Raw genomic sequence first — 129950 nt, 5'->3', positions numbered from 1 at the left:
ATACATTATGAAAAAAATCGTAATTGTAGTATTTATCGTTGATTTTGCTCTTTTTTCTTCATTTTTTTTCTTTTTCTTTTAATGTATCAAACCTATAGCTCATGTCTGCATCCCCCTTCCTATTATATTCTGTACAGACTGAAGTACAGGCATCTTGTCCTAATATTGTCCGTGCTCGTATGTCTCGAGATGTGGTGTGCTGCGTTGAATAGTAACTATTTTCATTCCTTAGTTCTTTGTGCAATAAAAAGAAGAAGTTTGTTTCCTTTCTTTTCCTCTCTCCAGTTGCCCTCTAATCTATTTCTTTAGAAAGGTTATACTCTGAGGAGTACATGTCAAGCTATTGCTTTCTAGTGAACTCCTACGTTCTTCAGTGTGTTATTAATCTGTAATAGTTTGACATGAATTTTGTTATTTCGTTGGTGACAAGGTAAGGTCCTTTGCCTTTAAGTAGTTTGTATTCTTTAAAGATTTCATCTATGTCATGTTGAAGAACAAGTGAATTCAATTGAATTGAATTGAAATGAACGTGCTTGATGATGACAAATGTATTATTTATGGAATATGATATACCGCTAGTTTGCAGGCACACACCCTTGTTGGTCGTAAATGAGTCTGCACCACAGGACCACTGGCACTGAGCCTCTCTCCCATGGGAGATTGGCATAACGAAATGTGTGCTCGACCGCTGCATACGCATCGCTCTGACACATTTTCAGAAGCCTAGGCATCGAGTTACTCCGTAACATACAGTGCGGGCGATAGATAGTGAACACGTGATGTATGTATAGCATCAGTGCTGCCAGAGCCGGGGTGCGATTGTTTTTGTTTTTTGTTTTTGTTTTTGTTTTTGTTTTTGTTTTGTATTTTCCTCCTGATGCAAAAAGAAAAGAACAATTATTTAGCGTCCTGCGTTGAGGTCGCTCGCAGACTGAAGCGTGTGTTTGTTTGTTTGTTTGTTTTTGTTTTTGTTTTTGTTTTTGTTTTTGTTTTTAGGTTCTGATGGGGGGGGGGGGGGGGTGCGTTCGCACCCAGCGCACCCCCCCCCCCCCCTGGTGACACCCATGAAATGTGAGGAGATGTTTTAGTTGAAGACATAGAGATGTATAGGCGTACTAAAGTAGAAGGATGAATACGATCGACGCGATCGTGTTACATAACACAGCACTGTACCTTATTGGTACACAATCTACATATATTACGTACGAAGCGTCGCGACATTCTTATAACTTTTCAACTAGAGAACCCAAAAACAAAATTTAAATGTCTAAATGTATGTTTTGAAGCATGAAGAACTCAATAAAACACATATCAAGAGATGTTGAAGCGCTCAAAGAAGATTTATGAGGACTTTTAGTATGTTATTCTAGACATTTTTCTGAACCTAAGTATCCTGAAAAAATCAGCTTGTTACCAAAAATGTCCAGGTTAAAAAAAACTAGTCGGACAAAATGTTTCATGAAATGCCCCCCCCCCCCCCCCCCCCCGGTCTATCCGCAAGCCTTAATTCATCGCATTTATTTCGCTAGCAATTACAGTGTAGTAACATCAGAATTCATCTTTTATTACAACAACTACACCAGGTGCTCAATTTGGAAGGAAATGACGTATTGCCGTGGCATTATCGCTTGAACTTCAGAACCCACAAAAAATTAGGATTAATCGGTGGCAGCGTAAACTAAACGTTAGTCCCACCTACGTGAAATAAAGTTGGTGAGTAATTTTTCACTAGTATTGTCTTTAATTTGTCTAAATCAGGAAATAGTCTGGACTAGCTGTGCGAAGTCGCTTCACGACAGCGGCTACGTGTAGTTATAGACTATAGTATTGTCGTATTAGCTATTGTTACATTTTCATAGGTTTTTATTAATTATTATTTCTAACGTTACTTATAGTACCGGGCTAACTCGGCCCACGGGACAACTCGTCCCACCCGTCGAGGGTGGGCCGAGTTGTCCCACCCGTTGGTATCGATAGTGATCGTGAGCGCTTGTCTGTGTTTGCCTTATTCTGTCTTTGTGACGTCTTTTCTAACCGTAATTTTTATGGAATTGTGTTCAGTTTTTTCTGTAAAGAATATTTTCCAACTTTTGGGGGATACAACGACGTAAAAATGAAATTTCAGACGTTTTTATCGCGGTACGCGATCCCCATAGGTTCACGTTCATTTCGCGCGGTGGGCTAACTCGGCCCACTAAGTTTTAGCTGTTGTTTTGTCGGTAAATCTCCGTAAAACTATCGATTTTATCATGTTTGAAGGTGTATTCAGGGTACCTTCAACTAATTTCATCTTCGAGGGAATTTAATTTTGTGCATGTTTGGGGAAATGTTGGATATTTGTTCGCATGATTTCATCTTTGCCGTATCCGCACCGCACCGGTCTCGCCACCAGCAGCTCGCTCACACATCACAGTGGCAGAGCTGAGCAGCGCCATGCCGATGCCAACTCTCGGCGAGAGGCACGGCGGGGCACCCGCGCGAACGGCACAGAGGGAGCAGCCAGTCACTCCATAAACGTCGCTACGGATAACTGGATACGGGCGGTGATTGAAATTGGAGGAAAAGGCGTCATTTGCTGCACTTCCCAATTTTCTCGCGTGAATAAATTCTATGCAGTAGTCAGTTGGCATTTTCCTATCCATTGTCTTGAACTTTGAGCTGAGAGCTAGAGAGGGAGCAACTTGTTTCAACTCAACTGTGTTTTGCTGCAACGTCGCGTGAATTGGGCTGAGCTGTTGTGCTACCGCCACCCAATGCCAAGGCAAGGGCAAGGGTTTCTGCTAAGGCTGGGCATATAGGGGGTTGCTTGACTCATTTTTTTTTTTTTTCTGATTTTTTTTTTTTTTTTGTCTTTTATTTTTTCTGATTTTTTTTTTTCCAGGATGACTCAATATTATGTATTTCAACCTCGTGCAGTTTGCAGTTGTCATTTTGCAGTTTTTCTGTCTATCCCCCAGCATCAACGTTCAATGATTGATACTGAATTAAACACACACACAAAAAAAAAAAACCACAACACACACACACACACACATAAAAAAAAAAACCGATTTGGATGCATGCTGTATTAGGCAATTATCATGTAACTCGGATGACACTATTCGTTATGTTGGGACACTGCTCCTTATCTTACGAATATGCAACATTTGTGAAATAATACGAGTTTCATGTGAAAATGTCACCTTTTTGTGTATACTGAAATGATTTACTAGTACTATGGTGAAATCTGTTTTCAAAGTGATATTTATTCAATGTACTATAATTGCTAACAGAAATACTGTTGTTACTGCTAATGATTGACAAATTGCCCTACACGTACATCAATATAAATGTTTACTAGTATGTAAATATGATGATTTATATAGATAATTATTTACATCGATGTAGGGCAATTTGTCAATCACTTGTATTAAAAAACATCTCGACGGAAGAATTTCATGAATTTGAAGAAATACTGTTATACTGGTGCTGAAATGAATGGAATATATAACCTTGTAACGAAGCAGCAGATAGTTTTCATGTTGTTTATTTATTTATTTAATTTTTTTTGGGTGCATAAACCCACCAACTGCAGTACCAGTACAGTGTATATTGTTTACATTTCTTTGTGAACAATACCAATTGACTGCATTTAATTGTCAAACACTTTGTAAAAATTCATTTATACACACTTATGGGGCGGTAACGTTTCAGAAAAAGAAAATGATGCCTGGATTCGAAAGATAATCAAGATTTTAACCATTCACTATCCTTCTTCAAGTCTAACATTGATTGTCCTAATATGTTTTTTTTTTTTTTTTAAGCATGTCCTATGATGACGACCCTTACTGATATGGCTGTTGTGTAATGAATTTATTAGCAGTGGACCAGTGCCACTAAACATTTATATCTGGCCACCAAAATTTACTTTCTCTTCTGATGTATGGTATGGTGAATACATAGTTTTGAGAGGACATTGTCTGGTTTTGCGGAGTGACTGAGCATAATGTTGGACACTGAAATGAGTGTTACAATAATGCAACATTTCATGAAGTGTATCTGGATTGACATATGTACAACAATCTCATTTCCTGCGATGCACTTCTCCTGCGGTAGAGTTCATCAATTGGCAACTATCTGGTTAACTAATATGTATGTTGTACAGGTAGGTCAAAAGGTTGAAAATCTAGAAGAAAGCAAACTATCGACTGAAGTAGGCCTATTAACTGAAGTAGGCCTGAAGTCAGTGTCATAATGGTTCCATGACATTTGCTCCGGCAACAATTGTTCACTTGAAATTCTGCATGCTAAACCAAACATAAATTCTACAAAGAAACATTACTCTAACCCTACTCCTATCACAATCCTAACCTTGATCCCAAGTCCTTGGAGAAAATAATACCAGAGCAATTGTTACAAGGTCACAGGAACAAATTTTGTATTACCGTTATAACACACGATAAAATGTGGTGGAATAAAATTCACATTTTATGAATGCACACTATTCACTGATGATGAAGTGTGATGGAATAAAATTCACATTTTATGAATGCACACTATTCACTGATGATGAAGTGTGATGACTCTAAAAAAATGATGTTTTTGTCACATATGTTTTTTAATCCATAGTACAGTGCTACTTGAGACTTTTTTTTATATTAAAGATATCAAATTTATGTACATTGAACATCAGTGTAGATATGCACACACTAGTTGTTCTATGTAAATATGAATTGGGAAAAAAATACTGGTGTGCAATTCACATGAAGTATGCAGTGTTTCAAATCAAATCTCATTTGACACTTGACAAACACATTCATCACGCATAAGAAAAGAATGGGTTGATGGAAGAGTGAAAGAGAGACGGGGAAAGGAAGCGGAAATATTGGCAGTAGGCGATCTATAGAGCCAGACGAAGAATCATTAAAAAAAATACAGAACTTTACAATTCAGTTGTGGAAAGAAAGCTTTGTACACAGATGATACTTGGTAATGTGATAATTGAAAATGAAAGTATTATTTCAAGTCAAATGAGAATGTTCTGTTATTCAAGAAAAAAAATAGAGAGGAAATAATAAAATAATAGATGTTAAAATGACAAAACAAAACAAAACAAAACATACTTTACATGCTCACATTAATATTATTCAAAATTTGCTGTGATCTTGCAGTCTTGGAAAGAGCAGTACCGGTTACATCACGGGCAGGGCAACAGTCGAAAGGATGCAATGGCCACAAAACAACAGATTCTTTTGTGAAGGAAGATGAGAGCTTATATGCATGACCTTGCCAATGCCTACCAGTGCATGTTGTAATGTTTCTTTTGTGACCCTGCATGACTGCAAATCATGTAACACTTTGAGTACCGTGCTTGAGAAGGAAGACCATTTGAGAAGCTATTCATCTTTGCTGCTTGTTTAAAAAAAAAAAAAAAATGTGCATGAATTCAACAGTATGAGTGCAGGACAAGCAAGGATTTGAGAATTTTATAATCAGCCTTGTTTTTGTACAAATAAATAAAAATGTAAAAGATTAACACATATAATAGGGCTAAGGCATGGAAAAGATTAAGATATGAAGTCCAAGTTTGGTCCAATAGATCATCACAGTATACATAACATAGCTAGAGGGAGAGAGAGATATACACTGTATATACATGTATATATAAAAAGAAAATTAAAAAAAAAAAAAGAAAAAGGAAAAGAACTTGACGGTTGGCCATTATCATGCAGGTACAGGTGGCAGGGGATTTTTCTCTTGAATTAGGGTAAGGATTCCCATGGCAAAAATGGCAATGTCATCAAAACAAAAACAATTCCTTTTTATTTTTTAAAGTACACACAAAAGGTGGGCCCTACAATCATAAACAAGGCCAATCTAGCAAGCACTACATTTCATACCGGTTTCATGATATCAACCATTCAACCAAACCATCCATATCTACAGATAAAATAACTGACCACTGGATATCAAACAATTTATTAATCAATGCCCATAAACAGACTCACCCCTTTGACTTTTGCTTGTTTGTTTTTATTAAGAAAAAAGGGTAACATTTATTTGACAGAAATAACTTTTGAGTAGAATGCAGATCTATATATATATATAATCAGCAACAACAACAACAACAACAAAACATTTAACAGTTAAAATCAAATGCATATAATGACCTTCATGTAGTTCACATCGAATGATCTGCTACATAATTTGATTTCTTTTCTACTACATTTGTAATACGGGTACGGAGTGGCCGGCTGCTCCCTCTGCCGCTCGCGCCCCACGTGCCGCGCCCTGCCGCGCCCCGCCCCCGCGCCTCCCCGAGTGGGCATGGCGCTGCCAGCTCAGCTCTGCCACTGTGTGTGTCTGTGTGAGCGAGCTGCAGTGGCGAGACCAGTGCGGTGCGGATACGGCAAAGATGAAATCATGCGAACAAATATCCAACATTTCACCAAACATGTGCAAAATTAAATTCCCTCGAAGATGAAATTAGTTGAAGGAACCCTGAATACACCTTCATACATGATAAAATTGATAGTTTTACGGAGATTTACTGACAAAACAACAGCCAAAACTCAGTGGGCCGAGTTAGCCCACCGCGCGAAATGAACGTGAACCTATGGGGATCGCGAACCGCGATGAAAACGTCTGAAATTTCATTTTTACGTCGTTGTATCCCCCAAAAGTTGGAAACTATATTTTACAGAAACCACGGAACACAATTCCATAAAAAATTACGGTTAGAAAAGAGGTCATAAAGACGAAATAAACTCAAACAAAGACAAGCGCTCACGATCACTATCGATACCAACGGGTGGGACAACTCGGCCCACCCTCGACGGGTGGGACGAGATGTCCCGTGGGCCGAGTTAGCCCGACCCCTAGGTCTAGAATCTAGTTATAGTCAATAGACATAGACTAGACGTCTACATTCAGGTCTAGGTCTACTAGGTCTAGATCTAGATCGAGATATAGGCCTCACGCTCCTTTTCTGGGCTGCCATAGAAACCTGTGTTAAATGCAGCATATTCCATGAATCATAAAAAAATCAATCGAATCATAAAATTTTTTTAAATTGCAGCAGATGAAGGGAAATTTTCTCTGCTTTCAAGCAAACAACATATTTTGGGATGTTGTCCAGCTCTAAAAAAAGTTAAGAGCCTCCATACGAGACTAGTCATCCAGTCACTCTCAAAAATGATAAAAATAGCAAATTACCGCATACATCAATAAAAAATCATTAAAAATACAAAAACCCTGATTCATTCAACTTCTTCATAACCTGCAGAAGCTCCTGTCCTCAAGCAATGTCAAACACTACCAAAAGTGGCAATTTTTCACTTGACTGATTTTTAATGATTTTTTTGGTAAAAAATAACATTACCTCATCTTTGTACTGCCTTCCCGGTAGGCAATGCGCGACTTGAATTAGGAGCGTGAGGCCTATAGAGTCTAGACTACTATAGTCTACTCTCTAGTCTAGTCCTGTCTAAATGCATTTTATGACAAAATATATAGTCTAGGTTCTATTCTTTTTTTTTCAATCTTAGCGGGGGTACATATGGAACTCTCTCTATAGTATAGATCTAAAAGTCTAGAACTTTAATACAATGACTTATGTTGTTGTTTTGGTTTTAATGGCGTGTGTTACTCAAGATTGAGTATTTTACGCCAGACTCTTTTTTATTTTATTTTCCCCTTTATTTCAAATCAATATGTTTCATCACTTTCCTCATAAAATTTAAATGAATAAAAATTTGATGGCCTTTGCTTGGCTTGGATGACTATTTGGTCCACTGATTGTTTGCTGACAAGATCTGAGATACCGGTACCTAGTTTTACAGGCCAGACCGGCTCTGTGCACGCGCGTGCATCGAAACGAGCAGTTTTCCCAGCAGGAAAGTAATCTGCCTAACACTTGTTACTAAAGTTAGGCCCCCCGGCCCGGTACACAAACAAAGGGTCCAGCACTCTCCAAAGAAAAAATAAAGGCCTCACAAATTTATCCAAAAAATTTAGAAACAAAATATCATTACAAAATACATATAACCTGCAAACTTTCTGGGCGCTTGCATGCTTGTGTGTGCGTGCATGCGATGTGTGTGTGCACGTGGTTTCAGTCTGGAAACTGTAATGGGGACTGCAATACATAACGGAATGTGATACATTCTACTGCGCAGTCATTTTTTCCTTATGGATTATGGAATGACGGTGTGAAAGGACAAATTACTGGCAGCAGCATCAGGGCAATTCCGCAGTTAGGTGGACATGACATGGATAAAAGAAATGTGCCTCTCTATCTTACTCTTTAATATAGGTATCAACTAATGCCATGGATGTTCACCAATCATTAAGGTCTTTCAAATTCAGTAGATTTTATTTTTCGTATTTATTGATTTTGCGAGATCTAAAACCATCATTTAAAATGTACATGTGGGACTGGGGACGCTGAAATTCACTTAAATGCAAATTACAGTGGGTTCCTTTAAAATTTTTTCCTCAAAGTTTTGCTAAAGGGTAAAAGATGAATACATTTAAGTACTCCAGAAGTCATGTGACTTTTTGTCAATTACAAAAGGGTGAAATGACCTGCGGAATTACTCCGGACAAATGTAACGTTACTAACCATGCTTTTGGGGGTCTAGCTAAGAAATTATCGGTCGAACTGCTAAAAAAATTTGCGTGAACATTTGTCATGATGCAATAATTGAAATTAATGCAACACTTTCTTTGAAGTACATTGTAACTTGAATATTTGCACACTTTTTGTTACAAGACATTGATTTTTTTGTCATGTCCTTTTTTCGTAACGTTACTAACCAACCCTTTAAGTTGCCATAGCAATTCTAATATTTCTTGGATTGTATTCATTCTTTTCTGTATCATAAACCTGGGAAGGATGAACTTGTTTTTGACATAATTTTGACTTGAAATGAATAAATGGAAATTTAGTAGTAAAAAGAAATATCTAAATTTGTTGAAATGTAACGTTACTAACTGCGGAATTGCCCATCAGGAGAATTGCATAACAATTAAATGGGAGCGAGCTTGAAAATTTTGACATTTTACAGTCCCCAAATTGCCGTTTGTAGCTATATTTTTTCGCTTTGGAAATTAAGGGGGCGCACCAGACGCAACTGTTGGCAGTTAATGGCAGCGACATCAGGAGAATGACATAACGATTATATGCAAGCGAGCGAAGCGAGCGAGCTTGAAAATTTTGACATTTTACAGTCCAAAAACTGCCAGTTGTAGCTATATTTTTTCGCTTTGGAAATTTTGAGGGGGCGCACCGGGCGCAACTGCTGGCAATTACTGGCAGCAACATCCTGCTAGAATGGCATAACTATTAAATGCGAGTGAGCGAAGCGAGCGAGCTTGAAAATTTTGACATTTTACAATTCCAAAACTGCCGTTTGTAGCTATATTTTTTCGCTTTGGAAATGAAGGGGGGGGGGGACGCACCGGGCGCACCTGCTGCTGACAATTACTGGCAGCAACATCAGGAGAATGGCATAACGATTAAATGCGAGCGAGCTTCAAAATTTTGACATTTTACAGTCCTCAAACTGCCATTTGTAGATATATTTTTTTGCTTTGGAAATTAAGGGGGCGCACCGGACGCAACTGCTGGCAATTACTGGCAGCGACATCAGGAGAATGACACGATTATATGCGAGCGAGCGAAGCGACCGAGCTTGAAAATTTTGACATTTTACAGTCCCAAAACTGCCAGTTGTAGCTATATTTTTTTCGCTTTGGAAATTAAGGGGGCGCAACGGGCGCAACTGCTGGCAATTACTGGCAGCAACATCCTAGTAGAATGGCATAACGATTAAATGCGAGCGAGCGAAGGGAGCGAGCTTGAAAATTTTGACATTTTACAATTCCAAAACTGCCGTTTGTAGCTATATTTTTTCACTTTGGAAATGAAGGGGGGGGGGATGCACCAGGCGCAAATGCTGCTGACAATTACTGGCAGCAACATCAGGAGAATGGCATAACGATTAAATGCGAGCGAGCTTCAAAATTTTGGCATTTTACAGTCACAAAACTGCCTTTTGTAGCTATATTTTTTCGCTTTGGAAATTAAGGGGGGCGCACCGGGCACAACTGCTGGCAATTACTGGCAGCAACATCAGGAGAATGGCATTATGATTAATGTGAGCGAGCGAAGCGAGCGAGCATGAAAATTTTGACATTTACTGTCCCAAAACTGCCGTTTGTGTAGCTATATTTTTTCGCTTTGGAAATTAGGGGGGGGGGCGCACCGGACGCAACTGCTGGCAATTACTGGCAGCGACATCAGGAGCCGGACATAACGATTATGCGAGCAAGCTTGAAAATTTTGACATTTTACAGTCCCAAAAGTGCCGGTTGTAGCTATATTTTTTCGCTTTGGAAATGAAGGGGGGGGGGGGACGCACCGGGCGCACCTGCTGCTGACAATTACTGGCAGCAACATCAGGAGAATGGCATAACGATTAAATGCGAGCGAGCTTCAAAATTTTGACATTTTACAGTCCTCAAACTGCCATTTGTAGATATATTTTTTTGCTTTGGAAATTAAGGGGGCGCACCGGACGCAACTGCTGGCAATTACTGGCAGCGACATCAGGAGAATGACACGATTATATGCGAGCGAGCGAAGCGACCGAGCTTGAAAATTTTGACATTTTACAGTCCCAAAACTGCCAGTTGTAGCTATATTTTTTTCGCTTTGGAAATTAAGGGGGCGCACCGGGCGCAACTGCTGGCAATTACTGGCAGCAACATCCTAGTAGAATGGCATAACGATTAAATGCGAGTGAGCGAAGGGAGCGAGCTTGAAAATTTTGACATTTTACAATTCCAAAACTGCCGTTTGTAGCTATATTTTTTCACTTTGGAAATGAAGGGGGGGGGGGGATGCACCAGGCGCAAATGCTGCTGACAATTACTGGCAGCAACATCAGGAGAATGGCATAACGATTAAATGCGAGCGAGCTTCAAAATTTTGGCATTTTACAGTCACAAAACTGCCTTTTGTAGCTATATTTTTTCGCTTTGGAAATTAAGGGGGGCGCACCGGGCACAACTGCTGGCAATTACTGGCAGCAACATCAGGAGAATGGCATTATGATTAATGTGAGCGAGCGAAGCGAGCGAGCATGAAAATTTTGACATTTACTGTCCCAAAACTGCCGTTTGTCTAGCTATATTTTTTCGCTTTGGAAATTAGGGGGGGGGGGGGGGGGGCGCACCGGACGCAACTGCTGGCAATTACTGGCAGCGACATCAGGAGCCGGACATAACGATTATGCGAGCAAGCTTGAAAATTTTGACATTTTACAGTCCCAAAAGTGCCGGTTGTAGCTATATTTTTTCGCTTTGAATATAAGGGGGGGGGGGCGCACCGGGTGCAACTGCTGGCAATTACTGTACCAACATCAGGAGAATGGCATAGCAATTAAATGCGAGTGAGCTTGAAAATTTTGACATTTTACAGTCCCCAAACTGCCGTTTGTAGCCCCTATACTTTTTTGGCTTTGGGAATTAAGGGGGGGGGGGTGCAACAGGCGCAACTGCTGTCAATTACTGGCAGTGACATCAGGAGAATAGCATAACGATTAAATGCGAGCAAGCTGAGCGAGCGAGCTTGATAATTTTGACATTTTCCAGTCTCAAAACTGCCGTTTGTAGATATACTTTGGAATAAGGGGGGCGCTCCGGGTGCAACTGCTGGCAATTACTGGCAGCAACATTAGGAGAATGGCATAGCGATTAAATGCAATCGAGCGGAGCGAGCGAGCTTGAACATTTTGACATTTTGCAGTCCAAAAACTGCCTTTTGTACATGTAGCTATATTTTTTCGCTTTGGAAATTAAGGGGGGGAGGTATGACCAGCGAGGGGGCATGAAAGTGACCAAATGGGGGAAGGATATCCAAAATCTGCACTTTAGAACATCCTCTAATTATTATTGTTTGTGTTTGTGCATGTGTGTGTTTTATATAGGCCTACATGAAAAAGTTAGGAAATAGCCCAGGTCAAGTCTTATTATTGGCAATGCAAGGCATGTTGATATAGACTAGTATGTAAAGCAACACTGCAAAATCATTAATGATCTAGCTTTGATACAACGAAGCTTAAGGTACAAAGGTGTACATTCTACATCACATTTCGCAACATTGCAGCGACTCTTTTGCCGTTCGGATGTTCTGAGTACACTGCGCACATCCTGCTTATATTCAGAATGCCAACCAGGAATCACGCTGAATCGCAATATTTTGTCGGCTCCGGACTTTTTGAACAATGTTTCACGCTATATACCTCTTTAATTATGGTTAAAAGAAATCTTATGTAAATATCTTATTTCTTGATCCCCCTTTCATGTCGATTTCAAAAGCAGTTTACTAACCTTTGAATTACCATTTTGGTAAGTTTTTTATTCTTTTTTTACCAGCGGATGGGGGGGGGGGGGGGGGGGGGGGAAGCTTGGCGCCTCCCCCCACACACACACACTTAACAGGGATCGAATGTACCAGGGAGGTACTAGGGAAGGAGAGACAACTACTGCTCTCCTTTGAAGTCATGCGCGGCACCGCCGAAAAGTTATGCGTTCAACTACAGGTGTTACCCATGTGCTTTGACAAAAGAGAGCATCAATAATCGGGACTAGTGCTCTCACATCTAGAAATACTTGCCCCTACTGCATTTCGCTCTCTCTTTCAATGTGATGGCAACAATGAATTTGTGTATCTTGAATTGGAGCAGCGAATCAAAGTGCAGTGTAAAACTGACAATTTTAACAGCAAATAGTTTAAAAGCACGCTGGAACACGCTTTAGCGGAGTAATTTAATTGAAAGATCAAAATATCCCAAATTAAAAGATAGAAAACTAACATGCGGAAATGTGCGCATTATAGAAAAATATTAGGTTTTTATGGGGGCCTAATTTTCATTTCGTTTCGATTTGTGCATTACGAAGAAACTAGAAATACATGTTTATAATATTGAATTCTTTCCTAAACTATTCAAAATCAATTCGAGTATTTCATTTAAAATTTTACAGTGAAATTAAGCTTGTAATTCAATGAAAGGTGAAATGCTTTCTTCGTCTCCGAACTTCGTCTTGCAACTAGAGCGGTGGCGAGCATGACTTAAAAGCGTAGTGGAATGCTAGACACCCATTGTAACGCCTTGAACCCAAACATGTGTTTGCATGAATTACGAAGAGTTGCCGCTCCATCTCTGTAACACCTCCCTGAATGTACCACTCTTTTGCATGAAATATAAAGTATGAGGGAAGTGGCAGCAAAAATATGAAGACTTTTTGTTTTTTTGTTTTTTTGTTTGGGTCTTTTTTTCTTTTGCTTGTCAGCTGACTTTTGGGGGAAAATCAGACCTTGAAAGAATGAAGAATTTTTGTTGTTTCTCTTATCTTTTGATTTTCTTTCTTCTTGACTGACAGGTGATTTTGACCCCCCCCCCCCTTTAAAAACGTAGCATAGCCCTGAATAATGCCCAAATATATTTAATAAAATGGTAATATGGATCTCCATTTCTTTGCATGTAATAATGTACCGGTATTATCTTCCTGTAGGTATTGTATTTTTCTATTTTCTTGATTTAAGTCAATAAAGCAATCATCCCAGGGGCATTGTTCTGTTTTAATGATGGTGGGTGGGGGACGGACTTGGAGTTGGAATATCTGTGTGAAGGAGTGGAGCGACCGAGTGGGGGGAGGGTGTGGGGGGGGGGATACCCCCCTCTCAGACGAGGAAGATTTTGCATTTTCAGACCTGAAATTAAGTGATCTGGTGCACACTTTTGGTGAAATTTTGGATTTACATATTTACATGTAGGCCTACCACGGTATACTATTTGACGTTGTCAACGTCTGGGCCATACCTTATGTCGTTATTACTGTCTTTGCGTGCGAGCGAAGCGATCGAGAGCTTGAGAAAATTATGTATCCTACAAGACTGTTCAGCTCTGTTACCTGTCTGGAGGCGGGCGTACGAACGTCATGCAATATGCCAAAATTGATACAATCACATTTCTGCTTCCTCCATTTTTTCCCTCAAATTTCATGGGGGATGATTGTACAGGCCATCCCCCCCTCCTCCATTTGGGGGGGGGGGGGGATATATCCCCCCATCCCCCTGGGATTTACGCCCATGGTACCTATAGTTATACCTTGTACCTTGTGTTCATCACTTCCGAAGGGTCCTCTATGCACTATTATACAAATGATGCACAGGATAGAGTGCGTTAGTGGAGGCGTATAGTGCACTCAAGGGTATTTACAATTGTGAAACATGCACAAGGCGAAGCCGAGTGCATGTTGCACTACATTGTAAATACCCGAGAGTGAGCTGCATCTCCACTAATGCCACGAAATAATCCTGTGCATCATTTGTTTTATAAAATGGGTCGAAAATTCGAAAACTAATACAGCATTTTTCACGTACCTTTGTGGGTCAAGATGTCCGAAGATGTTCGTCCCAAACATTTAACGTACGTTGCACTCGGAAATCCCGCACATATAAGTATGGTGGGGGGTTGGGTTTCCGGACACTTAAGTTCCCGCATGAAAACTTACTTATTTTACATAGAATATGCACCCTTTACCTTAAAGGACAAGTTCACTTTAATATACATAAGGATTGAGAAAATGCAACAATATTAGTAGAACACATCAGTGAAAGTTTGAGGAAAATTGGACAATCGATGCAAAAGTTATGAATTTTTTAAATGTTTGTGTTGGAACCGCTGGATGAGGAGACTACTACAGCTTGTGAGTCATATGCGTACAACAGTATAAAGAAAATGTAAAAGAAAATTCAACATATTTTCACTTTTTTCGCATAATAAAAGAGCACTTGACTTGCCTCTTTCTAAAGGCAGAGGGAATAATATTGCCCATAACATTTGTCGGTAACGAGTCAGGGGAATGTGTACTTTTTTCAAAAGATGGAATTTTGTGAAATTCTCTTTATATTTTCCTTATATTGTTGTACGCATGTGACATCTAAGTTATTCATACACTGCAGTAGTCTTCTCATCCAGCGGGTACTGCACAAAAACTTCAAAAATTCATAACTTTTGAACGGATTGTCTGATTTTCCTCAAACTTTCAATAATGTGTTCTACTAATATTGCTACATTCTCTCAATCCTTATGTTTATGAAGGTGAACTTGTCCTTTAAAGACTTGATATAGACTCCTCATATAGGCCTACTAGACAACATACTCTGAAAACGGCGTGAGAATTAACCTGCTAAATCGTTGGATTTGCCCTTCAAAGTGACTCCATGTACGCGTCCGGTCCCACAACGCTTGGTCTACTGTACGTATAAGAGTACGTATACGTACGCCACACATGTTATGCACAAGGGAAGAAAGGCCGGCCGGCCGGCGGCAGCCCGAACTAGAAGTTGTTTACAGGATTGACAGCGCGTATGCATGCAATTCAAAGGAGCCGCCGCACGCACAGACGATCGGCAATCGCAGTGCAATGGGACTGCAATAACCAAAGCACACATGACTCATTTCAGCGCTTCCTATTGGCTACATTCTTGAACCCATTTTATAAAGCTAGCTATAGCTACTTAGTGATCTGATGAAGAAGAAGAACCAAGGTCAAGACCAATGCGTATATTGACCGGATAATTGGGTTTAAGCATTCCGGATAAACGGGTCAGAATTTTCAAGATTGATCTATTTCCATAGTGTCCCTGCAGAAAGCCTTAGAATTTGTATATTTTTCAATATAAATTTTGAAGAAACAGAGCTGTGAGGTGCTGAAAGTCAGTAGAGAGCTTCGGTTGACATTTTAACAATAACATGTTTAATGTGCAGTGTACAATCGATTTGCTGTATGATTGGTACAAGTAGATGCATTTTTTATGCCATGTACAAATTTACGAACTGCACTAACCGCACCAGCGACCCCAACATGTCCTTACAGCACCCGGGGTTAGAACCGCATGAGCACCACACACACACACACACACGCTACCAACACACTCGCACACACAGTGACACACTTATTATATCACTATACATGTGCCTATGAGCTGAGGCCATACCTTGAGAAAAAAGAAGAATAAACTATCAAACTCCACTGAGACTAACCTTTCTTCAGGCCGTTAATTGAAAACAAATTTAGGGTTGCCATGAAACACATGGGGACGCAGCAGAATTTGTTGCAGCATTTGGTTGCATTATGCATACTATAAGAATCTTGACGGAAAGATTGGTCTGTATCTGGTCATCGGGGGTTCTGCGGATACTACGTCTGGCTTCACGGAATCCCCTCCTATACGGAGAAGAACCATAAATGTTTTTTTAAAAAAAGATTTTAATAAGAAAAAAATCCTCCGGATAGACAGATTTTTTTTTTGTCTAATAGTAAATCTAGGTTTTTCAAATGACAGATGTTTAGAAGTATGCGTGTCAGAATGTAATTTGACCCCCAACTTGTATCAGCAACACATGCACATGATGTATAACAAGTACTGTTGTCACATTAATTTCAGAAATTCTATGACTGAGATATGACGAGTGGAATCTCAAAGTTTGTCCAAGATGTCAACGTGCTATCCATACATGTGAGGTCAAGCATTTTTATGATGAATGGCTTCTTGCCGTGGCCACAAAATTACAAGCAGACCGCAATGACAGGTGGTAGACCAACATGCCCAAAATTAGGAGCAACATATTTCAGGTGAGCAAAATGTATGGTATGCCGAGTTGAGACGAGTATTAAGTATTTTCAATGTAAAACTACATTTCAGATAGACATTTTCTTCAACCCTCCAGTATAAAGAGAAAGTTAAAGAAATATGATAAGAGGAGAGCAATCTGTGACAAAATTAGAGAACAATTACCCAAACAATTTTCTTGAATGCATGTTAATGGCATGTAAGAAATGGAAGAGAAACAGTATAGAAGTTAATGCCGCAGGTTCCTTTGAGTTATGAACACCATGTGGCCTTTTACACACAACATATACATTTGTAGGCATGGTTTCATGCAGTTTGGCAAAATATCAGCTGATACAGCGCTGCCATAATGTAATTCAGTAGTCCTTATCAATACTCTTGGCATGCCATGACTGGACTGCTTTCCAGTAATTGCCTGTGTCTGCTCATATTGTCAGTGTTAGAAATGAGGTCAGTCTGATAAGTGTATTTCCATGAATTATTATTCTCGTTGTCATGTAAGATTTTATTTTGATTTATTAAAATGTTTCTGCCCCAAAGGATGCCAGAGGCATGAAGCTCTCACATTCATGTCGGAATCAGAGTCGATATTTTCACATTTATGTCTTTAAATTCACAAATAGCAAAGAATAGAAATTTCACAAAGTATTGACGTACAGTATATACAATATCTTCCTGTTCATCCCAAATATAATACACATATCTGAATATAAGAACAACCATTCAGTTGATTTTCCTTGTACAAGTGTATCTGATCTAGGTATGCTACATGAGGTGTAGAAAGGCTGATGACAATTTGGGCAAAATCTCTCAAGTTCAGAGGTCTCTGAATTCTGGCTAAAAGTTATCTCTTCAACAAAGCTGCAACTTCATCTTGATATGCTTAGTGATAATGTAGTATGGTAGGAAGTGTGGAAATTAGTAGACATTGCTCCAATAAATCGGTCAAACTGTCTCTGACCATGTGTTTAAATTGGCATACATGCAGTACACTTCAGAAGTTATAGGAGGGAGGCTGGAAACAAGTGTTTTCTCTTGATTTCTTGTATGAAAGACATGCACAATGGTCAAGGTCATTTAACTTAATCAGAATGTTTGTGGAGGGTCATAATTACCATGTACTTTCATATGATTTTTGGTGACAGTGTCCTTATTGTTTTGACCAACTGAAAACAATGACCCATATGCTCCATTTCTCCCGCAACTGCTTTACATTGAACAGAAGAATTCATGTTTGGTTTGGGGATGCAATTGTGATGCTTGGCAACAAATGTTTCTATTACTTTGATTCATGGTAGTTATCGTCCTCTACTCTCAGATCACTGAAATCCTTCAACCAAAAGTTGAAGTACTACGAAAAAGTCCTGTGGTACTCCTATGGTAATTACCACAGGACGGTACCACAGGACAGTACCACAGGACAGTACCACAGGAATTGTCCTGTGGTATTTTGGGACGTACCACAGGACAGTACCACAGGAATTCTTGTGGTATTTTGGGACGTACCACAGGGCAGTACCACAGGAAAGTACCACAGGACCAGTACCACAGAACAGTAACAGGAATTGTCCTGTGGTATTTTGGGACGTGCCACAGGGCAGTACCACAGGGCAGTATACACAGGACCAGTACCACAGAACAGTACCACAGGAACTGTCCTGTGGTATTTTGGGACAGTACCACAGGGTAGTACCACAGGTCATTACCACACAGCATTACCATGGTACCACAGGAGAGTACCACACAGGATAGATCGTAAAAAAAAAATCTGGAAGAATTTTAGCCACATATCAAGGAATATTCTGATAGGCAAGTGATGTATTTCAAGACAAACATTGCTCTACTTAATAACCTGTCCTACTCCTTACATGTAACCTCAAACGAGAGTCTAATATGGCCAAGTGCCATTCTAGTCCTATAATAGATCTATAGTCTTCCTATTCCTAGTTTGTCATTGGTTGTTGTTGTTGTTTTAGGTTTAATGGCAATCAGTCATAATTTTGACTATTTTTGCCAGACTATATAATATCTATATTTCCCTATAAATTAATGATCAATATTTCTTAACAAATTCAAAATCTATCATAATATACATATTTTCTTTTATTTCCAACCATATTTTTTTTTTTTTAAATTATAAAAATTTTATTGTTATCCTCACTTAGTCAAAACGGCCACGTTGCCACCCTCCGATCTGTCTTACCAACCCGGCGAAGTGCGTTTCGCAGGCTTCTCAGGCGTGCGCCCTAGGTAACTCGAGAAAGATGGTGGCGACCGTCATGCCTGAGCGTGTGGAGAACAATTTTCCGATATAATCCAAATCCAAATATATTTATTTTATTTATCTTTTTTTTAAATGTATGTAGCGAACATTTGTGGGCAGAATCAAGGGTGCAAATGATGAAGATAGGTGCACTGGTGGTAGGCCTATACCTTCAACAAATTCTAATGTATAATAAAACATCTATACTAATCTTCCAAATACTAATATACAGTAATACTTAACATACTGCGGCATATAATATAATATGCATGTATACACACATACCTACTCATGTATACATCTGAAATCATACAAATACACATTCACATAATATCAATAATTCACTGTATTACAAATTAAATATTTCTACTTTACACTTCATTATAAAAATACTACATTATAATCTTTAAGGTTCGTCAAACTTATCCTTGACTCAAACAATTTGTCCTGTACACAAATGTGTTTATGGAATTTTGAATATTTCGATTTTGAGACGTTAAGAGTGCAATGATATCAGAGTCACGATTTGTGTTGGTTTCTGCCATTAACATGGCTCTTTCTATTGTATATTTTGGGCATTCTATTAGAAAATGTTTAACTGTTTCAGGAGTGGGGCAATAGGAGCAGTTTTCTGTGGGGTGTTTTGCTATTTTTGCTAAATCATAGTTAAGGCCGAGACAGCCCATTCTCAACCTGTGTATAATCATTTCATGTTGTCTGGAAAGATGACATGTGAATGGCTGAAAATTTACAGATGATTGGATGGTTTTTAGAAAGGAGGTTGAGTTATTCCACTTACTTTGCCATTCTGTTTTATACTTAGTTACGAGGACTGATTTTATCTCTGAAAAACTAAGGTCGTTGTAGATTTCGATAGGTTTCGTCAAGGCTTCTTTAGCTCGGGAATCAGCGGCTTCATTGCCGTGAATTCCACAGTGTGACGGAATCCATTCGAGTGAGATGTCCGTGCCTTTATATTCTAGACGAGTGATAATTGTCCTGATTTCAGTGATGAAGTTGTCGTCGTACGGTTGTGATTTGATGGCTTTAAATGAGCTCAGCGAATTGCTGAATATGACAGCTCCTGTGTGGAGGTTTAATTGCTCAAGCCAGTTTAGGGCGAGGATGATTGCAGATAGTACTGCTCGATATGATGATGTGTGATCACGTAATCTTTTGCATTGGGAATAACGAAGTGATGGCACTTACAATGTAGAAGGCGGCAGCTGAATTGCCTTTATTTGGCAATTTGGATCCATCAGTAAATATGTGAAGTTGATGTTTCCATTTGGAATTGATCAGTTCTAGGCTCCATTGTTTTTTAATTAAGGGGTTGTCGTCTTTATTGAGCCACTCAGTTAGCTCTAAGGAGATTTTGATTTCGCTTAAGTGCCAGAAGGGGATTTCTGGGGGAGTGAGAGGTTCAAGTTTTGTTGTGATATTTGCACTTTGAATTCTAAGTCCGAAAGGTTTACATGATTTTTTCTCTTTCATATACTCGTATTGCCAGCAGTTTTTTGTGTTTTGTGAAACCGGATGGTTTGCGATTCTCGTCAAAGACGCATGGTATTTTGTAGTCAGCATCTTTCTTCTGATGCATAAGGGGAGTTCTCCTATTTCTACTTGAAGGGATTCTAGAGATGTGGCGGAGCTGCACCAGCACATACTCGAAAAGCCTGATATTGGATGGAATCCAGTGGTTTTTAATAGCTTTCTGAGGCGGACTCATAAGCTTCACAGCCATAGTCGAGAAGGGACCTGATCAGTGCTCTGTACACCATAAGAAGGGTTTTAGAAAAGTTACCCCATGTAGTTCCCGCCAGACTCTTTAAAATATTTATTTTGGGTTTACAACGGTCAACAACATCATTTATGTGTGTATTCCATGTTAATTTTTGATCAAAAGTGAGACCTAAAAATTTCTGACTTTGTTGATATTTCATTACATTATCATTTATTTTTATCTCTGGTTTTTCAAGTTTAATAGAATTTGTGAAAATTACTGGGGTTGTCTTTCTGTTGGATAATCTGAAGCCCCATTCACTGAACCAGGAGTTCAATTTTCCAAGATATTCATTGATTTTTTTGCCAATGAACTTTACATTTTTCCCTGATTTCCAGAGTACGCAGTCATCAGCGTACATTGACATATTTACAGCGGGATCAGTGGGTATATCATACATCATGAGGTTGAAAAGAAGGGGACTGAGTATACTTCCTTGTGGAAGACCATTACTGATGGTTTGGGGACTAGAATTTGTGTTTTGGATCCGCACTTAAATTGATCGGTTCGTCAGGAAGTTATGTAAAAAGCGAACCACGTTCCCTTTTAATCCTATACGTCTTAGTTTGAATATAAGTCCGTCAATCCAAAGAGAATCAAATGCTTTTTCAATGTCGAGGAATACAGCTAATGTATGCTCCTAATTTCCTAGACTTTTTTGAATGCTATTTTCTAAGTTGACTATGTTGTCTGTAGTACTACGTCCCTTCCTGAAGCTACTTTGGAGCGCTGGAATTAGATTGTGTTTGTCTGAGTACCACTGGAGACGAGATTTTATCATGATTTTAATAAAGCAGGAAGTTAAGGCGATTGGACGATACGAGGAGACATTTTGGGGGTCTTTGTTTTGTTTTGCTATCGGGGTGAGTATAGAGTGCTTGCAGGCTTTGGGGACGTGGCCGGTATCCCAGATTTGGTTTATGAGTGAAAGCATGGTTGTTTGTGCTGAAGGGGGCAATTTGCTGTAGACGAGATAGTTGATTTGATCCTGTCCTGGGGCGGATGTTTTTCCACAATCCAGAGATTTCGACATTTCGTTCATGGAGAAATCTTCATTAAGTACTGAAGGATGTTTTTCTAGTTCGTCTTGTCGATTTCTCTCTAAAACGGTATCGTAGAGGGCAGTATTTGGTTTCTTTTTTTCCGATATTTGCAAAAAATTGCGCAAGAACTTCAGCCTTCTCTTTATCTGTTATTACTTCAGTGTTATTTACAAATAACACAGGTATATTCCTAGTAAATTTAAATGAAACATTTTTCATTGTTTTTATAGTTTTCCATATTTCACTGGTAGGGGTAAAGCGGTTCAGTTTGGCGCAGTAGTTTTCCCAGTACTGACGTTTGGCTTGTCTAATAACTTTTTGAGCTTGTGCCTTCTTTATTTTATAATCATTTAGGCATTGCTGTGACATATGTGACCGTGCACCTCAAAACGAACATAAAGTCGCACACATTGATTGTGCGTGAGGACTGAAAATAAGTGAAATGGGTCAACCTAGCCGAACTTGAGTTTTTCATATTTTCTGAAAGAGCAGGTCTTCTTTTACATTATGCTAAAATTTGGTATCATAAAACGGGCAGGAAAGTGTGTTTTTTTAGCACTTTATCTCGAACATTTTTGGTAGAATAGTGTGATTTGGTGTGTTTTTAGAGTTCCCTTTTTCATTTCTGAAAAACCTTGTCAACACTCTTCACTTTCAACTCTAATAACTTTTGAAAGAATAGTGCTACTGCTTTGAAAGTTGGCATTACTTATGGACAGAATGTGTTAATGAGGCATTCTTAATTTCAGTCTAATCTGATAATCTCTTCATTGTTGTTACTCTGGTGGTTTACTTCCTGTTTTTTTCTCCCATTCATCGCAGAGCCAGCACTGTTTGGTAAAGATTAAGCGCTTGAATAGACACTGTACTTCAGAGCCTCTTTTCTCAGTTCACATTTTTCCTGAGTTTGTGCTTTCTTTCCAATATTTAGATAGGTTAGGAGAGTCCATTTGATTTGAGTTATACATCATTTTAAAGCTTAAAGTCTGCTCTTTCAGAATATGGTCTTAACTAAAAATTCATGTCTGGCGACTTTTTGTTTGTTTTGAGGTGCAGTGTCACATATATTTTGCTGCTCTGTTTTTTGCTTTATTTCTTTCTCTCACTTTTTCAGAGCATTGCTTGTTCCACCAGGGAACAGCTGGACGGTCTTTTTTTTTTCTTTTGAGGAAATGATTTTGAGATAATTTTTGTCAAATTTGTAATAAATTCTCATAAAAAGTTTCAGTGTCCTCGTGCAGAATGTCAGCGGACAACAAGGTTTCAGATAATTCTGCAAAAGTATTCCAATCTGCGTTTTTAAAGTGATTACGACTAAATCAATCTTCTTGATTTACTTCAAAACTGCAAGAGAAATTCTTAATTGTTATAGCCAATGGAAAGTGGTCGCTACTGAAGCGATCGGTAAGGACAGACCAGTTGCTTTTATTTGTTATGTTTGGGCTTGCCATTGTAAGGTCAAGGCATGACAGTTTGGCGGAGTATCTAGCCTTGTGCCTGCGCCATCATTTAGCAGGACCAGGTGTTGGTCGTTGATAAATTCCTCAATGAGGTGACCATTGCGATTTGTGTGCTCGCTTCCCCACAGGGTGTTGTGACTGTTAAAGTCACCAAGAATTATAGCATTTTTAGTATCATTATACCCCCGCCAAACGAAGTTTGAAGGGGGTATATAGGAATCAGCGGACGGTCGGGCGGTCGGGCGGGCGGTCGGTCCGTTGCAAATCTTGCGTCGCGAACTACTTCCTCAGTTTTCAACCGATTCCCATAAAACTTGGCACAGATGTGTGCCTTGGGTTGTAGATGTGCAAGACGTATTTTTTGACAGTACCCAAAAGTATGTTGCCATGGTAACGGCATATTATGGGCAAAAATGGGTACAAATCTTGCGTCGCAAACTCCTCCCACAGTTTTTGATCAATTTTTATGAAATTAGGTACAGATGTTCATCTGAATATGTTAATGTGCAAGACACATATTTCCACAGTGGCAAAAAGTGCGTTGCCATGGTAACGGCATGTTATTGGTAAATAAGAACTCTGTCTCTTTGTTTCAGAGCTGCGTACCTTCAGGTGCTATAGCCAACAATGAACACGGTATCTGCAGGTTGAAAGAGAAGGGCAGATGCACTGATGAGTAATGTAATCCTCTATCTCCCCCCAAGTCTTTGGCGTGAAGAAAATGTCAAGAGTCCAAAACGTGACAAAGACTGATCCAGTAATACCGCGGTGTGGTAATAATAACGCTGGGAATACAAATGTAGGTCCATAAAGTTCCGTAGGCAAAAGAGTAAAATCCATGATAACAACGCTGAACGTAGGAACGCGAAAACAAACCAAAGGTAGAACAATGTTCAGAATCCAAAACTGCTGGTAAGCACAACTATAACGCAGGAACACAACAACAACAACTTCAAGGGAACTGCATGGCTGAAATCACATGGAGTAATCCGCGTGCCAAGCAGGCTGTCTGGTGCGACGGGCAGAGCGTCGGGGTGCAGCAGGGGTGCCAGGCGAGGGGGAAGCGACGAGTGCAGGAGCTGGAACCGGGTCAGGAGGTGTGGGAGGTGTCTCGCGTGGCGTCACTGGGCAGTCAGCAGTAGGGGGGATGGCCATATGGAGATGACGCCGTCTAGGAGAAGCATCACTGGCTGTCATCTGAAGTGGAGGATCACTGGGAACTGGTTCAGGGTTGTAGTGGGGAACATCAGCAGCGCCGGTTGGGTGTGGTGAGGGGCATCTCGCAGGGTTGGAGAGGGGTATGGGTGCTGGCCGGCGAGGAGCAGAGATGTCGACCTCCATAGTCAGTGGGGGTGGGCGCTGTTGAACAGGGACATACTTCCGAAGAAATTTCCTGTTACGGAGGGTGACCCTCCCAGAACCGTCAACCGGAATGACGTATTGGTCATACTGTCAGACCTCAACTACAGTCCCGGTCCTGTCCCACTTAAGTGGATGTGGTCCTGTCTGATTCTGAATCTGGGCATGGTCTCCAACAGCAAGGGGGAGGAGTCGTTTGGTATGCTCAGCCCAACGTTCCGCATCTCTCATGTGGCGGGTGCGAAGTGCCTCTTCCCGAGCTACCAGGGTTTCACGCCATGCCTGGTGTGGTAAGTATTTGCCAGGAGCAACAGGGATGAAGTCTTGGATGGCATGGCCAAAGACACACATAGCCGGAGACAACTTGGTGTCCCTATCGGGCGTGTTTCGGTACTGAAGCATGGCACGTTGGAAGGCGTCAGTGTCCAGGGCACCTGTAGGGCTGGTGTTGGACATGATAAGGCGCTTCACAGATTTGACGGCTACCTCAGCCCGACAGTTGCTATGTGGATATGCGACAGAAGAAAGTCTATGATGAACACCCCAGTCCTTGAGGAAGCAGCGCGTGGTAACTGCCGTGAATTCAGGTCCACCATCTGATGCTAATTCGTCTGGAATCCCAAAGGTGGCGAATGTCCGTCGCAGGCAAGAAATGAGTCCAGGTGCTCCCTGAGTGGATCGCTCAACGATTGGCCAATTGGAGTAGCGGTCTACAATGACCAAGTAGTTGCAGCCTTTGTAGTGAAAGTAGTCTGCGCAGGCACATTGGAAGGGGTAGGCCGGAGACAGCAGAGGAGTTGGTGGTGCGCTCGGGTTGGAGGGTGCAATCCTGTTGCATTGGTGACACTGTGCACGGAGGGCCGCGATGGCTGGAGTGATCCCAGGCCAAAAGACGGAGGACTCCGCTCTGGCAGTCATGGAGGTGACACCTTGGTGTGCAGCATGCAGATGAGCCAGGACTTCCTCCCGGAGAGATGGTGGAATGACAATGCGATCCTTGTAGAGGATGATACCATCAACTGCAGAAAGTGCATCACGGAAAGGGAAGTATTCCCGGATAGTTGTGGGGAGCTCATGACAAAATTCCGGCATGCCAGCTTCGATAGCACTGAGGAGCGCCTGCATGTTGTCATCACTGGCTGTGGCAGTACGGACCCTGTCCCACGTGACCGATTTCAAGTGGAGGGATTCCAGGGCACATGTGACAGAGGAGAGCATGCAAACCTCGACAGAGTTGTCGTGGGGGGTCATGGTGCGGAGACCCGTCATGAGGGTTGCGGAATGCAGGAACGTGGCGGGGGTCAATGCGATCGTGGCAATGTCGTCAGGCAGGTGCAGTTTTTCAGGTTCACCAGTTGGGTGGCGAGAAAGACAGTCTGTGGCACGGTGCCTGACGCCGGGAATATGAACCATGAGGAACCTGTAGCGCAGGGTTTTCTCCTTCAAATTCCTCAGGCGGGGATTTGGGATGTCCTGAAGGGCACGGTCTGCGAAGATCTTGAGGAGGGGTTTATGATCAACCGCTATGATGAGGTCCTCACAGCCCAAGACAAAATATCTCGCCTTGTCCAGGGCGTCAGCGACAGCAAGGGCTTCGCCTTCCACTGGAGCATAGCGTGTCTCAGCGGCATGAGTGAACCTGCTGCCGACGAGGGTGATCTTCCAACCCGAATTGCAGCAGAAGGGTTCAACGTCGTTGCAGCTGCAGTGCTTTTGCAGGAGCCAGAAGCCAATGCCATCCTTGGACCAGTCTGTGGCAAGACAGGTGGGTTTGCTTGGGTCAAAAATGCGCACACCTTCTTCAATCTCACTGGCAATAGCAGCTTTGGACTCGTTGAATGCTCTCTGGAGGGCTGCAGTCCACACGAAGGGTGTTTTAGGCTTCAACAGTTCACAGAATGGTAGCATCTTCTCAGCCATACTGAAGGCGTAGGACACTTGATTGACGAGACCAAACCAGGAGCGCACGTCCGTGATGTCAGTAGGCGTAGGGAAGTCAAGGATTGCCTGTAGGTACTTCTGGCATGGGCGAACACTGTCTGGAGTAATCTCAAATCCAGCGAATTCCACGACATCTGCACCAAACGTGAACTTCTTGGGATTGAGGGTGATCCCATTGCGGCCGCAGATATCCAGCCATTCGACAGCCTGGAAGAAACTGTCCCGCAGCGTGTCAGCCCACAGGAGGACGTCGTCGACACATTTCGTCCTGTTGTGGATGCTGGAGACAATCTCATCACACGTGTTGAATGTGCTGGACTGGTAATAGTCAAGGAGATATTGTTGGAGCTTCACCCGGTTTGCCTCAGTTGCAGGGAATGGCAGTTCGGTAGGAGGCGGTGGGGACAGTAGGCGTCGAGGGCAGGTACAGGCGATCCGTTCGGGGGCCTCCTTAAGTGTGGCGGCCTTGTCCAATTGGGGTGCACCTGGTGCCATGCCAAGAGTGAGGAAGCTGTCAGGGATGATCCCCAAATCGATGCAGGCCTCTTTGCTGAGGAAGAGCTTGTCAGAATTGTCTGTGATGTAAGTCAGTTGCCGAGACTCGACGACGTGGCCAAGGGGATTCCTGCCCGATAGGCGTAGAGGAACAGCACCAAGGATCATAATGCCCCCATTAGTTGCAGTGTGCATCTCCATGGTAACTGGAATGAGATCTTGCTGGCGTAGCCCGAGGCGATGGAGGACCTTCAGACCGGCGAGACAGCTCTGGCACCCAGTGTCTGCCATGGCTGGGATGGCACTGGTTTGCGAGGGGGATGAAAGGTTAAATCCGAGAGCTTGGTAGTCCCCTGGGACAGCCTGCACGGTCACGTTGAGGTAAGGTTGAGGTTTCGATCTCTTCCTGTGCCATGCTTTGGAAATGTCGTCATATACATGGTGGTCAATGGGGAGGCCGGGTGGGTGTCCAACATCGCGAATGGTGCACAGGGCGTCAAAGATGGCCCCTTCCTGCTCGCCCAATGAGGGCGACTGTGGGACCATTGGCTTGCCTTTGCTGCGGCAGACATCCTCGACATGATGAAACTTGTCGCAGTGTCCGCATTTATGTCCGTATGCTGGGCACTGCGACTTGCGGACTCGAGTGGGAGCGCTCCGTCCGTGCCCCTTCTTTCCGCAGTAGGCGCATAGTTCTTGCCGTTCCTTGGGATGTGCCTGCTTTGCTTTCCTATAGGAACTGCTGGCTGCTTCCACCGTGTGCGAGTCAAGGAGTGAGGAGGCAGAGCGTTTACTGGCCTCTTTCGCTTCGATGAACTGGAAGACTTCCTCTAGGCCCATATCTTGTTTTTTGTCGCCTAGGAGATCGAGTTGGATTTCAGAGTCGGCGATTCCCCTGGTTAGCACATCCCGCATAATTGTGTCAGTGTAATTAACATCTGCACCACAGGAGGGGCAGGCTATGATGAATTTGCAAATGTCTGCCTGACCTCGTAGGCGAGCTCCGAAGCTGCGAACTGTCTCGTCTCTATCTTGACGCATGTTGTGGAGCGTTACACGGGCAACCATGGTGTTCTCCTCACGAACCGCAAGCTTCTTGATGGCTGCCAGCACCTCGTCCTCAGTTTTGTTGGTGAGGCTGCCACCAGCGGCTCTTGTGAGGTCCTTCCGGAGGGGTTCATCGCAACATTCAAGGAGCTGTACGACCCTGTCTTTCCCTGTGATCTTGGTGGCATCCACATAGTCGGACCACCTTGACGTGAAGTAGTTCCATTCCTCGCTGGTACCAGCAGCAGCAACCATTGGCCTCTTAACCTTCTCTACCTTGGCAACTTGTCCAGAGGTGTGAATGGCAGTGTGGGCGGTGAGAAGGGCAGCTACGATGGCGGCGTCAAGGTCTGGTGTGGTGTATTCACAGTTGGGTATGGGGCAGCTAACCGCAGGCATGTTGGCGAGTTGATCGAATTAAGTTCACAATACCGTGTTCATAAATAAGAACTCTGTCTCTTTGTTTCAGAGCTGCGTACCTTCAGGTGCTATAGCCAACAATGAACACGGTATCTGCAGGTTGAAAGAGAAGGGCAGATGCACTGATGAGTAATGTAATCCTCTAATTGGTCAAATATAGGGCAAAATGCTTCATGGCAAAACTGCTTCATCAGTGTTCTTCCAATTCTCATGGAATTCATATTGAATGTTTGTCTTAGGATATAGGTCAGCATGACACATTTCTTGACAGTGACAAAAAGTATGTTGCCATGGTAACAGCTCACATATTATGAGCCAAAATGATGGAAAATTTTGTGTTGCAAACTACTTCCTCAGTTTTTGCCCAATTTCCATGAAACTTGGTACAGATGTGTGCCTTTGGTTGTAGATGTGCAAGACGCATTTTTCGACAGTACCCGAAAGTACGTTGCCATGGTAACAGCATATTAATGGCAGAAGATCAAGGAGAGATCTTGCGGATTTAACTACTTCCTCAGTTTTTTGACCAAAGCTTATCAAATGTTGTTTTGACCAAAGCTTATGAAATGTTGTTTGGCGGGGGTATAACCAGTCGCTGTAGCGACATTTCTAGTTTCGGTTGCTTCTGATTGACTGCGAAAGTGCCTCAATTGTGTTTTGATCAATCTTTTTTGACAGGGGTTATAGAAATTTATTACAATCAAACGGGAAGAATTTATATGGAGAGTTATTGTTTGGATTTCGAGTTCCGCATGAGAGGTTGGCGAGTTGAAAGGGATAGTGTTATGCACGTAAATGGCACACCCGCCTCGGGGGCCACTCTTCCTATTTCGTGGGAAACATATATAGTTTGGTATTTGCATAATGTTTTCTTCCGAAAACCAAGTTCCTTGGATGCATATGATGTGAAAAGGGTTCTTTTCGCGTGACTGTACAAATTTCTTTAACTCATCTCCGTGGTTCTGGAGGCCTTGTGCATTCCATTGAAGTATAGAAAGGAATTCCATAAGGACGTATATGTTATGTGCGAATATATGCATTGATACGGATGATATCAACTTTGGGGATGTTTAGTATTCGCTCTGCTGCTTCTGCTGTTGTGGCAATCAGTTCAGATATGGACATTTCTTGTCTGAGTGACTGTATCATGCAGATCAGGAATGCTAAAAGCGACTCGGTTGTGGCAGTCAAGACAAAATTTGGGCGGTTAGCCTCTCCGGCGTAATAGTTTCTTTTTGGATTTGGCGGATCTCTTCCCAACTCCCTGGGCAGATCAACTTTGGTAGTTTGGGTTGTTTCTGGAGTCGTCGCCATTCTTTCAGTGTTTTGAGTTTGTTCTCTATGGCCTATTCTGTTCTTTATTGGGGGGTCTGCGCTTTTGTCTGTGGGAGCGGTCATGGTTTGCTGGGTTTCAGTGATTTTGGTTGGCTCTGCAGTGTTGTCTTTTCTTTCGTTGAAGACTTTTGTGGCCTGTGCATAACTTACTAGTATTTTGTTTTCAACCCGGATGATTTGGATTTGCTTTGCCTTTTTTATTTCAATGCACCCATTGTATGCCGCGGAATGTTTCTCATGGCATCTGATGCACTTGGGGTTTTCTTTCTGTGTACAGTCTTAAAAGGAGTGTGGCCCTCCACAGCGGACACATCTTTGTTTCGAGCGACAGTTTGTTGCTACATGTCCAAGTGACTGACAATTGTAGCATCGAAGGATGGGAGGGATGTATTGTTTGACTGTGAACTGTTCGTAACCAAGAAATATGGCGGCTGGGAGGTTGGGGGTCTTGAATGTTAATATGAGTGATTTTGTGGGAGTTTTTTCTGTTTTCCCTCTCCTCAGTATGCGCTCCACTTTAGAGACTTTCTGTTTACTCAAGGCATCTAATAAGTCAGTTTCAGTGAGGTCGGTTGATATGCCACTGATGACACCTTTGCTAGTGTTTTCTTTTTCTAGCACTTTAATGGCTACACTGCCAATTTCGGTCATTTGTGAAAGAGACTGTAGCTGATGGAGGTTGGCACATTTGATCAGAATATCAGTTCTGGTTCTCTTTACGTATTCTACGGGGGTGTTTCCAGCATGTTTTTGGATGGCCTTTGCAACAACAAGAGGGTTTAAGGTGTGGAGATTTTTCCTTTCTACTGGAGTGAAATGGATAGTGAGGTTTGGTGGAGTCCGTGGAGGTGGGTTTTCAGTTTCAGACATGTCACTGGCGGTGGTATAATAACCTGTTGGGGTTTCATTAAAGTTTACGTTGCCTTGTCTGTGGCGTTTACCTCTATGTCTAAAGTGGTCTACTGTTTTGAAGTTGTCATCTTCCATATTTCCAGATGCATCCGCATCGGAATCAGGGTTGAATTCCGGCGCAGAAAGCGGAGGCAGCTTGAGCGCCATATGGCGGGAATTTCAAATGAACGGATTAGCGTGCTCTATACGTATGATGGGTTAGTGGTGGTCTGATATGAAGAAAGGAAAAAGCCCACGAATGTGCGCTTACCTTGGTTCTTTTCCAAGGGAAATCAACATTTTCCTTGTATTCAGCTATCTATCCGATTATATTTCAGTTGCCATCCGTGTTTTCAAAAGAATAAAGAGAGATTGGAGAAATTTTCAAGTTGGTAGCTATGGAAACTGGAGAAGCTATTTAGAGTAAGCGTCCATGCGTCCACCGTCTTCCCACTGTCTCTCGTATCAGTACATATATATATGTATATATGTCAGTACATATGTATATATGGCGGTCTATCCATAATGCATTAAGACATGGTTACTAACTAGATTATACTTAATCATAAAGATATGAAATTACACTTTCATAACAATATTTATGATGTTGGGAATAACATAACATAATTAGACAATCTTTAATGAAGTTCAAAGTAAGTCCCATCGTTAATACTTTGACTTTTTAAGTCATTTATGTAATTTCTCAAATCTGGAGTGTTTTTTATGAATATTCATGAGCTATGTAAAAATTTGTACCACAGGAGTACCACAGGAGTACCACAGAAGTCCACATTAAATGTCTCATGCTTTACATCAGCACTTTCACTAAAAAGGTAATACTGTAGGAGTACAGGACAGGTTAAGTTATGGCAAATCAATTGCTATAATTCACAGCATAAGTCATCTATCAATTAATTGAGGAATATGTGCTTTTTTGTTTATATTTTTGTTATTTCAGTTGGTTTTACCTTAAAATTTTTCTGTATGGTACTCGTGTGTGGTACTGCAGTGTGATATTCTCCTGATGTGATAGTCCTGAGGTATAAAATGTTAAGAAAAAAAAAAAAGAATATCCTGTGGTATTTTTCTGTGGTACTTTCTATTGTATATGTGTGATTTTGCCTCATGGTATTGTTGTGTGGTACTGCTATGTGGCATGACTGTATGATACTATGCATTTAATTTGCTGTGTGGTACTTCTGTGTGGAACAGTACCATATGATCTTCCTGTGGTATTTTGGGACACATACCACAGAAATATCACAGGACATATATCTTGTGTACTGTCCTGTGGTAATGTCCCAAAATACCACAGGACAGTTCCTGTGGTAATGTCCTGTGGTACTCTCCTCTGGTACTGTCCTGTGATACTGTCCTGTGGTACGTCCCAAAATACCACAGGAATTCCTGTGGTACTATCCTGTGGTACGTCCCAAAATGCCACAGAAGAATTCGTGTGGTACTGTCCTGTGGTACTGTCCTGTAGTACTGTATTGTGGTACGTCCCAAAATACCACAAGACAATTCATGTGGTACTGTCCTGTGGTACTATCCTGTGGTACTTTCCTGTGGTACTGTCCTGTGGTATACGTCCCAAATTGCGAGAGGAATTTCTGTGGTACTGTCCTGTGGTACGTCCCAAAATACCACAGGACAATTTGTGTGGTACTGTCCTGTGGTACTGTCCTGTGGTACTTTCCTGTGGTAATGTCCTGTGGTACTGCCCCGTGGTATACGTCCAAAATTACCACAGGAATTCATGTGGTACTGTCCTGTGGTACGTCCCAAAATACCACAGGACAATTTGTGTGGTACTGTCCTGTGGTGCTGTCCTGTGGTAATTTCCTGTGGCAATGTCCTGTGGTACTGCCCCGTGGTACGTCCCACAATACCACAGGACAATTCCTGTGGTACTGACGATCCTGTAGTACTGTCCTGTGGTACATCCCAAAATACCACAAGACAATTCATGTGGTACTGTCCTGTGGTACTATCCTGTGGTACTATCCTGTGGTACTTTCCTGTGGTACTGCCCTGTGGTACGTCGCAAAATACCACAGGACAATTCATGTGGTACTGTCCTGTGGTACTGTCCTGTGGTATACGTCCCAACTTACCACAGGAATTTCTGTGGTACTGTCCTGTGGTACGTCCCAAAATACCACAGGACAATTCGTGTGGTACTGTCCTGTGGTAATGTCCTGTGGTACTGCCGCATGGTATACGTCCAAAATTACCACAAGAATTCATGTGGTACTGTCCTGTGGTACGTCCCAAAATTCCACAGGACAATTCATGTGGTACTGTCCTGTGGTACTATCCTGTGGTACTATCCTGTGGTACTATCCTGTGGTACTATCCTGTGGTACTTTCCTGTGGTACTCTCCTGTGATACTCTCCTGTGGTATACGTCAAAAATTACCACAGGAATTCATGTGGTACTGTCCTGTGGTACATCCCAAAATACCACAGGACAATTCGTGTGGCGTCCCAAATTACCACTGGACAATTCGTGTGGTTCTGTCCTGTGGTACTGCCCTGTGGTACATCCGAAAATACCACAGGACAATTCCTGTGGTACTGTCCTGTGATACGTCCCAAATTACCACAGGACAATTCGTGTGGTACTGTCCTGCGGTACGTCCCAAATTGCGTCAGGACAATTCGTGTGGTACTGTCCTGTGGTACTTTCCTGTGGTACTGTCCATTACCGAAGGTACTGCCCTGTGGTACATCCCAAAATACCACAGGACAATTCATGTAGTACTGTCCTGTGGTGCTGTCCTGAGGTAAACATCCCAATTTACCACAGAGATTCCTGTGGTACTGTCCTGTGGTATGTCCCAAAATACCACAGGACAATTCATGTGGTAATGTCCTGTGGTAATGTCCATGAATACCACAGGACAGTTCCCATGGTGATGTCCAGTGGTACTCTCCTGTGGTACTGCCTTGTGGTACGTCCCGAAATACCACAGGACATTAGACCTGTTGTACTGTCCTGTGGTACTGTCCTGCGGTACTATCCAGTACCACACATCAGTGCCTGTGCTGACATATGCTTGTGTTGTATATGTGTGGTACTGACAAGTACCACAGAGAAGTACCACAGAGAGTACCACACAAGCCTGTGACACAGTACCACACAGTTCCTGCGTTAAATTTGTGTGGTACATTGTGTGGTACCGACCAGTACCACAGGGAGTACCACACGAGCCTGTAATACAGTACAACACAGTTCCTGTGGTAAGAATCTATGTGGTACATTGTGTGGTACTGACAAGTACTACAGAGAGTACCCTACAAGCCTGTGGTACAGTACCACACAGTTCCTGTGGTAACATTGCAAGTGTGTGGTACATTGTGTGGTACCGACAAGTACCACAGGGAGTACCACAGGACTTTTTTGTTAGGGATGAAGTCATGTTGTAATGAAAGACCTCTGTGCACTGGAATGGTTGGTATGTACATGTGGATAGACTATTATCATACCTAACATATTTTGAATGTGGTTCATGCTCTGCATTCAAACCGAAACAAAGTTTTAAGTGAAGAATTACAAGCATTTTACTCTACTAAATTTTGTGTTCAAGGTTGGTCTGATGATGATTGGACCCCATTACCTGTACATAGCATTTGTCTCAAATGGTACCAGTAGTTCAGTACCAAAAAGAAAGCAGTATCAGCCACCATTTGTAATATCAGAGCATATCTTAATGCCATTCACTTCTTTGTGTGTGATATGAAAAAGGATGTGCCCGACAGCATGTTACTCAAGCTCAAAGTGGGAACACCAAGCGAGAACCAGGACCATTCTCTCATCCAACTCATCAGCCAGGTGCTGGGAAAGTACCATCACTGAACACACCATGGTCACCACAGATCACATGACACCAGAAATCAGACTGAGACTTATCACTCCGCTTTGTCCACTCTGGCATCACAACACTGACCACTGCCCATTTAGTGACCCATTCTGGGCCTTCTACTGGCCAGGTGGACAAGTTTTAACAAGGTAAGAAAAAAAAAACACGAGCAAGTAGACCAAAAAAAAAAAAACAACAACAAAATGACAGCAAAGTAACCTTTAAGAATGGCAAAAAGTGTCATACAGTGGCATCTTCTTAATACCCCAGCTCACTAGAAAGGTAATTACGGCGACCATGGTGCTCCGAAAACTGCATATAACAAAGAGCATGGTAGAAGCTCCATCCAACTCTTTTTTTGGCCTGCAAAGGGATAACACTGAAGCTTCATCGCAATCTGTCTGTGGTGAAGGTGATGACAAGACTATAGACGTACAATGTACCCGGTACCTCAGGTACATTGCTGCTACTTTCTTGCCCCATTGTGGGGACAATGAGATGGGGGTCCTTCTCCAATCACAGTGGTTGTAATATGAAGGTCATACACTTCACAGCATACAAGTGGAGAACCTGTGATAGATTCATACCAGCTCATGGTCTGTGACAATTTCAAGTCATTGATATGTGAGGTTATAGGCACTTGATAGCATTTCTTCAGTAAAGTGCCAGCCTCAGACCAAGATGAATGTCAAACACAGTGTAGATGGTTGTAGCTCTTACAGCTGGCCTGGGTTTCTTACATCACAAGTCTGACACCTATGAGTCCTACAGCCCACAGCATGCACGCTACGAGTCATACTGCCCACAAGCTTGACACTAGGCAAATACCATAAGGCCACTCCGACACTAGGCAAACAAGGCCCATGAGTTTGATACTCATTATATCACAGGGCTTAATGTACTTGAGAGCACAAATGAATGGAGCCTCTTTCAGTATGCTTGATGCTTTAGGTGCAGCTGTCATGTTAGAGCCTGAGGTACAAATTTTGTGTTTTAATATGCTCTTTAGCCCTTATGAGCTTTAACACCTTGGCGCTCTTGCTGCGAACAACTTTGAACATATTCAAACTTATTTGGCAACCAGGGAGATGTTTGCAATCCTAGATGGTTCAGAAAGACACAAAATATGATGGAGAAGGTTGAAAAGATTAAGTTGTGATCCCCTATAATGCTTTCTTGATTTGGGGGGATAGTACCAGAATTGCCAGTGGGTGAGATGGGGTGATTTGGTAGAAATTGATCACTGATGTAAGTCCTGCATTGTCACACCTACAATTTGTAAATTTCTTATTTGCCTTACATTAATTTGTTACTTTAGTGGTGCAGTTGCATGCTGTAGAAAAGATCATCATTGGAAATCAAACCAAATTTCAACAGATATGCATGTTCATATGTAGTTGGCAAGTAACATTTCAATAAAAGGTAATCTGAGTGGATGCCAATTACGATCAACATAGTGCATGTCATGTTTCAAAACTGCATTTTTCACCTGAGCCAAAGAGAATATATTCAGAAGTTGTATCTTTATGGCTCTGGTCTATCTTTCTAGTTATAGTATTTCTGTTCACATGCAACCATAGTCCATCCCCCTTTTGTTTTCTTTCATGTATTTCATTTTGTTAAATGTTATGTGGTTTTAAGAGTAGGATAGGCTGACCTATTAGGAGGAGATTGGGATACATAGAATGGAGAACAGCCAAACTGTTATGCCTGGAACATCTTAGGGTTCCAGGTTACAACCCTTTGTGATTCTTCACAGGTGTAGTTGTGTGGGAAAGTTTATGAAAAAGATAAGAGAGAGAAACATGAAAAGTAATCTGTCATGGGGTGCGTTTATAAGATTTTTTTTCTGGCCAGAAACAATGTTTTGAAATACTGTTTCTGGCCAAACATTGTTTCTAGCAAGAAAAAAAATCTTATAAACGCTAGCCGTAACGTGAAACAGTGTTTAGAAACACTGTTTTGAAACGCACAAAATAGTGCATTTCAAAACAGTGTTTTAAAAATCTTATAAACGCGACCGCAATCTCAAACACTGTTAAAATGACGTCACAATGCCTTGCGCGCGCCCTGTTTGACCTTTTGCTGAGGAACAAACTGCGCAGAATGAGCTGCGCAATGGCACAGTCTGAGCGAGAGCCCCAACACACTCGGGGACAAAATCTTATAAACACTGTCCTGACAAAACCATGTTTCCAATCAGTGTTCCGAATCAGTGTTTCAAAACAGTGATTCTCGGCACGCAAAATCTTATAAATGCGGCCTTTGTAGCACTCAGGACAATTTTCCATGAAAAGTTTGAAACCCCATCAATGGCATAAATTTTGATGTAGACTAAGAAAATTGTGTATGTCATAGAGAAAGTTTTATAAGTCATGCTTTAATAACATGCAGATTTACATTTTAATTGATATGTTAACATTATGTTAGATATATATTGGACAACCCACACATCATCAAAGAGAAGGCTGTCCTGGATATTGGATCAGGGTGTGGAGCATCAGCCATTGCTGCTGTCAAAGGTGGAGCTAGAAAAGTATTGGCCATTGACATTGATGAAGGTGTGTCTCATTTAAGAATCCCCATAATGAAATGTGTACAGCTTTATCACTGATTTCTATGTACAGTGCACTCCTGTTATAACGAACACGGTTATAACAAAATTCTGGTCACAACAAAGTAATAATTCAGGTTGCAACATTATCCGCTCTGTTTTTTGTTATGCCTCCGCCACGAAGTGTCGCCGGAGGCATTATGTTTTTCGGTTGTCCGTCCGTCTGTCCGTCCGTCCGTAATCAATTTTGTGGACAGCGTATCTAAGAAACCGTTAGAGGTATCGTAATGAAACTTGGCATGTATATGTATGAGTGGGCGAAGTTGTGTCTATCAACTTTTGGGCCCACATGCTCAAGGTCAAAGGTCAAAAGATCAAGGTCAAATGCTCAAAATTTCACCATTTTCCCTATATCTCTGCAATGCCTGGAGGTATTTTCTTGAAACTTCGTGTATGCATGAACTACCAAAGAAAGATTCCCCAGAGAGAGTTTTGGGTCATGAGGTCAAAGGTCAAGGGTCAAAGGTTAAGTGAAAATGTTAAAATTTCACTTTTTCTCCATATCTCGCAAATATTTTAAGGTATCTTCGTAGAACTTAGTATATATGCATGTACTGACTGGCAGTTATCATGTAGGAAATTGAGGGGTCATGGGTCAAAGGTCAGGGGTTAAAGGTAGAGGTCAACTCATAAAAATGTCATTATTTCCCTCTTATCTGTGCAATGCCTGCAGGATTTTTTTCTTTAAACTTGGTGTATGCATCTATTACCCAATACAGATTCTCTTGGAAGTTTCTTGTCAAAAGGTCAAAGGCCAATAAAGGTCAAAGGTCAAGTAAAAGTGCTAATTTTCACTTCTTCTTGAAACTTATGAAAGGGTCAAAAGTTTGGTACAATCCCCCAAATACTTGCACTCTTATTAGACAGTATAGCCATTCATCCAAATAAACCTAGTTCAAGGAAAGTTTCAATCAATGCATTTGTGACAAACCTGTCATTTTAATATTTTGCCAGTTATGTGAAACTGTCGTCACACGTTGTCAAGATATTGTGCTATAGACCTATTCGGAGAACCATGCATTATGGCGGAGGCATACCAGTCACCATAGCGACATTTCTAGTTGTTTATTTGTTCGGTTATAACAAAATTTTGATATAACGAAAGAAAACTGCCAGTCCTAAGGACTTTGTTTTAACGGGAGTCCACTGTACAGTATGTACACACACAGCTGAAGAATCTTGACTGGCATCAACCCTTACCAATGAGCATACATGTATGCTTTGCTGCATACGTATTTGCTTATTACGGGCGCTACAGGTTTTCATGGTTTTCAAATTCCCAAGTGGATAGCGAATAAAGATCAATTCAAGAGGGCCACCCATGTCTACCTGTGCTACCAGGTCGTTTTCTCTCATGATGTTAGCTGTACAATACATGAAGTGATATTTATGTCTAGGCAAACTGATGGCTTTTGAGACATTTTGAGCTTACCTGGGTTGATCGAGGGGCATAGATGAGGTACTGTCAATAGGTGTTGTGTGCTACCTGTTGCATACGCATACAAACTTTTCACATCTCCATCATCTCTTCAGTCCTTACAAGGATCATTATGATCGATGGTATTTTTATTGATTTTTGTCTAACATGTGGAAAGATATATTTTGCTATTTCCCTTCACTATATGTAGAATTTTTCAGTTTCCATAGGATGAAGAAGATCAAAGCCATTAGGCAAGTAACACATTACTGAATGTAAGTTTATTGGATTTTAAGACTGCATAAGTCAGTTTCAATTTGATATTTTACCCTGTACTTTCAGTGTTATTTTTAAATGAGATTTTTGTTCTTACTTTCAAATGGATGGACAGTTGCAGCCCAGGCGATGAGACTGAATGCTGCCTTGAATGGAGTAGAGCTGGAGATTTCAACCAAAAACATAATTGGAGAGTGTGCTGAACATGATGAGACTGACCATTGGGATGTTGTGTTCCTTGGGGACATGTTCTATGATAGAGACTTCATAGACAGACTTTCTCTATGGCTCAATAGCCTTGTGAGGAGAAACAAATGTCAAGTACTGATTGGTGACCCAGGAAGGCAGTTCTTGCAGGGTCATCCCCTACAAGAGAGACTGCAAAAACTATACGAGGTTAATCTGCCTGCTAATTGCATTGAAGAAAACAGAGGACACAGTGTTGGCTTGGTGTGGGAACTGGTCACATGACAGTTGATATCAGCATGTGATCCGATGTGTAAATGTAACAATAATTTGACTACAATTTTTTCATTATTTTTTTTTGCAGAGTTTAGCCCTGTGGCAGGTGTTGTGTTCTGTAATCACAACATCTAGTTCAGTAAATGTTTCAAATGTTCATATTTTTAAAAGTGATACCAAAGGAACACCAAAAATATTTATCATAATAAAATCACTCTAAGAAACAAAACTTTGAAGAAAGTTTGATATGCAGTGCACTCCCATTATAATGAACATGGCTATAATGAAATTCTGGTTGCAACGAAGTGAGAATTCAGGCTGCAACATCACGCGCTCTTTGTTTTTTATTGTTATTTGTTCGGTTATAACGAAAGTTCGATATAACGAAAGAAAACTGCCGGTCCGAGGACTGTGTTATAACGGGAGTCCACTGAATACAAACTTTATTTACTATACACAGCACACTCCCGTTATAACAGGGTTATGTAAGAAGAAATCTTTGAAGGCTTCTGTGGCGGTAGAACATTGGGTGGTAGAAGGCTTAATGGTGCACCACATACTGTATACGCTATATATTTCGCGGAGGTTTTATTTTCGCGAATTTCGCGAGTCGGGAGCTATTCGCGAAATCAACAACACGCGAAAATAGTACCTTCCAAAATGAATCCCTTGCCTTGATGATATGAACATTTCAGTACAGTTGAACCTCTCTTATCCGGCCTCCCTTTATCCGGATCTCTCTATTATACGGACGCAATCTCGCCGTGATTTTTTTTTTATAATTACGGGAGGAAAGGGGGATTCCCAACTCCTTGAAAACTCCTACACAAACACACATGAATTACACATTACTTCCAAAATGATTGACATACATTACATCAAATTTCCTTCCAAATTGCTTACCTTCAGACATTTTAACATCCCCAAACATCCCCAAATGTAACAATGAAAAGGTTGCAGTATACACATTACTACATGTGGTACTACAATGGGCTACATCAGTACATGTGTATGTATATGTACATATGTATAAAGCATTGAGTCTCCCGTATCCGGCCAAATCCCTTATCTGGATGAGCCCCGGTCCCGACTTGTCCGGATACGAGAGGTTCAACTGTACTAGTATACCATGTCACGTCTTACTGAACAGACCATACTGGCTAAGCTTGTTTACGTACATATAGCAAAAATGTTGAATTCTAACTTACTAGTTCGCAGAGTTTGGCAAGTTTTTTTCATGCAGTGTATAACTAGTATCATTCTTATTTGCTAGTAAGTTGAAAATTCACACTTTTTTTGCCACTTCATATTTCTCTGGTCCCCCAATTGCGAATTTAACTACTCGTGAAAATGTGTGACAGCGGCAATTCGTAAAAATTTATGTACGTGAAAATTTTAGCGTATACAGTATTCTTTCTTGGGTATGTTTGTTGGGTATGAATGTATTTTTCATTCTCTTGAAAACGGCAAGAACATGCTTGCCAAAACGTTGAGAGTGGGTAGGCCCTTTTTCAGGGCTACATACATACCCAAGAAAGAATACGTGGTGCACCGTTACGCCTTCTACCACCCAATGGTTACATAATTTAGTTACAATCATGTAAAATTCAGGTCCCAAAATGATTGACCAGTTTTCTTTGAATACATTATTTGTTCGACCATAGCAAAATGTCAATAAAATAAACAAACGAACATACTGCTGGTGCTGAGGTCTTTGTTATGATGAGAGTTGCCTGTAGTATGCAGTGTGCTGGGACATTGTAATGTAAAGTGAAGGGTGTTTGAACCATTCTTGTATCATTATGCAACTTTTTGTCGCAATCAACAAAATTGCACTTAATCAACTTAAGCAACTAATCAACAAAATTGGATAAGGTAATGAGTTACAACTGTTTTTAGACAAAGGTCAGTTACAGGGAACCTGGCCATCCTGGCACTACATCTCATGTGTTACAATTTAACAACTTAAGTACATGTTTTCACGTATGCTAAACTTTTCGTGCAGGTATTGATTTCTTGTCTTGATATATCTATGCAAATGAATGTGTGTGTTTGAACATACAGTATCTGTATACTATTCTTCTTTGCATGTATGCATCTATGTGATCCAGAAAAATAAGTGATAAGACAACATGGCTACACCTATTTGTGTGTGTGTGTGTGATCGTTTCATTGTGAATATGATTTCCACATCACTGAACAAAATCTGAATAAGACTGAAAGAAGTAATCATGTGGGTGTGTGTGAGGTTTGAGCAAGTGCAAAATACCTGAAGGATCTTTGATAGTACAGTCTTTAATCTTGTGGTATATATTATGTGAGTGTTGCAACAATTTAGTGTCCGAAATGTAATGAGGAGCCCATCAAAGTTACATCAAATGTTTGGTTTAGTGTGGGGCATTGTCAGAATCTGCTTCAGTACAATACAGTGTACAAGCATCCATTTGGTGTGTTAAAGCTTACATGTGCAAATTTGCACCTTGACAATGCCAGCATGCTTGTGTAGATCATAGAGGGGTTTTATGTGTGCGTGTGTGTGTGAATTTTGTTACAACTTATTATGGACTATGCTGTGACCCAAATTGTTCTTGAAATGAAATCCTAGTCACTCTGCATATTGGAAAGAGGCATTGTCAAAAAAAAAAAAAAAAACCATCTTGTTTGTGCTGTGACAGGATATTGTGAGTGGGACCAGCCACTTGAAAATATAAATACACTTGTACATGTACAGTAGTGTACATGTACAGTCAAGCATGCATTAGCGTCCACCTGTCTCTAATGACCACCTGCCCACAGCCAATGACATAGAAATTCCCCACAGAGATGTAGTTTCGAACCTGTGTAGATTTGATGCCTGCTGGGTCACCAAAAAGTGCACTATGACCACTTGGTCCTTCAAGGAGCATAACTCAACTTTACAGTCTACACTGTTTGATTTCTTTTTTCTTCTAAGAACCAACCAACAGCCCTTTTCAGGGCAATCGGTGCCAACGACCATTACTGTAAAAGTGCCATGAAATCCAATGTCTCTTCCCAACAACCTCTTTCAGGCTGGAAGACACAATTACCCTTTTCAAGTTTCTTATGAAACAGAATGAGAAATGTCCCCATCCTGGTGTTCTAAATATGTTAATCCAACTAAGCTAAGCTAATTCCCACAAAATTCAAAAATTGTGAGATAAAAATGTTATCACACAAAATGAATGAGAGTGAGGGTGACAGAGAACCAATGATGAGCACACAATTGGTACAAAGCGAGTGGTTACAATAACAGAAAATGACGTAACTAGGAGACATTTCTTGGTTAAAAACTAAACACATTTCCATACCTAGAATGGACAGTAGGTTACTAGTCATCAAACATCTGGTGCTTGTGTGTGTGTGTGTGTGTGTGTGTGTGTGTGTCTGTCTGTCTGTCTGTTGGTGTGCATGTTTAAAGGGAACACATTAAAACCCAAAGAAATGTGGATTGAGTGAATACAGCAATATTAGTGCAACATGTGGGTAATAAAGTTTGAGGAAAATCAGACAATCCATTGCAAAGTTATGAACTTAAAGGACAAGTCCACCTTCATATACATAAGGATTGAGCGAATGCAGCAATAGTAGTAGAACACATCAGTGAAAGTTAGAGGAAAATCAGACAATCCATTCAAAAGTTAAGAATCTTTTAAGTTTCTGCACAGTCACTGCTGGATGAGAAGACTACTACAGTGTATGATGTCACATGCGTAGAGTGATATAAAGAGAATTCCACAATTTTTTTTTTTTTAAAGAGTACACATTTCCTCTACTTGCTACTGACATATGTTAAGAGTAATATTATTTCCCCTGCCTTCAGAAAGAGAAAAGTCAAGTGCTCCGTTACTATGTGAGAAAAGTGAAAATATGTTGAATTTTCTCTATACTTTCTATATCGTTCTATGCATGTGACATCACAAGTTGTAGTACATGTAGTCTTCTCATCCAGCAATGGCAATACTGAAACTTCAAAAAGTCATAACTTTTGAACAGATTGTCCAATTTGTCTTAACTTCTGATGTTCTTCTGATATTGCTGCATTCTCTAACTCCTTATGTATATGAAGGTGGACTTGTCCTTTAAAGTTTTGGTGCCACCATCGCGGAGTAAGAAGTCTACTGCAGTTCAGGATGTCATACATGGACAGCGATATGAAGAAAATATAAAGAAAATTCCATAAAATGTCATTATCTATGAAAAGTACACATACCCTCCACTTGCTACTGATATAAAGTAGGGGTAATATCATTCCCTCTGCATTTGAAAGAGGTAAAGTCATGTGCCTGTTTGTAGTGCTAGAAAAGTGAAAATATTTGGAATTTTCTTCATATATCCTCAATATCATCCATGTGTGATGTTACAAAATGTTGTCTTCTCATTCAGCAATGGTGGCAATGAAACTTTAAAAATTCCTAACTTTTCAATGGATTGTGTGATTTTCACCAAACTTATCGAATACGTTGCACTAATATTGCTGCATTTCTTCAATCAATATATCATCTTTTAATGACTTGAAATCATGTTGTGTCATGGTGTATATGTTACCATAAGGAACACTGAAAATCTTACACTAATTGCAATGAAAGTACTCTCAACTCAATTTCTTGTAAAACTCAATTTTCACATCAAAGCAAGACCACTTAGTTGTTCACGTAGAGTCAACATAAACCATTTATTATAAGATATCCTTCATGCTGACAACACAATATCAAATACCTCAAGCCATCTTCCGACAATTTTGTAACCATATATACACAGGGAATCACATTGCATGTACCTGTATAAACAATCTGATGTCTGCTGAATAAAAGCTTTTCAATTACATGTATCTGCTTCATCGCACAGTCACACACAAAACACACACATGGTAGATTAAGACAGCATCATGTGCATTGCAGTAATTTTCAGGTTCGCCATCAATAACTAGGAAAATATAATCTTCGATGTGCAGTGGAAAAATGTATCGTGTAGGCCCTAACTAGTGCAATATGTACAGATATCGGATGTAGAGAAAATGACCTTGTACACATCTGAAATGCCCTGCATAGGTTATTCGTACAGACATATTTACATCAGGACAGAAATTCACACAATATTTTTTTTTCTTTCATTTGTGAGCTATTCCCAGTTCAAGGTCTTGTGGAACAGTACAGAGGACCTCGTGTATGCCAACATACTTGGGACAGGTAAAATGCATTAACATATGCCAATGTCAACTTGTGCCTTGGTCAACAAGTTGACTTCTTTGTTCACAGAGCTATAGCCTTGTCTCATGGGATCTGCAGTTGGTAATACACACATGTATTTTAGCCAGGTCAAATTTAATTGCCAATATTGTGAATTGGTGAGCCTATTATCATTTTGTCCTGATAATATTATCTCAATGTCAGGGGAACTTCTTTGGGTACTTTGAAGGGCAAGCATTCATGATAATCCCTGTCGATGCCCTTTCCAAACATCCTCATCTAAATACAAACTTGTATCATTTTAACCATAACCTCTCCTGATCAACAATTGCTTGTTAAACAGATCATTGCCATTGTCATTTTCAGTGGTACTGGGGAAATAGGAGGGCCTCAAAGGCACAGACTACTCCATACCTTTGTTCATGTTGGTTTTCATTGAAAGCTACTTGGCTACATTGTACTTTCTTAACTTCATGTCAGATACCAGTACACCATTTCCCACATCTGTTACTCCTAACTCTTCACACTTGATGATCAAAGCTGGTTTACACACACACACACACACATGCACTTGACATCACTGCCCACCCACATGTAATGTTCCCTCACTCCACAGTTCAGAGCTATTTCTTTTTCTTTTCTCTTTATGAAATCACAGCCCAAATCTCTAAAATCATGTAAAGCATTAATGTTTTCCTCCCTGGATATCAATGAATCCAGTTTCAACGTAGGTGATTTATAGTGACTTATAAATATCAAATTATTAAATTGTGTATGAAGTAAGAAAAGAAAATCAATAATTATCCATACATCAACTTCAATGTCAACTTCTATGTGCACTCATTCCTCATCAGTAACAAAAAGTTATATGCAAATCCATTACACAGATAATTTGAAATGTTGCTTTTGATGTAAAAAATTGCATTTCCGTAAATTTCTTCCCCCCCCCCCCCCCCCCCAAATGGCTAAGCAAATTATCAAATAATTACGCATAATGCTGTTACACCTGTAACCTGTCACCTATCCCATAGTCTGGCTGATTGCTGGGGTACCACTGTAGATTTTGCATCCAGCTTCCTCCACTCCTTGCAGTTTTCAGCTTTTTTGCAGTACACTGTTCCAGGCAAGGCACAGGAGTTTGAAAATAAGCCTTTGTGGACTTGGTCTAAAGGTCATAACTCTTCTGTGTCAGCCCCCTTTGATGCACAAAGTTATATTAAAATTATGGAGAAATATCATTAAGCTCCTTCCATAATACCACTACTTGTCATCAGGTTCACTAACTCTACACGTATGTGATAACTGGACTGGTTTATTGTTCTAAAAATGTGTGTATCCCTCAGATACAAGATTGGAGACTTTATTTGCAGCTACTCAAAGCAATGTCAAATCAACACTACAGGCTCTGAAGCAGTCAATACAAAAACCCTTCTGACATGCAATAAATTAAATACAACAGGGGGCATTCACTGCACGATTTTGTGAAGCCCCTCAATATACCGTATGTCAAAAAAAAAATAAAAATTACAACAGGACCCTCCGCAATGATAACTTTAAAAATAGTGAATCAATCCAAATACAATTTCAGGGTACGAAACTATAACTCATCGCCCACATCTTACAGAAAACCCCATTCGATTTGCTTCAGTGGTCAAAGAGAAATGAGGAATTTTGTAGAGCATGTCAGGAATCTCTTCCCTCCAAGTTCTGTCTATTGTGTTCACACATAAGAGCATCCAAGTGCTAAACTTTGAAGAATCTACCGGTAACTCATGACATGATTTACAACTCACAATCCACATTTCTCTGTGACTGCTTAACCAAACTGAATGGAGTTTTCTGAAAAAATAGAGCTAAGATGTTATATTTTGAGACCCTGAAGTAGCATTTAGACGGTTTAATCATATTGAGTGTTATCAATGCAAAAATCTGATTGTAAGTTTTTTTGGGACATACTGTACAGTGCACAATCAAGCTCAGCCTCACATATGGCTAATTCTTTTCCATGATCATCATTATGTTCATTATTCCATGATGAACTGCCCATAATTACAGAAAGTTCAATTACATCCATTCCTCACATCTGAACCAAAGAGTTTAAAATTCATCATTTGTTCATTTTCTACAAATGCCTGTCAGTGGCGGATCCAGGGAGGACCGCAACCGGCGCACGCCCCCCCCCCCCCTTTATTTTTTGTTGAAACAAAAGAAATAAAAAGAAAAAATGGGGGGAGGGGTGCGTGCCCCCCCCCCCCTTAATTTTGTAAACGTGCCCCCTCTTTACGGAATTCCTGGATCCGCCCCTGCCTGTGATTAAGCTTTGATCACATTGGTGGAAGTCAAAGAAACTCACAAACAAAGTCTCCTTCCTAGATGCTTCCATATACACAATGTGCTCTTTAGTGCAGGAGTTTAAGAGACATTCATTTGATCAGACAGGATCACATAGTGCCTGAATACAAAACTACAGAAGTATTACAAAATATTAAATCACAACTCCTACTACAGGGGCTGGATTGTTGCAGGAATAGCACGCAAGTATCATATGAAGTATACGATACCTCTGAGCGAAGTAACAACAGACAAAAATATTGCTGACTTGAAGGTCAAGATGTTGCATTTCACCTTATATTTTCCAAGGGCTTCCCCAAATTATATTTGTAACATCACAATAACAAAAATATTTCCCATCAAAGGCAAAGATGTGCAGGATAACACTGCAGGTAAGATAGTAATATATTAACATCTATTTCACTACCCTACCTCATCACAGTGTCGAAGACTGAAAGACCGACAATTGACCACTCATCTATGCCTTCATAAGAACACAGATTCTTTTTCCTACTCGTTTTTTTTTTCTTTTTTTCAATAATTTGTGATGTAACTCATGGCCTGCACATCTTGAGGGTTTACACACAAAAATGTACATGTATTTTCAAAGAAATGAAAATAATTACATGCTGCATTGATATTGATAGTTCTGTGATGTGACATACTCGGTAAAAATATCTGATGTGATTGGCAAGGAAAATAATTTAAAAAAAAAAACCCACTTTTCGTACAATGTGGTTTGCTCTGCTAACCTTGCATAAACCATGTACACAGCAAAATCATGCTAAAGCTGAGCCATGCTCAACTTTGACAGCATCATAAAAAAGCATGCGTGAATATTAAATGCAAGATTGCATTTACATGAATCCATATTGACAGACTCGGGGGCAACTGAAGTGCCCACTGTGACTACAACTTTCTTGAAGCATTTTTTTTTGTTTTTTTTGTGTGCATCAGCTGCTTGATCAGCTGATTCATAAAAAGAGAAGCATAAAAGTACAGCTCTGGCAGAATACAATGACTGTGGGGTTCTGCAACATGTATGATAAATCCTAAGTTACCGGTGATACATAAGCAACACTCCTAAAAGAGTCAAATATTTCACTTTTTCTCTTAAGCTACATTGTCACCAATTTGTAGAGTTTGATCGTAAAATGGGATATGCACAATGTTCAAACAATTTGAAGTATAAAAGTCCATCATCGGATAGAGCAAAATAAAACCTTTCCAGTGATACCTCACTTGCAACATAAGGAATATTCTTAAAGTAATAATTAAAAATATCCCATTTTCTCTTATTTTCTGTTTGTTTTTTAGCAGTTTTAATTGCAAATAACTCCACAAGAATGGAGCTACCCCATTTTGTGACCAAACTCTGAGATATTATATATATATATATATATATATATATATATATATATATACACACACATATATATATAATTCATCCATTTATCTATATAATAACCATAACACCAAAAAAAAAAAAAAATCAAGCTGACAAGAAAATATGTACAGATTGCACTAACCAAATGAACATTCAACATGCTTTCAAATTTTGGTAAACAAACTACAAGAGTTGGAAGAGAGATATGGCCATTATCAATAATGACACATTGCCAAGAAACAAAATTTCCCCTGTAATTGGCCCCCTTTAAAAGTAGCACAACCAAGACTATAATATTTGTGTGAGGAAAAGAACATGCAGTGAACAGAGTACAACAATTATAACTTGGTTACAACCACAGAAAAAGAAGAGGGGAAGAAGATAAAGAACAGATGCAAAACAAGAGACCCTGGGGTCTAGCACTCGCCTGTGTATCGCAAGTTCACTTTCCATGCATTTTTGCAGACTATTACAGCTAAAAAGGGAAATTTTGCATATTTCACGCGACTAAAAACAAGCACGAAAATAAAAGCACATGAATACTATTGCTCGTCATACGTTCCACTGATTAATGTCTTGGTTCTGCGGAATAGAAAACATGCAAAATTCATTGCATCCTCCCAAGTGCAAAAAATGACTTGTTGAAAATATCCGCTTTTACAGTATCTAAGAACACAGCAAACTTGGAGAGCTTTGGGGGCCTTCAGAGGGCATGGTGTCCATTTGTACGTTCTATCACATTGGTGCTAATACCTGCCAAGTTTGTAGAAGATTTGACCACACATTTTCAAAATGGTGAAACTGGCTCCAACGAGGCTGCCACTGTACATTTTGTATCTGCCATAAACAAACATATATGTATTCACTCGAGGTATTTCTGGTTTTGTAGAAGATCTTCTAAAAAGAGAGGTTCTGGGGTCCCAGGGTTAAGGATGGTACCCATTTATGCAGCTATATATTTTATCATCCTAGTGATAATGCCTGCCAAGTTTGGTGACAAATTTGACCATGTGTTTCAGAAAAAAAAAAATATAGAAATGTGAAAATCGGCCCCCACTTTGGATCTGACATGATCAAACTTAAAAATGCACTCACAAATGAACATACAGTATTTTAGCTCCAGCTCTAATTTTATAGAAGATTTTTTTTTCTTCTAACAGATTCTCTGAAAGATTGTCCCCTACACACTAACGGCACTGACTTTGCACATCAGTTCTGGTTCTAGAGAAGAAGATATGTAAAGATTCCTTGATTTGGGCACTTTTGGGCCCAGTTAAACAAATCCTATCACCCTAGGGATGCTACCTGTGTAGTTTGGTTACAATCTGTCATGGGGTCTTCACAAAGAAACTGAGATTGTAAAATGTTTTATGCACGACACACAATGCACAGCAGATGCTGAATGATCGCAATAGCTCACTCTAGCCTTTGGCTCTGGTAAGCTAAAAATAGAGAGAGTAATCTTCTATTATCACAACATGTACACACCCACTCAAATCCATTTCAGAATGCATCCAAAAATACTCCATTTACATCATCTACAACATGTGCATGGTATCAAGAAAAAAAAGAAGAAGAAGCAAATAACTACAAAAGGAAACTGCAGGCTTAGTACAACAAAATAAAAGAAAAAAAATTCAACATGAAATATGATAGATTGTATATTAACAAATTCTCCATACAAGGAGTATTATTGCATCACTTCTCCAGCTGTTTGTAAATTGCTCACATATCTGAGGCACAGGCACAGTATTTCAATATGCGCACAAGGCATGCAGGACTGCTCAACGTGTGCCAGACCACACTTATCCTTCAGGGACAAAATTATGAGTGAGTCAATACACTTTGAATTGATAGCCAAAATACAAAAGGTGGCAGACTGATGTTTAGTCATATCAGACTGTAAGCAAAATCTCATTATAACAAAGTTGATGGGTCCATCCAACAGACTATGTTACATTCTTTATGACACATGCAGTATTATGTAATCTTGATCTTGAGAGACTTTCGTGTGTGTGTGTTTTGTGATGTGTATCGTGTTTGTACGTGTGAACACTTTGCATCAAAACTTTGATTAGTCTTTGCTTGCTAAAGAATGATTGCCTACTTTAAAATATGAACAAATTAAAAGAAAATTAAAACCCTAAAATCAATTTGGAGGTAGGGAGAGGTATGGCACAGGACCAAAGGCTGCTCTGTGGATGGTGAGTCCAAGACCATGAGTGGCATCTTCATTCTAGAGAGATCATCTGCTGCATGCACATATTGAGACACCAAATGCTGTGTGAGACGATTCATATAATAATGTCCACTTCATCATTGTCACCAGGTTTGTGATAATGATAACCGATGCCATTCTCCTCTTTCTTCTTGAAGCGAAACCTTGTTATCTGCAAGCACAAGAGGAATGAAGCAAAAAGTCTGTGATAGTAAACTTCACATTGCTGATTGAATGAAGCATCTTAATGACATACTGCTTACAATGTACATGGTATACTCAGAAAGGAGATACATTCACAAACTTCACATTCTCTGAGGTCAACTGTAGACAAAATATTTCCATCAAAGTTTCTACTTTCCTGCTGTCTCATGCCTTGTGATATATTATCATCATTATGTGACAAGTCTTCATTGAGACCAATAAACTCTATTAAAAAGACCAAACAGGATAAAACTGACATTAGGAATTGGGTATCTATACAAATGTCTTTATGTCACTGCCATGATCTGATGCTGCCTTGTTTGGAAGTAGGTAAAAGTAGATTGCAAAACATTCCACTCTGAACATCTATTATTACAAAAACATTTCTCTCTTTTACATCTATGAGTACAAAACCATTCCTATTAAAATGGCTATACTTGTTAAAAACAAAACAAAACAAATCAAAACAATCATCTTTAATTTTGAATGTATCTGCCTGGAGGAGAATGATTTTAAAGAGAGAGAGAGATATCAAAAAAAGAGGTGATGCTTTGGGCACTCTAACTTCATTGTGGCCCTACAACATCCAGTTGTATGGCTGCCTTATACACAGCAGGAAAAAGTAAATTGCATAAACATTCCTTTCTAAACATATATAACAAAATCCTTCTTCTCTAAACATCTACGACCCTGTTTACACTGCTGGGCCCCAGCAAAGGCCAGCCCCAGTTGCAGTACTCGGGTGTACAATTTGTGCATTGACACCACCAATTTGGGGTTGGCCTAAATGAAAATAATGATAATAATCAACATAATATATATAACTTATATTGCACCAAATCCACTCTGAAGATTGCTCAAGGTGCATACATACTATTATTATCTATAGGACATTTTAGCAGCACATCAAAAACGTGTATTTTTGTCCACTTAATTTTTCACTGCACAATACAAAAGCGTGTTGAACGAAACATATGGGCCAATGTATTCATTCCTCATAGGCTACCGTGTTAGTGGCTGAGCACTATATATACTGTATTTTGTCTTGTCTGTTGCACCAAGGCTTGGTGACAACACAAGTGTTTGCTTCTGTTCTATATGCACGAACCAAGGCCTTGGTACTGGCCTTGCGGTACTGAGGCTGGCGCTGGTAACACAAATTTTCAGTGTGACAGGGGCCTGTAATTACAAAAACAGGTTTCTTACGTCGATGAGGAACATCCCAGAGTTGGTGTTGGGGTTCCTGTAGGCGTAAATGACCCAGCCAACCAGGGCCAAGACCAGGACAGCGATGAAAATGGAGCCTAATATGGTGCCAACACGGAGGGCCACAGCAGTGGAGTCCCCTCCTTCTTCATTTCCTGTCTGGGTCATGCTACCACCTTTCGTGTTGTCATTTCCAATATCTGGACAGAGAACATTTGATATTTCACAAGCCATCAGTATGACCTACAAACATGACATCTAACCATCTACTTGGTTCTACCTTTCCTACCTCATGACATTCCGGGCATTCACGCACACCAAGACTGCTTAATTCGAAACAGGATTGTAATCAAGCGAACTAGAATCATGTTTCAAATTAAGCAAACTTGCCATGTGAATGGAAACTGGAATCGCAGAGGGTAATTTAAAACTAAAATCCAATTGTGTTTTGAAATGAAGGTCCAGTGGTGTTTTTCACCAGAATTAAGCAACGAAACGACCGTGTTAACATAATTGAACTCCAATTGGGTTTTTGGGGGGCGGAGATTACCGTGACCTTCAAATCACTCTCGCAGAAAGGAGGCTCAAGAGTGATTGATGGGAACTTGCAAAGAAGCCAAACCTCACCTCCTCGCTCTGAAATTCAAAACAAGGAAAAGTAGAAATTACGCGGTGCGTAATATATGTCCCCGCCGGAAGTAGCATTTTGTAACAAAATGTGCAATATAGGTAAAAAATCAAGGTCAAAGGTCAAAGAAGTCAAAGGTCAAAATTCTGTGTAGAAGTGTCGAAGCCCTCACCTAGTGCCATCACATACAGCAAACGGAATCGAAATCGGGTTAGAAATGGCGAAGGAGTGGCATTTTGTAGCAAAATGTACAATACAGGTCAAAAAATCAAGGTCAAAGGTCAAAGAAGTCAAAGGTCAAAATTCTGTGTAGAAGTGTTGAAGCCCTCACCTAGTGCCATCACATAAAGCAAACGGAATCGAAATCGGGTTAGAAATGGCGAAGGAGTAGCATTTTGTAGCAAAATGTACAATATAGGTCAAAAAATCAAGGTCAAAGGTCAAAGAAGTCAAAGGTCAAAATTCTGTGTAGAAGTGTCGAAGCCCTCACCTAGTGCCATCACATAAAGCAAACGGAATCGAAATCGGGTAAGAAATGGCGAAGGAGTAGCATTTTGTAGCAAAATGTACAATACAGGTCAAAAATCAAGGTCAAAGGTCAAAGAAGTCAAAGGTCAAAATTCTGTGTAGAAGTTTTGAAGCCCTCACCTAGTGCCATCACATAAAGCAAACGGAATCGAAATCGGGTTAGAAATGGCGAAGGAGTAGCATTTTGTAGCAAAATGTACAATATAGGTCAAAGGTCAAGGTCAAAGGTCACGACTGAAATTCTGTGTAAAATTTTCAAAGCTCCCATGTAGTGCTATCATATAAAGCAAACAGAATCAAAATTGGCTCATAAATGACAGAGAAGTAGCAAATTGAAGATTTTGATCACACACGGACGCACACACGGACACACGGACACACGGACGGACGGACGGACGGACACACGGACACACACACGTACGGAGCCCGTTTCATAGTCCCCTGCTCGAACTCGTTCGGCGGGGACAATAACAGAATACAGGAATTCCTACGGTTTGTATGAATGATGATTGGACTCGTAACTGCAATCATGTTTGTAATCATGTTTCAAATTAAGCAAACTCCGTACGTGTATAAAGGCCCATTGCCACTGGATATTCCTTCATGAAGTTACAACGGAAAACTAAACATGTAATTTTCTGTCACAGTTCAGTGACCTTTGACCTTGAAGGACTTTGCCCACAATCTAATCAACTCATCTCTACATCATGAAACATATCTCAGCCAGGTAACAAGAAAATCCATTGAGCAGTTTTTCTTAATATCTGATAACAATCTGATGTGGGATATGCAAATAAACAAACAATTTGAAACACACTGTTCATGTCATATATTGTGCTAGTATATTTCACAAATTGTGACTCATAAGACACTTTTGCAAGTGGTTGAATATGCGATTGAGAACCCCAAGGACTGAGTGATAAATAAGATTTATCATTTTTCAGGAAAAAGTTTGTGATTTCCTCGCATGGCTATAATATACAGTGCACTTGTATTAAGGAAGGCAATATTTTTGTGAGTTGTTAATTTCATGTATGTAATCAACATGCAACATTCCCACAAACAAGAATTGTGAAATATAATGCATATATATACAATAATGCCTCTGACATCCTCCAAGGTGACGGCAAAATGTTGTTTACATGTTTGTAAATTAACCAAACATTTGAAGCTCTCAATTACTCATGATTTTTGTATGGGTATGAACATGGTACGCGTACATGTAGCTGGCTCATTATGAAGCCTCCAGTTTCTTTTTATGAAAACATGGTACAGTCCTCACCTGATAATATGGAATCGCTTTAGCAAGAACACCACTTATGTGCAACAAATGTAATGTAACAAACTCTTTACATGTTATTTTTACCACTTAACCAGAACCACAAACTGTTTTCTTGGGACATATTTCTGCTGAAACTCTTCCACTGTCCATCATTAATATCTAAATACAACAGATAAATCCTTGCAAATAATTACAGGGATTTCATTCCCTTTCCAGAAGATTTAATTTCTAACCATTCCCGGATGAATTCTGCTGATTACATAGTCAAAACATTTGCTGTTGGGCGGTATACCCGATGGACGGTGTGTTGGTGGTCACCAAGCACCGTCAGGTTCTACACTTGCATTCATTTACCACCACTTCAACTGAGTATGGAGAGTCACCTTATCAACATGTGGCCCATACTCTATGTCTGTCTGTGCATGTAGTGTGTGTGTGCGTGTGTGTGTGTGTGTGTGTGACAGACAGAGAAAGAAGGAGGGATGCGAGGAAAAGATTACATGTGAAAAATGTGTTTATCGCTCAGTTGTTGTTCATTCAAATCATGAAACAAAATCATGTTCAAGTTAGTTCCATCATCGGAGTGGTGGAGATCAGACTGGAGTGCAAGCCGTCAGCCGGTACCTTCTCCAACGTCACTGCCCTGAGGATCATTGAATCCATCTCCATTCTTTCAGTGGAGATATTTTGTAGGATCGGGCCGTGACAGCATGATTACCCCATCGTTAGTTTGGGGTGTCCAGAGGGGAGCAGTTAGGGAGATCCCCCTCAACAGTCTTCTCTTGGAGACAGATGTGCCCACCCTTGCCCCTCACTTAGGTATGTGCTAAAACATGCCACTCTTCTTGGGTGATGTGGGCGTTTGGTGGCAGACATCCGGGGACTCCCTCTGGCCCAGCTGATGGCAGCAACCACTGCCAATGCCCAAAGGTTACACGGGCTTTAACAACCCAGAACTTTTATATCAGTTAATTTCATAGGGAAAAGTACCCTCATATACAGTTTATACTGTACAGAAGGACATTGCATGTTCACATGGAAGGGAAAGTCATCCTTGGGAAAATGTTGGATTTTTGTATCTTAATGTATTGACGAGTTATGTTTACGTCGATAATATTTTTCTGTAAGGTAGAAATTTCTGGGGTTGCCCGCATTAATCTGTTGGAGGTTAAGACTAACATTAATATATAACACTGGCCGCGTTACACAGGTGACCGTTATACGAAGGGTCTATGATAAAGCAATTTCGTGCAGGGGAGTTTTCAGTGGCCGCTATAGGTAAGTGGCCGCTATAGGTAAGTGGCCGCTAAGACAGGTTTGACTGTATATATTAAGATATATATCCCCCAAGGGTCTCTGGGCTGAGGGCTTTGTCAGGCCGAGGGCTTTGTTGGGCTCAGCTGGGAGCCTGTTCTTGTACCAGAGTAGACTAGGTTATTCTAGACTGAGAAGTCTGTTTGACAAACTGAGCCAGACTGTCCAGATAATACATTCCCAAGTGGAAGGCCACTTCACAGTCAGCCCTGCAGATGCCCTGAAAATTTCTCTATTACCAACCAGATATAGATTGCCACCATATTTGAGCCTCTACTGACTTTGTTTACAGTCTTTTTGGTAAGCCTGGCTATCAGACAACAGTTACTGTATGTAAGAGCTCTTACTATAACTGAATCTTGCTGTATCTTTTTTTTTTCTTTTTTGATCCTACTTTCTCATACCTATGGCTACACAAAGATGCACGAAGCTCAAGCAACAGCAATAGCTCATCGAAGCTAAAACACAAGGCGAGTGCCGTAATGTGTCTCGCCCACAAATGTATAACACCTTTTTTTTTATTTTGTTCACAAATGGACCTACGGATCAAAAATTAGGAGTCATAATTAAATGCACAGTACATTGGGCCCTAAAAGTTCATTGACCCCTGTGACCTTTGACCTCGTGGTGACCATCAACTCCCCAAGGTACATCTACCATCCAAGTTTGGTCACAAATAGACCTACGGATCAAAAGTTATGGTCCATAATCAAAACGCGCCCTAAAAACTTAACATTGGGCCCTAAAAGTTCATTGACCCCTGCCTGTGACCTTTGACCTTGTGGTGACCATCAACTCCCCGAGGGACATCTACCACCCAAGTTTAGTCACAAACAGCCATATGGATCAAAAGTTATAAGTTATGGTCCATAATCGAAACGCGCCCTAAAACTTAACATTGGGCCCTAAAAGTTCATTGATCCCTGCCTGTGACCTTTGACCTTGTGGTGACCATCAACTCCCCAAGGTACATCTACCATCCAAGTTTGGTCACAAATACACTTACGGATCAAAAGTTATGGCCCATAATCGAAATGTACCCTAAAAACTTAACATTGGGCCCTAAAAGTTCATTGACCCCTGCCTGTGACCTTTAACCTTGACGTGACCTTCATACTTGGTAAACGGTAAAACTTTGTATGACCACTCTTCCCTCCAAGTTTGATTCAAATTGAAGCCCAGAGTACAGAGTTCTTTGAGTTTTTATAGCGTTACGGACAGACGACGGACGGACGGACGCCGCAGGCGATCCCTTAGTCTCCCCTCACCTCCGGTGGGCTCGACAAAAACTAGCCAATCCTCACAAGAGAAATTTTTCAGAGTAAGTTCCCTATGGATCAGCTCTAATAGGATTATGTCAAACAGCTAAAAAATGAGCAATTTCAGGCCTGAATACTTACATTTATCGCAGAGTCTTCCTGTGTACAAGGTGGGACATAAGCACTCCCCATAACGACATATACCACCATTATGACATGAAATACCCTCAGAGCAGTCTGTAGAGTGTAGAAAATGCATAACATACACATAATTACCAACAAGACTGATTTCACATACATTCTGAGGAAGCACACTGAATGCATGTGTAGCAACATCTACATGCTATACTTTGTGGCTAAGTGCTAGGAAGTTGAACCCATAAATAGTAGTCATTTTATTGATCTTGTAAAGTAAAATCAAGATGTGAATAGGATTTCAGCAAATTGCACAAATGGTGAGTGAAAGTAGTGTCTATTTGGTTCCCCCCCCCCTTTTCTCCACTAAGCAGAGTACTCTCATTTAGGCGGTAGCTTCTTACACCTTATCATACAGAATCAGACATATCAAATGTGAGTTTTGCCTTCCCATATGTTTTTTCTGATAAGGTACACTTTCCTTGCAGATTTTAGATTCAAACATTTTGTTGTGACCATTGTCAAAAAGGATCCATGCACGATCTGAAAACCAGCAAAACAGAGTTATCTTTCATACAATATAGTGAACTGAACAATTTCAAAATCAAAATTTAGAAACTTAACAAATCTGTCTCAAATGGCAAGAATCAGAAATGAAAACAATGTAAACAGCAGCACATTGTACACATAAATATTTTTGACATAATTCAAAAAATTTGAACAAAAAGACTTGAACAAAAAAAAATGGAGAGTGAAGTATTTCCCGTAGCATGTCCCTTTGTCTGCACATGAAATGACCATATTCACAGCATCTCGTAATCCTTAGACAAGAGAAAAGTCTGTTTTATGATATTTACCAAAACACATCTTCAGAGGAAGTTGTATGCATGCTTACCTGTGTAGATTGATGGATGCTTGCCCATAGTGGATTTCCTGTCAGTAGTTGAAGGTTTCATTGTAGGAAGTGGACAGTTATAGGGCACTTCCTGGTAATGGCCCTGTGTCAAGACAGAAAACAGCACATAACCAATCACATTTCACTTAAGAAACTCTGACAAACATGTTTTCCAGGTCTGACTACATCTGATAAGGAAACTTCTTTCTAAAAAATCAGATTTTGTAGAAAGAAGACTTAGCTTCTAGTATCACAATTTTTGCATGTGAATAAGCCCAAATGCGTAATGACGATGATTAGAAAGAACATATACTGAAAGTCCCAAATATTCTACATTGCACCTCATCCCTATCATAGAATACAAACATCCTCACTTAACATATGTATCACAGCTATCTATCAATAGCTCAATGGAAAGCAGTTGCCATTATCAGCATTCCCTACAATGGAAAATCCAACGTCCATATTCTTCACTTTGTCAAAATGAAATGTTAGGCCTAACAAAATTCACTATTTGTGGTCCATTTTAACACTTTTAATCACAAACCTCCTCTTCACACTGAGCATTAACCCATGTCTGGCGGTGACGATCAAAGCCATCTGAACAGCGCCCTGCTCCTGGACACCAGGTGCAGTTGAAGTTGATATCACCAGATGTACATGATTCACAATCGGTATGGAGATTGCAGGCTGAGAAAAGAGGAGTGGAGATCAGAAAATCACATTTCAAAACATCATAATTAGACACAAGAATTTATGACTAAGCTCTAATTCTAATTCTTTGCCATATACCCTCTTCGTAGGAAAAGTTCAGCACTGCCTGGGAGCAAATGAATTTGAAAAAGTGCAGAATGTTATTACCATTATTGTGACATTTGACAAAGTGTGGAAATAAACAGAATGCCATGACTGCTGATTACACCTGAGTTTTAGTCAGTCAAACATAAACTGAGTTATGGCAAAAAGAGATTGTCAGCCACTGTTCCAGTCTACAAATATTGCTGTCACTACTTAGTTACTGCAAATCTAACCATGATTTTCATGAATAGCTTCTCTCATGCACACCAAGACACTAACTAATAAGCATAATATCTCTGGCCAAGACATCATCAATTTCAAATTCAAATGCCACCTACTGTACAAGTTCAACCTGAGATGCATATTTCTCATGATACACTTTACTTCTGTTGTAAAGTTTTGATTCTAATACAAGTTTCCCTTCTACACATATTCTATACATGGCATATTTGAAGTATTATGTTGTTACAGGTGATTTGATCAAGCAGTCAGGCAAATAATTCTTTAAAGCCTTCACTACATAGACAACAAAAGTTGTCTTCCGAGTTTTTAAGGAGGCCAAAGTGCAGCTTATGTTATACTTGACTGAAAGCAAGGTGTTACCCAGTCATAGCAAATCTGTTAACTTTCCAACTTGCCTGAAGTTGCAACTAGAGTTTTCTATTTCCTTTGAAACTAAATACATGTATATTTGTTGCTGCGCAATCCAAGTCCACAGCATCTGCCACAGACTTCTCACATCGTCTGAGTCACAATTATTTGCTTGAATGTACATTAAACTGAAAATTGAAAATCAAACATATTTGTTTATTGGAAACAAGTGTTTACTGACCATTTTGGTAAAATATGAAAATGCTGCACCTTAATTATCTTTTATAAAGTTTCAGTTAACTTCTTATCAAGCAAATAGCTGACGAAAAATCAAGTTCAGTAGTCTAGTTCATGAATCTTGCAAAGACACAGCCATCTGGCAAGTTTTATGAGGGATTGCAACTGTCTGCTTGGCAAATTTGTGACAATCTGGTTGTTGTAAACTAAGGAGTACAATACAGTACAATTATCTGACAATTTGAAGTTAGTATCTCTGTAATGTGACGGCCCATTGCATAGAGAAGGAGTCTTAATTTGTTAAGTTGTTTGTAGGAAGAGACTTCTGCTGCTTTGGGCAATATGTAAATTAAGGGCTATGTCCACAAAAAGTTGGAGGACACATCAGACATGCGACCAAAACTGCCTCATATGGAAGTTCTTATAGAATGCCATGTTACATGAAAAGGATTATTACGTACGTCATAGGGATTTCATTGAAATTATGAATGTCATCTCATTTCTAATGATTAACAGTTGACATTATAACCAATATTAGATAGGGTTTAGTTTTGTTTTTTCCCGAGACTAAGTTATATTTCGAAAATACAACTACTCTCAGCTACTCTTGTATGCTAAACCCTACAAACAGACAGAAAGTTACAGATTTTCTGATTTTGTAAACACATAGTTTTCACATTAATAAAATTGTGAACATTCATGGAAGTATACACTAAAAGAAACTCACTTGGTATGGGACTCAGTACAATAGCTGAAGCATTGGACACCAATGTTGTGTCTAGAGCTACCTTGTGGTACTCAAAGATTGTCCTTTTCTTGATCCCTGAAAAAAAAGAAATAATCATGGTACAGTAACACACAACACATATAGATAGACATAACAATGACTGCAATTCCTACATATTTTACCTGCTGTTGATATATATATCAAATCTCTGTTTGCAGTGGAAGCTCAGGTTACTACAATCTATTGACCTTGTAAAAATTCAACATGTGAAAAAGCAACCTCATTCTATGCTGACAGGCTTTCTTACATCACAAAAACATGGAACAAGATTTGTAAATAATTTGACTTTCAAAGTCCACACTTGACCCAATACCGAACCTGAAAGTGTTAATATCTACAGGTCTTAGTGTCAGCTTGGAATACTCATAACATATTTTCATGCTACAAAAAGCATTAACCTCCTTTTTTTTTCATAATTACTCCACTATAAACTCTAATATGCATTTGTATGGACACAAAAATGCTATAAATTTCCATCTTCACATAGTAAGAACTTTACCAATGAAGGCCTTAGTAAACCAAGATCTGCAAGTTCTGTACATCAAAGTATAGAACTCAACACATAATGGTCTGAAACACACACACATACAAACCAAAAGCTCTCCAAATCCCTAAATGTATTCAAAACATAAGTTCAAACAATATCATTTTTTTTTAAATATCGTTTGAAGTAACCAAAATACCAGGGAAGAGCTGTATGTGACATCATACATATTCTTGTCATTTTCTTGTGTATAGTTGGTAATATCAGCATGATAGGTCAAAATCATCCTGGGAAGAAATTGGCTTTTTGTGAATGGATCAGCCTGAGTATAAGAGTAATCTTACATCCTTCTTGGCTCTTTCCCCACAAGTGTTCAAATATCTATGCATTATTATTCTCATGAACCTGTGCCTTCATGTGATTTTTGTGAAAGCTTTTAATTCTGTGTTATACACCTACAGAGAAAATAAACTGAAATTAATAGAATTAAATGCAGCCAAACTGTAGTTATCAACCCAATTATCCTGTCTCTTAATGTTTGTATGCCACAAGAAGAGTGGAAGAAAAGGAGACAGTAGGCATAGATTGACTGATTCTTGGATTTTCAAACCATATCACTATATGTCAGGCATTCTGGAAATTACCACTCCAGCATTGCTTGGGGTGTACAAACAATGCATGGAAGAAGTACAAATAAAACAATTTACTGCCATTGCCTGATCTCATTGATCATGGAGCCCTGGAAAGAATACAGGCTGAATACACTGTTTTTGTGTACAAGACTACTCAGGTTAGTTAACTTACACAGTGTTAATTTCCTGTCCACATAGAAAGCATCTGCCACTCCCACTTTCATAGGATGATCTTTATCTGAAATACTCTCAATAGGAATAGGTACCTGCAAAAAAACAAAAAAACAAAAAAAAAACAGTGGTGAATATGTAATTGCTCTATTGAGATCTTAGTCCAAATTTTGGTCAAATTGGTACAGCTGCATAGTCATGGTCCAACTGTTTTTTTTTTTGGGGGGGGGGGTGGGGGTGGGCTACAGATATTGTTTCCACAGTGCTTATTAGCATTTTAAAACAGTATGACTGAAACATTGTCATTTGGACATTTTCAGTGTGCTTTATTCAGACATTGACTTTGATATTACCATAATACAAGAAAACACATTTTAAACTCTCAAAATGTACTGTAACAGAAGAAATTTTCATGTGTATGAAACTTTTGCGAAATTCATGAGGAGTCAAGATTCGCAAAAGTTTCATACCGCAAATGTTTCTGGTTCTATGGTATTGCATGAACAATTATGATTTTAAATACATATTCTTACTAAGCATTTTTTTTTTGCAACCTATCAAATGCAATACCAGCGATAACGCCAAACATTTTCATGTTATTCTTTTTCCCACTCATACTGATGAATAATCATTCACAACTGTCTGACTTAAAAGTGAAGATCACTGTTTTGCATTCAGCAGTTTAATATCTTCAAGATGTTGTGCTGGTATTTTCTCTAATTATCAATATTGATGTACTTATCAACTCTAGGGGTAATATTGCAAAAGATTTCTGCCTATATATCTATTTTCTGATATTCTAATAGCTTTAATGGAACACTGAAGATGCCATCTCAACTTACACTGAGGAATCACTTGCTATGAGCAAATAAATGTTCCATGGAGGATAATCTTCTTCCTCTTATAACACTGTGACAGCCAAATACTCTGCCATGATCAGAAACAAAAGTTTGGCTACTTCATAACAATTTGATTCCATCATAGCAGAGTATCTCACATGCTTCAAACAGGACAATCAAAACATGTGGAATAAGATTGTGAAAACCTACCACTTTGTATGCAAAAGTAATATGTCCACTGTCACTTAGAATGCTCTGAAATGAGAACAATCCAGCTGTAAGGACAGAAAGACAGAAAATATGCAATAATGTGAATGAATTGAATACTCTATAAACTAAATAAAAACCAAACAAGCATATGGAGACTAGCAAAATGAAGTCAAGGAGAAAAAGGTATGTTGAAGGTGACCTCAAGACCATGTGAAGACTAGCTTTGACCTTCCAGGGCTGGTGAGTCTTATCATTTGTAGTATTGCTTTCTGAAAGTTTTACCAAAAGGCAATGTCATATAATTGAACATCCACACGTGAGGCACTCCATAACCCAGGGTACCATCATACCCTTGGTTGCAGCGTCGTGTAACGCCACCTTGTTTTCTTGATAATACACAGCAAATCTTGATATCACATGCATATTCAGAAGTACACGATAAAAGTTATTGCTTTTTTACAGGTTATTTGGAGAGCCACATCACAAATCTGATGTCAACACAGCGAGAAAGGAGACTTGTCGTAACGCACTGAACTTACCATCGACATTGTCTGCTAGCTGTATGTTGGTCCATTCTGCTATGAAATGTGTTGCTGCAGACAAGAGATTTAAAAAGTACGAAAATACACAGATGTGAAGTGTAAATTTGTCTATCAAAATGCTATATTGAATATCTACGGCTTATATCTACATTTGATTGGCAACATTACCAATCGAAGCTAAGGAACCCAGCATGGATCGCTACTGCATAGCTAGAGGCTTATAAAAGTGCCTGCCCTTTACTGCTTCAATCAAATAACTCTGAATTGCTTAATCTATCTTTAATTCTGTTATCACATTTCCTAATCTAACCTGTTTGAAATACTACAGATGGGACAAGCCCAATCTTGACTATCAACCTCTAGTATTAGAGACAGTAATTCCAAACTCTTAACTATGACAATCTTGTAAGGTTAAAAACTTATATCTCACAGATTGAGACATGCAGTGATTATCCATGAAATGGAAGATTAAACGAGAACTTACCGTGTGAAGTTTAATATTAATTTTATGAGTAATTGAAGGGTGAGATTACGTCATATATGAGATCCAGCTAGTGTGCGCGCCACTCAATATTAGAAGCAAGAATGTGACCACTGATGTAGGAAGATAATGAGAGATTAAGTTACCGTTTGAAATTGGGGGAGGGTGAGGTGGGACGTAATCTCACCCTCCAATTACTCATAAAATTAATATCAAACTTCAAACGGTAAGTTCTCGTTTAATCTTCCATTTTATATCGTAATTTCATGAGAGATTACGTCATATATGAGATTTCAAAGCCAGTGGTTACATTCTCGAGGCAACCCCCCCGAAAAGGGGTAGGAAGCATACCTTAGATAGAGGTCCTGATGCAACTCTCGTTCAGGCTGAAAGCTGCAGAGATATTTTGTCTCCAAGAGTTCACTGGTTCAGGCAGTTCAAAGACGTGTCTGCCCAAATCTTCGGGCTTCACAGTCTATTTTTTGATAATTGTTTCTACAAAGGTTTTCTCAGCAGGACAGGGCTTGTTGTAGTACAGTACTCTCCGCATAATCGGGTAGGCTCGAGCAGAGCGTTTCTTACGTCTGGCACCTGCGTCTGGGACCTGGTTTTGTGGAAATTTCCGCAAGGGGGGGGGGGGGGACGGATGTCAAGTGTCTTCGATCCGAAGAGACTGCATATAATCTTTTCCCTTCTATTTATTGTCGTATTTCCCCTTATTCTTTGCTGGCAATCAACGATTAGATTTAACTTTACGAAGGTTGCTAGCATGTGGTTCTTTTTGTTGTGAGGTAGACATGTATATATATGATTTTTATTTTCATCTTTCATGGGAGGGGAAATAGAGTAAAAGAGGGAGACATGAAATAAGACGAAGGACTACTATACACGTATGCTCAGCATTCACAGCAAGCTGTCTTTTACATCAGCATCGGTAGGCCCTAATTATAATCACCATCACTCAGAATCATTTTTTCCTATTCCTATAACATTGAGAAACACGACAACCATCATCACTTCAAGATTTTAAACACCTTAGGCTAGCGAACAAATTACGAAATCCCAACAACCTCCCCGACACCACAATAACTACAAAATTAACACACAGCACACCGAAGCGGCTGCCATCAAACTTCCTTTGAAAATACTGCAGCGAAGCCGTGAAATCGCCGTTACGAAAATGTGAAAAGTTTGAATTACTTTTAGATACTTACGGAATATAAAGAGAACGAATAAAGACAGTAATATTAATCAAAGAAATCCTACCAAATGAGAGGTATGAACTAGAAATGTCGCTATGGCGACTGGTATGCCTCCGCCATAATGCATGATTCACCTAATAGGTCTAGATAGTACATGTGGACAATGTATGATTACATTTTCACAAAATTGGCAAAATATTAAAATGACAAGTTTGTCACAAATGTGTTGAATGTTCACCTTCCTTGACCTAGGTTTAATTGGATGAATAGGAGAGCATGTATTTGGGATTTAAGGATTCTAACTTGACTTTGACCCATTCATACGTTTATGCATTGAGTAATTTTCAAGGTATGGAGAAAAAGTGCAATTTCTGTATTGAATAGTAAATTGTTACCATTTTCATCACGCCTTTGACCCTAAAATTCATAAGATAATCACTGTCAGGCAGAACATGCATAAATATGTAGTACGTTTCAAGATAACTTGAGCCACTTCCGAGATATGGAGGAAAAAATTAGTTCAGCACTTTCACTTGATCTTTGATCTTTTCACCTTTGAGGCAAAAACAAAAGAAAAAAAAAAAACTTTCCAGAGAATCTCTATTAGGTTATACATGCATACACCAAGTGTAAAAAAAAATAATCCTGCTGGCATTGCATAAACATGAGGGAAATAGTAAAATTTTGAAGTGTTGCCCTTGACCTTTGACCCCATGAACTCTAAATTCTCTAGATAATCACTGCCAGTCAGTACATGTAAATATACTATGTCCCATGAAGATACCTTGAACAATTTCGAAGGTACAGAGAAAAAAGGTGAAGTTTTAATATTTTTACTTGACCTTTTGACCTTCGACCTTTGACCTCATGACCCAAACTTTCACCAGAGAATCTTAATTGGGTAATACATGTATACACTACGTTTCAAGAAAACATCTTCAGGTATTGCATAGATATGGTGGAAATAGTGAAATTCTATGTATTTGACATTGACCTTTTGACCTTTGACCTCAAGACCCAAACTTTCACCAGAGAATCTTAATTGGGTAATACATGTACACACTCAGTTTCAAGAAAATATCTTCAGGCATTGCATAGATATGGTGGAAATAGTGAAATTTTATGTATTTGACCTTTGACCTTGAGCATGTGCACCCAAAAGTTGATAGGCACAACTTCACCCCCTAATACACATACATGCCAAGTTTCATTAGGATACCTCAAAAGGTTTTGATAGTTACCCTGTCCACAAAATTCATTACGGACGGACGGAAGGACGGACGGACGGACGGACGGACAACCTGAAAACATAATGCCTCCGGCACCACTTATTGGCGGAGGCATAAAAAACAACGAAAATAAAGCAGTAAACCGAAGTTCGCAGCACCGAATGCCACGCAAAAATAAATACTGTGAAACTGGGTATGACGAGATCCTTGTGAAGAAGACAATTTGTTCTTTTTATTAGTAGTCAATAAGTGATACAACACAACAATTAAATGGGACCTGAGAAAATAGTTTGTTATAATAATCAGGTATTTTGTTCTACAACGGTGTATCAGATCTCCTTAGGCCTAGATCTAGATCATCTATATTGAGTTTCCACGATGACGATAGACGGGAAACAAAGTTCAAAAGCCTTTCACCTGCAGTGCACATCGACACGTAAACATACAAAAAAATAAAATCACGCAACAGTAATAAAGACTTCCTTTATTTTTGCACCGACGTGTCTTCTTACTTATTTCATTAAATATTTTCCGAATGTTCCGCCTAAAATATGCACCAGACCGTTGACAAATTTCTACTTCACAGCGACGCATAATAATAGGTGATTATGCAGCGTTGATAGTTGCGGATACCGCTTTGTTATAGTTGCACTATTTTTTTTCTCTTCTTCCTTTTCTTTCCATGTTCTCCTAAATTGCATGATCTTTGGAGTGTACTATGATATAAGGGAAAAAATAGACGAAAGGATAAAATGTGATGCAAACCTATACTTTATTACTTGATAAGTACTACCGATTATAATCAAAATGATAATTCGGACTCTAATGCCACATTTTAGTGACATAAAGCGTATAGTGTGATGTCACTGACTCTTTGATCAGTTCGTTCCACTCTTACTTTCTTCTTTCTAATCGTTTTCTTGCTTTTTCTTTTCTGTTAAATTTCGCGATTCTTGAATGATAAAATAAAATGAACTCTTAGTCACATTCTCAGCAATGCAAGGAAGCTAAAACGCAGCTTTCATATAGCGGGATGCCGGGCTTCTGTTATCTTGTTGCACCAATATTTTCTTCTTTTTCTGTTTTTCTTCAAATCAGTGTAATCCTTGAAATAAAAAAAAGAAACGCAAAAGAAAGTATGAGAGCGACGCAAACTCTCACTTTATTCAGTGAAGAGTATCCACAATATTGTCATAAAAGAATAGATAATTTCGGAGATATCTTTAAAGTCACATTTAGTGCGAGGTTGCTGACTCTGCGCTCAGTTCGTTCTACTAATACAGCACAACTGTACTTTCTTCTTTTAACCTTTTCTTGCTGTTATTTTTTCTTTTAAATTGCAAGACTCTTGACAAAAAAAAAAAAAAAAACGCAAAAGAAATTGTATAAATGCGATTGAAATATATGCTTTAGTTACGTGATAAACATCAACAATCATGTTATGAAAGAAAAGAATTTCGGACACTTGAGTCACTTCACAGAGACGTTTAGTTAAACTAAATGCAGCGTTGATAGAGTATGGATGCTGCTTCGTTACGATAGTTGCACTAATTTTTTTCTTCTTCTTCATCTTCGTTTTCTTTCCACATTCTTCTAAATAACGTGATTTTTTAAGAAGAGAACAAAAAAAAAGTGAGACGAAAGGAAATAGTGCAAAGATGCAAACCTTCACTTTAGTTACATGATGAATAACAACAATTATGTCATTGTATGATGAAAGAAAACATAATTTCGGACACTGGAAGTCACATTTTCAGCACTGCAAAGTTAAGCTATAAAAGCAGCTTTGATACCGCGATGCCGTTTTGTTATAGTTGCATCAATATTTTCTTCCTTTTCTTTTCTTTTTTAAAACTTCTTCCTTTGCTCATTTTTTTCTTCTTAATCGTGTGAGACTTGAAATAGAGAAAGAAATGCTGAAAAATAATGGATGAAAGCGATGCAAACTTGCACTGTATTACGTGACGAGTATCGACAATATTGCATTAAAGGAAAGATAATTACGAAGACTTTAAGTCACATTTTCAGCAATGCAAAGTTAACGTAAACGCAGCTTTTATGGCGGGTTGACACTTCGTTATAGTTGCACCAATATTTTCGTCCTTTTTCTTTTTTTCTTCAAATCAGCGCAATCCTGCAAAGAAACGCAAAAGAAAGTGTAAAAAAGTGATGCAAACCAATACACTTTATTAAGTGAAAGGTATCCACTATTGTCATAAAAGAAAAGATGATTTCACAGACTATAAGTCAAATTTTCAGCGACACGGAGCTAAGCTAAATGCAGCGTTGTAGTGCAATACTGGTCCGTTAGAAAAATAAATATAAAGTATTACTGGAGTGATACAGGTACCCATGTCTAAAATAAATGAATAGAAAATTCAATCATCTTACCGTTATTCTGAGTTCTAAGATTTAGCATAACATAGGCTTATAGATTATCATAAAAGTTAATGCCTATTTAGGTGGTCAAAACTTAAGTTTGAAATGAGAAAGTGGGAGCATTTGCATGACATTAGTAAACATCCGACATTTGTTTTAGCATTGTAAAGAGCCGAAGGTTACCGTTATTCTTTTCTGATTGTAAAAGCAATCATTCATCATTTACAAGTATTTTAGCACCTTACGGAGCCAAATGTTATACCATTAATCATTTTCAAATGTAAAAGTAAACAACCGACATTCATTTCACATCTTACAGAGCTGAACGTTATCCTTATTCAGTTCCGAACGTGAAAGCAAACATCTGCTAATTCATTTTAGCATCTAACTAAGCTGATTGATACCGTTATTCATTTCCAAATGTGAAAGCAACAATCTGTTATTTATTTTAGCATCATACGGAGCAGAATATTACCGTTATTCATTTCCATATTTAAAAGCAAACATCCAACATTTATTTCATTATCGTACGGAGCCAAATGTTACTGCTGTCCACTTCAAAAAGTGAAATGACTCATCTGAAAATTTTTAGCATCGTACGGAGCCGAATGTTATACTGTTTTTCATTTTTGAACGTCAAGGCAGATATCAGATATTTACTTTATCATCAAACGCAGCTGAACGTTACTGCTATTCATTTCGAAATTTAAAAGCGAACATCCGACAGTTATTTTAGCATCATATGGAGCAGAATATTACTGCTATTCACTTCCGAACGTAAAAGAAATCATGTGACATTTATTCTAGCATCTTCCGGAGCTGAAAGTTATTGTTATTTACTTTGGAACATAAAAGCAAATATCAGACATTTATTTTATCATCGTACGGAGTTGAATAGTATTGTTATTCATTTCTCAACGTCAAAGGGATCATTCAACATTTATTTTAGCATCTTCCGGAGTTAAATTTTATAATTGTTATTTACTTTCTAACGTAAAAACAAACATCCGGCATTTATTTTATCATCGCACGGAGTTGAATACAATTGTTATTCATTTCCGAACGTCAAAGCAAACATCAAACATTAATTTTACCATCAAACGCAACTAAATGTGACTGTTATTCATTTCGAAATTTAAAAGCAAACATCCGACAGTTATTTTTTTGCATCGTATGGAGCAGAATATTACTGCTATTCACTTCCGAACGTAAAAGCAATCATCTGACGTTTATTCTAGCATCTTCCGGAGCTGAAAGTTATTGTTACAGTTAAACTCGCATAAGTCGATCTTCTCGGGACTGAGCAAAACACATCGACTTAGGCGATTTTCGACTTGTGCGTAAGTCGAAAAAAAATCGACTTAACAACAGGTACACCACACACATACATTATGTATAAATGTATACATGTATGTTGTCTACTCTGGAGCCAAGAGCTGGAGAGGTGTGCCGCAGCACGGGTTGCCCGGCAGGGCCGCGGCTAACTTTGTATGGACAGTGCATTAGTATTGGCACAGGTCCAATTACTTTACACCCTTGTTAAACCTTGGGGAAGTGAATATGAACGATATTTGAGCAGTGATTGATTCCAGTTTACCATACCGTGGCTTGAAATGCGTGTAGAGGTGTAATTCTGATTTACCCGTGTGCCTGTAACTTTCCCCCTACTTTCCGCTTTGAAAACTCAGCAGCTTCATCCATCCACTGCACAGCGCAGACTGCAAACATACACAGACTATACACAGCCCAGTCGCTGTACGCACAACTATACACAGCCCAGTCGCTGTACATACGTAGCGCGACAGGGCTGTACCAGCGGACCTCCAAACACGAAGAGAGTTCAACAATCGCATGCGATCGCTTTGAATTTTGATACTTTAGATCATTTTTTGTCACTGGTCTGGTCGGGCTAGGTCTTATGTAAACAAAAACTAGCGTCTCGTGATTTTGACAGTGATTTATTGCACAATAAAATCTTATTCGACTTAGGCACAGTGAATTTAATGGTTTTTCCGTGAAAGTGTTCATTTTCTGGCGAGGACGCTGGGTAAGGGGGTTTAGTTCTAGATGGTGCACCCATCTCTTTACTGAATTCAAGCCTGTAACCACTTACAGCATTTAGCACATGTGGGTCTGAAGTAATTTTGCGCCACTTTGGAAAAAATTGCTTCGGTCGACCTCCTACCATAGGTTCTACATTATGACATAGCTTTGCATAATCACTAGAATCAGATGTCATATTTACCTCGTCAGTTGAACTGGAGGTTATCGTGCTCTCTTCATCCCTGGGCCTTGCTTGCTGCCGCAGTGCAGTTGGTGCTGGCTGGGATGTGTGAAGGTGTGGGGAGCCGACGGCTTCCCCCTTCCCTTGGGGCACTGGCCTAAAAAAGCATGGCTGGTAGCCCCAGTCCACGGTCCTTTTGTGCCTGTAGGCCTAGTCACAACACTTGTACTTGCACGAGATGTAGTCCAGCCCGCGTCGCGGTACTGTTGGGGCAAATTCGAGCTTCCTGATAATGGAGTAGTCTTGCTCCTACCCTTGCCACATGTACTCCAGCCATAGTCATATGGGCAGAAACATTGCTTTTTGTATTGTCTGCTATGCTCACTCCTGAGGACACCCTCAGTTACTTTTTGTTCCTCTCTTATGTCTTTCATTTGCTTTCCGAGGTCGTCACCAAAAGGAATTTGGAGACCAGTGTAGAGGGCTTGCAGAGATGCTGGAATTGATAACCAATATCTGGTTTCATGAATTCCTTACGCAAGGAATTTAGCTCGAAGTTCGCACTGCACAGAAGTGCTAGTGCATCTTGCTGCTTTCAGTGATATCCTGTGCTGACACTGTATGTATGTAGGTGTTGATGCCTCTCGTGAGATTCTTTTGGAGTCTCTGAAATTTGAGGTCTCATGTCTTTGAAAAGGCAGGTAGCCCATTCCAGATTCTTTGGTTGACTTTCGGCACATCCACCAGCTCACAGATGCTGGGAATGGGGTATTTAGTGATCGTTTCATCTACCACTTTGGGCTCGAGCTGGTGGGTCAAAAGGTAGGCCGTAGACTTAGCAATTTCTGGGTCAATGGGAAGACCAACTTCCTCAGCCACAGCAAATTTGGCTGCAATGTTTGGAACTTTCTCCACTACAGAAGGGGGAACTTCGCCTTCTTCAATATCAAATTTGTCATCCTGACCACTATCCCCTTGACCTGGTTGGATTATCACAGAGTTCTCATCCAAATCTCGGCCTAGAAATGGTGCCGCATATTCATCATCATAATAGCAGTCAGTATCTGCTGAGTCTGAAGGGGAGTATTCAGAATGAGTCCTGATACTCTTTCCATTGCCACCGCCTTCACGGGCTGGTGTCTGCTTTGCTGACTGTGCCTCCACAAATTGAACAACCACAGCTAATTGGCCTTCAAGCTTGCCGAGTCTATCCTCCAAAGTTGAAACTTTAGAGGCCAGTTTAGCAGGTGGTTTCACTGATTTGTTTGTACCTGTATTACCGCTAGGGTTAGCACTGCTTGTAGTTGTAGTAGTACTATTACTAGTACCTACCTTACTGACTCTAGTAGGCGTTTTGCCTTTGGCTGTCACAGTTTTCTGCTTGCACTCTTGTGCGTGCTGGTCTCCACGACCCTCACCAGTGGCTGCCGGGGACGCGACTGTTGTCAGCAGCGGTGGTGCGGCTGCCGCTCACGTTAGTAACGTTGGTCGAAGACATAAATTTCGTTGCTGTTCGGCTGAAGAATGATTGTTAAGATCAGAAACTTAGATATGTCACTATGGCGACCAGTTGATGGCGACTGATGCCTCCGCCATAATGCATGATTCTCCCTAAAGGTGCATGGTACAATGTCTTCACAATGTGTGATGACAGTTTCACATGACTGGCAAAATATTGAAATGACAGGTTTGTCAGAAATATCTTGAATGTTCACTTTCCTTGAACTAGGTTTGCTATAACTGTCTAAGAGTGCAGGTACATGTATTTGGGGAATTGAGGATTTTTACTTGACTTCTGACCTACCCTTTTGTAAGTTTATGCATTGAGTAATTTTCAAGGTATGAAGAAAGAGTGTGATTACAGTATAATATATTATATACATAAATATTTTTTTTTTTTGCATTCAAACCTGGCCTCTAACCCTTAATCTTTGACCTTTGACCTTCTGGCTGGAAATTTCCCAGAGAATCTCCATGGTAATACATGTAGATATCAAGTTTTAGAAATAATAATGCAAGCATTGCATATATACTAGTATATAAGGGAAATAGTAAAATTTTGAGGAGTTGACCTTGACCTTTGACCCCTGACTATTGACCCATGACCCCTACATTCCCTAGATAATCCCTGCCAGTCAGTATGTGCGTATGTACCAAGTTCCATGAAGATACATTGAACCATTTGCGAGAAAAGTGAAATTGTAACATTTTCACCTACTCTTTGACCTTTTGACCTTTGACCTTCTGACATGAAACTCTCTGGAGAATCTTTATGCAGTAGTACATGTCTACACTAAGTTTCAAGAAAATACCTTTGGGCATTGCATGGATATGGGGGAAATAGCAACATTTTTAGCATTTGACCTTGACCTTTTGAACTTTGACCTCTTGCCAATGTCACTAAAATCTACTGAACTAATTGCCCAATCATACATCATCCTTGGACCAAGTTTGGTGAAAGCTGCTTCATCCAGTTTTGAGTTATCATGTAAACAGATAAATTTTAGGATTTGACCTTGATCTTTGACCTTTGACCTCCGCCCAATTTCACTCAAAAACTAATCAAGCAATTGTCCCATCATACATCATCCTCCTACAAAGTTTGGTGAAATTTGCTTGATCCAGTCTTGAGTTAACTCGTAAACGGATACAATTTCATGATTTGACCTTGACCTTTGACCTCTGGCCGATTTTACTCAAAATCTAATCAAGTGATTGCCCCATCATACTTTATACTTCGACCAAGTTTGGTAAAATTCCAGTCAATATTACTCAAGTTATCGCGTAAACGAATGTGGACGGACGTACGGACGGACAACCCGAAAACATAATGCCTCCAGCACCACTTCGTGGCGGAGGCATAAAAACCTGGCAAAACCTCCCGTTGAGGTAACTTTAACTATTACGTCGATCCAACTCAAATGAAAACTCGAATTTGCAAGTGAAATTCCGGCGAATTTTCCAAACATAGAAATTTGCGTGTAAGCAAGATGGCGGCGACTAACGAATTGAGTGGCGCGCGCACTAGCGGGATCTCATGTATGACGTAATCTCTCACGAAATTACGATATAAAATACTGTCCAACCAAGAAACCACTAGAGGTATAATAGCTTTGCAACTTTATGTGAGATTTCACATGCTTCCCTTTAGCAGGTCTCATGGCAATGCTGGTTATAGACTTTATGAATTCCATTGACAAATAAAATTAATCTAATGTGCAATAAATCCTTTGTTCTATACTCATTCAAGAGGACACAACATATCCCCAGCCCTTAAACAGCCTGTATCTGTACTGTGCTGCTTGATTGCGTATAAATCCTGTAGTATTTCTTAAATTTCTTGTACCCAGTGGAATATGAAAACAAATATACATTACAGTAACTGTAGCTGCCTGTACATCAATGCAGTGTATATCATATACAGTTTTCAAACTTTCTCTCAAAAGCATGCCCTCTTTTCTAAAATTTCACAGACATGTGGTAATGTGATTTGATCATGATGAAATAAATTACTCTAGTACAGTATTCATCGCATAATCGGGCATCTGATAATCGGGATCCTCGCTTAAATGATATACGCTTCCCAGAAACATTTCCAACGCACGTTATTTTCACTGGATAATCGGGCGGGGACCTCTGATAAACGGGACAGTTTTTCTTCAAGTGATCTTTGATTTTGTTAATATTTTACACAAAAAATCTACCAAAATACCACAACAATATTTCAAAGATTCCGTATCAGTTGTCGTTTACAACAAACTTACAAAGCAAGCTTCGGATTGGTGTGTTTTGACCTCCGTCCATCCAGTACACGTACATGCATAGCCACGAAAGCGCCGTGTATAAGTATCCATGCCATTGCAAAGCACATGCCTTCGCGAACATTCTTCTCCCCTACATAAGCAAAGCCATGTGCTCGCACTCGCTTGCAATTCCTACTCGATTCACATCCAATAAAAAACATGCCTCGCTCATACAGCCCAGGCTGTGTGCATTGTTTAATCTCAGTCATACACTCTGAGGGCAAAGTCCATTGTTATCGCGCGCCTTCGTATCTTGTTATCTACTGTCTTTGGTTTCAACTTTCAACACAGCTGTACACTGTGATCTGTGTGTACGTCACAATCTTCCTCAGTTGTGACTGGGCAAAAGTTACGTGATTGAAATGAGGGCTATAAACAGTTACGTATTCAGTGAAATGGGGGAGAGAGTGGGAGGGAGAGCGTGAAAGATGAGAAGAGTTCAATGTATGTGCGAATACGTAACGTTTTATGAATCTAGACTATGAGCTGACATTGATTACGTGAACACGCGTGTTTGACAGAAGAAGAATCGAACCCGGTTGCGATTACTCTACATCATTGCGAGAATGCAGGGAGAACTGGAGGGTCGCGCCGAGGGGTAGCGTGTTGTGTATTCATGTACATGTACAGTACGTCAGTATGCATGTGTGTGTGTGTGTGTGTGTGTGTGTGTGCACTACATGTACATGTCGTATGCCGTTAGTGTATGGTGAGTACTCATCGCGAAATCGGGCACCTCGCTTAAAGGGGCCGTGTTTGCTACTCCCAACCTGTCCCGATTATGCGATGAATACTGTACAACTATTACAAGAGTTTTTGAACTGAAGGGCTTTGTCTTTTGGTCCTACTTTATTCATGGAAGTTTTTGTTGATGAATTTGTGACTCTTCCCTCACCATTTTTGTAGTACTTTATGGAGCAATTGGGTGACCTGGCTGGATCAAAGTTGGCCATGAGTGGAGCAATGTATTGTGTGGCAGCGAGATATCGATGCACGTAAGATCCAAGGTACATGAAACCTGCCAGAAAATGAAGATCAGCAAAGAAAAATAGACAGAAGCAAATGGAAAAATACATAGAATGGCATGGACGAGGAGAAAGTATGAGAAAGGTCAAATCATTCTGGGGTGAAATTAAAAATAAGAGACTAACGAAACAAATCACAAAAAGAATGATTAAGCCTTGTTTGTGTTTTTACTTTCTCAAAAACTCAACGAGTAAAGCAACGCAATTCACAATTTCCAGATTTCTTGTTCAAATACATCTACACATGCTCTTCCAATATCCTTTTTTTTCTAAGAAAATTGCAAAGATATATTATGTACTTCCTTCTACCAGTACCCACATTTCCTGATAATGCAGATCACACTGGCCTTCTAATCATTTGTTAAGTTAAAGTACCAGCATGTACCAATGAACCAACATTGGCTGCGTTTAGTATAGGTAGTTGTCACTGATGAAAAGTATACTGAAAATATGATTGACAAAATCCTAGTGAGAATGTTCTTGACTACATCTATCCTACATAAAGGTGAAAGGATTTTCAGTATTTCAGAATATCAGAAAATCAAGTTGTGAAATTCTTTTCACTCATGGAGTGGAAACCATTATAGTAACTACCAACATCTTGCACACAAGGGAGACTGGTCAGAAACACTCCGATAATGTGACCTTACCACCTGTTGTCAGGAACAGCTCTGTGATGTTGTGGCCATAAAATGGGAAATTAAACTCCAGCTCAATTTTCTGCATGATAAAAGAAGACAGAGATTAAAAAATGGCATGTTCAACAGGGAAATGTCACATAATTATCTGGCATTCAAAAAGTTGGCAGCTTGTGTTATCAGGAGCTGGGTACTACAGCTCTTTCATAACATAGAGGAGAAAGGTAGCTCCAGGCACTTCTTCCACAAAACTAAAAACAGTTAGTGATATTTGTTTAATGTGATAGGCTTCCGCTCATAATACTAACTTGCAATAAAAACTATTACTTCTCAGAATACTTTAGAGATAAACATGTCTTCCTTCCCATTTCACATACTAGTCACAACATAACTGTAAATTGTTATATGCAAACTGTAATGCTATTCAACACTTCAGAAAAGCAATGTGACTGTTACATATTTGACTGGGATGCCTCTGATTCAAACACACAAATTTTACTATCTACCACAAGAACATTTTACTGAAATTAATTGATCTTGGCCACCATGTGGATCAACCTTTAACTCTCTACAAAAAAGGAAATATTTTCCTAGACATTTCTTTGTTACACCAAATAACATAATGTTCTAGCTGAGAATATATTTCTATCCCTACCAGATGCTTTTACTGACGAACATTCCTCGCTGTAGCAATACCTTTCAATACTAAAACACAATGTCTTACAAGCAAATGCCAGCACTAAGAATATTGGTAGTATGACAAGAGCTTTTCAATTTGTTTATCAACACATTAAAAAAAAAAAAAAGATGCTAAATCTGTAATGACATGGCACTGACAGAGGCAAGGTGCTACTCACAGCTGCTAATCTTGGATTTGTGGACAAGTTTGGATGCTTCTTGCTATCTAGTTTAGTGAGGTCCACCCAGAATCTGGCACCATCAGTACTCGTCTGGTGATACTTCACAGTGTAGTAAGTGTGGCTGTCCTGTAGAAAAAGAGAAAAGAGAACAAAAATAAGATGAACCATGCTACAAGGAGACTGTTGGGACTGCTCTGTTGATTTTTCCTGGACAATATTAAGCCCCGTAGCATTACAATAGAACACATTGTTTGGTTGTACATGTAAATATGATACATACTGTAAAACATGATATATTCGCGGCATGAATTTTTCGCGAATTGGAACCGACAGCCTTTTTTGTGGCATGAAATTTTCGCGAAGTGCCACTGGCGTTCAATGCATATAGTGTAAACAAGGACTTTTGCGTGCATTTTAATTTCGCAAATCTTGGCGCTCGCGAAATTAAAGTGCACGCGAAAATTCCTCGTTTTACAGTACTCAAGTATGCATGCAGCACGGAGGGTTGTGGACACTGTGTATAGATTGTGCTGCACTGATGTGCACATAAGTCTATATATCACACTAGAGTACTATACTATAGAATGTGCAAGATTGCCCTATCCTCCAGACCAGTTACACCTGCAAAGGCTGACAGGTCTACACAAGAACTGTCATTGGTTCTTTGTGGCTTGTTGAACTTCCTAGTATGTTATTTTCTCAAAATTTGCCTCAAGACTGAGAGACTATAATGGTCTTATCTACTGAGTCACAATGAAATAAAGAATAAAGGAAAAGAAAACAAAAAACAGAGAGAAATCGCTGAAGCAACATGCAAGAGGTTAGAATAGGCAAAAAAAAAATATCGACGGTGAAAGAAGATGTGAGGACAGCATAAAAAATAAGATGAAAAAAGAGACATTTGGAATATTGCTCATAAAAACACAATCATGTGGTTAAAAAACGTAAATTACTTCAGAAAACACACAATTGCTTTTCATCAATCGCATATTACTGTATAGTTGTTACATGTAAATGTCTTGTTTACTATAATATACAAGGTACCCTTTGTGGAATTAATGTAAATGATTTTGATACTAAAATTTATGCCATTGCATCATGCAGAAAATCATGTAAACTCTGATCGTGAAAAGTATGTAACTGCAAATTTCAGAGACAATTAATCTTGGCATTTGAAAAATATCCTCATCATCAGCCACACTGGAATGTTGTGTGCTGCTGACAGTGAAGGCAGCTGTCCTACAGGTGACATTCACAATTTTTCAAAGAACTTTTTCGAAACCTTCTATCCCAACACCCTGCAAAGATTATCTTTACCTTGGTAATCACTGCCTTGCATGATAAACACAAACATTCTTTCTGCAATCATCCTTTGGAGTAATACGCCCATTCAAACTAGGATAGGGGGAAGAGAGTGTACCACATCTCTGTGGATGTTGTGTTAAGTTCACCTACCTTGACTGACAGACTTTATTTTAATCATTCTCCATATATGAGACCTATCCTCACGCTTTACACTGTCTTGGAAAACAGATTTGTATTTGTCTCCTTAATGGCTACATAACCATTGTGAATGCCACAAAATGGAAGAGCAAACCACCCACTTGTCTGTTCTCCTTTGTTGTACAATATTTAATTCATCTTTTCCCCACTGAATTTTCACGTCTACTATAAAAAAAAACCAAATCAATAGCATATTCTGCTCATGCAATGCCGTATTCTTAACTCTAAACTACATATATACACTACTGAGAAATACGTCTCAGTAGATGCATCATTTTCTTCAATCCAATCAGCAAAATACTGTGAAATCGTTCATCGTATAGATTAAACAAAATTGTGAGGAAAAAACAAACACTTTTTTATTAAATCTTTGATAGAGCAAAAACGAATCTCATGTTAGGCCGCCAAATCCCTACTAAAGTAAAGCTGCAATCATCGGCAGACATGAAAACACTTGACCATGTTTGAAATTTCAGGACAGGAAACTGCACAGTATCTTCAATTATCCACAAGAGGAAATGTGGATCACTGATACAGCAACAAAATCTCTCAGGAATTGTTGCCATGGTTAGTGATTAGAAATTTTAGTATACACTAGCTAAGACATGTAACAGTGCATTCAAAGAAATCTGAGTCAGCTCATGTGGTTGTATAGCTGTCAGCTGAATCAAAAGCAGTTAATCTTTTTTTTTTCTCATTTGACCATCTTTAATCAATATTGTTTTTACTTTCTTTCTTCTTTTTTTTTCTTTTTTTTTTTTTGGGGGGGGGGGGGTAACATGGTATGATCAGCAAAGAATGAGAAATATCCTTTCCCTTTGACTACTTATTCATAAATCTCATTAACTCACATACTATGCAATTCAGAAAAGCAGTATTTTTAATGTTCTACAGTGAAAACTTATGAGTATCAGCAAACAATCTTAAAATAATACTTAAATGAAAAGTATGATGGATTATAATACAAATTATATATAACAAATTAGACATATAAAGGTACAAAGCAAGATATTTGTAAGCCAGTCATTTAGGTAATTTGTTGGCCTTACTATGCATAACCATGTAATCCAGATGAATAGCTCATCTTTTCCGGTCCTTTCTGAATGCTTTCTTATGCAAGAATGATAGAGAAACCAAATATCACAAATGCTGGTGCCTTGCTATCTTCTAACGAGGGTAATCTTTAAAATAAGGGCAGGACAGATGACTTCACGAGAGAGCTAAGGCTTATGCTGGTACATTGGGATGAGAGTAAGGATCTAACAAAGTATAGTATGTATCTATAGGAATAAACACAAACACACACTCCTCAAGGCCTTGAAACATATGCTGTAAGTTAAAACTTAGATATTTGTCTCAATATTGAAAGCAAAGAGTGCAGGTGTGGGTTTCATGCTCTCAAAGTTGACTTGGTGCATATATTCTGAGGACCATTCTACAGGCATGGATCCATTTTGAATGTATTACACATGGTCTCTGGCAACAAACATTTCCATAGTCAAAACATGTCCCAGGTTTGCTACTTTATCTTCTTGCCATGATTCACATTTGGAGGTATTCTTATATGGTATATATGCATTCATAACAGAGTGATAACTATCAAGTGACCTTTGACAGTTTCTCTGGACTTTTTTTTCCATGAAATAATGACCTTACCTCAACCACCTCTGTCACATTTGTTTCACTGGTGTCTACCTGCCGGGCTGTGCGGAATATGACTCTGGCACCAGGATTGTACGCTGCCTCTCCTAACTCTGTTTCAATTTCATATTCTTTTCAATGTAAAAAGAAAAATATCATATAGTTTTAGACAATTATATGTAACAGGATGGGATATTCAGCAAAATACTTCATAGAGAATACAAGTTATGTTTACATTAAAATATGGTACTGTAAAAGAGGAAATTTTTGTGCATTTTGCGCAACCAGAAGCTAGCACAAAAATAAAAGCACATTAATATTTTTGTGTGCCATAATGTTCTAGTAGATAATGTCTTGATTCTGCAGAATTACAAACATGTGAAATTCATCTTACCAGACCGGGAATGAAAAATTACTTGTGCAAAAATATCCACTTTTACAGTAGTTACACTGAAGGAGTTCATTCATTGCCACATTTTTTTTTGAGAATTCTATACATTCGTAACGCTATATTACCAAAGATGTAAACTTGAAAGTGGCAGTCTCTAAGAGGGCCCCTCTTTTGTGATATCATGTTGATTATCAACTGTAATGTCATGAAGTGGTGCAATTTTTTTATTCACATTTGTGTTTTTGAATCTATAGACAATGATTCATTCTCATATGTAAGAAAACTAATACATTCACTTTATACAATGTACATGATTCAAGAAAATAAAGGCAACATCTTTATGTGATTCATATCATAACACTTTGCTCTTGGAACTAATCTTAATATAATGCTGTTGGCACTTACTACAATACTGATGCTAGATTTATAAGTAGCCTCCTGTGTCTTCGTTAGAATAAAACACACACACACACACACACACACACACACAAATAACCTCTAAGTATGCATTCAAAATTGACCACTAGCTTCTTCATTTTGAAGTACTTTTGAATATGACATAATAAAACAAGCAATCACACACAAATAAAGAAGGAAATGTTTTTACGTAGTTCACAGCCTATTTGATCCCATCTAAATCAAGGATGAATGAGGGTAGATTGTGTGACATGACAAAGTACAGTAGATGGCAAAATTCTGTTTTTACAAGGGCACTTTTGATTATTGTGTATTTATTTGCAATAGTTGCATTTATAAGGTAATTTGTTTAGACCCAAAATATACAAAAATATGGCAAATCGATTATTCATATTCTAGGTAAAAAGAGCAATAGAGAGAATGAAAATACCTGTGAAAAGTACAAATAGTCATTGGACATAAAATAAAAGCTTGAAGTGTACCAAAACCCTGAGTATTATGCTTGCTATATTTGTAGAATATGCTTGAGAAATGCCCTCTGCAAAATATTGGATTGTTATTCCAATTTTTATCTATTGGGGTTTAAATGTAAATTTTAAAGAGTATTAAAAAAAATGACTTGAAATAGACTAGTCGATCAACCGATTCTTCTTATCGAACAATTGTGCTATCAATATTTTTTTCCAAATACATCTTGAACAATAGTGATATGTAATGCATGTGCGCTATCAACTCAACTGTCTATTAGGTATCGAGTGTCAAACATGACTCTCTTGCCTACAATAGGAGACTTGGAAGGTGCGATACATTTAAATTGATCAGAAATATTTTTACTCATGTTCTTTTAGCTACAGGGAAAAGTAGGTTTGGCTGAATGCCAAGGGACTTTCTTGATTGTTTGTTCCTACCTCTGAATGAATCACAGCCTGATAAGACAAGGGTGACAATGCAGAACACTGACAGCACCCCTCTCTCTGATGAGGTTACCATGGTAATGCTGAGGCTTCGACTTCCTGTACTTTATGTATCGAGTGTGGCTGACTTCTTGGTAATGTCCAATGATACCTGTGGGGTACAAGAGACAAAAATACATGATCACATTAGCAGCTAAGTAAAAGGAACATGATGTAGATTCTTCCATAAAGATTGGAGAAAATGAGTCAATTTCAGTGTATTAGAAAACCCTATTCTTAATGAATTTGATATTCAGAATAAACAGAATGCCCCATCCTCAGTATTTGAAGTGCTGTTTGGGGGAGGGTATGAGTCCATACAATTAAAAACCTTCCTCAATAGCATGTCAAACCCTTTGGACTGATCATTCTCTATGTTTCCTTCCATGCCAATCATCATATTTATTTTGAAAATTCCTTTCAATGGGAAAATTTGAATTAAATGACCACTGACAACTTAACATGGGATGGTAATACTCTGCTTCAATATGTAGCCTCAAACTTATGTCTTGATATGGATTAACAAACACAAACCTGACTGATATACCTTAAACAAAATGCATATTGTAACACCAGAAACATCTGCAGCATGAAACTTTCACAATTGGAGCATACAGCCCGTTTTGCAGCATGAACTTTGACGAATCACCACTGGCATTCAGTGCATTGTGCAAACTACCACTTTCACATGCCTTTTACATTCGCGAATCATGGCTCCTGACAAGTTTCATGTACACAAAGATTTTTGGTCTTACAGCCAGTGGAAGGCAGAGAAAATACACTGTACATTGTATAGTATGCCCCTGCAGCAGGAATGGTGAAAGTCACAGGACCTTAGATATCTTGATGTTCTCTTTGACAATACACTGCATCATAAACATCATGTTAAACTAATAACAAATCTTAACAACACTGGTTTGATAAGGGGGATAACATTCTAATTCTTGAAAGACATTAAATACAAGTGTATTTTGTATTTCCCTTTGATATTACTTTACTCTAATAATTAGTGCGTAGTATAGGGTTTAAGTGCTTCGTTAGAAGGATCAAAGGATTTGTACATGAGACTAGTACCACAGGGTCTGTTACTTAACTCCTCATACATAATCATACCGATATGTAATTTGAGCTGAACTTGCCTGCAGTCAGAACAAAACACTATCCTCATAAGGTTAGGAAAGACATGTGTTGAAAATCTAGAATAATCTCATGCCTGAGTGCTTTTAAAAAGGAAGAAACTTTTACAAATTTCAGTTTTATGGTTATGTCAGTGACAACCCATCCCTAATATGCAACAGTTAGGGAAACATGAGATATGGCTATAAAGTCTGTATTGCTGTTATTAACAGTCTTCATACAGACATGTGTATGGTCCGTATCCAGGCAATTACCCCAAGAGGGCAATTACCCCCCCCCCCCCCTTCCCGGCTAAATACTGGTTAGTGGTAAGGTTAGAGTTAAGATTAGAGTTAGGGTTAGGTTTAGTGTTAGGAGTTTGGGTACAGGTTAGGGTTAGGTCAGGATTAGGATTAGGATTAAGGCCAGGGGAAGGGTCCGGGGTAATTGCCCAGGGGGTAATTGCCCTAGACCCGTATGGTCACATGCATCATTCATAAGAATCTTAATGGGACAGCCACAAGGAGGGCTAAAAGTGGACCTGGTTGACCAGGGCCATTCAAATCATATAGCAATTACTAGAAGTGAAAGGGTATTTAGCTCAGGTGAACACATCAAGAGCAACAGGAATAAACATTTAAATATATGATTTATTTTGCTTTGGTGTTAAAACAAGTCCTGGGAAAGGTTTTAACCCTCATCCTGATTCCATGATCTTCCAAATCTTCCACAAGTTGGCAGGGGAAGCATGATGCTAGGGAAAAAAACAAGAATCCAGATCAAGAAGAAGCTCCAACTGTACCAATGAGGCCATTACACAGCTAGCCACATCCAGGAGTATGAGACAACATTGAATCCTCCTGGATAGTGCACAATGCTGTCAGTTATCAAAAGGTTGCAATGCAATCACAATAATAAGTTTTATGCTTCAACCACACCTTCAAAGGTCATATAGTCCTGAGTGATTCCTAACATCTATTGGGGGGGGGGGGGGGGGGGGGGGGGGGATGAATCAAAGACAAAAGTATACGATGTATACTAACTTGTCATCTTGAACCCAACCCCCCCCCCCCAAAAAAAAAAAAAAAAAAAACTAAACTAAACTAAACAAAACAAAACAAAACAAAACAATCAAACAAACAGGGAAATAAAATGAAACCCCAGTTAAAGCACTTGGTAAACTTCTGTGAATAAACTATCCCTATCTACAATCCGAGGCACAAATCAACAAAATCTATATGTATGTGGCATCTATATGGATGCTAGTACAAAGTGGTATGAACAACTTCCATGATGTAATGAGTAGCAGGGAAAAACATATCAAAGACAAGAAAGCAGCTTGAATGCTAAACAGTCATGTCACAGTGCGACACAGCACAGTGAGGCGCACTGGGTCGAAATCAGCCCCCAAAAGCTGTATAGTGTCTTCAAGATGATGCATCGAAAAAAGGTGCCTAAATCCATTACCAGCCTTCTACAATCATACATTGTTTATCAAAACATTATTGCTTGAGCAATGCTTTGGTGAAAGAAGATTCGACCCTATCAAAGAAAACTGGTTTGGGTGACAGCAGAAAACGGAAACTGAAAAGGAATCACTCAAAGAATGAGTACTGAAATTATGAATAATGAAATCATTGACATAAAGATTAAGATTAAGATCACAACTAATAATCTTTGTTGTGGGAATGCAGTAAAGGTGTTTCGAAGATGTGTCGTATAACACATGGAGATCTTTGATAAGTACCATTTGTAGAGTTCATGAATAATTCATGTATGTTACAGAGAATCATGTGTTTTTACCCTCAGGTTGACATTGTATCTAAAAACTTAATGATACCACGAGAAGGTTCATTATACTTGTTTATAGTCTTCACTTAGAGACATACATAATTTTTGTTACTTTTACCTTAATTGACTATTCTGCATTTCTTATTTGTATGCTTGTACTCAATCTAATATTTCCTTTGATTCCTTTGTACTTTGTGGCAACTCCAATAATTCTTTTGATATCAACGGCTTACCATTAGTTTCACATTTGCATGCTCTCTAGTCCATGAAACACCCAAGTGTAATCTTGTACAACACATGCCTTGGGAAATCACCAACAACAAATTACTGTAATGTTTCTCTTGCCTTTGTACCATAAACTACCACTATGTCTTCTTTCATTTTTATTTTCACTTCTTTCAGTCGATATTGAACAAGATTTTATAATGTTTGAAAATCATAAACAAAACAGCTCTTCTTCCTATTTATTTTCCAGTGACTAGCATCTAATCTGTGTGCAAGCATAGCTCTTTCTTTTTCTGTTCCGATCTTTATTCTTCAATCATGTATTAGTCAGTCTCATCTGATTTTGATTCTGATTTCAATTCAATGGCCAGACTAGCTGGCGGATTGCAGAATTTCTTTGGAGAATTGTAAAATTAATCAAGCATGCTATTCCTTCAAATTTATTCACAATAATAGAAAAGTACTTCATCATCATTAATTGACAAGTCTTAACTTTGTTTTAATCTTGTAGAGCTAAGTGAGGCAGACAGAACGTCTGTACAGAATTGAGCAATTGTTAAGCTTTCTCTTTCTTTCATTTACATCTGTATCTTATATCTTATATTTTCCAATCTTTCTTTCTGTTATTCTTTGTTTCCTTTCATCCCTTTTTCCATCTTTCCTCCCCTTCTAGCCTCTGTCATTCATTACTTTTCTTTGCATTATCCTATCATCTTCTTTTTCAGGTCTATTATGTTACCAGTTATACTTCTTTCATTTTTCTTTGTATAGTATCTTTCCGTAGGTTTTCATCCTGTGATATGGACACTTTTTCATCCCTTTGAAGACACCATGCAACTTTAATGGGCTAATTTTGATCCAGCAAGCCTCAACCTGCCATGCTGCATCGCGACCCAACTGTTTAGCATAAGCCCAAGAAAGCAATATATTCCAACTACATAAAGCTCACAGCTGAAGGACAGGAGAATTGAACTGTATAAAAGGGAGAAAGAAAGCAAGAGAGAGATTGGTGGTTCTGGCAGGATGAGAAAGGAATAGTCTGGCTTTACATGTAAGGAAGAAAGAAATATATACACCTGTAATAAAGAATATCTATTAGCATATGCAGTTTGAAGCTTCATCTGCCCCATTGTTTTTGAAAAACTGATATCCTTGCCATGGTAAAGAGAACCAAAAAGAAGTTATATAACTGAGGCTCCTCCTTTCTTCAATTTCTCCATGCATGGGATATTCTGAGTGTGCAGTGAGGAGCATCATCACAAGACACTACCACCATGTGCCATACTGAGGGATTGCAACACCTATTCTCTTTGAAGCTTAGACATCATCAACAATTGGAAAGCTGTATTATTAAATCCTTAACAAACAGGACTGCACTGAGACCTGTTTCAGCACAGCATTCAAGAGTCACTCTGTGAGCAACAAAGGCAGGGTTGTAAGAGGCTTAGAGGACTGTTCATGAAGTACATGTAGTCTACTGCCCTCAAGACCTGAGCATACTGATTCACTTAGCGGTGAGTCAAACATGTGTAACGTCAGAAATTATGTCACTATATGGCCTCTCTCCAGTCAGCTGTCACAGGTGTAAATATATCTGCTTACATCACCTCAGGAATGATTCACTGCACTTGTTCACTGCAATCTACACACTCTACCTTCTCATTCTCATTCTTACCCTTTCTATGCACTATATATTGTTAGTTTAGGCTCTCCAGTTGTTAAACTATCCTCGAGAACAGTTGTTCCAACCAAAAAGCATGAAGGGCCCACATTCATTGCTAACGTGAACTTTGACAGCAAAAATAGGCTTGATTGCACGCAAGCTGGCATTACCCAAACATACATTTCCATGCAGATGTCGAGCTACATAGTTACGCTAATATACCATTCATAACTTTGCACAATCACTGGATAAGAGAGGCAGGATAAAGATATCTGTGCTGGATCACAATCTCCTATTTAAACATATAGAAAATGGAAGAGAGGTCCGTTTTAATGGGAAAATGCTTCTGGACATATTGCAATACACAAAATAAACTGTTAATGTGTTTATCAATAGCATCTACAACCCTTTGGAAGGATTAATGTTACGTATCTTGCCAGTTATCACCCAAACATTTCATCAAACATCACAGGTTTAAGATGTCAATAACTAATTATGTCTCATTTGCTCATCTTTTTGTTGACGTTTTGTGATCATTCAATTTCTCCAAAGCAAAAAAAAAAGGGGTGTGGTTACAAACATATGCATGCATCTAGGAATGACAATGTTGAAAATGATAAGAGATAATGTCATTTCACAGACTTCCTCTTGCAGGCGCGGGACTAACATGTTTTATCAACCCTCCACATTGCTGTATTACATTCAGAAGTTTGAGAGTGAATGTATTTCTATTTTACTTGCCCAACTATGCAACAATGTGATCGTCATTTGGATCAAATTCAACAGTGCTCTCAGTTTTCATACCAAATATCAAGGTGTAAAGCACTGCCGTGCAATGCCTTCCTCATTCTGGTACCGTATCTAGGAATGATATCAGTCAAAAATCACTTTATAAAGTCCAGGTGAAATTTTTAAAATATTGATACTGCAGCAAGCACATTTCTTTTCTGTCCAGTCAATATGAATATCTTCTCCCTGCTTTGCTACACAGTTCTGTATTCACAGTTGTGAATCAATAGAATTTATCAGAATATAAAGATTGAGCTGACATTTCACTGCTGTATCAAAGCTAATGTCATACATTTGAAGAAAAAAAAAACAACCCAAAACAACAACAACCATAGTTAAACTCCTGTACTACCGGTACATAAACTATTTTTTGGTTCCTACCTGAAAGATATTTCAGCTTGTGTAAATCTCCCATGGGTATGAAAGAGACTGCATTCAATAGAGAAGACATGACTCACAATGTAAAAAATTGGTCAGTCTTATCCATACTTCAATTCCACTATGAGATCAAAACTCCATTTGATGTCTTTAAAAGGTAACCATGACATGAAGAATTTACAAGTACACCACGGCATCATATTATATAACACTGTGGTTTAAAGAGTTATTCAGATGAGGTATGGAGGACAGGTTCAGGGGTATAAAGGTAAATATATGGTTGGACATATTCGTTTTTCATTTATTTAGGCTTATGTATGTGTGGGTATTAGAAGAAACAGATGCAATATTTTACATAGTGGATGTTGTTTTTTTTGTTTTTTTGTTTTTTTACTGGGTGTAAAGATTTCTGTTATTTATATAATGAATAAATGTTATATGTGTTGTTCTGTCTTTTGTGTTTTATTTTGGAGTGTGCATTCTTTTTATGTGTAAATATGCATGCCACTTGTTTATGAAATTTTCCATTTTATGGAAAATACATACCGGTAATGAAATGAAAGTTGTCTAGAGACCGCATTTGAGAATTAGATCCGCTATATTTCCAGTGATACTTACACAATACCAGGTGGTTCAGTACTTTTTATTCTACGCCAATTTCTGTAAAGATGCAGTCATTTTCAAATTTCACTGGATTTTTGCGACGTATGAGATAATAGTTTGGGTGCAACACGCGTTCCATACGGTGAATTGTGTAAGCTCGTTGATCCATGTCAACAAAAGATACAGCTTTCACATTGGGCGTGTACACACACACACACACACACACTGTTTTTTCCTGGCCCGCGCCCAATGTGAAAGCACGCTGTATCTTTTGTAATGAAAATCCACCGTTCCGCTTTTTTGGGGACACCCGGTATAGTGTGTCTGCACTGTGAAACAGGGCACACTTGTACAATATATCATTCTCTCTCTTTTTTTGTAACTTGGCACGAATTTTTACAAAGAGCTAGAGGATGGATAAAGTCAATGAATCATATTCGCATAGTTGCCATAACAGGAACCTGAAAGCAACTGCATGAGCCAATGTAAAACAGCTACAGATTGTAGCCACTCCTTCCATTTCCTATGAAGGTATTCATGTTTGAGTCCTTGTCATATTTTCAATTAATTATGAGGAGAATTGAAGAATTGAAGCAAATCTTGCCACTTTGATAAAGCTTATGGTTTCTCTCTTGACCTAAGCATTCTTTGCTGAAGGTATGGCCAGAAGGAGTGATACCACAGCCAAAGTTCAGTGACCTTCTACCTTTAGCCTCACAGGATTTTTTTTCCCAATAATCTATTTGGCACTTTTTCTCTTCTGGTAGCAGACCTGGTCTACGTGTTGTAAGTATCATAATATATCCAACAAAGGGGTTTTCCTTGTGTTTTGAACAAGATTTTGAGGCATACAGACTGACAGACAACCTGAAAACATAACAACTCCTTATCACCCTACTGGCAAAGGCATAACAAAATCATGTAACAATATGAATACAACACTACGTTGACTCAATTCAATATGCCATCTCCTCTGTGGGACATGCACACAGGGACATACAGTTTTAACATAAGTTTGTTACTGGAGTTAATTCCATACAGTGTTTCCATACAGTGTCTAAGAGCCCGTTTACACCAACTTTTGGGCCGGCCCAGGGCCAGCCTAAAAGTCAGTGTAAACGCACGCTGGCCCAAATGCGGTACCAAATTTGGACCCGCATTTGGACAAGCTCCGGAGGTTGTCTCGGGCTGGCCCTGGGCCGACCTATTCTCGGTGTAAACGCACGCTGGTCCAAATGCGGTACCAAATGCGAGTCCCGCTTCCTTTCCGCAGCGATCGTGACGTAATTGCGTAATGTTATGAGTGCTTATATCGTGCATGCTGTCTTGTCTTGTCTTGTCTTGTCTTGAAGGAGCGGAGAATTCTGTCCTGCAATGTCTCACAATGTTTCATCTCTGTAATTTTTTTCCCTCACTCCAGAAAATTTGTGCATAGGTAAGGATGGTGAGAAACTGTGAAATTGATTTTTGTTGGGTAGTGGCGGTGATGTGACGTTATTTGTGATTTGAATTATCCCAAAATCCACGCTCTGTCTCGGACAAAATAGTCATTACATCCCTAGGTATTCAGTTTCATGTTAGTAAAAGTGATCGTGACGAAGATGAAAATAATTTTGTGTAACGTTAGGCCTATGCTCCTGATCTGATTGAGGTTGGATGAAACTGCGGCTAACAAACCATTGAAGGATTACGAATACCGGTAGTGACATTTTAAAATTATGAAAAAGAAAATTGTATAGGTCTAGGTGCTATGCTAGAACGTCAGTGCTAAAACTGAGGATTGACTTTCCAAGCCACTCCATTCAATTTCAATATATTTCTATGTAGACTAGAGTATATTTCTATTAGCAGTTAACCAATGGAAAATGGGAAGTTTTTCAGCAAAAAATAAATAAAGTAATGAAATGAAATAAAAAATAAATTAATTAAAATTCTATTGAGATGGAACGCTTTCATGTCCTTCCGTGACAGGCTAGGGCTAGATGAATACAGAAAACTGCATTCAGTCCTCACTGCAAATGATAATTTCATTCCTGCAGGAAGACCTCAGTCTAATAAAGTGTATGAATTCTTCATTAGGAATTCTTCATTTTAAGAAAATAGCAGAGCGCCGCTACCGTCAGAATATTTATATATAGGCCGGCCCAAATTCTCGGTGTAAACGCACACTGAGTTACCGCAATTTGGGCCGGCCTAAAAGTGGTCAGGCGGTGTAAACGGGGTCTAAAGAAAATTCATACAGTCTGCTAGCTGGCTGCTTTATCTCTGGCTCCACAACGGAATAAAGTGATTTGGAATCATATGTAAGGTGGTGTCTATAACAATTTGCTACATTTTAAATTTGTGGTAGAGAGCATTTGATTTGATTAAATTTCTATTCATTTCAACATGCTGAAAAAAAAATGTGCTATCAGCTTTTAAGTTTGATGAGGAATGGCTGATTTTGCTATAAGTATAACACACATTTCCACAGACACATGCCCGAGTATACTTGGGACTAGTCTTCAACGAGTTACGCTGCCTTTCAACAAGGTCATGCATAAGAATTTACAAAACTGAATCATGAATAAACAACAGAGCAGGTGGAAGAAAAATATAACTGATTATTAAAATATAACATAAATGACATAAGAAAAATCATAAAAGAGAACAAATTCATAAACACAAAATAAGTGAGAATGGCAAAGAGAACATGTTGAAGACAACAAAAAAGAAATTATAGGGGTGAACAAAATGGACAGTCAAAACAAAAACACAATACAATAAGCTGTTGAGTTGAGAGGCAAGAAAATATCGCTAAGATAGAATCTTCAAACTTTACCATCTGGATTGCCCCTGCAAAAGAGCTGGAGTTGTCAATGAGTTAGTATTCTGGGATAGATCATTAAATAGCTTAGATATGCTGGTAGAACGGACTACCGTAAAGTTCCGTGTATAAGACGCACCCGTGTATAAGACGCACCCCTACTTTCGGACCTAAAATAAAAAAAAAAAAAAAAAAAACGAAAATTTCCACGCAAATATTGCGTGTGTCATACATATTATTTCAGCTCAAAATTTCCCTAGAATGCAGCATGTATTTGCTCTATTTTTCGTTTCCTTGTATATTTTCTTTAAACGGTATTCATCGGACATCGGCAAAATATGGAAGACGCAAAATGCGAGACTTGTCTCGGTACTCACTTGCTATTGTTTCGCCTTTCAATTGTGGTACATGTGTCATGCATATCGTACTCATGAGTGTACAGTACGATCTTTGCTGTCATACATAGCAGAGGGTGTCTCGCATATTTGACGCATGTCAGACTGGAAGGTTCATCACGAAAAATAAGAAAAACATCAACAAGTGTAGCAGAGGGATCATGCGGCAAGACGTACGGTGCGTACGGTAATTACACTCATGCACTGTTGTTTCGTCCCGGAGGGATTACCAGTAACATGTGTGTCTCTTGTACCATGCTTGCATGCACAGTGCTAGCCTTTTGCAAAAGGCAGCTCGCTATAATTTCAGCACACGCACGCATTTTTTAATCCCTTTGGACGCAACGATCATACATTGTACAGGATTACAGCCGAAATGATTCATGAAATCATCCCATTCCCGCTGGGAACCAACAGCGTAAAATACCTCGCAAGTTACGATAAACAACGCATGTATTGTATATGTTACTCTATTTGCGCTGGTGTTCAGAAAAACTTAACAAACGCATTTTATACAATTTGATTTTGTTAATTGACATTTTACATCGTACACTGTATTTCACAAATGATAAAAACATTCATGTAGGATGGTTCGATACAAGAGGAAGAGATAGGTGTAGAAAGAATTACGAATATGATCCTGCCCAGTCTACTTCTCAAGAACATTTCGAGTTTGCGATTTGGGAACCAAAATATGGTAAAATTTAATACTCATAAATTCGAAGCAGACACTCTTTAATTACATTTTTTTAAGTTCAAAAGGCTTAAAATATTATCAATATAGAGAATCGGGTAATATCATTTTAAGGGTTATTTCCCCCTATAAATTTCTGCTTTAATAGATCAAAAAAATAACATGAAATTACCTTCTTTTCCATTGAGAAGTAAATGATTATGGAGAAACTAATTACTAAGTAAGGAAAGCTCAGGTAATCGTTGTTTCTAAAAAATTTTGATCCTTTGCAGAAAAATATAAGCACACGTTTTACCACCTCAGGAGGAACTATATATGTTGACTCATTTCCAAGGGATAAGGTAGTGATCACTTTGACTCAATGTCTCAGAGTACGGGCAAATTCCCATGGGTAATACACAGGCTACATCTGGTTCCCATAAGCAGTGACTCAGCATTCTATACACGATATAATTTTTCTGAATAAAACAAAACAAAATTCATGATTACATTGCTAACAATATGTCACAGATATCAAACACATCTTCAGAGACAGTGGAAGCCTGTAGAAAATCACTCTTTTTGGCCAATCCTGTGAAAGCAATGAGAATGAGCCAGATACATGTACATGTATCTTTGGAACACAATTACAATGATCCATCTTGAACAGCCTGAAAATGAAGGAAATATTGATCATTGATATGCCACAGATACGTACATCGTGTACGCTACACTTTACCAAAAAATTATATTTTGGTGTACATAACATTTATAGATTTGTAGATTTCATCTTCCATCACTTTTTTTTTCCCCCTAGGGCAGTAAAAATGACAGAACACTGTAATACTTTGCGTACATGATATTACATTTACCTACCCTAAGATAGCACTGTGGGCACAATTATTGTGGGACATGCAAATGGTAAAAACAGCACAACCTCCACAATCAATTAAACAGTTGAACACTGAACATAAGTTCTACTTTTCTAATTACTGTACTACAATGTATACCAATACTCCCCACTGAATGAGAAAGTAAGAAAGGAGAGAGAGAGAGAGAGAGAGAGAAAAAAAAAAAGAGGAACTCTGTGCCCATGAAAGTTGGCTCCTCACAGAATTGGAACCTCGCCCACACTACGCAAGGATACAGGAATTATCTCAAAATCTTATATCATGAAGTATATAGAATATATGTACAATATGCACACGTACTTTATGCACTGCACACAGATATCGTGTACTGTAGCATTCCTCTCCATAGGCCCTATACTTATCTAAACCTCAGCCACCAATGCTTGCAGATAATTCTTCATTCATTGCCAAGTTGCACACAATATAGCCATATAAATTGACATTGTCCTTACCTGCTGAACCACAGAGAAGAGCAGAAAGAGTTACGATACTGGCAGACACAAGGCCTGACAAGTCTAACTAGAGCCAGTTGTAAAGCGGTCCAAGATTAATTGAAGGTGTTGTTCATGACTAGCAAGCAGAATAAAACGTAATAGGGGGACACCCTCCAGCACTGCACTGCTCTCCAACTGCCATAATCACCTACTTCCTTCTACAGGCAGGAATGAACCAGCGTCAGGATTGACTGGCACATGTGATCAACCACGAGGGGATAGCTCACACAGTCCAGAGTGCCCAGGATTCCTCTTCTATCATTATTGCCCGCCTAAGATGTGGGGGCTACACTTGTATCAGAAGTCTTGCCCCCTAATACCCTTTCATATCGTTCATCCTCTACCATCACTGCAACTCTATTCACTGTTTTAATACGCTCATGTAGAGAAGGTTACCATCTCCTTTATCCCTTCCATTATTGTCCCTGGACCGCAGAGTTTAATCCAGTGTGATACCTGCATGTGCGTCAAAGTTACACTAAGGAGCTTTACTCATGGCATCCACTCATTATTCCCATACTTTTTTTTTTATTACCGCATTTCCCTCAGTACCCCCCCCCCCTTCACAACTTGTCCCTAATCTAATGTTCAATGATTGTGCATTAAAAGAGAGAGAGAGAGAGAGAGAGATTGGTCTCTTGCATATATAAAGGCACAGTACTATCGAACAACATGTTCCCTAAGGAGTAGACTATTCATTACCATGTGTCATCTCCTGTAAGGTTTCTTTCTTTCTTCAGGTTAGGACTTATTCGAACTGGCTTTACCTTCACAACCTCCTCTTTCCCACAGCTTTCCTGCCTACAGTGTATTCCTCAATTCTTTCTTAGTCTCACTTCTATCATTGTACCAATGTCAGGAAATAAAAGTGAAATCATATAGCATGTGTCATCATAGCCACTAAAACCCCTCAAGATCTTATTTCATCAAGCTCAGGCAATTGCTCATTAGTCAGTGAAGACATGTGTGTCTTGAGATTTCATATTAAGTAATCCTTCCAGATCTAGCAGCCTCTTAAAGTCCATACCACTTGGTAACCATTCTTGCTTGTGACATATATACACATGTCATAATTGATATTTACTGCAGGCTATTCAATAGAAGAGAAGATAGTTATTCTACAGATAACATTATGGTGCTTTTCAGAACATCTACAGTATGTCCAAAAAAAAAATTACAACGGGGCCCTCCACAATGATATCTTTAAAAATAGTGAATCAATCTAAATACAAATTCAGGGTATGAAACTATAACTCATTGCCCACATCTTACAGAAAACCCCATTCGATTTGCTTCAGTGGTCAAAGAGAAATGAGGAATTTTGTAGAGGATGTCGGGAATCTCTTCTGTCCAAATTCTGTCTATTATTCACACACAAGAGCATTGAATTGCTAGAATTGGAAGAATCAGACTCATGACATGCTTTACAACAATCCACATTTCTCTGTGACCGCTCAACCAAATTGAATGGGGTTTTCTGCAAAACAGAGCTAAGATGTTATATCTTACGATCCTGAAGTAGCACTTAGACAGGTTGATCATATTGGGTGTTATCAATTCGAAAATCTGATTGCAATTTTTGGGGCGACTTACTGCAGTATGTCCCCCAAAAAATTACAATCAGATTTTCGCATTGATAATGCCCAATATAATTAAATCTTTTAAACGCTACTTAAGGGTCTTGAAATATAACATTTTAGCTCTATTTTGCAGAAATCCCCATTCGATTTGGTTAAGCGGTCACAGAGAAATGCGGATTGTTGTAAAGCATGTCATGTATCGAATTCTTCCGAGTTTAGCATTTCGATGATCTTGTGTGTGAATAATAGACAAAACTTGGACAAAAGAGATTCCCGACATCCTCTACAAAATTCCGTATTTCTCTTTGACCACTGAAGCAAATCGAGTGGGGTTTTCAGTAAAATGTGGGCAATGAGTTATAGTTTCATACTCTGAATTTGTATTTAGATTGATTCACCATTTTTAAAGATATCATGGCGGAGGGCCCCGTTGTAATCTTTTGGGGGACACACTGTACAGTGGCGGATCCAGAGGGGGGCGCAACCGGCGCACGCCCCTCTTTATTTTTCGTAAAAAACAAAAGAAATAAAAAGAAAAAACAATGAAATGAAACCCGGAAGTGGCACCAAAAATATCAGTCACGCTCCCCCTTTACAGAATTCCTGGATCCGCCCCTGCTGTATAATATACTTCTGGATGTATTCATGATTTTCACTGTATGGCTGTCATCAGTCTTCTTTGTACATAGAGGACAACTCTGAGGGATGGAACTTACTGTAACCAGGGAGGTGGAAAGACCTCCCTGGAATAACCTTATATTTCCAGGAAGAAAAGAAGTGGCAGTTGCTCTTGACCGATGATACAATTTAAGTTAAAACAGGAAGAAAAGATATTTCATAAATCACTGGATGAATTCTACAGATATCAGTAACTTCATCACTTCACCTAATTTCAAAATGTGGTTGCAATCAGTATTACTGAATAGAAATAGTGAATGGTCACGATTGCTGTGGTACGAGATTTCGCACGAATAGGCAATCGTGAGTTCAACTCAGGAGTCAATGGAAATTGGTGCTGTCACTTTTGCTCAAACAAAATTGCATGGCTGGCAGCCACAGTGTGCAATGGTATTTTTAACTGCATGTCAAATGATGAGCAATCGACCAAAGGGATAGCTACATTCTTTTAGGTGTTGTATAATAGGTACTGTTCTGAAAAAAAAAAAAAAAAAATATATATATATATATATGAAACATTAAAATTTGTGTGACTTTTTTAATGAAAATCACATGCCTTTTTTGAGAAGCCTGACTGTACTATAAGGGTTTGTTATTTTTCAAAGTCCCTTTAAGACAGCATGGCTTTGCACATGAACATGGCCCTGGCGCACATGACACAATTGTACAGACAAACCTGCCTTCATGACAATTCGCCCCTAACAACTATCTGCCCATTAACAGTGACCACATGGCATTTCCAGCAAAGAATACAGGCTGTTCAGGACCAGCACATGGCAACCACGGCTTTGGTTTCTGGTGGACGACCATACAGTTTTGCATTGACCACCCACCAGCATAGCTACGACCTCATTACAGTTTTGTTAGCCATGTCACAGAAACTTGTCTACCACTGGTTATCATCTCAAGGAGCAGGGCTATTACAATAGCTATTCATAAGACAAGGGTGCATGTAATCCAGTCTGAAAACATCTCAGATGGTAACTAAACTATCAATTAAAGGACAAGTTCACCTTCATAAACATAAGGATTGAGAGAATGTAGCAATATTAGTCGAACACATCATTGAAAGTTTGAGGAAAATCAGACAATCCGTTCAAAAGTTATGAATTTTTGAAGTTTTTGTGCAGTACCCCGCTGGATGAGAAGACTACTGCAGTGTATGAATAACTTAGATGTCACATGCGTACAACAATATAAGGAAAATATAAAGAGAATTTCACAAAATTCCATCTTTTGAAAAAAGTACACATTCCCCTGACTCGTTACCGACAAATGTTATGGGTAATATTATTCCCCCTGCCTTTAGAAAGAGGCAAGTCAAGTGCTCTTTTATTATGCGAAAAAAGTGAAAATATGTTGAATTTTCTTTTACATTTTCTTTATACTGTTGTACGCATATGACTCACAAGCTGTAGTAGTCTCCTCATCCAGTGGTTCCAACACAAAAATTTAAAAAATTCATAACTTTTGCATCGATTGTCCAATTTTCCTCAAACTTTCACTGATGTGTTCTACTAATATTGTTGCATTTTCTCAATCCTTATGTTTATGAAGGTGAACTTGTCCTTTAAGGAAACACTCAGTTGTTAGGGACGTTTCGATTGGGTGAACGAGAACGATGTGACGCCAACCGCAGGCGTATAATGTCAAGGCGTCACATTCCCACGTCAACCTGCTGCTGAAAAAATTTCGATTTCGGGTGTCACATCTCGTGGCGTGTACAGTAGACTACTACCTGTGCCTTGGGTGCATATATGTGGAATTTGTGACTTGTTTTTTTACTTTTAATATTTACTTTGTCTTTGAATAGGTGCCGAATAAGTATCCTGTAATGAATTATGTGGATTTTAAAACATTATGCATGGTAAGGCTGCAAAGTACAATGCACTGCACAAGGCCAAGCACCGAGACATAACTGCGTACAGCATTACATGTAAATGCATGTGTGGGTCTATGGTATGCAGTTGCAAATTGCAGAACAGTGAAAGCTGGCAAATAAAGTAGGTACCAGAGGCTGTAGTTTGATTGTCAGTGCTGCTGCTGTGACGTATCAAGATCATAAGCTTTCATGTAATTAAATTATTAATATTCTCTTGAAAGAAATAGGAAAACAGGTGAACTGAGCACTGATTTCATGAGAGTCATCATGATCTTTCGCGCAATTTTGGCTATCGCGAGACCAGTGGCGTATCTAGGGAAAACGGCGCCCGGGGCAAGCGCGAAAATTGCGCCCCTAATTTCTGAAAAAGACTAGTGTCCAACCCCAACCCGATCCCGGTAGGGACTTTAAGCAAACAATGATATGCTTTTCAAGCCCTTATTAAAAGGGGTCTTTTGAGGGTGATTTGAATGTAATGAATTTTGATAAATTTTGGCGAGCGAGCCGAACATTTTTGTATTTCAGCTGACAAAACATGGAATTCTTGTCATTTTTTGCTTATCAAATCCTACAATAACCAATCAAGATAGTGACGGCCTTATAGATAACGATTTATCTATACCAAGAAACTAAGTACTTTAAAAAATATTCTAAATTAGGGGGGCATTTCATGAAGCATTTCAGCCAATCAGAAGCAAGGATTTCAGTAGCTTTTAACAGTTTGTCAGACGAGATATCTGACAAATTGCTTCATGAAATGCCCCCACGTACGCGCGAGTGAGCCGAAATTTGTATATTTCCGCGTCATCATCACGTTTTGTTCTTATCTCCTTTTTATTTTGATAAATTTTGGCGAGCGAGCCGAAAATTTTTGTATTTCAGCCTACAAAACATGGAACTCTTGTCAGTTTTTGCTTATCAAATCTTACAATTCTAATCAAGATATAGTGACGACCTTATAGATAACGATTTTTACCAACAAACTGAGGACTTGAAAAAATACTCTAAATTAGTACGAGCGAGTGAGCCGAAATTTGTATATTTCCGCGTCATCATCACGTTTTGTTCTTATCTCCTTTTTGTTTTGATAAATTTTGGCGAGCGAGCGCAGCGAGCGAGCCGAAAATTTTTGTATTTCACTAATTACAAAACATGGAACTCTTGTCTTTTTTTGCCTATCAAATCTTACAATTCTAATCAAGATATAGTGACGGCCTTATAGATAACGATTTTACCAACAAACTGAGGACTTGAAGAAATACTCTAAATTAGTACGTGCGATTGAGCCGAAATTTGTATATTTCCACGTCATCATCACGTTTTGTTCTTATCTTGTTTGATTTTTTTGGCGCCCCCCCCCCCCCCCCCCGTATTTTCGAAACCGATGGCGCCTTGTTTTGATCCAATTGGCGATCGCTTCAGAACGAAAGAAACTGCAGCCGCTGCTCCGTGAAACATTTTGCCTGCTAAACATAAAATGACATGTGTGAACACAATAGACATTGTCATTTTGTCCGCGCCATCATCACATTTTGTTCTCACCTTCTTCTTCTATGTAAAATTTGGAGAGCGAGCACAGCGAGCGAGCCGAAAATTGTTGTATTTCAGCTTACATAACATGGAATTCTTGTGTGAACACAATAAACATTGTCATTTTGTCCGAGTCATCATTATGTTTTGTTTTTATCTTTTTTTGATTTGGTTTTCTGCCCCCCCCCCCCAACCATTCTTCCTCCCCCCCCCCCCCCCCCCCCCCCCCTTCGGTGAGTTATTTCTTCTTCTTCTTCTTCTTCTTCTTTTTTCTTTTTTCTTTTCCTTTTTTCTTTTTTTTTTCTTCTTTTTTTTTTTGCGCCCCAAAGGAGTGGCGCCCGGGGCACTTGCCCCCCTTGCCCCCCCCTAGATACGCCACTGCGCGAGACGAGTGTGACGTCATAGATAAGGCGGCATGAGTGCGGCGTGGGTGAATTTGGGTGGACAGTGATAACTGGGGTGAACGCGTTCGAAAATTGGGTGATGAGCCAGGGGTCGATACACAGGCATGTGCAGTACATGAAAAATATGTCATAGCACGGTGACGCCGGGCTCAACGTGCAAATCAAAAAGTGCCTAATGATACAGTATATTCCTCACTTGATGTTACTGTTACACTCCTGTCACTGTGCACACAAAACATCTCACACTGCTGCCCAATCATGCCACAATAATCAGAGATTGGAATCAGTTGTGAGCCTCAATGGAATTTACTCAATGGATTTACATTCAGAGAGGAATTAAGAAATTACAAACTTAGATTATGATTTTGGAGGTGCGAGGTGGAGTAACTTGAAAGCAGATTTGTACTATCATGTAGATGACACCTTTACTTGCTGATCTCTTTGTTTGTGGCAGTTTTGTGCCAACTATTGCACTGAAATTGTGTTTTAAATATTAGTTGAAAATATGTACTTCATAAAACCTTTTTATAACAACTTACAACATCTCTGACAATTGAGAAGTGTAGATGATGAAAAAAATCATTGGCTCTGATTATATAATCACATGACATAAAACATGCATGACAAAAACATCTCCAACACATAGTGTTGGTAATGCACTGGTCCAGCATAGCTAATTCTCACAAGACACAAAAATAAATAACATAAAAGTATTAAACATTTAATGAGATCAACACAATTGAAAGTGAAAGAGTGACAAAAAAAGCAGATGACAAGCACACAGTCAGCATTTAAATGACTATCTCATAACAGAAATATAGGTTGAATGAAAGACAAAAGTGTTTTGGTTTGAAAACAGTTCACACGTAAAGACATAATGATACTATGATAGCACAAAAGGTCACATCGGTCATTACGTTATTGTTTTATCTCATTCCTGTAATAATACGACTTAAAGGTCCTGTTTACCTTTGGGAACAGTGATTTTAAAAATGTTCAAGATATCACATTTGATGCATACACTATGTGTAGGTCTGTTGTATCACAAAACATCCTACCATATAAGATTTTTGCAATAAAGCCTAAAATATAAGGAGATATCTGTGTTTTTCTTATCAAACCGTAACTGTAGACGGTTTAGTCTGGCAACATTCTTATTATAACAATTGTTTACATTTTGTGTATTGAACTACACTTAACATTGATTATACAAATTCAAATTTTTACAGTGGTTGTTTCTATCTCAAACTCATACTTTGAAACCCTTTTAAAGCACTAATGCTGGGTTTTTGTTTCATTTGCAAATGGTAAATTATGCCTTTAATGTGTGTGTAAGCATATTATATCAAACCTACACGTATATTCATATTATGTAGGTTTATATGTAATCATAACATGGGGCATTAAAAATGTCTATCAAATATGGCTAATGTGTCAAACCTGCTCATAAAGACCACCTATCTATGGTCACCACATTTCATGATTTCCCCCGAGCAGTTATTGCAGACAGGTCTGACTGTATGCTGCAGTTTGTGCACCATTAAGTTCCAATTGATCACTCTTAAAGGGGAAGGCTAGTAACTGATCAGTGGGAATCAGTGGAAATGCTGGGAGATGATTGTTCCAATCCTTATGGGATTCATTCAAGAGTTCATTGTATATCTATTGTTGTGTGAAAATGATTTGCTTCAGAACGGTCTCATATTCAAGTAATGTGCAGATTAATGCCCCGTCACTGACCAGGGACGCTAACCTGGAAGCATTAAAGTGCACATTACTTGAATATGAGACCATTCTGAAGCAAATCATTTTCACACAACAATAGATACACAATGAACTCTTGAATGAATTCCATCAGGATTGGAACAATCATCTCCCAGCATTTCCACTGATTCCCACTGATCAGTTACTAGCCTTCCCCTTTAAGCAGTAAGTAGGGTGCGCTTTGAGCACTGTTTTATTTTTTGGCAGAAGTGGTTGAAAGGTCATCATGAACTACGATGCCTCCCCCCCCCCCCCCCCCCCCCCCCCCCCAACATGATTTGGAGGTGAATCTGTACACACGACTGCTTTGTTCTGTTTTTCTGGAGAATTGTGAGTGGAAAAAACTCTGGACCAGGTCATTTGAATCACAATTGGAATTACGATTGAAATCACCCTCCATGATTTCAGTTTGTATATATACACGGTCAAAATGTGTCATTTGAATCATGATTCTAGTGATGCATCATTACAATTGTGATTCAAGTTGGGCACTCTTGGTATGTGGGAAAACAGTCCTAGTGTTCACATTTACCATTGGCCACATCATTGAACCTGTCTCACCAAAAAGAAAAAAAAGAAAATCCTGTCTGCAAATACAAGTGTATGTGACTACCTTCTATTTTACATGCTGTATGATCATATTAATCATATCAATACCCGAAACTATGTGGATGATCATATACCATTTTCAAGATCTAAATCTTCACAAAACACACACACACACACACACACACACACACACACAAACAGAAAGAGATAGAATGGTTTAACAGAAAAACTAATTGTATGACTTCATAAAGTCATCTGAAGATTTTGGCATTAAGCCATAGCACAGGTACTCAGAAGTGTGAAGATCTTTTCCCACTTCATCACTCAGTTGCAATGATTGTCTAACATGTACATCCTGTGACTGGATTTATTACATTGACTCTTCCCTACCAGCAGAGTTCCAGCGATTGTCCTTTCCTCTTACAGTCTCCTCACCAAACCCTAACCACCTTTTAGCTACAGCATAGCCATTGCAATCACATGAATGTCATTATGCAATCCACAATTCAAACAGGAATCTCGTGCACCAGACCAGAAAGACACTAGTTCGATTTTCCTTGGAATACAGGTCCTTCATCATGTTTTCATGCAACCTACTATGATGTCCATTTACTATCTAGATTGGACTGTCAGTAACATCCCAAACCTCTTGCTAACAACCTAAACCTTGTCCACACAAAATTTTTGCTATAAAGATAGTCTAATGAGCTTATTTTCAGATAGTTATAGTTTCTCATATTTACTTCAAATGTCCCTTTCAAAAAAGGGGAGACATGACACTAAATCAGGGATGCAATACAGGGTTCTCTTCCTATACCACCAGCTGTTGATTTGGCACATGTACAATACAAACACAGACATACATTTGTACATGCACGTATAATCACAATGTATGATACATGTACAATAGACAAACTTAGAGGCAAGGGAGAGGTAGCTCTCTCCATGTTGTAGGTCACATGAAATCAGAATCGAGACTTGTGTTTAAAGGACAAGTTCACCTTCATAAACATAAGGATTGAGAAAATGCAACAATATTAGTAGAACACATCAGTGAAAGTTTGAGGAAAATTGGACAATCGATGCAAAAGTTATGAATTTTTTAAATTTTTGTGTTGGAACCGCTGGATGAGGAGACTACTACAGCTTGCGAGTCATATGCGTACAACAGTATAAAGAAAATGTAAAAGAAAATTCAACATATTTTCACTTTTTTCGCATAATAAAAGAGCACTTGACTTGCCTCTTTCTAAAGGCAGGGGGAATAATATTACCCATAACATTTGTCGGTAACGAGTCAGGGGAATGTGTACTTTTTTCAAAAGATGGAATTTTGTGAAATTCTCTTTATATTTTCCTTATATTGTTGTACGCATGTGACATCTAAGTTATTCATACACTGCAGTAGTCTTCTCATCCAGCGGGTACTGCACAAAAACTTCAAAAATTCATAACTTTTGAAAGGATTGTCTGATTTTCCTCAAACTTTCAATGATGTGTTCTACTAATATTGCTACATTCTCTCAACCCTTATGTTTATGAAGGTGAACTTGTCCTTTAAAAATGAATACGTAGATACTCATACATAAATAATACTCTGCTATAAGTTTGCCGGTTACAGTTTGCTATATATACCAAAGGATTCTTAATCCAAAAATAGAATAAGGTTTGTTATTCCAAAGGTTGGTTAGTCCAAAGGTTCATTAATCTTACAACATACTCGCATCTGGGTGAAAATTGGTCAAATATAAGTGAGATTCACTTGAATCAACTTGCAATTTGATGACGTCATTTAAAATTTCATTTCTTTTTTTAAACTTTACATACTAGTAGTCGCAGCAGACGGGTACAATCAACTTGCCGTTTTCATTCTGCCTAGACCTTGCTTTCCCCCTGAATGAAGGCGTTGCGTACGAGAAACCGCTGAGAAAGTGTTGCAGCTAAACTGCCATAACTCCACTATTAGTTCATACTTCGTAATGATTTTTACTTTTACTATGATTAAGTTACAGTTGTTAACTAATAATGGAAAAATATCAAGAAATGGAGCATAACTTTACTTTCAAAATGAAACATAATTGTCAGAAATAGCTGTTAATATTTCACATTTTCACTGTGTGAACAACAAGAGACCCAGGGTCTCCTGCTCACCTACACGTAAGTATCGCAAGTTCACCTTCCACACATTCTTGCAGACCTCAGAACATTACAAATTTGGGGGCAGGGGGCAGCTTTGAGAGCTGGGGGCATGGTGTCCATTTGCGCATTTCATCACACTGGTAAATATATCTGCCAAGTACACTGTACTCAGAAAGTCTGACTGTGCAGTTAAAAAAACAAATACTTGAAGCTCTATCTATTCTAGAGAAGAATATATTAAATATTCCTTAACATGGGAGATTCGAGTCCTCTGGGGCCCCAAGGGGAGCATGGTGCCCATTTGAGCAAACTGAGATCCTATCCCCATAGGAATGCTACACGTACCTGCCAAATTTGGTGAAAATCCATCATGTTGTTGTCAAGAAGATGAAAATGTACAATTTAGGCCCGCATTTAGATCCCTAGTATCATAATGTCTTTACATCTAGCATCATGTCTTTTCTTAGTATCATAATGTCTTTACGTGTGAACTGTTTTCAAACCAAAACACCTTTTTCTTTCATTCAACCTAGATTTCTGTCATGAGATAATCATTTACATGCTGACTGTGTGCTTGTCATGTGCTTTTTTGTCACCATGAACGAACTTGAAACAACAGCCATCAATGTATAAATAACTCATAATATTAACTTAGCCCTATAATATCACTTCTTGGTTCTAGAGAAGATTTTCATAGATTCCTGGGGGGAGGGGCATGTGGGGCATGGTGGCCATTTAAATGAATTGAGATCCCATCCCCCTGGGGATGATACCTGTCAAGTTTGGTGAAAATTCATCTTTGGGTTTTCAAGAAGATGAAAATGCAAAATGTAGGCCCCATTTGGACCCCTTCTACCCCCTTCCCCTGTGTGCAAATGGGGCATCCCTAATTCTGCCACATGTGAGAAAGCTTGAAACTACAGTCATAAATGTACTAACTCATAGTATCAACCTAGCTCTATCACAGATTTAGAAAAGAAGATTTCTAAAGATTCCTTCATTTCTGGGATTTGGGTCCCCTTGTCAGCCCCCAGGTGGGGCATGGTGCCCATTTGAACAAACTGAGATCCCATCCCCTTAGGCATGCTACCTGCTCATATCAAATGCGCATACGCACCCATCCATTTTTTATCAAATGCTCCAAACGGCATGAAATGCATGCAACCAAAAATTTAAGCTGGAATGGAACAAGTTAAGTAAGATTATAATACGCACATGGACACACATCCATACAATGTACATGTCAATTCAAGTTTAATGAGATGACTGGATAGAGATTGATAGATCATATGTCTTTATGAGATGTAAGATATGAACTCCTGAGTGTGTTATTAGAAAATTACATCACACTGACATCATGGATGACTTTAACGTCACGTTGACAAGAAAGATTGATTGTCCTTTGGACATGATTAAATGACATGACGTTTTGAAGTTGATAAACGACTGATTTTTTTTTTTTTTTCTAGCAATAAGTTTGTACACAAGAATGGAAGGACAAAGAACAAAAAAATGCAGAATACAAAATTTTTAAAAAGAATTGTACAGATACACAAGATGATCCATGATCATTCACAAATCACCTAACAATCACTGTCAATCCTATTGTCAACACATTTTCCCGACACTAATGGATGCATCATAAAGCAAGGTACCCTATCCATTCACTTGAGTGTGGTGGGGCTCAGTTTAAACAAGTGCTGTTGCTCACTCAGGATGTTAGGACCTACAAAGATCCCCAATGACAAAGGCAAGTTTGCTCTTGTACAGTATAACTTGGCATCCTCTGGGCAACTAAAAATAGTCACCTACAAAAGGTAATAGTCAAGTGACTACTGTGACTTTTCCTTCACAGAGAACTCCTCTCAACAGATCACAGGGCTCAAAATAAGATTTTTGAAGGTCAAGGCCATGTTTAAAAGGGCACTTTCAGCCTAGGGAAAAGTGGCCTTGGATACCCCAAAATCTCAAGGGGCATCAAGGCCATTCGAAAGGGCATTAAGGGCCACTTTTAAAGGACAAGTTCACCTTCATAGACATGTGGGTTGAGTGAATGCAGCAATATTAGTAGAACACATCAGTGAGAGTTTGAGCAAAATTGGACAATCCTTTCAAAAGTTATGAATTTTTGAAGTTTCTGCTCAGTCACAGCTGGATGAAAAGACTACTATAGCTTGTGATGTCACATGAGTACAACGATATAAATAAAGAATAAATAAAATTCAACATATTTCCATTTTTCTCGCATAACAAAAAAACACTCAACTTCTCTCTTTCAGAAGGCAGGGGGAATAATACTACCTTTAACATACGTCAGTAGCAAGTCGAAGAAATGTCCACTTTATTCAAAAAGTAAAGTTTTGTGAAATTCTCTTTTTATTTTCCTTATATAGATGTACGCATGTGACATCATACACTGTAGTAGTCTTCTCTTCCAGCAGTGACTGCACAGATACTTAAAATATTTGTAACTTTTGAACAATTGTCCAATTTTCCTCAAACTTTCACTGATGTGTTCTACTAATATTGCTGCATTCTCTCAATCCGTATGTATATGAAGGTGGACTTGTCCTTTAAAGTGCAGCTAATTCTGATCAAAAGGGCACCAAGGTTGTTTTTTTTTTTTTAATTGTGGGGGATGATTCAGAAAAAAAATATAAAATGGAGGAGAAAAAGTTAAAGCAGGATAATAAGTCACTCTGAGGTTGGTATCGTTTACTTACTTTTGTATCAGGCAGTGGAAGATAATTCAGGAAAGAAATAAAGAAAAGAGGAGAAATAGCCTTATTTGAGCCATTAGAGGCCAAATTACATGAAAGAATAAAGAATCATGACATTTGAAATCATGCCAGTGGTCTTGCCCTGGGTCTTTGACTTGAGCTAGCTTTGAAATATTCTTTCCCAGTTCATTTCCCGAGGCCCAAGACTGTCCCCGCGACGTAGGGACAGCCACAAGAGATCTTATCTTTTTTACAAATGACCGTTCACACTAATATCTTATCTGTCCCTGAGCTGTGGGGGCATCTTGGGGCTTGGAGCGAGCTCTGCCACTTGAAACCACGCATAGCGCATGCGCACATTTGATGACCACAGCTGGAGGGTACCAATTTTGCCCCAAGGTCACTCTCCCCTCCAAATCTTGTCCCCGTACCCGACTTGCTTGGCGGGGACGAGGGGACAAGCCCCAGCGAGCGTTCACATTATGGTTTTCGAGGAGAAAGTTTATGACCTCCAGGAATGCACCAGTGCGCGCAGTTTCTGGTCTCTACTCTACCCCCTCCCCTTTCCCCGAAGTCTGGCATCTTGCCATAGTGGGATTTTTTTTTATTTTTTTTTTGTGGTCAAGATGGTGTTAACACGCAGTCAAACTACCCTCTTCTTACTGGGCATTTTGTTTAGTTTAGTTTGTTTTCTACATGTGGAGCATGCACCAGTCCCCTGCAGGTAGCATACCGCGAGTAGAAAATGGCAGGCAGTTTTTCCTGCTTACGCTATTTTTACTGCCAAAATACTCGACTCTGTCACCACAGAACTCAAAGACAATTTAATAAAGAGAGGGGCATAACGGCAAAAAGAAAAAGGGCACACCTTTGACCACAGGGGCACGACGGCCAAGAGAAAAAGGGGAGGTAAATTTATGGCCTTGAAAATATAATTTTTCTGGGGGACATCACAGCCAACCAAAGAGGCATCGACGGCCATGGCCGTTGATGGCCGTCAATTAATTCAAGCCCTGAGATCACCTTTGATTCTCCATGGAACCACTCAAAATTCATCTACAATTTATCATATCAAAAACTAGAAATGCTGCTATGGTGACCGGTGTGTCTCTGCCACATTGCATTATTCTTCCAGTAGATCTGTAGTAGTACATCTTGACAGTGTCAGATGACAGCTTCCCATGATTGACGGCACAACCAAAAATGTGTTAAGTGTTTAAAACAGTGTACATTCCTTGGACCAGATTTTGTTAGGATGACTAAATTGTCTCACAGGCAGGAGGGCAAGTATTCAGGTATTTGAGCATTTTCACTTTAAAATGTTTGACCATTGCCATGGCTCATAACTTCCTAGTTAAATAATCACTCACTGGTAATATCAATTTTTCACAATTCATACTCTGAGCTACTTTCAAAATGTGGGGAAAAATTGATACATTTGAACATTATCATTTAACCTTTGACCCCACTGCCCAAATCTTTCCTTACAGAATCACTGTGCAGTAAGGCATGTATAATACCAGTATGCATGCTGAGTAATTTTCAGGGTATGGAGACAATGGTGTAATTTCAGCATTAAATAGCAGAATTTTGAGGATTTTCACCTGATTTTTGCCCTTGACCTTTGAACCTGATTGACTAAGATTGTTAATAATGGGTCTGAGGTAACAAATATGACATCATGAATCCAAAATCAATGTCATCATTGTGAGTCCATTGGTGTTTCAGACCCCGATTGTACAGCCCTGTGGCGACTTCTGTACAGCAACAGGACTGTACAGACCTTATGCATATGACGTCACGCAGCCTTGAAACTGAAGGGCGCCCTCTCCCTGAGGGCAAGCGATGTGTTGCTAGTGCTCACTGCTGCGAAGTACACATATTGATACAGGGTTGGCATTTACGTGTATGTGTCATCAGTTTACTCTAATTTCAAAATCTTCCGGGATTATTTTCTGAGTGCAAATGGTGAAATTGGTTACGTGGCTACTCAATGAATCACATCAACAGACACAAGGATATTTTGAGCTTCCGCACACCTTTGAGTGTTGAAAATGAAGGTGCTATGCAGCTAAGTTATAATTCAAATACAAACGATGAAGTGAAAAAGGCTCAGGCCACCACCAATTTTGACCTCTAATAATCAGATATTTTCTGCCACAGGATTTCATTCCCACATGTTTCAGCTTATGTCGGAACGGTTCAACTGAACGCAGAATAGTAAAATTACTGCAATAAATATTGAAGATTGCCTGAAGAAGTAAAATAAGGTGTACCAGGTATTTGCTTACTGTACTTGTATGACATGCGCGCCCATACGATACACGCGTGTACCAGTGCGTGTGCAGAGTGCGTGCGCACACTAGTGGCACAGGCCGGTTGGCTGTATGCTGCCAGCAGCAGTGTGGACTGATTTGCTGCACAGTGACCACAGTCCAAGCTTCTTTGAACTGCTCTAGAGAATGTACGCAGCAATTTTCCATTGTGCGACTTCACCGAAAAATTGCTGAGTTTGTCCGACATCCCATAATGTATGAACATTTCAGTGCCATTCTATCCAACATTATTTCACAATCGTGTACGCATATTGAGACTGACATAAAGAGAAGATGATTTCGCAAATTGCGCACACCTAATACGTACTCATGTACGATCCTGGCCCACCACAACGCAGCAGCTGGGGAGTAGTAGAGAGGCAGAAGTGACTTGAAAATATTTAGTAAAAGTACATGATCTTGCAAACATCTGGCAGCGTTTGTAGCAATAATTATTTTAATTTTTTGATGGCTGTAGTTCAATCACAATGACATCGTTTGAGAAGGTGAAACATAATACGACAGATGTTTGTAGCATACAATATCACTGAATTAGGTCAAGTGAATCAAGTTCTGCAGTCGCACGCATAGCATGGTTGGGTGTCTAATACATTGGCACCCTAATGTTTTTAACTATAAATAGAAACTAATCACAATTTGCCTGAAATTTCACTCACATGTAAAGAAAATACTCTGAATCCTATCACACAAGCACGCATTAAAAATGTGATTTGCGGTACATGGTCTAAGATACATGTTAACTGCTTCGAACGCGAGGGGTGTTATTTTCAAGCACTCGGTTGCACTGTACTTTGAAACTGACACCCCTACTCTCTATTGCTAATATGTGTGAAGTGCATGTAATGCTTTTCCAACGTGTAGTTATAATCTACGGTATCATTGTTTTACTGTTGATCTTATTTATTATCAGGTTTTTCAGTAATATTTGGACATTTTCAAATCCTCAGTGAAGAATGAAAAAACACTGCGCATAGACCATAGTTTTATGCGTGTGTATGTTCATTCTTTACGTGCAATGCCATAAATAGAGAGGTGTTAGTTTCAATGTAGGGTCAATAAAACAGAAAAATTCTTTTGTCCGGAGGAGTCTTTTATCATTTTTTGACTTTATTGGCTCTCCTCCGTATATGAGAGGATTCCGTAAAGCCAGATGTAGTCTCTGCGGAACATATCCCCGACGACCAGATACAGACCAATCTTTCAGTAAAAGTGTTCATGTGTTGGACAGACACTGCTTTCCCTCAAAGATGGCGTCGATATCAGTCATTAAGTAAGTTGTGATGTCAATGCACAAGGTCTATAGAAAACATCTAGATCTACACTCTAGATCTAGTTAGGTTCTACAAGTTTACTAGTGAATTCCAAAGAAACGATTAATGAATAACGTTTACGGACGCATATACCCGGAAGTCGCGGGGGCGCTACTGGAAGATAATGCCGATCACGTTAGCACTGATACGAAGATTGCCGAAGTTTAGCTGTCATCAAGAGTAAAGCACATAGGGTCTAGGGGTCTAGGAGTTGCTAGGTAACATTGCCTTCGTTGTCTTTTGCACATCACGCACTGACTCAGTCTGCATCTGTAGACCTAGTAATACTAGGGTGCGTGCTTCTCAGTATGACATCACAGAAGAAGTTTGCTGAAGCTGTCATCATCAGCCGAATCATGAGCCGAACTGTGATCTTACCACTGACTAATGTTATTGTGGATTAGACTTCTTCGGACTCATTGGAAATGGGTCTAGAACCTAGAAGCGTATTGGCGCTGAAGAGGAGTTGATAGCATAGAACTCTAGGTCTCTCTAGGAAACTTGCACTGTCTGCCCGCGCACGCATTCGAGTAAACCACCGGGTCTAGGGTGCCTGTAACGTTAGGCAGACAAACGAATATCGCCATCGGCATCTGCATGCCCCGACCAATCCAGATCACTGCACTCAGCTCATCCGCTGAAGTCAGTTCCACAAAAACATTAGTAGACTCTAGACTGTCGGCGTCTATGAATGTTAACTAGTTGTTAACTATACACAGCCCAGTCACTGTATAAATAGCAACAGGGCTGTACCAGAACGGCCCACAACACACAGAGAGCTCGCGATCGTTTTACGATCGCTTTGAGTTTTGATACTTGACATCATTTTTTTGTCACCTCAAACTCATTAAATGTAATCTTCATTAATTAATGACACTACATAGCTATGTTATCGATATTGACATGTACATTTCACAACTTACCGAAAATGAAAATTATATGCAGCATGTGCGAACGGTACATCTGATAATCGGACCGTGCATGCCGCTACCAAAGAGCGCACGCACGCAGTAGATCGCTGCACTTCCAGCCACGCACGCGCACACATACAGCAACGCGCCATTTAGCCTGACCAGACGCTGATAATACGCTGTGCGAATACAGTGTCTGACAGACGAGGCATGCACCTTCAAAGTGGGGAAAGGGCATTCAGATCATGTGACCTCCCGATATTCAAAATGGCCTGGCATGAAAGACGATGAACCGTTCACACATGCTGCATATAATCATCATTTTCGGTAAATGTAAAATGTGAATTTCAATATTGATAGCGTAGATATGAAGTCTCATTATTGAAGATTTGCATTAAATGAGTTTGAGGTGACAAAAAATGATCTAAAGTATCAAAATTCAAAGCGATCGCATTGCGGTCGCTGAACCCTCTTCGTGTTGTGGGTCATGGCGGTACAGCCCTGTCACTACTTACAGCGACTAGGCTGTGCATAGTTACGCGCCATTTTGAATTCTGAAACGATGAACCCCAACGGTCAGGGATTGCGCTAGAAAGTGCCATTTTTTTGCTCAACGGACTTATCGTGAGGGCTCTCTATGGACTTATGTACCGTCTGTAATATAAACATGTACTTCACTAACTGCGACCAGCAGCCCCATACGCATAGCGTAATGGGGCTGCTGGTCGCAGTTAGCACTTTACGTAACGTACAAATGTCTATAAATAATGTATAAATTGTTATAAGTTTTGTAGTTGTGTTGTGGTTCCCCACTTTGATGGTGAGGCCCCATCTGTCTATATCGGGCTAAAGTCTAGTTGTTAGACTAGCGGTCTAGTTTACAGCTCTATTGAAAATCAGTCCACGGACCCACTCCCCCAAAGCAAATAAGTTATTCTAACCATCTAGACCTACGGTGGTATTCTGAAATCCTTCCTAGGAAGAAATTTCTTCCTAAGTCAAGATTTTTTCCTAAGGGGTATTCTAAAAATCTTCATAAGTGTTTCTTCCTAAGTCTGTTTTTTCTAATTTTTTTCCTAAACTTGGGAGGAAACTTAGGAAGGGGACGGGAGTATGCAAATTTCTGACTTAGCGTTAGGAAGAAGTTGGTATTCTAGAATGCACTTAGGAAAGAAATTTTGGATGACATTTAGGAAAGCTCCACCCCTGTCCTAAGTACAAACATGTACATTGTTAAGAATAGTAATCTGTAACTATAGTCTATACCAGTTCGGGAAACCCACTCACAAGGGGGGCCCCTCCTTATAAGTAACCCGTCCCCCTTATAAGTAACCCCGTCCCCCTTTTAAGTAACCCCCGGGGCACCCCTTATAAGGAGTCTCCACGCTTTTTTGCAATGCAACGCGAAAATGAAAGGACTGCGGCAATTCGCTTGATTATGTCCATAAAGCTTCACAAGTTTCCTAGTTACTCACGAAATTTGAGCAAAATCGGTTTGAGGCATCATATCTAAAATCATGGATTTAAATGCGATGTCAAACGACCCCTGCGAATGCTGAAATGCGAGCGATTACTGGCGTGAGTGTCGCCAGGCGCGGCGGCGCGGCAATGCTTGAGTGCAGATCATCCGCAGACGTGGCGACTGAGTACGTACTCAGTCGCCACGTCTGCACTCAAGCATTGCCGCGCCGCCGCGCCTGGCGACACTCACGCCAGTAATCGCTCGCATTTCAGCATTCGCAGGGGTCGTTTGACATCGCATTTAAATCCATGATTTTAGATATGATGCCTCAAACCGATTTTGCTCAAATTTCGTGAGTAACTAGGAAACTTGTGAAGCTTTATGGACATAATCAAGCGAATTGCCACAGTCCTTTCATTTTCGCGTTGCATTGCAAAAAAGCGTGGAGACTCCTTATAAGGGGTGCCCCGGGGGTTACTTATAAGGGGGACGGGGTTACTTATAAGGGGGACGGGTTACTTATAAGGAGGGGGCCCCCCTTGTGAGTGGGTTTCCCGAACTGATACACAGCCCAGTCGCTGTAGGTATCGCACATCGTACAGCGTCTGGTTGGGCTAAGCAATCTGCAGACATCGTGATACAATCTAGGTGCGCTTGTCGTTCACCACACACACATGTACTTTGATGCGCGAAATGAGCGTGAGAAAGGGGACATGTCGCGCACACGTGTATTTGACCCTACGTCAGAAATTCGATTGTCATTGGTTGGTTCCTTTTATGATACGGCATTTCGTATTATTGGCTTAAGAAAGGACGTGGGCGGGGATAAGGATGGCCTAATTTACATTAAGAAGTGCCTTGTTAGGAAGAAATTTCAGAATACCAATTCTGTCTTTCCTAGGCACCTCCCAAGTCTCTGGCTTTGTTAGGAATTATTCAAGAAACTTAGAAACTTATAAGGAAGATTTTCAGAATACCACCAACCCTAGACAGAAAGATCCGTCTGTCCGGAGGACTCTTTTATATTTTGCCATTGACGCTGTCCTCCGTATACGGAGGGGACACGTGAAGCCAGACGTAGTCTCCGCGAACATTCCCCAACGGACAGATACAGACCGATCTTTCGGTCAACACCCACCCTAACCCCGTCGCGGGGCGCTGTAACACTGTTTGTCCGTATGGGGTCGCTGCTGCGGTTACACCCACCCCTGCCCTCTCTGCTCCCCTCGAGCGTTAGTCTAGTCTAGCTAGAATCTAGTCTATAAAATTTAGATCTCTACCCTAGTCGAGCAACAAGACTCACTCAAGAGTAAATTTAATGTATCTATCTCTGATCATGCTGCTGGAATGATGATATGAGTATGACACTTTGGCCCTGGGGGTTTAATATTTCCTAGTTTGTGTTTTCTTCACTTTCACCGTCTAGATCTAAATGAGGGCAGGGCAGGGCAGGGCAGGGCAGGGCACTTACCGGAAGAAGAAGAAGAAGAAGAAGGACTTTACGGCCAAATCGTGATAGGAGCCAACTTGTTCTGCGTGTGCGTCTCCACTACCACTGTGCACTGGCCTTAGATCTAGATTCTATGTAAAGTTTACACGTATTTTGTATGTGCAAAGTCAATGGAGGTTGAAACTAAAGCAGTCGAGTCCCCGGCTATGACGAAATGAATGGCGGTGAATGGAGTGGTGGACTACAACTATTTCAATGATTACGCGACAATGCCGACTTTAGTTCTGTAGATTTTGTCTTTAGGCAACTAAAGCTGAAAGGTCGGTCACTCTGTGGCCGTAACATAAACATGATAACTGCACATCACGGCAACTTACCCGGAACCGGCCACCCTACTGTTGTTGTAATCGAAACCTCTTGACTAGCTGCATAGGTGAAAAAAGGGCCAGCTAGCTACCTGTTTTACTACGGGAAAAATCGTACTTACTATTATACACAACATACATGTGTACGTACGTACGAGAGGAGAGGTAACCAGTACAGTATACGTACACGTACGTAGCGAGCGAGCATGTCTGTTTATATCCCATTGCATTGCAAAGAGAAGCGCACGCATGTTACGGTGTTAAAGTAGTCTGGCTTCCAGACCCTCTGCCCATACTATTTCGCTATCCATGATATTGACGCCCTCAACGTCGAAAACTAGTATAGTTTAAGAGGCGGCGACTTCGTCGCCGCGGAGTCCAGTTGGCAAAGGGTCTGGAAACCAGACTAGTTTTAAAGTGTAACCTAAAGTGTAACTCGATGCCTAGGCTTCTGAAAATGTGTCAGAGCGATGCGTATGCAGCGGTCGAGCACACATTTCGTTATGCCAATCTCCCATGGGAGAGAGGCTCAGTGCCAGTGGTCCTGGGGTGCAGACTCATTTACTACCAACAAGGGTGACTTGGGTGACCCGCACCTCGTCATAGTTAATGTTTGCCCATAATTGAATCACATTTCGCCACTGAAATTCTTTGAAATCCAACTCACATACAAGAAAAATACTGAAAATTCCAGTGGAATCACAAGTTCACTGATCGATATTGAAAATTTGCAGCTATCGTCGTCAAAGGCGAACGATGCGAAAAAGTTGCGCGCTAAGGAAGGGGCCCGCAACTCGTCACCCGCTCTCCCATAGACTTAGCACGTAAAAGACGTGTGCGGGTGACCGTGATGTTCCCATAGACATACACGTAAAAGATGCGTGCGGGTGACATATAACACGTATTCCTATAGCCCTATTAAAATTTCAGATTTTCGCGAAAAACTGTTCGGTTTTCACCACAATTTGCTTGGTTGTGGTAATCCTGCCAAGTTTCAAGCGTACAGAACACAGTCCCCGGCGCGTGTTTTTTTTTTAGACGGCGCAGATTGGGGACCCTATCCCTAAACCTAACCCTAATCCTAATCCTAACCCTAAACATCAAACCCTAACCCTAACCCAAACCCTAACCCTAACCCTAACCCTAACCCTAACCCTAACCAAAAACCCTAACCCAACGTTTTTCCCATAGGTTTAACACGCGCCATGCCCCAATTTGTGCCGTCTTTAAAAAAAAAAACGCGTCCCGGACATATACATTTTTGTTCAGTGCGCTCAAAACGATTTTAAGCGGGGTGACGGTATTCGGGCCCCTGACGAGGTGCGGGCACCTGGCTATATATCATGATAAATAATACATTCGTCATCATCAAGCACGTTCATTTCAATTCAATTCAATTGAATTCACTTGTTCTTCAACATGATATAAATGAAATCTTTAAAGAATACAAACTACTTAAAGGCAAAGGACCTTACCTTGTCACCAACGAAATAACAAAATTCATGTCAAACTATTACAGAGTAATAACACATACTGAAGAACGTAGGAGTTCACTAGAAAGCAATAGCTTGACATGTACTCCTCAGAGTATAACCTTTCTAAAGAAATAGATTAGAGGGCAACTGGAGAGAGGAAAAGAAAGGAAACAAACTTCTTTTTTTTTTTGCACAAAGAACTAAGGAATGAAAATAGTTACTATACAACGCAGCACACCATATCTCGAGACATACGAGCACGGACAATAATAGGACAAGATGCCTGTACTTCAGAATATAATAGGAAGGGGGTGCAGACATGAACTATAGGTTTGATACATTTAAAGAAAAAGAACAAAATGAAAAAAGAGCAAAATCGCAACGATAAATACAACAATTACGATTTTTTTCATAATGTATTTCTTATTTTGTTTGTAAGATTTATTAATTTTTCCTCAACATATTTTGCTATTATGAATCAAAATCATTTTCAGCGTTCAGCGAAATCTCCGAAAATATCAGATTACTATGTACATGATTTAAAGGGAAAAAAAGAATGAATGTGCACAATAATTATATTATCAAAATATATTGCATTACCAAAATTAATGGGCAAATAATTACATAAGAAATTATGGATTTTTTTTTTCGTATACCTTCTTCAATAATAAGAACCAAATGATAGAGCTAGGCAAATAGTATAGTTAAGTTAGAAGCTTCATGTTATAGATTATGGCGGTATCCAGGCGTGTCCATGGTAGGGGGAGGTGGAATTTTCACATTTCCAGCATCTTCTTGAAAATGATAATTATGACATATACATCTCAACTAAACTTAAATTTGGGAGATAGCATCTCTGGGTAAAGGAATCCCACTTTGTTTGAAGGGGCACCAAATCCAAAGACCTCAATATACGGGACTGTTTGAACAAAATACACCCAAATCTTCTCCAGAACCAGAAGTAACAGAGCTGTTGCAATGCTATATTAGAAGGTGAATGTATGAATGATTTCTTTTTATTTGCCATGTCTGATGGGGGGGGGGGGGGGAGGACGAGGGCGGCGTAATGTTCATATTTTGTACATCTTCTTGAAAAGATTTTTACTTTACATGGCAGGTAGCATCCCCAGAGTAATTCAACACCTAACACTGTATTGTTACATAAACAATGTAACGGTTTTGCTGGCTTGTAACTCTCTTTTTTGTGGACTTTTATTTGCTCAATTTTTGCCTATAGCACATTCCTGACTGTTTTACATCCTAAGATGAGGAAGGTCCTCTGTGGTTTTTCACTTTGAAACCCCAGATGGTGGCCACTGATGCAGCGAAGGAAAGTGATTTCATCATTTTTATTGTCTTTCTTTTTTTTTCTGATCGGTGATGTATCTACTGCTTGCATGGTAAAATCCACAATTTTATCTGGAAATGCAAACTTCATTCCCCATGCATTCACTTTTCTTTTTATCTTATCTCTGCTTTCTTTCTTGATGATTTCCTTATTTCTCATTTGCAAAGTTAGCCATTATTATTATTATTATTATTACTATTATTTATAGTGCGCTTTTCCCACAAGGCCCAAAGTGCTTGTGGGTTATTAATGGTGAACAAATAAGTATGTTTTCGAAGGTGTTTGTTGATACATTACTCTATACCAAACAGAAACAACAATAAATGATATGAAAAGAACTGCTCACATAGGACCTGATGTGTAGGCCTACATTATGGTATCTGCTCCACGTAATGTGCGGTTTATTGCACATGATTGTTCTCGAAAACACCCCACAAAATATCCTGCATACAGAAATGATCAACCCTATTGTGATTATTAAAGGACAAGTCCACCTTCAAATACATGTGGTTTGAATGAATGCAGCAAAAATTAGTAGAACACACATCAATGAAAGTTTGGGGAAAATCGGACAATCCGTTCAAAAGTTATGAATTTTTAAAGTATCTGCGTAGTCACTGCTGGATGAGAAGACTACTACAGTGTATGATGTCATATGCGTACAACCATATAAAGAAAATAAAAAGAGAATTTCACAAAACTTTTCTTTTTGAATAAAGTGCACATTCCTTCGACTTGTTACTGACATATGCTAAGGGTAATATTATTCCTCCTGCCTTCTGAAAGAGAGAAGTCAAGTGTTCTTTTGTTATGCGAGAAAAGTGAAAATATGGTGAATTTTCTTTATTCTTTCTTTATATCGTTGTACTCATGTGACATCACAAGTTATAGTAGTCTTCTCATCCAGCCTTGTAGTGAGCAGAAACTTCAAAAATTCATAACTTTTGAACGGATTGTTCGATTTTCCTCAAACTCGCAATAATGTGCTCTACAAGTATTGCTGCATTAACTCAACCCACATGTCTATGAAGGTGAACTTGTCCTTTAAGTGTACAAACATCTTACAAGTCACTATGATAAGGAAAAGTTGCTTGGTATATCAAATACTATTGTAGAGGTTTTAACATAGTCATCTACAAGTATCATATTGCTGCTTAAAGTCATACAAGACACTCGCACATCACGTGTTAACAACACACTGACACTCTACACTCTACACTCACATATCAAGTTATACATAGATTAGCTACCAAACCAAATTGTGAACAGATGGCAATTTTCACTTCTTAAATTTAGGTTGCCAGTATGACACACATACCTGTCATTCCACCCCCCCCCCCCTTTCAGTGCTATTTAATCCGTCATCTTCTCATTCTGTCATCCACCTCTTCATCTATAACGCCTCCTAAGAAATAAGCGCACTTCATATAATGATGGAATCTTGTAAGTAGGGAAGAAAATTATAATATTTCTTTATTTCTGACATGTTGAAATATAGGCATGCAAAATAAATATACTTTTTCTATTCTAAAACCATAGCAAATATAAAAGTTCTGATATAAATGAGTTGGTAAAGCTATGAAAATATAACGTGATTCTGCTGACAGTCGCTTATACACACTGCACAGTACTAGTATACCAAATCCTTTCCGAGCAATACAATATTAAAATGTATCTTGACATGACGTGCATCATACATAAATAAGGTTGGTCACCTCAGAGTGACAATATGTACGTTATACAGCGTGCAATAATCTACTTTGATAGTTCAAGGGAACATTGCACACACGTATGTTATGGAGCCCATTTCACAGTCCCCTCCTGAGCATTGTTTGGGAGGGGAGGATTGCCACACTATTCTTTTGAATTACACACCGACAGTATTGCGTCATAAATATGCCATCACTGATAGCCCTTTTCGACAATGCAATGCATATTATATGTTTCTAAATCTGCCCTCAAAGGCTCTAATGTGTAAGATTCCATTATGATTACTCAAAAGCTGAGAAAATATCTTTAGCGAATATTAAGACACTGAGAACAAAAAGAGCAAAAACCCAGCCTATTACAAATTCCGAATTTGCTTGTGTCTAATGGTAACAGTGAACATTTACATACAATATTTTGCACACTAATGCATCAAATAAAAAAAAAAAAAAGAATTATATGGATAAACAAATACTTGCTGATAAAAAGCTGAAATACCCGTGAAATCGTGAAATAAATGACTACAGAAATGGCAAGATTGAAACCTTGTCACACTCCCAGGTACAATGACTCTCCAAAGTAGATATTTAACAAATGTTTAAACAGAAAACTTTTCATAGAGGATACTTTGGCAACGGAATGCAACTTACATTGTAAATTTTGACGATCATAGAATATGTAGAGATTATTAGTTTATTTAGATACCGTCACACACTACTACAACAAATACAATACTATACAGCTTGGAATACCAGAATGCTGAATAGGTTAACTGGCAGTGGAATAGCTGGAATGTAATTAACATATACATGCATGTATACATCAGAAATGGCAAGATTGGGAGACTTGTTACAGTCCCAGTCAGAATGATTTCCAAGTCACAGAGGTTATTTGGCAACTGAAAACAACTCAAGTTGAACAATCATCGATATGATTATAGTCCTATGTATACAATCCATTGCTTTTTATATCACCATACACTACTACAACAAGTACAAAAAATGAGTCTGGAATGCTAACGCCGAGTAGGTTGGATTTGAAATACTGCAGCTGGAATGCCAGCATCACCACTGCCTCGACACGCAAATGACTGTCCATCTTCTTACCATTCGCCGAGCCTTTCTTCGCCATCATCATCTGATTTTCTGCTTGGACGTGGTTGACACTGACACTCAAATAGCGATGTAAACAGGAACAAACACCACAATAACAATACTCTGCGATTCATTTTCGAAACTTTCAAAGTGCAATTCTTATAGCAAGCGAGCGGAAGACGGAAAGAACTGGCTGATAACGTACTCAAAACCACGGATGGTGTGTGAGCAGACGACAGAAAGAACTGACCAATAAACTTATCCAAAACCACAGGTGGCGCCCTATATGCGAGACACATTTTCAGAAGCCTAGGCACCGAGTTACACTTTAAGACCGGGTTACACTAGCCTAGCTCACAAAGGGAACGTAAACCCAAAGAGCAATGTGGATTGAGTGAAAGCAGCAAAATGGGCCGAATGCATAAAACAAGCAATTGCTTGTAAGCAATTGCTTCAAGCAAAAGCACAAGCTCGTCTAGTAAAAGGTGTAGCTCAAGCAATTGCTTAAATACATATGCATAATCTTTTGCTTGTGCACATACCTTTTGCTTGCATTCAGCAAGCAATTGCTTAGGGTTCGAACAATAGCGTCACGCTTGTGCGAACACTGTACGTCTGAGAACAAAGGCGTGTTTTGTATTAGGTATTTCATAGGGGCATGTGTGAGCTGGAACCTGACGTAGCAGTATAGTGATCATAACAACGCTCATATGAAATACACAGACACACACGCTTATACCTTTTGCTTGTCCCGCACAAGCAATTACAGTATTGCTTGCGTTTTCAACAAAAGGGACGTCACGCCTGTGCGAACACAAGAACAAAGGCGCGTGTGGCAGCATGCATTTGAAAGGGCATGTGTGTGCAGAAACATTTCCTGACATAGCAGAAGAACTATGAAATGACACTCATAAATGCACACACAGACGCACACACACACAACTATAGACCGATTCAAGCGACTGTTCATGGAAGTGCGCCCTCTTAAGGCGACGCCATAACTGGGGGCCAAACAGGCCGGGTTGGCAAGCGCCCTGCGTGCGTGGCAAGGGTGCCAGCGGCAGCCAGTGCTTTTACCACCCGGCGCTAGCCGGCCAGCTAGCTATCTCTGGCGCTAGCAGCGATCGACGCATCTGGCTTTGTGACAACAAGAGTCTACATTTTTTTCTTCGCTAGCTAATTAAAAATGAATGAAATTAAACAACTTATACCGACTATGAGCGAATGGGTAGATGACATACGGCTGTAGTTAAAACTTGAATTTCAAGGTAAATGTTGTGTTATATGAGCGCACTACATTTATCACAAGTGTACGCATATTCTATGTATTCTATATTTGAGTGATACGGTCAGAGCAGCAGTCATTACATGACGCTAGTTTGTGATAGTGGATTAAAGTTGTTCATTTTATCGTTAAACAACTATGTCCTCTGTTCATCATTGAATCTGGTCCACTATTACAACATGGTGGCAGCGGTGCCGACACGGATTTATGCCAAAACAGCACGGAACTAAAGTTTTCTTAGGGAAATTCATCATGAGTGACTTGTGCTGAAACCGCCCGAGAGGACACTGCGCACAACACGTCTATGTGTTACGTCTACTGCAGATACGTGCATGGACTAGCTGAACGACTCGTCTTGTAACACTGTGCGTGAGTAAACCGATTATTTTATCATCCATGCTGCTCATCAACAAATAACGATACGAATACATATCATCGGATTGATGAACGCTTTGCAGAGCATCCTATATTCGTTTCTACATCGTTAGACATAGCTGTGTAGCTCATACAAAATGTTGTCAGAACATTTTCATCGCACGAATCACTGACATTCGCCACACACATTGGACAGTTGCAGTTCTGTAAACAAGCATTGTCGACGCGCACCGTATCCAAGTACGCGCAATACCTGAGCGTTTCAACCAGGGACTTCCATTGTTGACGTAACAATAGACCAAGTTCGCATTACCTGAGCGCACCGTATCCACTGACATCCATTGTTGACATAACAATAGAAGACGCAGATAGACGCGTATTATCCTGGACTGGCCAGAAATGTGTTTGTCTTATCGGCATAGCAACGTGTATTGCGACATCATTGCTTCTACCGAGACCATCACTCAGCGGAAGGATATTTCTGACAGAGCATACGCAGTTTTCCGTTAATCGCAGTTCATCTACCCTGCCTGCAAGCTACAACGTAGCGAGGACGGACAATCAAGACACGGCACGATCCAGACCGAGATTGAATCCATATGCAACCAGATAAAAGAGATGAGAATGCGTACAATTCATTAAACTATCTCCAGACATTTGAACACTTGCGTGTGGGCAATTACATACATTCGTTATTTGTACACATGAATGTTTAGACATACAATTGTATTCCATCTGTGTATTACGGTGGTAATCTTGACATCTAGACATGTTTCGATGTATTTTGGAGAGTGTACACTATTGATACATGTATATCAGTAGTGATTTTGTGTCACATATTTCTGTGTTTGCAAACTATTATTGATTTGTTTACTTTGTAAACTATATCTATAACCATTCAGCCGTAAGTTTGCACAGTGTGACGTTGATATCAAGCATTGTATCATTTGTATCTCCAACTCAATCTAAATCAAAACGCACGATGGCAAAGTATCCAGAAATGAATTGGAATAGTGCTGATGTGCCGGAAGAATTCAAGTTATTCAAACAACGCATGGAGTTATGCTTCCAAGACAACGATGTCCAAGACCCAAAGAAGCAAGCAATCAAAATCAAAATTGCAGTAGGAAATGAAGGTTTGCGTAGAATTAACGCATCCGGTCTATCCAATGAGGATCAAGAAAAACCTGCAATGTTGTGGTCTACTCTTGAAGGTCAATTGAAAGTCAAGCTAATTTTTCGCATCCACAGACTGGAGCTGATGCGATATCGTCAACACGCAAATGAAACTATCGACGAATTTGTAAATAGATGCCGGAGTAAAGCCAAAGAATGTGACTTTACCGAAAATGAGCTCTCAGAACGCGTGACAGAGCTAGTCATTGCGTCTACACCTATCGAGGCGTTCCAGAAAGATCTTCTAGACCAACCCAAAGGCTACAAGATAGCAAACCTCCTTGATGAAGGCAGGAAATACGAAGCCATAGCCGTAGGCAAACAGTGTCTTCGTTCGATCGACTCCTCCGCAAGCAACGTAGATGCTCTATCACATAACCAAGATAGACGCAAGAAGTGTGGTAACTGTAATTTGAATCATCCACCACGAAAGTGTCCAGCCTACAGAGACATTTGCAAAGCCTGTGGTTCCAAAGGACACTGGGCTAAATGCTGCAGAAAGACAAAACACAGAAAAGTGCTTCGAGGACGAAGTCCAAGCAGAGGACGCCAAGGTGATAACCGCAGTTTTTCACCACGAAGACAGAAGACACCCACCAGGCAGCCAACCAAACAAAATGTAGCCGAATTCTCCAAAGAGCCAAAAGGAGAAACCCAGGAAGATTTTGAGGAATTTAACACTATCGTACTGGGAAACGACCTAGATGCATCTATCGATTCTGTGCATCAGAAAGAAGCATTCGTGAAGATTGGAATTATCTGTCCCAGCAAACGTGGACAACACATCTTACATGCAAAGGTCGATACCGGAGCGAGTGGAAATACACTCCCTCTACGGACAATCAAGGCCATGTATGGAAGCAGGTGGCAAGCAGTTGTACACCCGACTTCAGCACGTCTTACCGCATACAACGGTTCCCCGATACATTGTTTGGGCACCCTTCAGATCACGTGCAAGTACAAAGACTCCGAGTGGAGAGATCAACTTTTCTACGTGGTCGATGTCTCAGGACCAGTGATAATTGGACTACCTATGTGCAGTGAGTTACACGTGGTAACAATCCATGAGATGCACCCTCAGAGTCGTAGTCCAACTAACAGACCGTCTCCGTTGAAATCTGTCAAGGACCTGCAAGTGCTCTATCCGGACCAGTTTGATCGTATTGGTAACTTTCGTGGAGAAGCAACACTACATGTCAAAGAAGGAGCTGTCCCCACCATTGATGCTCCAAGAAAGTGCAGCGTCCACATCAAAGACAAACTGAAGTCTGAGCTTGACTCAATGGAGAAGCAAGGCATCATCAGACAAATCGACCATCACACCGACTGGTGTAGTTCGATTACTACAGTTCTCAAGAAAGATGGATCCTTGAGAGTATGCCTAGATCCCAGGAGATTAAACCAGAATCTCAAACGATGTCCCCACAAGATTCCAACTCTTGAAGAGGTCAACCCAGCTTTCTCCGGAGCAAAGTATTTCTCTAAGCTCGACGCGAAATCCGGATATTGGTCTGTTCACCTATCCAAAGAATCCCAGGAGCTGACAACTTTTCGTACTCCATTTGGCAGATACTGCTACACACGCCTACCTTTCGGACTTTCTGTCAGCCAAGACTTAATTGTTCCAGCAACACATGGACCGTATCGTTGGTCAAGTAGATGGATGCATCTGTATCGCTGATGATATTGCAGTTGTTGGACGTACCGAGGCAGAGCATGACAAAAACCTCCACAGACTGATGGAAGTTGCCCAAAGAGAAGGACTTGTCTTCAACAGTACGAAGTGTATCATCAAAACTGACAGCATCAACTTTTTCGGCTCTGCATATACCAGAGATGGCATCCGCCCTGATCCACAGAAGATTGAAGACATTCATGCCATGCCAACACCTCAAGACAAAGAAGATCTACAGAAGTGCCTTGGTCTTCTTAACTATCTCGCTCCACACATTGCCAACTTCTCTGAAAAGGCATCACCATTACGTGAACTACTGAAGCGAGATGTGCCATTCACATGGCAAGACGATCATCAACATGCCTTCAACGAACTCAAGAAAGCGATCTCTGCAGAATCTTGTTTGCAGTACTATGATCCAAGGAAGACAACGATCCTAGAAGTCGACGCATCATCAAAAGGCCTAGGAGCTTGCTTGATGCAAGAAGACAAACCTGTCGCATTTGCTTCAAAGTCTCTCTCATCGTCACAAGCTAACTACTCCAACATAGAGAGAGAAACGCTAGCCCTCGTGTTTGGAACACAACGTTTCCACACATACCTGTTCGGAAACCAGTTCACTGTCCAAACTGATCACAAACCCTTAGAGATGATCACCAGAAAGCCACTGAGATGTGCGCCACCACGTTTGCAGAGACTTCTCATCAAAATTCAAGGCTATGACTATGATGTCAAGTACAAGCCAGGCAAATCGATGATCATATCAGATGCTTTGAGCAGAATGCCTAATCCAAGCAAGAATCAAGACGTTCCCCTTGATGTCAATGTGGAAGAGATCTGTGAGGAAATCGACATATCACAGATTGACCTTATCTTCTTTGGACAAAAGAAGAGAAATGAGCTGCAACAAGAGACGTCGAGAGATCCTACCTTGCGAGCTCTGTGGCAAATCGTCACGAATGGTTGGCCAGACACAATCAAGGAAGTACCTAGAGAGGTCAGAACATTTTGGCCATACCGCGATGAAATCGGAGTATCAGATGGTGTACTTTTCAAAGGCAATCAAGTCATCATTCCCACAGACCTCAGACAAGACATCCTGAATCAACTTCATCAGGGTCATCAAGGTATTGAACGTACCCGCAGACTAGCAAGGGAAACCGTGTATTGGCCGAACATCAATAAAGACATTGAGCAAATCTCAAAGAATTGCTACGCCTGCCAAGAAAATCAGGTCAAGCAACAAAGAGAACCCTTGCAACCTCACGACATACCAACTTCGCCGTGGACGAAGCTTGGAACTGACTTGTTTACTTTCAACAAGGAAGAATACCTGTTGGTGACCGACTACCATTCAAAGTATCCAATCGTTCACAAGTTGAAGGATACATCCAGTGCGGCAGTCGCAAACATACTGAGTGGTATCTTCAGTCTTTTCGGACCACCAGCAACTCTGATATCAGACAATGGTCCACAATTCGTTGGAAGACCATTCCAAGAGATGTGTGAGAAATGGTCAATTGATCACATTACATCGTCTCCGCGATATCCAAGATCCAACGGACTCGCTGAACGCATGGTACAAACTGTGAAAGGAATCATGACCAAGTGTACCAGAACTGGACAAGACATCCAGACAGCACTACTACATTTTCGTGCCACACCAATCGACTCCAACCTACCATCACCTGCTGAATTACTCTTTGGAAGACCAATCAGGACAACACTTCCAAGTCACCACTTGACCAAACAATCGTCTACGCCTGATTTGTTGTTTCAGAGACAGGAGAACATGAAACACAATCACGACTTGCATGGAGGTAGGGATTTACCACCTCTGCACGTTGGACAGAAAGTGAGAGTTCTGAATCCCAAAGACAACACTTGGCTTCCTGCCGAAGTGAGCAAAGTACGTCAGGAACCAAGATCCTACGAAGTAGCAACTCCCAACGGTAGCATCTTGAGGAGAAATAGATCTCACCTGAGAGAGATGCCAACCGGAACGAAGCCAACAGTTCCAAAACGGGTTCACTTCGAAGACGACGACAGGAGTGAGGAAAGGAGACAACATCCAGACAGAAGACAAAGACAATCTGATAGGAAATCAGTCTCTACCCGGTACATAACGCGATATGGACGTGAAGTCAGACCCCCATCGCGGTACCAAGAGTAATGCAATGCTGGAAGATGAACTAGCAGCATTGTCAGTGTAAATAATATGTTCATTCATTATGTTTAGTGTTGATTTATTTACAGCACATTTGTGTAACCAAGTGAAACACATCATTTTATTTCACAAGACAATATTTGAAATTTAAGTCAGGAACCATAACAACTACGACATATGCTACATTTATCAAAATGTTTGTTGCATGCTATATCTGTGTATAACTGTTAATCACATTTGTGTATTGAAACTATGATGTAGCTGTTCACTAATTTCACATACAAAAGTTCATCTCAACTGAATGTTAAAAAAACAACAAACATACAAGCATATATAAATCATTTCCTGTGTTGATGATAATCTGAGTACACACTCAAATGCTAAATCATTATGTTTCTATTACATACATATGTACATTCCGTATGAATATAATTATTTCTGTTTCATATTATTAAAGATATCACGAAGATATACGTGAAATTATTTGTAAATATGCTGGTGTTAAACTGCATGCATTTTTGTGACAATAAGTTTGAATAACGTTATCGTTTTATTCGTTCTATCTTTCGATACCAGATATGTCGAGATTTGTTCAGTATGAAAAATGTAAAACTTATACTGATAAAAAAGAGTTTCTGATACTGAGTATATTGCATTTGTGAGACCGGCTGTTTCAAGAAGAATAGATTTTATTTGCCTGCCTGATTGTAATTCAACGTATCTATGCAAATCTCAAACAAGCTTCCTCCATTTTTCAGCATTTTGTGTCAGAGATTCACATTTATAATACTTGGAAGATCAATGTGAATGTTTCCATATGTACAAGTGCAGTTTAAAAATATTCGTCATTGTATCTTTTCAGAAGGAGGGGGATGTTGTGTTATATGAGCGCACTACATTTATCACAAGTGTACGCATATTCTATGTATTCTATATTTGAGTGATACGGTCAGAGCAGCAGTCATTACATGACGCTAGTTTGTGATAGTGGATTAAAGTTGTTCATTTTATCGTTAAACAACTATGTCCTCTGTTCATCATTGAATCTGGTCCATTATTACAACAGTAAATATCGGTACGATCCGTGAATAATTATAGACTCTATTTCTTTGGCGATGACTTGGGTACTCGCGTGTAAGCCCCGTATATTTACATTTGTGTAAGAGAATAAAAACCGCTGGGGAGAATTATTGCTAGGCGCAGGAAGACGTCTTGCTAATAAGCCTAGGCTGTTGACAAGTTAACTGATACAATTAGATACAAATAATGAATAAGAATCTTGAGCTAGATATGGCGCAATAAATTGCAAGCTATCAGTTAAATTAACTTAACCTTTTTAGGGCAGGCTTTGGCCTTTACTTGGGAGTGTCGGGCCAGCAGGGTAGAATCTGTCTAACGTTTAGATCTTGTCTAGAATTCTAGGCAAGAGTCCAGACTAGATGTAGACCTATCGACTTCTAGAACCCTACATCCTATATCATTTTCGGTTGTCGATAACTTCAGGCAAGCCCAACTAAGTAAACGAAACGGAATATAAACCTAGGCGTTTCTAGGCCGTAGGCCTATATGCCTAAACTTAAGTTACGACTACGTCGCCTGATGTCTACCACCAAAACTTCTACTGTTTTAGGTCTAAGTAACCTTGCATAACATCACGCTAACGCCTAATATTATAATCTACAAAATTGATTTTTAAATCATACTTTCTTAGTATGATAATGAAACGGATGTTTGCCACCATCCATGGTTTAATATTTTTAAGTATCACTTTATCAAAAGTCAAACTCAGAGTTGTAGGCCAAAGTTGAATAGGCCTATGGTCAATTCAGTGCTGAACATTGAAGAAGTGAAAACAATATAAGAATTTAATCTTGATTTATTTATTTAGCTGTAGTGTAGGCTTTAAAATGTTTGTCATAATAATAAAATCTAGCCAGGAAGTGTATTCTAACTTTGGCAAGTAGGACACCAAGGATAAAAAAAAAAAATCAATGAATTATCAAATTCTCTGATCTAAACTTGTCTTCTAAAATGAACAACATATTTTACGAATATGCAGTGATAACCTAATTAAGTAGAGAATCTAGTAGACATAGTTCGTTTCGAAATCCGTCCATTTTTATACCGTTGTATTTCACTTAATTGTCTTTAATTTTGCCTTAATTTATCACGCGTCAGCGGTGTCTGAATTTCACACACTGCCGTGCAGCTTCCATTTCCATTTTTTCTTTTATTTGTGCACCCAACAACTGCACAATGTGTTTTCCTGATCCTTCCTTTGAAGCTTTCAAAGTAGATCAATATGTCTGAATCACTCAATTTGTCCAAAAGAAAAGTATTAAAAGCCGCTGAATGACTTTTCCACAGTGAGTAAATAATCACAATATTAGCGCGGCGCCGGCGGTCGCCGGCCGCGGCGCAGCGGCCGCGCCCGGCTAACTATACTATGCGCGATGGGTACGCTAGGCTGCTGAGCTGCAAGTGCAACTCGCTGGGTATAGCTAGCTCGCTGGAAGCCCCCGTTGGCCCCCCAGTTATGGCGACCGTTATAGCGCCGCTAGCGGCGGTAGGTGAACAGGTCATCGAAATTGAATCAGTCTACTAAGTATTCTCATGGTCGGACATCCGGGTATTTTGCGTGTCACGGGGTCATGGATAGCGGTGGAGTGAAAACAAACAGTCGCGTGAGCCTGGAGGGGTAACGCTGTACGTGTTTTCTGCCGGGGCGCCCCGC

General features: G+C 39.6%; 2 protein-coding genes across 4 annotated transcripts; one reads left to right on the top strand and one right to left on the bottom strand.

The window, feature by feature from the left end:
- The first annotated feature begins 1509 nt into the window (after positions 1-1509).
- LOC139718116 (electron transfer flavoprotein beta subunit lysine methyltransferase-like) lies at positions 1510-39880 on the top strand. Its single transcript, XM_071629604.1, has 5 exons — positions 1510-1713; positions 16502-16689; positions 34476-34739; positions 37021-37151; positions 39013-39880. The coding sequence occupies exons 2-5, from the start codon at positions 16520-16522 to the stop codon at positions 39366-39368; spliced, it is 921 nt and encodes a 306-aa protein (XP_071485705.1). The 5' UTR covers positions 1510-1713; positions 16502-16519; the 3' UTR covers positions 39369-39880.
- Positions 39881-48352: 8472 nt separating this feature from the next.
- Positions 48353-115120, bottom strand: LOC139718904 (plexin domain-containing protein 2-like). Of its 3 annotated transcripts, none has more exons than XM_071630371.1 (15): positions 115037-115120; positions 81946-82102; positions 80245-80360; positions 77083-77211; positions 76238-76307; positions 75458-75580; positions 63242-63295; positions 62703-62767; positions 61655-61748; positions 60307-60402; positions 58501-58643; positions 57954-58056; positions 57065-57160; positions 51913-52112; positions 48353-50674 (listed from the first exon to the last, which is right to left on the bottom strand). In XM_071630371.1, exons 2-15 carry the CDS (start codon positions 82025-82027, stop codon positions 50579-50581), a joined length of 1467 nt encoding a protein of 488 aa, XP_071486472.1. In that variant the 5' UTR covers positions 82028-82102; positions 115037-115120; the 3' UTR covers positions 48353-50578. The 3 variants fall into 3 exon arrangements, with proteins under 3 accessions (XP_071486472.1, XP_071486457.1, XP_071486465.1); XM_071630356.1 differs by lacking the exon at positions 115037-115120 and adding an exon at positions 114927-114975; XM_071630364.1 differs by lacking the exon at positions 115037-115120 and adding an exon at positions 93793-94993.
- Positions 115121-129950: the final 14830 nt, after the last annotated feature.

The sequence above is a fragment of the Diadema antillarum genome, unplaced genomic scaffold, assembly GCF_040938485.1.
Source record: "Diadema antillarum isolate AM-2024a unplaced genomic scaffold, OU_Dant_1.0 scf00000008, whole genome shotgun sequence".
Lineage (NCBI taxonomy): Eukaryota > Metazoa > Echinodermata > Echinoidea > Diadematoida > Diadematidae > Diadema > Diadema antillarum.
Note: the sequence above shows the minus strand (reverse complement) of the source record. Positions and strands in the feature narration are given on the sequence as shown.

Coding starts and splice junctions, on each gene's coding strand:
- LOC139718116 (XM_071629604.1), top strand. CDS start 16,520: ATGACGAGTGGAATCTCAAAGTTTGTCCAAGATGTCAACGTGCTATCC. Junction 16,690..34,475: donor TTAGGAGCAACATATTTCAG/GTGAGCAAAATG, acceptor GATATGAAAAAG/GATGTGCCCGACAGCATGTT. Junction 34,740..37,020: donor GGTGGACAAGTTTTAACAAG/GTAAGAAAAAAA, acceptor ACATTATGTTAG/ATATATATTGGACAACCCAC.
- LOC139718904 (XM_071630371.1), bottom strand. CDS start 82,027: ATGGTAACCTCATCAGAGAGAGGGGTGCTGTCAGTGTTCTGCATTGTC. Junction 80,361..81,945: donor AGGCTGTGATTCATTCAGAG/GTAGGAACAAAC, acceptor TACATTGAAAAG/AATATGAAATTGAAACAGAG. Junction 76,308..77,082: donor CAAATCCAAGATTAGCAGCT/GTGAGTAGCACC, acceptor TTTATCATGCAG/AAAATTGAGCTGGAGTTTAA.